At 40.7% G+C, this 144179-nt stretch overlaps 2 protein-coding genes, 1 long non-coding RNA gene and 1 pseudogene across 3 annotated transcripts; 2 read left to right on the forward strand and 2 right to left on the reverse strand.

Annotated features, from left to right (window-relative positions):
• Positions 1-9190: 9190 nt before the first annotated feature.
• On the reverse strand, positions 9191-9308 carry LOC126102417 (5S ribosomal RNA; annotated as a pseudogene).
• Positions 9309-40456: 31148 nt separating this feature from the next.
• On the forward strand, positions 40457-85548 carry LOC126101264 (cubilin-like). Its single transcript, XM_049911951.1, has 4 exons — positions 40457-40553; positions 83869-84168; positions 85132-85466; positions 85541-85548. Exons 1-4 carry the CDS (start codon positions 40525-40527, stop codon positions 85546-85548), a joined length of 672 nt encoding a protein of 223 aa, XP_049767908.1. The 5' UTR covers positions 40457-40524.
• LOC126100172 (uncharacterized) lies at positions 85548-105762 on the forward strand. Its single transcript, XR_007522140.1, has 2 exons — positions 85548-85758; positions 105352-105762. It is a non-coding gene; the product is annotated as an uncharacterized LOC126100172 (long non-coding RNA).
• Positions 105763-118745: 12983 nt separating this feature from the next.
• On the reverse strand, positions 118746-124498 carry LOC126100171 (UTP--glucose-1-phosphate uridylyltransferase-like). Its single transcript, XM_049910720.1, has one exon. The coding sequence runs from the start codon at positions 124232-124234 to the stop codon at positions 122693-122695; it is 1542 nt and encodes a 513-aa protein (XP_049766677.1). The 5' UTR covers positions 124235-124498; the 3' UTR covers positions 118746-122692.
• Between the last annotated feature and the right edge of the window lie 19681 nt (positions 124499-144179).

A 144179-nucleotide genomic window follows, 5' to 3' on the forward strand; every position in this document is an offset into this window, starting at 1 on the left:
GAATTCTGCCTCGGGCATGGATGTGTGTGACGTCCTTAGGTTAGTTAGGTTTAAGTAGTTCGACGTCTATGGGACTGATGACCTCAGATGTTAATTTTCATAGTGCTTAGAGCCATTTGAACCATTTTTGGACGAGATGTGCTGCTGTCGCTGCTGTTTTAAAGCGGGATATCTCCAACTTTGTTTCACCACGATGGTGCCTCACCTCATTACGGGCTAAATGTCTGGGCATACTTGAATATTCAGTTTCCCTGGAGATCGATATGTCCTAGAGGTTCCATGGATTGGCCACGACGTTTCACTGATTTACATCCATTAAATTGTTCGCCACTGGTAGCTGAGTGGTCAGCGCGACAGAATGTCACCCCTAAGGGCCTGGGTTCGATTCCCGGCTGGGTCGGAGATTTTCTCCGCTCAGGGACTGGGTGTTGTGTTGTCCTAATCATCATTTCATCCCCATCGACGCGCAAGTCGCCGAATTGACGTCAAATCGAAAGACTTGCACCCGGCGAACGGTCTACCCGACGGGAGGCCCTATTCACACGATACTCACTTCATTATCCATTAAATTTATATCTGTGGACCCAGATGAAGCTAAATATTATGTGGTGAAGATCAGAAACTTTCCGCACTTCAGGTGGCAAATTGTTGGTGTTCGTAATCGCTTCCCGGCAATATGTTGGTTAAATTCCACGAGGGGTGGATGAAGTGGATAACAGCCGGCTTACAACGTGCTGGACAACACGTCGAGCACCTCCTGTAGCCTTCGTGTGTTATCACCAGCATTGTTCTGCACAAAATGCGACGTAACTCTAGAATGAATAACGACAAGTTCAAAGGAAAGACACCATTGTTTTTCTTATGCAATTCTCTGTCTTTTCGCCACGTCACGAGAGTCCTTTTCCATTTGAAAATTACGAGTTGCATTCAAGATAGTAGCTTCCAAAATCTACATCTACATGATTACTCTGCAATTGACCAACCACATTCAAGCTGTTTCTCTACCGTTCCACTCTCGAACAGAGCGCAGGAAAACCGAACACTTAAATCTTTATGTACGAGCTCTGATTTCTCTTATTTTATTATGATAATCTTTCCTCTCTATTTAGGTCAGCACCAATAAAATATTTTCACACTCCGAGGAGAAAGCTGGTGTTTGAAATTCCATGAGAGAATCCTGTTGCAACGAAAAACGACTTTTTGTTTAATGATTACCACCCAAATTCGCGTATAATATCTGTGGCACTATCTCCCCTATTTCATGACAGTATAAAACGAGCTGCTCTTATTCGAACCTTTTAGATGCCCTCCGTCAATCCTATCTGATGCGGATCCCACACTACACAATAATACTCCAGAAGAGGGCGGACAAGAGTAGTGTGAGCTGTCTCTTTACTAGACCTGTTGCATTTTCTAAATGGTCGCCGATATACAGCTTTCTTTGGTTTTCTTTCTCCATAACATTATCCATGTGATTTATTAGCTTCATATAGGAACGACATATTGTCGTGTGTATGCTAATTAGCTTTTTGTTTAATTTCTTACGCGTTTGAGTCCTTACTGGGAACAGTCTAGTGCTCTAATAAATGTTTAGTGTACAGTTTTACCATCTTCGGTATGGACAGAAACTGTGGTTGCTGTGTTCAGATGCAAGCTGACTTGGCGATCTTTCGTGCACAGTTCCAGGCGGTGTTCGTTTCAGTCACACAGCTTGAGGCTGTTGACAATGGACGTCACCGTGCGGGGCCGGGCGTGGCGATCCAACGGACGTCCAGCATGTCCCACGTGTTTACCGACTGGTCCACTACTGTGGCCGTCCTGGGTACTGCCCACTCTGAAGTTAGCCGCTCACCTGTGGCCGAGCGGTAGGTCACTCCATTTCTAGGAAGCCTATCGCAGGGCCTCCCCGGATCGTCCGACGAACAGGTTTCTGGCGCTATCTGTGGCTGACGAAGTCCCTGAGCCAGATGCAGTCCCTTGCCCTCTTCCAGAGGAAGCCTCTGGCCGCAAAGTATAGACATTCACAGAGAGTGGAATTACTGAAAGTTGTGAGCTCCAGCATTAGGCGCAACAGGGACCCTTAGGGATATGGCTGCCTAGCAGAGGAAGGGATCCAGTGTGCACTCTGTGTGCGTACCGAAAGTAGTCATTCCAGATGTGGAAAGGCTGTTTTTGGATGCCATGAAGAGCACAGAGTGCAACCAGCTGCAGATGGCTCCTCATGTCGGAACTAACGATGTGTGTTGCCTTAGATCGGAAGAGATTCTCTCTGGTTTCTACATCTACATCTACATCCATACTCCGCAAGCCACCTGACGGTGTGTGGCGGAGGGTACCTTCAGTACCTCTATCGGTTCTCCCTTCTATTCCAGTCTCGTATTGTTCGTGGAAAGAAGGATTGTCGGTATGCCTCTGTGTGGGCTCTAATCTCTCTGATTTTATCCTCATGGTCTCTTCGCGAGATATACGTAGGAGGGAGCAATATACTGCTTGACTCTTCGGTGAAGGTATGTTCTTGAAACTTTGACAAAAGCCCGTACCGAGCTACTGAGCGTCTCTCCTGCAGAGTCTTCCACTGGAGTTTATCTATCATCTCCGTAACGCTTTCGCGATTACTAAATGATCCTGTAACGAAGCGCGCTGCTCTCCGTTGGATCTTCTCTATGTCTTGTATCAACCCTATCTGGTACGGATCCCACACTGCTGAGCAGTATTCAAGCAGTGGGCGAACAAGCGTACTGTAACCTACTTCCTTTGTTTTCGGATTGCATTTCCTTAGGACTCTTCCAATGAATCTCAGTCTGGCATCTGCTGTACCGACAATCAACATTATATGATCATTCCATTTTAAATCACTCCTAATGCGTACTCCCAGATAATTTATGGTATTAACTGCTTCCAGTTGCTGACCTGCTATTTTGTAGCTAAATGATAAATGATCTATCTTTCTGTGTATTCGCAGCACATTACACTTGTCTACATTGAGATTCAGTTGCCATTCCCTGCACCATGCGTCAATTCGCTGCAGATCCTCCTGCATTTCAGTACAATTTTCCATTGTTACAACCTCTCGATACACCACAGCATCATCTGCAAAAAGCCTCAGTGAACTTCCGATGTCATCCACCAGGTCATTTATGTATATTGTGAATAGCAACGGTCCTATGACACTCCCCTGCGGCACACCTGAAATTACTCTTACTTCGGAAGACTTCTCTCCATTGAGAATAACATGCTGCGTCCTGTTATCTAGGAACTCCTCAATCCAATCACACAATTGGTCTGATAGTCCATATGCTCTTACTTTGTTCAATAAACGACTGTGGGGAATTGTATCGAACGCCTTGCGGAAGTCAAGAAACACGGCATCTACCTGTGAACCCGTGTCTATGGCCCTCTGAGTCTCGTGGACGAATAGCGCGAGCTGGGTTTCACATGACCGTCTTTTTCGAAACCCATGCTGATTCCTACAGAGTAGATTTCTAGTCTCCAGAAAAGTCATTATACTCAAACACAATACGTGTTCCAAAATTCTACAACTGATCGACGTTAGAGATATAGGTCTATAGTTCTGCACATCTGTTCGACGTCCCTTCTTGAAAACGGGGATGACCTGTGCCCTTTTCCAATCCTTTGGAACGCTACGCTCTTCTAGAGACCTACGGTACACCGCTGCAAGAAGGGGGGCAAGTTCCTTCGCGTACTCTGTGTAAAATTGAACTGGTATCCCATCAGGTCCAGAGGCCTTTCCTCTTTTGAGCGATTTTAATTGTTTCTCTATCCCTCTGTCGTCTATTTCGATATCTACCATTTTGTCATATGTGCGACAATCTAGAGAAGGAACTACAGTGCAATCTTCCTCTGTGAAACAACTTTGGAAAAAGACATTTAGTATCTCGGCCTTTAGTCTGTCATCCTCTGTTTCAGTACCATTTTGGTCACAGAGTGTCTGGACATTTTGTTTTGATCCACCTACCGCTTTGACATAAGACCAAAATTTCTTAGGATTTTCTGCCAAGTCAGTACATAGAACTTTACTTTCGAATTCATTGAACGCCTCTCGCATAGTTCTCTTCACACTACATTTCGCTTCGCGTAATTTTTGTTTGTCTGCAAGGCTTTGGCTATGTTTATGTTTGCTGTGAAGTTCCCTTTGCTTCCGCAGCAGTTTTCTAACTCGGTTGTTGAACCACGGTGGCTCTTTTCCATCTCTTACGATCTTGCTTGGCACATACTCATCTAACGCATATTGTACGATGGTTTTGAACTTTGTCCACTGATCCTCAACACTATCTGTACTTGAGACAAAACTTTTGTGTTGAGCCAACAGGTACTCTGAAATCTGCTTTTTGTCACTTTTTCTAAACAGAAAAATCTTCCTACCCTTTTTAATATTCCTATTTACGGCTGAAATCATCGATGCCGTAACCGCTTTATGATCACTGATTCCCTGTTCTGCGTTAACTTTTTCAAATAGTTCGGGTCTGTTTGTCACCAAAAGGTCTAATATGTTATCGCCACGAGTCGGTTCTCTGTTTAACTGCTCAAGGTAGTTTTCAGATAAAGCACTTAAAAAAATTTCACTGGATTCTTTGTCCCTGCCACCCGTTATGAACGTCTGAGTCTCCCAGTCTATATCCGGCAAATTAAAATCTCCACCCAGAACTATAACATGGTGGGGAAATCTACTCGAAATATTTTCCAAATTATCCTTCAGGTGCTCAGCCGGGGCTAGCTAGCTAAGACTGGCAGTCTTACTTGCGAGATGAAGGCGGAGCTCACCATCTGTGGCATCGTCGACAAAACCGACTGGGTTCTTCAGTACAGAGCCGAGTGGAGGGCCTGAATCAGAGGCTCAGACGGTTCTGCGAGCGTGTAGGCAGCAAATTTCTCGACTTGCGCCATAGAGTAGTGGGTTTCTGGGTTCCGCATAATAGGACAGGGGTCGACTACACATAGGAAGTGGCTACACGGGTAGGGGCCAAGTGGAGGGGACTGGGCGCTCTTTTAGATTAGATGGTCTCGGGAAACTATAGAAAGTGCGTCAGTTTAAAAGGGTGCAGGACAAATACAGGGAAGTACAGCCAGACACAATCGGTATTGTATTTGTAAATTGTCTTAGCTATGTTGGAAAAGAAACAGAGCTCCAATCGTTAACAGAAAGCAGTGACGATCAAATCGTTATAGATGCGGAAAGTTAGCTAAAGCCGGAAGCACGTTCAGCCGAAATTTTACAAAGGACCTAATCTTTTCCAGAAAAGATAGATTAAATGCAGTTGGTGGTGAAGTGTTTTTCACTGTCAGAAGTAGTTTACTTTGTAGTGAAATTGAAGAAGTAGGGGTAGAGGCTATACTTGCCAATCGGAATAAATTAATAATTGGTTCCTTTTACCGACGGCCGTCTCTGATGATTTAGTTGCTGAACAGTTCAAAGAAAACTTGAGTCTCATTTTAAATAGGTACCCCACTCATACAATTACAATTAGTGCTGGCTTCAATCTATCCTCGATATGTTGACAAAAATATGTGTTTAAATGCCGGGTGAGCATAAAATGTCTACCGAAATCGTCCTGAATGCGTTCTCAGAAAATTATCTTGAACAGTTCAGGAGCCCACGCGAAGTATAAATAGTTGCGAAAACGTACTTGGCCTCTTTGCAACAAATAATCCTGAGCAAATAGGGAGCATCATGAAGGATGCAGTTGGATGTTGTTGCAGATTAAATACCGTAACATCAAACTCCCCAAAACTAATGCAAAATACATCTACTTAAAAAAGAAGATAAAATTTCGCTTGACGCCTCCTTAAGAGCTCGTAATTTGGCACAAACTTTAATGCGAGCTACTTTTAATGATTTACACAACGAAACTTTGTCTCGAAATCCCACAGAAAATCCGGAGTTTCTGGTCGTATGTTAAGTACATCAGCGGAAAGACACAATCAATGTCTTCAGTGTGCGACAGCCATGATGATATCGCGGATGACAGCAAAGTTACTAAGCATAGTTTTCTGAAGTTCCTTCACCAAACAAGGCGAAGTAAATATTCCAGAATTCGAATCTAGTACAACTGCCGACATGAGTAAGTAGATATCCTCGGTGGAGAGTAGCAGCTTAAATCACTTAACAAGGGCAAGGCCTTTGGTCCAGATTGTATAGTACTCAGGCTCTTCTCAGAGTATGCTGATACAGTAGCTCCATACTTTGCAGTCGAAAGATCCGTACCTGAAGACTAGAAAGTTGCACAAGTCACACCAATACCAAGAAACGAAAGAGGAGTAATCCACTGAATTACAGATCCTTACCGCTAACATTGATCTGCACTGGGATTTTGGAACACGTGCTGTGTTCTAACATTATCAGTTATCTCACAGACGATTTATTAATAAAAAGCCAACACAGGTGCAGAAAATATATTTCTTATGAAACACAACTAGCTCCTTATTCTCACGAAGTACTAAGTGCTATCGACAGGCATCTCAAAATGATTCCATGGTTTTAGATTTCCAGAAAGTTTTTGACACCGATCTTCACTTGGAAGAGCAGTTGAACGGAATGGATAGCGTCTTGAAAGGAGGATATAAGATGAACATCAACAAAAGCAAAACGAGGATAATGGAATGTAGTCGAATTAAGTCGGGTGATGCTGAGGGAATTAGATTAGGAAATGAGACACTTAAAGTAGTAAAGGAGTTTTGCTATTTGGGGAGCAAAATAACTGATGATGGTCGAAGTAGAGAGGATATAAAATGTAGACTGGCAATGGCGAGGAAAGCGTTTCTGAATAAGAGAAATTTGTTAACATCGACTATTGATTTAAGTGTCAGGAAGTCGTTTCTGAAAGTATTTGTATGGAGTGTAGCCATGTATGGAAGTGAAGCATGGACGATAAATAGTTTGGACAAGAAGAGAATAGAAGCTTTCGAAATGTGGTGTTACAGAAGAATGCTGAAGATTAGATGGGTAGATCACATAACTAATAAGGAAGTATTGAATAGGATTGGGGAGAAGAGAAGTTTGTAGCACAACTTGACCAAAAGAAGGGATCGGTTGGTAGGACATGTTCTGAGGCATCAAGGGATCACCAATTTAGTATTGGAGGGCAGCGTGGAGGGTAAAAATCGTAGAGGGAGACCAAGAGATGAATACACTAAACAGATTCAGAAGGATGTAGGCTGCAGTAGGTACTGGGAGATGAAGCTTGCTCAGGATAGAGTAGCATGGAGAGCTGCATCAAACCAGTCTCAGGACTGAAGACCACAACAACAACAACTTCAGAAACGACTTCTAATCAAATTGCGGGTCTGTGGAGTATCGTCTCAGTTGTGTGACTGGATTCGTGATTTCATGTCAGTAATTGATGGAAAATCATCGAGTAAAACAGAAGTAATACCTGGCATTCCCCAAGGTAGTTCTGCAGACCCTCTGCTGTTGCTGATCTACATAAACGATTTAGGGGACAATCTGAGCAGCCCTCTTAGATTTTTGCAGACGGTACTGTCATTTTCTGTATTGTAAGGTCATCAGACGACGAAAACTAATAGCGAAATGATTTAGAGAAGATATCTGTAGGTGAGAAAAGTGGCGTGACGTCATCCACATGAGTACTAAAATGAATCCGCAAAATTACAGAAACAGGCAAAACACACAAATCTAAAGGCTGGTAATTAAACTAATACCTTAGGGATTACAACTAGGAACAACTTAAATTTGAACGATCAGATAGATAATGTTGTGCGGAAAGCAAACCAAAGACTGCAATGGTCGCCTCTCACTTGATTTTAAATTTGTTTGTCCACCTGTTTTTGTTTTAGAAACCGTCCACAACTATAGACCACCATGTGTATCCACATCTACATGACTTCTCTGCAACTCACCTTATTGTAGTTGTTCGGCAGAGGGTGCACGATCAGCACGTGGGAAAAATGAACACCTGTGTCTTTCCATGCGAGCTTGGATTTCACTGTTTTATCACGATTGTCATTTCTCTCTCATTGGTCGGAGTCAACAAAATATTTTGTTATTTGAAGGAGAAAGTTGGTGATATTGGCCCAATGAGAAACGCCTTTCTTTTTAATGGCTGCCAATCTAACTCGCCTGTTATACGCGTGATACTCTCTCCCCTGTCTCGCGATAATGCAAAATGGGCTGCTCTTCTTTGAACTTTCTCGATGTCCTCCATCAAACCTGTCTGGTAAGGGCCCTTATCGCACAACAGTTCTCCCGAAGAGTACGGAAAAGCGTAGCGTAGTCGGCCTATTCAGTAGATTTGTTGCACCCTTTTTGTGACAGTAAAACGCAGTGTTTGAGTTGTATTCCCCCGCTAAATTTTGTATGTGATGGCTCCAATTAAGTTTTTTGTTATTGTAATCGCTATGTGTTTTGCTGAATCGACAACCTTAAAATTTGCGTGATTTATCGTGTAACCGAAATTTAACGGCATTCTTTTAGTCCTTGCACTTTTTATTGCTACGGTCAGCTGCTATTTTTCGCACAACACAGTATCTTATCCATATCAGTTTGTAATGAATGAGTTTTCATTTTTGATGATTTTACCAGACACTCATTGCGCGACGATTACCGCTAACTCTGAGGTTCGTGACTGAGTTCAACATACTTTCTGCAGACACCACTCCAGAGTTCTTGAACGGCACAGAAAAGGTACCTTAAAATCGCTAGGAGCTCTTATATTAACAACCCCTATTGATGCTAATTTCTGTCGACCTGTGATGATTTGAGATCGAAATTCCTGGAAAATAAGCTAAATTGGGCACACAGAACAAGAAAATTAGTCACCCTGAGGTGACATCATATTATCACCGTGTAACACCGCTCTGCCTTGATGATCTACATCTATACTCTGGGAAGCACTGCGAAGTGCATGGCAGAACGTACGTCCCACTGTACCAGCCATTAGCAATTCTCCCTCTTCCATTCAAGATGGAGGAATGCTTACATGTCCCTGTAAAAACTAAAAACTAAACTCCGCCCGAACAGACCACGAAGGCCCAACGGTACCGACCAGTTGCCGTGTCATCTTCAGACCTCAGGCGTCATTGGATGCGGATATGGAGTGGCATGTGGTCAACACACCGCTCTCCCGGCCGTATGTCAGTTTACGAGACCGGAGCCGCTACTTCTCAATCAAGTAGTTCCTCAGTTTGCATCACAAGGGCTGAGTGCACCCCGGCTTGCCAACAGCGCTCGGCAGACCGGATGGTCACCCATCTAAGTGCTAGACCAGCCCGACAGCGCTTAACTTCGGTGATCTGACGGGAACCGGTGTTACCACTGCGGCAAGGCCGTTTAAATGCCTCTATGCTTGCTGTAATTAATCTAGATTTACCTTCACAACCCTATATGAGCGATACATAGGGGGTTTTACTATATTTCTAGAGTCATCATTTAAAACCGGTTCTTGAAATTTTCCAGCAGACTTCCTTGGGATAGTTTACATCTATCTTCAAGAGTCTGCAACTCAACTCTTTCAACATCTGAGTGTTACACTCCCGCGAGTCAAACAAATCCGTGGCCATTCATACAGGCTTTCTCTTCATATGTTCAATATTCCCTGCTAGTCCTATTTGATACGCGTCCGACACACTTGAGCAATGATCTAGGGTGGGCCGCACAAGTTGCAGAGTGATTGCATTTCTCTTGCGTTCTAGAAATATACCATAGTTTGCTTCCTACTTTACCCACAATCGAGGCTATTTGATCCTTCCACTTCATGTCCTATTAAGTGTTACACCCAAGTATTTCTATGAGTTTACAGATTGCAACTGTGATTTACTCATACTATGTTGGTATTGTTGTGGTCTTCACTCCTGAGACTGGCTTGATGCAGCTCTCCATGCTACTCTATCCTGTACAAGGCAAATAGATAGTCGTTTTCCCATTGCTCTGTTTGCGAGTGGAACAGGAAAGGAGATGACTAGTAGTGATACCGGACACCCTCTGGCACGCACAGTACCGTAGCTTGCAGAGTACGTATGTAGATGCAGATGTAGATGCACAGCGTGCGGCTGAGCGTACGTCGTGTACCTTTACCATGTCCCTAGCTTTCCTGTTCCATTCGCAATTGGTGTACGGGAAGAAGCCTTATCGGTTAGCGTCCTTTGCTGTTGTTGTTGTTCAAATGGTTCAAATGGCTCTGAGCACTATGGGACTTAACATCCGAGGTCATCAGTCCCCTAGAACTTAGAACTACTCAAACCTAACTAACCTAAGGACAACGCACACATCCATGTCCGAGGCAGGATTCGAACTTGCGTCCGTAGCGGTCGCGCGGTTCCAGACTGAAGCTCCTAGAACCGCTCGACCACAGCGGCCGGCTGTTGTTGTTGCGGTCTTCAGTCCTGAGACTGGTTTGATGCAGCTCTCCATGCTACTCTAAGTCTGCACAAGCTTCTTTATCTCCCAGTACCTACTGCAACCTACATCCTTCTGAATCTGTTTAGTGTATTCATTTCTTGGTCTCCCTCTACGATTTTTACCTTCCACGCTGCCCTCCAATAATAAATTGGTGATTGGTTGATGCCTCAGAACATGTCCTACCAACCGAGTCCTTCTTCTAGTCAAGTTGTACCAAAAACTCCTCTTCTCCCTAATTCTATTCAATGCCTTCTCATTAGTTATGTGATCTACCCATCTAATCTTCAGCATTCTTCTGTAGCACCACATTTCGAAAGCTTCTATTCTCTTCTTGTCCAAACTATTTGTCGTCCATGCTTCACTTCCATACATGGCTACACTCCATACAAATACTTTCAGAAACGACTTCCTGACACTTAAATCAATAGTCGATGTTAACAAATTTCTCTTATTCACAAACGCTTTCCTTGCCATTGCCAGTCTAAGTTTTATATCCTCTCTATTTCGACCATCATCAGTTATTTTGCTCCCCAAATAGCAAAACTCCTTTACTACTTTAAGTGTCTCATCTCCTAATCCCATTCCCTCAGCATCACCAGACTTAATTCGACTACATTCCATTCTCCTCGTTTTGCTTTTGTTGATGTTCATCTTATACCCTCCTTTCAAGACACTGTCCATTCCGTTCAACTGCTCTTCCAAGTCCTTTGCTGTCTCTGACAGAATTACAATGTCATCGGCGAACCTCAAAGTTTTTATTTCTTCTCCATGGAATTTAATACCTACTCCGAACTTTTCTTTTGTTTTCTTTACTGCTTGCTCAATATACAGATTGAATAGCATCGGGGAGAGGCTACAACCCTGTCTCACTCCCTTCCCAACCACTGCTTCCCTTTCATGTCCCTCGACTCTTACAACTGCCATCTGCTTTCTGTACAAATTGTAAATAGCCTTTCGCTCCCTGTATTTTTCCCCTGCCACCTTCAGAATTAGAAAGTGAGTATTCCAGTTAACATTGTCAAAAGCTTTCTCTAAGTCTACAAATGCTAGAAACGTAGGTTTGCCTTTCCTAAATCTTTCTTCTAAGATAAGTCGCAGGGTCAGTATTGCCTCACGTGTTCCAACATTTCTAGGGAATCCAAATTGATCTTCCCCGAGGTCGGCTTCTACCAGTTGTTCCATTCGTCTGTACAGAATTCGCGTTAGTATTTTGCAGCCTTGACTTATTAAACTGACAGTTCGGTAATTTTCACATCTGTCAACGCCTGCTTTCTTTGGGATTGGAATAATTACATTCTTCTTGAAGTCTGAGGGTATTTCGCCTGTCTCATACATTTTGCTCACCAGATGGTAGAGTTTTGTTGTCAGGACTGGCTCTCCCAAGGCTGTCAGTAGTTCTAATGGAATGTTGTCTACTCCCGGGGCCTTGTTTCGACTTAGGTCTTTCAGTGCTCTATCAAATTCTTCACGCAGTATCATATCTCCCATTTCATCTTCATCTACCTTGTCTTCCGTTTCCATAATATTGTCCTCAAGAACATCGCCCCTGTATAGATCCTCTATATACTCCTTCAACCTTTCTGCTTTCCGTTCTTTGCTTAGAACTGGGTTCCCATCTGAGCTCTTGATATTCATGCAAGTGGTTCTCTCTTCTCCAAAGGTCTCTTTAATTTTCCTGTAGGCAGTATCTATCTTACCCCTAGTGAGATAAGCCTCTACATCCTTACATTTGTCCTCTAGCCATCCCTGCTTAGCCATTTTGCACTTCCTGTCGATCTCATTTTTGAGACGTTTGTATTCCTTTCTGCCTGCTTCACTTACTGAATTTTTGTATTTTCTCCTTTCATCAATTAAATTCAGTATCTCTTCTGTTACCCAAGGATTTCTACTAGCCCTCGTCTTTTTACCTACTTGATCCTCTGCTGTCTTCACTATTTCATTCCTCAAAGCTACCCATTCTTCTTCTACTGTATTTCTTTCCCCCATTCCTGTCAGTTGCTTCCTTGTGCTCTCCCTGAAACACTGTACAACCTCTGGTTGTTTCAGTTTATCCAGGTCTCATCTCCTTAAATTCCCGCTTTTTTTGCAGGTTCTTCAGTTTTAATCTACAGTTCATAACCAATAAATTGTGGTTATAGTCCACATCTGCCCCTGGAAATGTCTTACAATTTAAAATCTGCTTCCTAAATCTATCTGAAACCTTGTAGTATCTCCAGAGTTCTTCCATGTATACAACCTTCTTTCATGATTCTTGAACCAAGTGTTAGCTATGATTAAGTTATGCTCTGTGCAAAATTCTACCAGGCGGCTTCCTCTTTCATTTCTTAGCCCCAATCCATATTCACCTCCACGTTTTCTTCTCTCCATTTTCCTACTACCGAATTCCAGTCACCCATGACTATCAAATTTTCGTCTCTCTTCACTATCTGAATAATTTATTTTATTGCATCATACATTTCTTCAAATTCTTCATCATCTGCAGAGGTCGTTGGCACATAAACTTGTACTACTGTAGTAGGCGTGGGCTTCATGTGTATCTTGGCCACAATAATGCGTTCACTATGCTGTTTGTAGTAGCTTACCCGCACTCCTATTTTTTTATTCATTATTAAACCTAATCCTGCATTACTCCTATTTGATTTTGTATTTATAACCCAATATTCACCTGACCAAAAGTCTTGTTCCTCCTGCTACCGAACTTCACTAATTCCCACTATATCTAACTTTAACCTATCCACTTCCCTTTTTAAATTTTCTAACCTCCCTGCCCGATTAAGGGATCTGACATTCCACGCTCCGATCCGTAGAACGCCAGTTTTCTTTCTCCTGATAACGACGTCCTCTTGAGTTGTCCCCGCTCGGAGATCCGAATGGGGGACTATTTTACCTCCGGAATATTTTACCCAAGAGGACGCCATCATCATTTAATCATACAGTAAAGCTGCATGCCCTCGGGAAAAATTACGGCTGTAGTTGCCTCTTGTTTTCAGTCGTTCGCAGTACCACAACAGCAAGGCCGTTTTGGTTAGTGTTACAGGGCCAGATCAGTCAATCATCCAGACTGTTGCCCCTGCAACTACTGAAAAGGCTGCTGCCCCTCTTCAGGAACCACACGTTTGTCTGGCATCTCAACAGATACCACTCCGTTGCGGTTGCACCTACTGTACGGCTATCTGTATCGTTGAGGCACTAAGCCTCCCCACCAACGGCAAGGTCCATGGTTCACGGGGGGGGGGGGGGGGGGGCTAATACTTTATTCATAGGAAAATATGTTTTTTTTGTCTTGTGAAGTGCACAAGATTTGATATTTCTTAACATTTAAAGCAAGTTGCACCATTCTGTAATCTTATTAAAATTTGTACATCTTCGTTCAGACTGTACTTCGTTGTGCCGGCATCTATGACAGAGCGGTTGTAGGCGCTTCAGTCCGGAATCGCGCTGCTGCTACGGTCGCAGGTTCGAATCCTGCCTCGTGCATGCATATTTGTGATGTCCTTAGGTTAGTTAGATTTAAGTAGTTCTAAGTCTAGTGGACTGATGACCTCAGATGTTAAGTCCCATAGTGCTTGGAGCCATTTGAATTTGTGCTTCGTTGTAATTTACTGCATCACCTGCCAAAAGTCTGACATTATTACTAATATTATCCGCACGATCATTAATATACAACATGAACAGCAACGGACCCAACACACTTCCTTGGAGTACACTCGATGTCACTTCTACATCTGCCGATGACTCTCGATCCGAGATAACACGCTGCGTACTTCGTGCCAAAAAATTATCAGCCCAGTCATCTATTTCGCATCATACCCCATATGATCGTACTTTTGATAACAAGCGTCAATGTGGTACTCACTCAGATGCTGTTCGGAAATCGAGAAACACTACATCTACCAGACTGCTTTGATGCATAGCTTTCAGGAACGTCTTGTGAGAAAAGTGCTAGTTGGGTCTCTCATGATCTATGGTTTCGAAATCCATGCTGCTTGGTATGAAGGAGGTCGTTCTGTTCGCGATACCTCATTATGTTTAAGCTCAGAATATGCTGTAAGAATCTACAACTAATGGATGGCAATTAATTTGAACGGTAGTTTTCTGGATCACTTCTCCTGCCCTTCTTGTAGACAGGTGTGACCTGTGCTTTCTTCCAGCTACTGGGCACAATTTTTATTTCGAGGGATCTATGATAGATTATAATTAAGAGAGCGGCTGACTCAGCCGAGAATTTGGTGTAGAATTTAATAAGGGGTTCCATCGGACTCTGGGTCTTTCTTAAATTTTAAAAATTTAAGCTGTTTCTAAACACCTCTGACACTAATATTTATTTCACTCATCTTTTCAGAAGTGCGAGAATTAAACTGGGACAGTACCTCTGTGTTTTGCTTTGTAAAGCAGCATTTGAAAACAGAGTTAACGATTTCTGCTTTTGCTTTGCTACTCTCACCTTCAGTTCCAGTCTCGTCCATGAGTATCTGAACACTACCTTTGGTACTATAACCGCCTGTCATATAACCAGAATTTCTTTGGGTTTTGTGAGAGATTGCTTGATAATATTCTGCTACGGTAATCATTGAAGGATAGACACATTGTTCTCTTGACTACCAAAAGCGTTTCATTCAGCATCTCTCTATCTATAATACGATGCCCTCAGTTCGACGAGAAAGAGGCCACAAGTTTCTTGACGTATTCTATATGCAGATGAAGCCATTCATTAATAGTTAGATATCGTAAAGCTACTAAACTACTTGGATACTGATTGCTACGTTTCGCCCGATGTTCTCAGTTGTCCCAGACTTAGCGGTCCAGTCGTTGTGCGAAAGGGTGCCCTAGTGTTCGTCTAACCAGAAACGCATGCATGCAGCCCTCTGAATACGGCTGTTGTCAGCTTGGAAGACGGGTACTTCCGCATCACACTCAACACCAAGATGTAGAAGAAAAGGGCTATACTAGGTCACCGGGACTTTTGAAATAAACATTTTGGTTCATCTTCATGGCAATCTGAATGACATGGGCCAATGTCATAGTACGAAAAGTACCCCTAAAACATAATCAGAGAACCACCACCGGCCTGAGCTGCACATTCCGCACACTGCTGGTTAAACGTCTCTTAGGGCCGTCGGTGCAATCAGTGCCTTGCATTACCGGAAAGAGAGGCAAAACCGCGGCTTTTCGGCCACAATATGCACCTCCAGCTAGCAACTGTCCGGGTTCTGTGTGTTTTGGCCCACTGAAGGTGTGCAGCAATGGGCTTTTGCGACGAACCCGATTCCAAATTTCCAGTGCATGCAGTCTCTTTCACAATGTTGCTTGTAAACTGGTTGTGCTTTGAAAGCGTTTGCGATAAACAACGGTCAGCTGTGGTCGCTACCGGTTGGGATCTGTGTACAACCACTGTTCTTACACCGTGCTACATGGCTGCGAGTGGTACACCGTTCCTTGTAGACAGACTAGACAGCCAACGATGATATACCATCAAATCGGATAACTTCATTCAAGTTTGTAATCATGGGCACGTCGAAACACGATTATTCTTTTCTGCCATTCTGTCACGTCTTCATGTCGACCCATTATACTTTGCTAATTCCGTACAACAGAGTGGCACTTACACACTACTACGCTACCATGACTTACGTCAACGGTGGAGGATCGCGTGACCGCCTGGTTCCAATTTCACACAGTCTACAGCGCTTAAGGGCTACAAGGGCTCCTTTCATGGATCAACTAAAATTTGGTCTGTAGAGATTATAAGTGATACAGAACACGAGATACCTTACCTTGAAGACTAGCTCTGTGCGTTGTCCTGGGGTGACTGATGATGCACCCTCCTAGCGCAGTGCAAAGAGAAAAGCGAAAGCAAGTCCCGCCCGCTCACCGATAAAACAGAAACGCCGTGCACTGCCGCAACTTCCGCAGTTGCGTCACATGCGGGTTGTCATTTCTCTCCATGGGGCGCCCGATGTGGCCATCATACACCTAGCACGCTATGTGCAGGCCGGAGGAAGCGAGAAGACTATATTCTCTCTTAAGTGCCTCACACATTAGCGAAAACCTACCGCTTTCACTACAGTTTCTATCTTCTACAGCTCCATGTAGTACCATGGAGGTTATTCCCTGGTGTCTTAACAAACATCTGTCATCCTGTTCCTTCTTCTCGTCACTGTTTTCCACATGTTACTTCCCTCGACAATTCTGCGGAGAACCTCCTCATTCCTTACCTTAATAGTCCACCTAGTTCTCAACACACCTCAAACGCTTCGATCCTCTTCTATAAACAACTTGCCGGCCGCGGTGGTCTAGCGGTTCTAGGCACACAGTCCGGAGCCGCGCGACTGCTACGGTCACAGGTTCGAATCCTACATCGGGCATGGATGTGTGTGATGTCCTTAGGTTAGTTAGGTTTAAGTAGTTCTAAGTTCTAGGGGACTGATGACCATAGATGTTAAGTCCCATAGTGCTCAGAGCCATTTGAACCATTTTATAGTCAACTTCCTTACTATTTCATATGATTACGCGTTGCTTCATGAATAGTAGGTATGACATATAGACGAACAGCACCTGTACAAACATGATAAAATTCAGGCAGAGAAATTTAAGTTTAAAAACTGGTACAAATATATCACAAACACAGGTTACAGCTTTTCAGCAGTAACATATAGACGAACATGAATTGCACAAACGTGATAAAAATGAATACAAGATAATTTTAAAATTGAAAACTGGGAGGCAAATATATGACAACACAAGTTAGATTTTTTCAAACAATCCAATACTGCAGCCGTAAGGTTATGGATCTCTTACAGCGTCCATTCAAAGTGTGTATTTGGGCATTCGAAGACTAGGTGGAAGATTATTCTTGGGCTTCACACTTTCCACATGAAGCAGTTTCGGCCATTCCCCAGTGAAACAGTGGTTTACTGCATATTCCCTGTCCAATGCAGATTCTGCTGACGTTTCGCCATACCCTTCCACTCTGGCTGAAACCGCGACTTAGACTGTGGGTCTTTTGTGAGATTACAGTGCTGACTTCTTGTTTCCACGATCTGCGTCAATGCTTGTCTATAGTAAACTTACGAAGTTGTGTTGCTATTCTAATTCGGGGATCTCTTGATCTGAGTCTTCATTTCAAATGTTCGTCAGTAAGTTTGACAGAATCGGCGTAAATATGCAGTACTGGCTTCGTAGAAAATTTCTGAAGCCAAGACTTTAGAGCAGCGAAATTGGTCTGCGGCGGCTTTGTGTTGCTCAGAACAGTTAGCCACTGAGTGCAAGTTATCCTGATTGTTCCGTAACTAATCTCATTGCTTGATTAAGATGGACGTCAACAAGATGTGAGTGGTGGCTATTGATCCAAACAAGTGCACAGCATTCAGCAGCAGAGTGGATCAAAGAGATGCTGATTGGTCTCAAGGTGTTGGCATCAGCTCCCCAAAACGTATTTGCTAATTTCTGGAGTACGTTCCTTCTAGTTTTTACCTTAGCTGAGAAATTTTCCATATGTTTTTTGTGGGACAAAGTTCGATCGAGTGTTACTGCCAGATATTTAGGGTACGGATTGTGTCTTAAAATGATTCTTCAGAGTATATTCTCAGTTGAACGTGGGCCTTTCTGTTATTTAGGTGATTCACTACCACACAATGCTGTTCTCCAAACGTACATTCTCAGAAATTTCTTCCTCAAATTAAGGATTTTGTTTGATACTAGCATACTTGTTTTGGCCAGGAAGGCCCTCTTTCCCTGTGATAGTTTGCTTTGTACGTCCTCCTTGCTTCGTCCGTTACAAGTTATTTTGCTTCCAAGGTAGCATCATTCCTTAACTTCGTCTCCCTCAGGGTCACCAATATATATGTTAAGTTTCTTGCTATTCTCATTTCTGTTACTTCTCATTACTCTCGTCTCATTTCGGTTTACTCTCAATCCATACTGTGTGCTCATTAGACTGTTCATTCTATTCAGCAGATCCCGTAATTCTTATTCGACCTTCACTGAGTAATGTGATCACCGAGTCTTATCATTGATATCCATTCACCCTGAATTTTATTCCCACTCTTGAACCCTCCTTTTATTTCCGTTATTGCTTCTTCGAAGTATAAAATGAACAGTAGGAACGAGAGACTGCGTACTGTCTTATACTCTTTTCAACCCGAGCACTTCGCTCTTGGTCTTCCAGTCTTATTGTTCCTTTTTGGCTCTTGTAGTACTTCATATTACCAGTCTCTGCATATTGCTTAATCCTGTGTTTCTCAGAATTTCGAACGTTTGCACCGTGTTACATTTTCGATAACCACTTCCAGGCCGACAAATCCTTCGAAAGTGTTTTGATTTTTCTTCAGACTTGCTTCCCTCCCCTTTCATCGTACAGATCCTCAATTTTCTTTTCCAGTCTTCTGTATAATATTATTCTTGGCAGAAGCTTGGATGCATGAGCTGTTAACCTGACTGCGCGATAGTGTTCGCACTTATCTGCCCATGCTCTTATTCTAATACTGGATCTCCTCTCTCTCCCATCTTGACCCCAATTTCTTCTTATTGCACTCCCTCAGGGAGGCCTTCAGTATTGAAGTTCCAGTTTAAAACTGCTGTATAAAGTGAACCACTCTTCAGAATGACGTCAAATTCGAACAGAATATTATTAACGTAGGAGAAAACGTCACGGAACAAAAAAAGCTAATGGATATTTAACCAATAAATGGCCCTGTAAGCGTCTTAACGTAAATGGGGTTGGAAATGACAGATGAATCGCAATACGACGGCTGTAGTTTGAGTTGCACATTACACCATCCGTACTGTTCAACGTGTGTAGCTGCGTAAGTTCTGCAGTCAAACAGTTGTACCACTGTTAGCTAACCCACCCACCACAGTGAGGTCGTACCACGACGGATGCATCATTTTTTGACTTTCCTGATGCCAAAAACCGCATAAAAAGCAAAATGACATCGATTTTTTAAATGTCCTGGAGCCAAAATCCGCATAAAAGCAAAATTACATCGGCTTCTAATTGTCGTGAGGCTGGTGCAAGACATTTTCAGTATGCTGCCCACCTTTTTCTGTCATAAGTTGAAATCGAGGAACAGCATGTTCCACAACAAATCGGATGTCTCGACGGTCATGTGCAGAATGCGTTGCACAATGCTTTCTTCAATTCAGCTACGTTCGTAATTGGAACACTCGGCACAACAGCTTTAGATAACCCCACAGTCAGAAGTCAAGCGGATTAAGATCAGATCATCTGTACGGCCAGGCGTAGGGAAATGACAGCTGATACTTGTTGCATTTCCGAAATGCCTCTGCAACAGCCGCTTCACTGGTTGTGCAATGTGCGGCGGAGCGCCACCTTGCAATAAAAATGATCCTACCAAAACATCCACGCTGTTCAAGGGTCGGAATGACGTTGGTGTGCAAAAGACTCTCATAGCGTTTACCACTGACGGTATAGGTAACAGGACGAGCAGGGCTAATCTCCTCGAAAAAGTACGCTATTCGATAAACAGTGCCGTTACCTTTGCAGGATGAAGTGGTAGCGGTTGATGTGCGTGTGGATTTTCCGTTGCCCATGTTCTGCAGTTCTGCGTATTGACATGTCCTTGGAGACGAAAATGGGCTTCGACTGTCCACAGAATTTTCCATAGCCATTCGTTGTCCACTTCGATGCGAATCGGAAATTCTAGAGCGAACGTTTGTCTTGTAGGCAGGCTAGTAGGAAGCAATTCCTGAATATGGGTGATTTTGTATGGATAACAATGCAGTATGTTTCGTAAGATATTACGCACTGTGCTCGTAGCCATGTTTAGCATTCAGTCAATTTCCCGTGCACTACATGTTTGCACACCACAGCTGGACGCCTCAGCTCCTTTTTTATCTTCGAGTATTTATCTTCTAGCTTAACTGTAAGTAATTACACGATGACTTTGAAATGTTTTCGGTAGTAGCACTACTGGGTTGCGTAACTCCTGTAAATTATATGAGCGATAGTTAGATTATACGAAATGAGAAGTGACTTAAGTATATCTGTACAACAGATATGTCCTAAACATTAATATTCTGTTTAGAAGTTAAAAACTTTAGTAATGTGCCTAGCTGTTACATTAATAACTCAAAATAACGAACTGTATCCCAGTATATTGTGACTATTCCCACTGACTTCCTATGAATTTCTACTTCTAGCTTCAAAATTCTACTTACTGCAAAAAATGGGAGTATCAGTAATTTAAGATTTGCGTTCTTTCCTATTATAAGTTAATTTTTTAGAGTGACTCGTGCTCCCTGGATAAGTATAAATTTTAAAATGTCAGCTGATTCTTTCGTCACTTCTTGGTAGAAAAGCTTTATAATTATAAACGAAAAGCGTAAAACTGTGGACGTTCTACAATGTTAACTTATTTCGTCAACGGTTTTCGGTATGCAAGGGCATCAGCAGATTTCAACTTAACAGTGGTAGTCATTTAAAGTCTGCTGATGGCATTGTAACCGGAAAACCGGCTAACGAAATAAATTAATATTGTGTAATGCCACCATTTAGTGATTTTCATTTAGAATTATAAATCCCAACAAGAAGTCACTCTATGTTGGTGTATCGAAGTGAACGTAACAGAATTATCCCACTTATGAGCTCCGTAAACAATTCGCAGTCACGCAGCCACTTATTCACACCTGAACGACTCTTCGCATGCGATTTAGCATATTGCTTGGGAATTACGAGTAATCAGTGATCGTTAATTCTGAATTTCTCACAAATCTGCGATGTACGACAGACCGTACGTCCTGATGACGGATCCCCGTGAATCGCCGTTCGTCTGTGGAGCTCTTTTTATAGTAAGGTGTCGCAGTGGTTGAGACCTTGATTCAGACAACGAAGACGGGAAGAGGGAGTTTATGGCTGGCAGGGGGGAGTGGGCATGACAGAAACCAGTTCGGCTGTCCTGGTTATCTGTGGTTACGGTAAGTTAATTAAGGTGAATGACCGGACTGCCGCACTGAAAATGATTTGGGGTACGTGCTTTCCCATTCTAGATGAAACGGAGATCGTGCTTCTACTTTAATGGCATAGTTATGGGCGGGTCGTTCAACATTAATACACACTGAAGAGTCAAAGAAACTGGTACACATGCCTAAAATCGTGTACGGCTCCCGCAGGCACTCAGAACTGGCGCAATACGAAATGGCATGGACTCGACTGATGTCTGCGGTAGTGCTGGAGGGAACTGACGCCATGAATCCTGCAGGGCTATCCATAAATCCATAAGAGTATGAGAGGGTGGAGATCTCTGCCGCGGAGCACGTTGCAAGGCATCTCAGATATGCTCAATAATGTTCATGTCTGGGGAGTTAGGTGGTCAGTGGAAGTGTTTAAACTCAGCAGAGTGATCCTGGAGCCACTCTGTAGCAATTCTGGACGTGTGGGGTATCGCACTGTCCTGCTGCAATTACCCAAGTCTTTTGGAATGTGAAATGGACATGAATGGGTGCAAGTCATCAGACAGGATGCTAACGTACGTGTCACTTGTCACAGTCGTATCTACACGTATCAGGGATCCCATATCACTCCAATTGCACACGCCTCACATCATTACAGAGCCTCCACCAGCTTTAAAAGTCCCTGCTGACATGCAGCGTCCATGGATTCATGAGGCTGTCTCCATCCGCTCGATACAATTTGGAACGAGACTCGTCCGACCAGGCAACATGTTTCCACTCATCAACAGTCCAATGTCGGTGTTGACGAGCCCAAGCGAGGCGTAAGGCTTTGTGTCATGCAGTCATCAAGGGTACACGAGTGGGCCTTCGGCTCCGAAAGCCCATATCGATGATGTTTCGTTGAATGGTTCGCACATGTTAATGGTCCAGCATTGAATTCTGCAGCAATTTGCGGAAGGGTTGCACTTCTGTCACGTTGAATGATTCTCTTCAGTCGTCGTTGGTCGTGTTCTCACAGGATCTTTTTCCGGCCGCAACGGATCGGAGATCTGATGTTTTATCGGATTCCTACTTCGAAGTTGCTGTGTTCCATCGATCGTGCGCCAACTATAACGCCATGTTCGAACTCACTTAAATCTTGATAACCTGCCATTGTAGCAGCAATAACCGATCTAACAACTGCACTAGACACTTGTTGTCTTATATAGGCGTTGCCGACCGCAGCGCCGTATTCTGCCTGTTTATATTATCTCTGTATTTGAATACGCATGCCTATACCAGTACTTTGGCGCTTGAGTGTATCTTCTTTCTTCCTGATGTCAATCTTCTTCGCTAGCACACATAATGTGTTTATCTTCCACTGTGGCCGACGAAATCAAGTTGCAACCCTAAAATTTGCCTATGATGATACAGCTTCTCTACAGATTCGCTCTTCGAGGTGATACATAGTTTCCGAGATGAATGGTCTAGCGGAGGCCTTGGTTGCAGAAGTCTGCATTTTCCTTGTTCAGGGAACGCTCCACATCGAAAACTACATCGTCATCCTGGTAACGCTTACCACGCAATGATTTCTCCATTCGAGGAAAGAGGAAGAAGTTGGTCGGTGCCATGTCAGGAGAATACAACGGTGTGACCAAATTTGACACGCCAAAAAAGCAGCATACATGACTTTGTCCTGTGTGGCGTGAACTGAAGAGTTGTAACCGAGTAGGTACATCGCCTTGGAAAGCAATCCGCGAAGTTTCGTCTTGGCAGTCTCCCCTAAACCCGTCACATTTCGGTAGTACGACCCTGTGACCGTTTGCTCCTTACGAGCACAGCACCATGAAAAACAACACTCGGGCATCATCTTGTCCGACAATGTTTGGACATTCGCCTTTCTCGGGGATGATTGCTTTGCTCGTTTGCTTCGGGGTCAAACGAGGTGATACACCGAGCACTCATCCATGCTGACTGTCCAGCTAAGTAAGCCATCAAGAGTAACCTTAGACAGCTTCAGTATTGCAGCTGCTGCCTCGATTCGGATTTTTGAATGAGTGTGAGAAGACGCGGAACCCAGAGGCTGTGACATATCTCATGTTCAAAATATTGTGTACGATGTTGAAACCTAATCCATGACTTATTTTTCACGGTTTTCAGTATCGCCTCGATTGTGACACGCCAGGGTTCGAACACCAGGTCCTCCTCTTGCGATTCCCGGCACCACAAAGAAATATGGTCTGTCACGTCGTTCTTCGTGGTTCAGACTCGTTTGAGTGGACTGGATGCGTTTGCGCCACGTGACAACAGTGTTATTTGATGGCACGTTGTCATGGTACACTTCTACCGAATCAGCGAGGCTGGTTGTAGCTTTGTTCCGCTTCAAACGCAGAAGACAAACTACTGCTAGATACTCCACTTTGTCAATGGATGGCCTCATTTTGTTTTGGACCATCTGGCAGCGTGCTTCGGTACTGTGGTGAGGAAATTTCAATGTACAGGGTGACCCAAAAGTCTGCTAACATTTGAAAATGCATTAATTCGCGAATAATGTAAGTAAAGAGGTAAAAATTAACATACATTCCTGGAATGACATGGAGTCTTATTGAAACCAAAAACGAGTGCAACTACTAGACAACAGATCGTGCTAGACAGCAACACGTCAGTGACGCCGCATAAGAGTCGTGTACAAAATGAGCGGAAGTTAGAGGAGAATGGCCGAGCGGTTCTAGGCGCTTAGTCCGGAACCGCGCTGCTGCTACGGTCGCAGGTTCGAATCCTGCCTCGGGCAGGGATGTGTGTGACGTCCTTAGGTTAGTTAGGTTTCAGTAGTTCTAAGTCTAGGGGACTGATGACCCCAGATGTTGCTTAGAGCCATTTTTTAGAGGAGGACCCAGATCACCCCTAGCCCGGCTGAAAACACCTGCTGGAAGGTACGACTTTTATGGAGGATTGTGCTCCAGCCCACACCGCTACACTTGTGAAAGATCTCTTGCGTGCATCATTTAATGAGGATCGCGTGCTGTGCCGCCACGTGCGTCACGCTTGGCTCTCCACGTCCCCAGAGCTCCATCCGTGTGATTATCGGTTGTGAAGTTACCTGAAGTCTCAAATCTACTGCGATCCTCCGTCTTTGTTAGTCATGCTAAAAGACAACAACCGACGGCAATTTCTCACCATACGTGCTGAGATACTGTACAGTGCTATTCGTAACATTGTCCCTCGACTACAGGTGTTGTTGCTGAATGATGGTCGACATGTTGAGTGTTTGTTAAAAAGAACGTCGTATTTGCTAAAGCTCAGTTGTTATGCTAATTATTGCTTTTGCTTCGTATGAACCGGCATCCGTTGGTGATTTCGAACATTCTCTTCTGTTTTAATAAAACCCCGAGTCATTTCAAGCAAGTGTGTTAATGTTTACCTCTCTACTTACATTATTCAGTGAAGTGTTCAATTTTCAAATGTTTACGAACTTATGGGTCACCCCGTATTTCAGGACAGAAGACGTACTCGCAAACAGAAAAAATATATTATTGTGTAACGTTGTTTTTACGATGTGATAATTAGAGGTTTATGAATACCGCTTGTATATCGGAAAGAGCAGGTTCTAAATTCCCGGACAACTTCCTGATTTTTTTCCATAGTCTCTCTCCTCAGTTATCAGTTACTTCAAGATGTTCTGCTACGAGTCCACACCTGTTTCTTCCACTAACCGTTCTAAACCAAACTGGTCCTTCAAATCCAAAGACTTCTGTTTCAGCTTAATATCGAATTTTGTCTAATCTTTTACAGTTGCACCTTTATCTTCAGTCTACTAGTCACCTTACGGAAGAAGTACGTGCCGAGTATGTGGATTAAGAACGGAAAACGCCTACCGTGATTTAGCAACGAAATTCGGAAAATGCTGATGATGCAAAGCCTTTTACACTCTCAGTCCAAAAGAGAACGTGCAAATGACGACAGGCAAAAGTTAGCAAATATTCGTGCCTCTGTAAAAAGATCGATGCACGAAGCATACAACAACTACCATCGTTATATCTTAGCAAAAGATCTTGCCGAGAATCCGAGAAAATTCTGGTTCTACGCAGATTCTTCAAACGGGTCTCAGGCTTCTATTTAGTCACTCGTTAATCAGTACGGTGTGGCAGTAGAAGACAGCAAAAGGAAAGCCGAAGTTCACGCAGGAGAACCGCACAAATATACCGTCGTTTGACCAACGAACAGACTCCCTTATGGAGGACATAGTAATGGGCATCCCTGCTGTAGAGAAACAACTGAAAGAGTTGAAAACAAGCGAATCGCCACGTCCGTGGGGAATCCCAGTTCTGTTTTACAAACAGTACTCTACGCCATGATATCCTGCGAACTATTGATGAAGAGCAACAGGCAGATTCCATATTCCTAGATTTCCGAAAAGTATTTGACATGGTGTTCCACGGCAGACTATTTACGAAAGCACGAGCATACGGAATAGGTTTCCAGATACGTGAGTCGCTCGAAGATACCTTAGGTAACAGAACCGAGAATGCTGTCATCGTCAGAAACAAAGGTATCGTCAGCACTGCCCCAGGGAAGAGCGATAGGACCGTTGTTATTTTCTACGTATGTAAATGATCTAGCCGCCAGCGGTAGAAGCAATCTGTGGCTGTTTACTGATTATATGACTTAAGCCCTAGGCAAAATTTCTAGTGATTATGATGAAAGCCAGTCAGCACTAAATGTAGAAAAATGTAAATTAATGCAGATGAATAGGGAAGACAAACTCGTAATGCTCAATACAGCATTAGTAGTGTGTTGCTTGATACAGCACGTCGATTGAATATCTTAGACGTAACTTTACAAAACGATACGAAATGGAACGAGCACATGAAGATTTTAGTAGGCTAGGTAAATAGTGGACTTCGGATTACTGAGAGAATTTTAGGAAAATGTGGTTCATCTGTAAAGGATACAGCATACAGGACACCGGTGCTACCTACTCTTGAGCACTGCTCGAGTGTTAGTGATTCTCACCAGATCGGATTAAAGGAAGACGTCGAAGCAATTCAGGGGCAGGCTTCTAGAGTTGTTACCGGTAGGTTCGATCAACACGCAAGCACTACGGAGATGCTTCGGAAACTCAGATGGGAATCCATGGAGGGAAGGCGAAATTCTTGTTTTAGGAATACTGTTGAGAAAATATAGAGACCCGGCATTTGAAGTTGACTGCAAAACGATTCTACTGCTGCCAATGAACATTTCGCGTAAGGACCGTTAAGGTAAGATAAAAGAAATAAGCGCTTGTACGGAGGCAAATAGATAATCGTTTTCCCATTGCTCTGTTTGCGAGTGGAACAGAAAAGCAGATGACTAGTAGTGATGCCGGATACCTTCTGCCACGCTCAGTACCGCGGCTTGCGGAGTACGTATGTAGATGCAGATGTAGATGCACGGCGTGCGGCTGAGCGTACGTCGTGCACCGTTACCATATCCCTAGCTTTCCTGTTACATTCGCAAATGGTGTACGGGAAGAAGCCTTATCGGTAAGCGTCCTTTGTTGTTGTTGTTGTTGTTGTTGTTCAAATGGTTCAAATGGCTCTGAGCACTATGGAACTTAACATCTGAGGTCATCAGTCCCCTAGAACTTAGAACTACTCAAACCTAACTAACCTAAGGACAACACACACATCCATGCCCGAGGCAGGATTCGAACCTGCGACCGTAGCGGTCACGCGGTTCCAGACTGACGCTCCTAGAACCGCTCGGCCACAGCGGCCGGCTGTTGTTGTTGTGGTCTTCATTCCAGAGACTGGTTTGATGCAGCTCTCCATGCTACTCTATCTTGCACAAGCTTCTACATCTCCCAGTACCTATTGCAGCCTACATCCTTCTGAATCTGCTTAGTGTATTCATCTCTTGGTCTCCCTCTATGATTTTTACCCTCCACGCTGCCCTCCAATACTAAATTGGTGATCGATTGATGCCTCAGAACATGTCCTACCAACCGATCCCGTCTTCTAGTCAAGTTGTGCCACTAACTCCTCTTCTCCCCAATTCTCTTCAATACCTCCTCATAAGTTATGTGATCTACCCATCTACTCTTCAGCATTCTTCTATAGCACCACATTTCGAAAGCTTCTATTCTCTTCTCGTCCAAACTATCTATCGCCCATGTTTCACTTCCGTACATGGCTGCACTACATACAAATACTTTCAGAAACGATTTCCTGTCACTTAAATCTAAACTCGATGTTAACAAATTTCTCTTCTTCAGAAACGCATTCCTTGCCATTGCCAGTCTACATTTTACTTCCTCTCTACTTCGACCATCATCAGTCATTTTGCTCCCCAAATAGCAAAACTCCTTTACTACTTTAAGTGTCTCATTTCCTAATCTAATTCCCTCGGCATCACCCGACTTAATTCGACTACATTCCATTATCCTCGTTTTGGTTTTGTTGATGTTCATCTTATACCCTCCTTTTTTCAAGACACTGTCCATTCCGTTCTACTGCTCTTCCAGGTCCTTTGCTGTCTCCGACAGAATTACGTCATCGGCGAACCTCAAAGTTTCTATTTCTTCTCCATGGATTTTAATTCCAACTCCGACTTTTTCTTTTGTTTCCTTTACTGCGTCCTTATGAGCTCGAATTTCTCTGGTGTTATCGTCATGATATATAGATATATCGAAACGTGTGGGAAGAATTAATATGTTATTTTGCCCTACCTGGAACGTGTGTTCTCGAAACTTTTAACTCGTGATGTTCAACGCCTCTCTTATAGTGTTGGACGCTGGTATTGGTGAACATCTCCGTAATGCTCTCGCGCCGGCTAAACGAACCCATGACGAGGCCCGATTTTGTTCTTTGAGTTTTTTCAATCTGTCCCATTAATCCTACCTCGTCATGGTCTCAGACTGCTAAGTGGTACTCAAAAGTCAGTCAGACGAGGGCTTTACAACCTCACTCTTTCGCGAGTGAATCAAATTTCCTTAGAATTCATCCAGTGAATCTTAGTCTGTCGTCTGTATTTCAGTTTCTAGTTTTATATGGTTGTTCCACTTTCACTCACTCCGTACGCATATTCCCAGATATTTAACGATTGTAACTGTTTCCGGTACTGATCACTATCACTCTGTTCAACAAATCATGAATATTTCTATACATCCTTTTGCAACTCCCTACATTTTTTTATGTTGAATATCAAGTACCAAGAAACCATGCTTTTGCGGGTGTTTCTGCATTTTGCATCACTATTATGGATATGCGACTACCCATCATCCACAAACAGCGTCACACAGCTTTCCTCTTTATCTATTATTTTTTTTTTTTTTCGTGTACAGTATGGATCCCGTGAAATTTCTTCGAGGAGCACTAGAGGTTACTTTCGTTTTTGACGATGTCTCTCCGTCAGCAATGCGGAGTTGCGCTTTATTTGCCAGGAAGACTTCAATTTCAAACATTGTTCAGTATTCAGTAGTCTCGCATTCTATTCACTATTAACTTTTTGAATTATGTCAGCTATTCACAAATTTGAACTTTAATGATCGTAGCACTGAATGTTCCTTTATTCTTTATTTTGCAGGCGTTCGTACAAATGGAGTGAGGTTTCTTTGAAATCAGTGGCAGGTGTCATACGATTTTTCGTTTCGACAGCTAAGGCCACGGGTAATTTACGGAATAGTAGTCTTTTCCGCCTCTAACACTGGTTCTGCATGCGAGTGGCAACCTTCGAACGTTGCTGTGCAGTAAAACTCACTTCCCTTGACATCGTTTCTGAACGATAAGGCTAATGGCCATGTTAACGTGAGCTCTGTTCACGTAAGCAATGCCCACGACAAGGCATTCCTGAACGCCTAAGTTAGTGCAGACCCATGGAACAGGCAGCTGGCGGTATTTACAGTTTCCCAACTGTGGTTACTCGTGTATTACTTGTACTAGAAGCCGTTTGAAAAATGTGACTTGCTGAAATAAATACACATCTGACTGATAGTTAAAATCTGTGTGCCAGTCCAAAAAGTTTCGAGACTGGAGTAACAAAAAAAATTGAAGAACGTTAAGATCGTGGTTTTAATACATCAGCTGCTCTAAATAGTCTCCCCCCCCCCTTGAGTACCACATACCACGCACAAAATGTTTATATAATAATGTGAAACTAGAAAATTCCTTTTATTTGAGACGGCATTCAACTTGCTCATCACAATGTCTTCAATGTCGGTTGTGTAGTCAAAGCGTTAACCCTTCACGAGAGTTTCAGTACTTTGTCGTTTTGTGGTAGGTACATATTGATAACACTAAATCTCGTCACCCATGACGATTTTTTCAAAAAATAATTGGCCGCGCTTTGCATTTCAATTAAGTCGCGGCAAGTGTCCACGGGTCGTGCTTTTGTGCGGACGTCTAGATGTGTGGACAAGCATTGTACACATTTGTCTCTTCTTCAAAATGTTGTGGAGAATGCCTTGTACACTTGATTTAGAGACGTTGCTCTGTTGTAGCTTCTGATACAACATCGTTACCACTACCGCTGCATAGCCACTATTTACCACTGCCTGCTCACACATCTTGTTTACTGTTGTTAGTTCAAGCTGCCACCGTAGTTCCTGCGCTGACATCACGCATCGGACAGGAATAAAATCAGTCTCGGAATTTTTTGGAGGTACGGTATATGTGCTACATTTGTGCGCTCTTGGCAACACTGTATTTCTGTGAAAACAGCACATCAAGAGGGCAAGTCACAATATAGTGCACGGCAGAGAGTACTTCGTTCAATATTAACGATTTTCTGACCTATTTCGTTCAGGTATCTCACGAGGTAAAATGGCTGTATTCCTACACGTGCGCCTTATTTAATCTGCTTTTGTTATCGTGATACCTAAGCTAGATACACGATGGAGTCTACAGAACTGTAACACAGTCCTCCTCAAATTCCAGTTGTCTAAATTTATGCAACAAATTTCTTCGGAAACAACGTCGTCTTTGTTGCAAATAATTCAGGACAAGTTCTGCAAGCAGCTCTACAACACTATAGTATGGGTTGTACCTATATGCTTTGACGCTATCAGCGCGTCTTTGAAATTGTTCAATATCTACTGCCATGTGTACTTCATAAGGGCTGGAGCAATACTCTGTAATTGGGGACACTAGTTCGACGTTACCTCAACAGATGCACTGACAAAAATGAACATGAACAGTGATAACCCAAGCAACTTTTTAATGAGGTTACCGGTTTCGGTCTGTTTTAGACCTCACACCATGATGGTAGACTGTGTCGATGAACGGAGCAGGCGCTACGACTCCACGAACGCTAACCGTTCATTTGAGCATGTTCACTTTTAAGTAATAAAAAAACTTCCTTTTCTCCAAGAGAAATGTTCTGAAAAATTACGAATGCACTGTCCCTCAAACAAATCTAAAATCTTCCATTTATCTTCTCTATTGTTATTTTCATTATAAATCGTATCTTAGTGTAATCGCTAAAACTTGTACAACGTGACACGTTGTAGACTCTATCACTGATGTAATCGGATACTACTGAATTCTTGCTGTTTGTTATGGGCATTATCTTGGCTTCGTCCATATCTAAAGAGATTACAGAAAGTGGAAATTCAGTCCAGGTTGACTTGCATTTCCGTTACGATTATCCAACGAAACACTTTCTTTAGACAACAACGTTGGCGACGAACAATCTACACCATCTAATCAAAAGTATCCGGACCCCTGTCAGTGTACATTAATATGGGGCGTGCCCACTCTTCGTCTTTATGACGGCTTAAGCTCTGCTCGGGCACTTTCATTGAGGTGTCTGAATGCCTCTGGAGGAATGGTAGACCATTCTTACTCAAGAGCAGCAGCCACAGAAGGTAGCGATGTGGGGATTATAGCTCATCCCATAAGTTTTCCATTGGGTTCAGGTCGGGATTCCGGGCAGGGCGGTTCATTTCAGGAATGTTATTGGTAACAAAACATTGCCTCACAGATGCTGCTTCAACAAAGAGATTTGTCAGAGAAATTCCGTCATCGTCTCCAAGCTGTTCCTCTACAGTACGCAGTACACAAAGCAATGAGAGATATTCATTTCTTCCGCACTTAGCGCCTATACAGCGCCATCCTTTTTAGATACCACTAACGCCAATTTTATACTGCAATGCGTAGGTAAAATGTGACGTCGACCAATGTAACTTACTCTCGTAATACAACAATTAGTTGTCCTGACACGATCTTGCCTACATTCAACGACGTAATCTGTGTGAGTTGAAACAATCGTCTGCATTAACACAACGACGTCACGTAAGATTTTATATTAAGCTTCTCGCGCTATAAATTACACTACCGCTCGCTACGATATCACTATGTACCAAAGGATGGACACAAGTATAATGGAGACAGTGTTTGCTATCTGGACATTAATTACAACGCATCTGACTATCAGGATTCACTAGGTTCGAAAGATAAACTACCACCAACACTAGTACCAATCACCAGAAAAAAATACTAAATGCGGGAATCTAGGGGGAGTAGGAATGATGGGTAATTTCAGATAATGGTTCAAAATGGCTCCGAGCACTATGGGACTTAACTTCTAAGGTCATCAGTCCGCTAGAACTTAGAACTACTTAAACCTAACTAACCTAAGGACATCACACACATCCATGCCCGAGGCAGGATTCGAACCTGTGACCGTAGCGGTCGCGCGGTTCCAGACTGTAGCGCCCAGAACCGCTCGGCCACCCCGGCCGGCTTCCGATAATGTTTGCCAATCGAAGCCGCGGGCTTCAAACGATTTAGGCCTACATCGAAAGTGAGATTGTAAATCAATCATGCGACTGTGGTGGCGGGCGTTATGAGCATTTTTATAGTGGTCACTACACAAACGACAGAAGCAGAGCGTGACTAAAATACTTGTAATTAAAAAGGGCCGGCCGCGGTGGTCTAGCGGTTCTGGCGCTGCAGTCCGGAACCGCGGAACTGCTACGGTCGCAGGTTCGAATCCTGCTTCGGCCATGGCTGTGTGTGATGTCCTTAGGTTACTTAGGTTTAAGTAGTTCTAAGTTCTAGGGGACTTATGACCTAAGATGTTGAGTCCCGTAGTGCTCAGAGCCATATGAACCAATTAAAAAGGAAACGACTTAACTTACTCGTCGTCTTTGTTGTCGTCATGAGAAAGTCCATATGATGTGTATGCTACGGGAAGCATTCCCTTTTTGCCGTAACCTGAGTAAACTCTGCCAATCTCACTCAAAACTATGGGTAGTGTCACATGCGTTAACTTTCCCCTGCAAACACAAGTTATGGAAAGAGAGGTACTGAAACAAGTAGAATTCGTCTCTTTCTCCTGGACGCCCTTCTCTTTTAATGGAAGACTTCATAGCTGCTCGATGTTCTGCGTGTGCACGCACACTGGGGTCATCCGAAGACACGAACTCTACAACGTGGTTGACGAATCCGTGCTCGCATCCTTTGCTTTCAGTGTCTTGTAGGACTGATAGCCGTCTGTAATGACTTTACTAACGGGCAGTATAAAGTGCTTCATCAAACAGACTAAAGTTACCTTGTCTCTGGACAACACTCTCGCAACGAAACACTTCCGGGACTCGCGTTCTATACCACCGAATCCCCAAATATGTTTGACTTCATTCTTTGAGGGTTGTTCTCTCTGGTTCTTCCTTCTTGCTATATGCCATTCGTCCACTTCAACAACTTTACTTGGTCCACCAATCGGCACACTGTCGTTCGTCACTATTACATAACACACTTCTCTGCAAAACCCGAAATAGTCACACACGGTATTTGTAGATAAATTAATTTCCGATGCTGTTGCTTGCAGGGTGTAGTCTATAATCCAGCAAGATAGCTGGTCTGGATGGATAATTTGGAATAGTCAAACCATGTGTTATCATAGCATGTAGGTTTTCACGGCCGGCGTCTTCAGTAATTAAAACTTCCGGGCTAAGAGGCCGTGGTCCAATAGTAGAAATACTTCTCCCTGACGTTTCGTTGCCAGCTGCGGGCAACATCATCTGAGGTGAGTCTACGACTGGCTGCTAGGCCGTGGAGGTCCTGTTTATATAGAGCGTGTAGAGGGCGCCACCACTCGTCGCGTGTTGTCAACAGTAAAACTATCTCTGGCTGGCGTCATTACTCCCGATCGAAGGTAATCGATTGTCACATCTTTGATACAAACATCGATCGCCAGATGTTAGATAACTTTAAGCCTTCTTATTTCCTGTTAAAATTATTGTGGTGTTTAAAAATCTCTACAGCCTCTCTATACATACGTGCATAATAATGCGATGTCTTAGCTAGCACCACAATAATTTTAACAGGAAAGAAGAAGGCTCAAAGTTAGATAAGATATGGTGATCGACTTTGTACCAAAGATGTGACAATCTATCTCATACGATAGATTCAAGCTACTATATTAAACCTCTGGTGATTTCAGTCGGCGGCGGCGATCTTTGACAAGAAAGCGCCTCCTTTGCGGTGTGGCTCCTTTGTGGAGCTGCAGCGTACACTCACCGTGCTCACGTGGGGCTCCCAAACTGGATTTCGTAAACCGATTAATCCTGCTTCTGGGTGGTCATGTGAACACTTCAAAATTAATTCTGGAAATCCGCTTCAATTTGCCGGTTTTCTAATTCCGCAATCGACTTTCGTTCCCATGTAAACGCAACCGGTTTTAAAACGTGCTTGGACTGTCAGGTTTCGTCTTGTTTTTCAAAACTTTCGGCTAATATGGACAGAATGGCTTTCTGTACAGTGAAGGATAAGTAGAAACATCAGACTGCAGCTTTGAAGAGAAACAGCGATTGTGCCGACTAAATAAGAAAGTGTAACAACTGTTTTGCATGTGCCATATTTAATTACGCTAGCAAATCTGCTTCAGACCTTAACATGCAACACGACAGAGAAAAAGGTTTTTCGAAATTTGGTTTGGAAGTTTTTGACTGAGTATACTGAACGATATTGTTTTACGCTGCCTATAGGGCCTGAAGCTGTTCCAGTTTACCTCGTCTGTAACAGAACTGCCGCTCCTGTTAAAAGTGTCAATTTAAAGCGACACAACGAAACAGCTCATCAGCAGTTCCATAAAAATTTTCCTCTGTGTAGTCAAGCTCGTTAAGAAAAACGCATTACAAAGAAAGAGCGGTCTTCCTAGTTCCCTCTATGAGCGAGCAAGAAAAATCTGCAGTAGTTACGCGAAAGGCTATTTATAATTTGTACAGAAACCAGATGGCAGTTATAAGAGTCGAGGGACATGAAAGGGAAGCAGTTGTTGGGAAGGGAGTAAGACAGGGTTGTAACCTCTCCCCGATGTTATTCAATCTGTATATTGAGCAAGCAGTAAAGGAAACAAAAGAAAAGTTCGGAGTAGGTATTAAAATCCAGGGAGAAGAAATAAAAACTTTGAGTTTCGCCGATGACATTGTAATTCTGTCAGAGACAGCAAAGGACTTGGAAGAGCAGTTGAATGGAATGGATAGCATCTTGAAAGGAGGATATAAGATGAACATCAACAAAAGAAAAACGAGGATAATGGAATGTAGTCGAATTAAGTCGGGTGATGCTGAGGGAATTAGATTAGGAAATGAGACACTTAAAGTAGTAAAGGAGTTTTGCTATTTGGGGATCAAAATAACTGATGATGGTCGAAGCAGAGAGGATATAAAATGTAGATTGGCAATGGCAAGGAAAGCGTTTCTGAAGAAGAGAAATTTGTTAACATCGAGTATAGATTTAAGTGTCAGGAAGTCATTTCGGAAAGTATTTGTATGGAGTGTAGCCATGTATGGAAGTGAAACATGGACGGTAAATAGTTTGGACAAGAAGAGAATAGAAGCTTTCGAAATGTGGTGCTACAGAAGAATGCTGAAGATTAGATGGGTAGATCACATAACTAATGAGGAAGTATTGAAAAGGATTGGGGAGAAGAGACGTTTGTGGCACAACTTGACCAGAAGAAGGGATCGGTTGGTAGGACATGTTCTGAGGCATCAAGGGATCACCAATGTAGTATTGGAGGGCAGCGTGGAGGGTAAAAATCGTAGAGGGAGACCAAGAGATGAATACACTAAGCAGATTCAGAAGGATGTAGGTTGCAGTAGGTACTGGGAGATGAAGAAGCTTGCACAGGATAGAGTAGCATGGAGAGCTGCATCAAACCAGTCTCAGGACTGAAGGCCACAACAACAACAGTTACGCGTGTGTGTTGGACGCTTAATAAACACCACAAGCCATTATCCGGCTCTGAGGTAGTGAAAATATGTATGTCGGAATGGGCTGTGGCACTTTTTGAAGAGAAAAAGGACGTTGTTGCCGCAGTTCAAAGTATTCCATTGTCGGCAAGAATTAATACGTGAAGAACCGAAAGTTTGGCTGCTGGCAATAAAAGTAGTTTGCTCGAACTTCTGCAGAAGGCGCCTTGCTACGTCATTACACTAGTTGAATCATACGACGTTGTTGATGAAGAACAAATGTCCATTTTCGTACAATTTTTAGATGTTGAAAGCAAAGAATTTAGGGAAGAATTGCTATCAATAATGCCGTTGAAAGGTAAGAATCACGGAGAAGAATTATTCAAGACCTTTGATGACTTCATAACGAGATCAAACATTAGTTATGATAACATGTTGTCTCTTTCAACTGTTCTCTCTTCAACCAGCGATGATCGGCAAAGATCAAGACTAGTGAAGGATATCAAAAATAAGAATGCTGGGCTTCTGGCTTATCAATGCATAATTCACCAGGCAGTCCATTGTGGAAAACATTGTGTCACGCTGAAAGAAGTAATGAACAGGTTGATTAAGTTGATTAATTTTATGAAATCTCTTTCTGTTCAGCACAGACAATTCAAAGAGTTTTTTTCTCAGTGTGATTTGGCGCATTGTGACTTAATGCGGTACAACAACGTTCGTTGGCTAAGTAAATGTCAAGTGATTTATTTTGGCAAATAAAAGAAGACGTAACGTCTTTATAAGAAAACATGATGTATTCACAAGAAGCAAGATGCCATTTGGAGTTCCTAAAAAACGAAAGCAGTACGTTAGCTGTGGCTTTCTTGAAAGACATGCTGAAACATTTAAGTGAGCTCAATACAGGGCTACAAGGAAATGGGAAATTAATATGGGATCTGATACAAAGTTTTTCTTCTTCCCGTCGCAAGCTGAATTTCTTTGAAAAAGACAGTGCAAGTCAAGATTTTTTCATTTTCCAACAATTTTTGAATAGAAAAATAATTCTGGAATAGTCACCTCAACATTCTCCATTTTTATGTCAGATTTTAACAAGTAATTTGCAGCAAGATTCCAAGACTTTTCAGAGACAGAGAAGCTGTCGTGACTCTTAAAATCGCCTGATGAAATTTCTCCAGCAGCAAAATGGACGGATGTGGCTGCGAAGTTGTTCTGCCTTTCAAAGCCTTTAGTCAGAGGAAAATAATAAATCTGCACGAAAACATTTCCTTGCAAACGTATAAAACTGCATCCCTTATAGAATTTTGGAGTAAACATGTCCCAGAAAATATGAAAATTCCAATAAATTAGCCACATACCTGGCTACTATGATTGGCTCCACATATATTTGTGAAATTCCAGTTTCAAAAATGAATTTTTTGAAGAACAAGTATCGCTCAAGACTAACGGCCGCCCACCTTGAAGAGACTATTCGCATAAGCTGCTCCTCACATGAACCTAACTTTAAAGAATTGGCTCGAGAGTGCATATGTAATTTCTTCCATTGATTTTGTAATACTGATATGCCTATCTTTTATATATCATATTTTGTGAGTGAGCACATTTTTGTATTTGAAAATAAAAATAAAAAGTAGTTAAGAATATAAGTTTTTTCTTAACTTTTTAATACCCAATATGCCTATCTATTGTATTTCATATTAGTTTGAGAGTGAAAATTAAAATAAGAAATTAATAATGCGTCCAAACAGAACCAAAGTGGTGTTATTCTCTTCCTGGCTGCCGAAGGACAAACACCGGCCGGTAAACATCCATCGGAGAATTAAGAAAACACCGGTAATCACCCACCGGAGAATGAAGAACGTGTATGGGCATGTTTGTTGAAAACCAACCTTGTGGAATGGTGCGACAAGGGGTGCCGCTGTTTCATGATAGAGCACGTCCCTACAGCGATATGAAGTCGTAACGCAGAAGTTACGCCAACTCGCGTGGGCGACAATCGAGCACCCGCACCATAGTCCTGATCTCTACCTAGGCGGTTTTGCGCCTTTGGTCCCTTAAAAACGGCCCTGAAGGGTCGACGACTCCTATTGTACGATGATGTGCAGCAGACAGTTACAGGCATCTTCACGTATCAGGACACGGTAATTTACCAAACGGCGATTTTACCTGATTGGTATACCAATTCTGAACTGTACGGCATTCGAACGTAAACGTTTTGATCGCCTCTTGTATAGTGGAGAATTGTCTGAAAACTAAATGTAGAAATGTTCAGTAGGACGACAAATTTTCAGAATGTTGCATATATTACAAACTTGCTTTAAATGTTCAGAAACGTAAAACTATGCACTCCACAAAACAAAAAACATAATATCCTGTGTGTGTGTGTGTGTGTTTGTGTGTGTGTGTGTGTTTGTGTGTGTGTGTGTGTGTGTGTGTGTGTGTGTGTGTGTGTGTGTGTGTACTGAACTGGGGACCTAGGAACGACGGAGAGGCTTCGTCCCACTGTAGCCCTCAGTGGTTCAGAACAGGCCACAGCAGTCAACCCGCCCCACCGCCGTCCCACATCGAACCCAGGGTTATTGTGCGGTTCGGTCCCCAGAGGACCCCCTCGGGAACGTCTCGTACCAGACGAGTGTAACCCCAAAACTTTGCACGGTAGAGGCCGCGCGGGATTAGCCGAGCAATATAAGGCGCTGCAGTCATGGACTACGCGGCTGGTCCCGGCGGAGGTTCGAGTCCTCCCTCGGGCATGGGTGTGTGTGCTTGTCCTTAGGATAATTTAGGTTAAGTAGTGTGTAAGCTTAGGGGCTGATTACCTTAGCAGTTGAGTGCCATAAGATGTCACACACATTTGACCATTTTTTTGCATGGTAGAGTAATTATGGTGTACGCGTACGTGGAGACAGTGTTCGCGCAGCAGTCGTCGACACAGTGTAACACAGGGGAACAAGCCCGCATTCGCCGAGGCAGATGGAAAACCGCCTTCAAAACCATCTACAGCAGGGGCGGGCAGGAATCCTGCACATGTGCGGTGCACTTGCACGCGTGCAGTTAACAGGTGTTCTGCGTGCACACAGGGGCAAGCTGGCCACCCACTTACCTCCCCTCCCCACCATACCTTCTGTCCTCTCCTTCCTCTGTAATGCGTTTTGTTTTTCTAGCTTGCTTTATTAGATGATGGAATAAGGTTAGCAGGAGTGCTTGAAATAAATCATGGTTTGAAAGAGTACCTATTAACTACGATACGTTTTATTTAATTATCACAGGTGGAGTTTACAATACGTTTAATATCCGGAACAAAATTTCTGCATACAGACAAACGCCAACACTTACGTGAATTTTCATCACTTATGTTTGCTCTTAACCGAGGCTTATTAATTCAGCAAATGGTTTTCCCAGCTCTCACTATATTAAGCGCAATTTCATAGCTTGCGCGTACCGCTGGGCTATTATTGTTATCGTCCTGAAAAATTGAAAACAGTGCTCCATAAAATGTTAAATCAGTTAGATGAGAGACATGACGAGAGAAAGTCGCAGATCTCTCGTGACAACGGCAACTAGGACAGATGCATCTAATATCGTCAGGTCGCTCTTCTTAAGCTCAGTCAATTTCCCCATCCACTCAGAATCTGACAATAAATTGTACTCGTCCTTGTGAAATTTTTATAATGGCCTTCAATACTAAACTTCCGCTGACCAGCGAGAATACTGCCACATATTCAACATTTCGAATTTTCACGTTTTTGCACGAAGAAAAAATGATTCTCCCATTACTTTTTAAAAGATAGCAAATCTCCACGTCTCCGTTTCCTTGATTCACTCTGCATTTTCCGGTTCTCGAAATACAACGTTCACTACGTAGTGGTCGCTTCGCATCAACGTCCGCGGCTTAGCCTGGTACTACACTGCCGCAACCTGCCGGCTGTCGCCACTGCCCCATTCGACGATTGCACGCGAGCAGCACACGTGCAGCGCTGTGCGCTCACGAGCCGCGTGCAACGTTTGCCCGCCCCTGATCTACAGGCTGGCCGGCACACCGGACCTCGACACTAATCCGCCGGGCGGATTCGTGCCGGGGACCGACACGCCTTCCCGCTCGGGAAGCAGCGCGTTATACCGCGCGGCTAGCCGGGCTAACATCCTATGACTACAATATCAATGAGTCACTGTAGGCATTGGTCAACTCATACAAATACCTGGATGTAACTCTTTTTATGGATATGGAATGCAAAGGTCACATAGGCTCAGTCATAGGTAAAGAAGGTGACAGTTTGATACATTGATAGAATACTGGAGAAATGCAATGAGTCTACAAACGAGGCTGCCTACGAAACACACGTGTGACACATCCTAGAATATTGCTCAAGTGTGAGGGACCAGCACCAAATAGGACTAACAGGGGATACTGAAAGTATACAAAGAAAGGCAGCGCATATGGTCATAGATTTCTCTGGCCGTTGTTGAGCGTCACGGAAACTCTAAAAAACTGAAATGGGTTGAAGATAGATACAAACTATACCTTGCAAGCCTACTTACAAAATTTCAAGAAGCAGCTCTAAGTGACGAATCTAGGAATATACCGCAACCCCCGATGTATCGCTCTCATAGGGATGGCAAAGAAAGATTAGAGTGGTAACAGCACGTACAGAGGCGTTTAAACAATCATCCTTCTCGCACTCCATGCACGAATGGAACGGGAAGAAGCCCTAATGACAGGTAAAATGGAAAGTACCCACAGGCACGGGTTTTACAGTGGTCTGCAGAGTGTGGCTGTAGGTGTAGAAACGTGTTCATGCGGAAAACACACACTTACTCGCAGGATGTATGATTATCAGGCTGTTAACAGCAGTGAGAAAGCATTTTAGTGTTATCCTTACACGGTCAACTACTACCTGCGTTGTAGCGCACTTATAACGCAGAACAATAACACCCAGACGATAAACGCTGGTGGGGTGACGTACCTCACTGCGATAAACCAGGCAGTGCGAGGAGTACATTGCCAGCTCTTGTCCTTGACACGATAACAAAACTCGAACGTTAAGTCCTGAACTAGGACTTTCAGCGGCGTCTCACTTTTCGCCCTCTCTCCGCCATGGACACAACGACATCAGTGACTTTCAGGTGAGTTCCAGAAGTGTATGCAACAATCAAAATTTTACAGCAGACACTATCGGTAGCAGCGTACCCTAAAATTTCATAATTAACTCCCTCCACAGCGTTAATGGTAAGATAAAGATCAGTTATAAGAAGGATTGAGCCTTACAGCATAGTTTTCTGTGATACCACAAGAGGCAGATTAAGCTGCCTAATCGCAAAGGATTTTCTTCCTCCCCATACAATGTTCCCTGCCTGGTTTCAATCTGGCCTGCGGAAAGAATTCGCATAGTTACTTCTAATTGTTTGTCGACTGGGATTGCTTGCCTTATTGGCGTATTTTGTTGTTTTGTTCTTTCTCATGTCAACATGAGTAAATAATTCTTGTCCGTTATAGACGTATTAGAATACTGCAACTGCTGAAACGGAAGATAATTTATAATGAATTAGCTGCAACCAGTTGCTTTTATAGACGTTCATTTTTCCATTATGTCGTTTCAAGATGCCTGACAACCCTTTGCATATTGTAAGTAGGCTGTTTAGGTTTTTACTTTGGTAATGCGTAGTGCTGTGTTTGAAAATAGCGGACTGTGCTATGTGCAGTCTGTGGGTAGTTGGACACATTGTTGGAATATTCGCTAGTGTAGTGTTGGGTAGTTGGATGTGAACAGCGCGTAGTGTTGTGCAGTTGGAGGTGAGCAGCCAGCAGTGGTGGATGTGGAGAGAGAGATGCAAGAGTTTTGAGAGGTTACTATAAGCGGACGATCTGGACGTGTGTCCGCCAGAAAAAGGAAATTTGTAAAGATGGTTGTCATGAATTGACAGATATATATATGATGACTTTTGAAAATTATAAAGGTGAATACAGTGTTTGTTCTCTATCAAAATCTTTCATTTGCTAACTATGCCTATCAGTAGTTAGTGCCTTCAGTAGTTAGAATCTTTTATTTAGTACTGTATTGCAATAGTTCGAGTAACGAAGATTTTTGTGAGGTAAGTGATTCATATAAGGTATAGATTATTGTTCGTCAGGGTCATTCTTTTGTAGGGATTATTGAAAGTCAGATTGCGTTGCGCTAAAATATTGTGTCAGTTTAGTGTGTGAGATCTTATGGGACTTAACTGCTAAGGTCATCAGTCCCTAAGCTTACTTAACCTAAATTATCCTAAGGACAAACACACACACCCATGCCCGAGGGAGGACTCGAACCTCCGCCGGGACCAGCCGCACAGTCCATGACTGCAGCGCCTTAGACCGCACGGATAAACTCGCGCGGCGTCAGTTAGTGATGATCAGAATAACTAAAGAGAGAACTGTCTGAGCACGTTCAATTTTGCTCAGCTGTTTGAAAATCAACTAAAGTAAGACTTTGTCCAGCACTGTCATTCTTAATTTTCAAAGGAGAAGTTTCAATATGAAGATGAGATGAACATAAAATGAATGAACTCTCAAAAACGCGTGTATTGAGGCATAATTTGTTGGCGTGATGTGTCGGGCAATGGGTGCCATTTATATCGGTGCGCTACCTCATAAACATTAACGTCAGGGGCACTATAGTTTAGACTATAGTTTAGCTGCCAGTGCGTCACTTGATTAAGCGGCTCGCGATAAGTACGCTGAACAGCCGGAGCATTATGACTACCTACCTAATAGCCGGCATGTCCACCTCTGGCACGGATAACAACGGCGACGCGTCGTGGCATTGAAAGAATGAGGCCATGGTAGATCTCTGGAGGGAGTTGGCACCACATCTGTACACATAAGTCACTTAATTCCCGTAAATTTCGGGGAGGGGAGCGATGAGCTCTGACGCCATGTTCAATCACATCCCATATGTGTTCGATCGGGTTCGGATTTGGCGAGTTGGAGGGCCAGTTGGAACTCAACAATGTGTTCCTCGAACCACTCCATCACACTCCTAGCCTGATGACACGGCGTATTATCATGTTGAAAAATGCCATGCTGTCGAGAAACATGATTGCCAGGAAGGGCTGTACATGGTCTGCAACCAACGTACGATACTCCTTGTCCGTCATGGTACCTTGTACGAGCTCCACTGGAGCAGTGGATGCCCACGTGAATGTTCCCCAGAGCATAACGGAGCCAGTTTGTCTCCATTCCGCAGTACAGGTGTCAAGAAGCTGTTCCTCTGGAAGGCGACGGATTCGCTTCCTCCCATTATCATGATGAGTAAGTATTAGGATTCATCAGACCATGCAACGCTCTGACACTGCACCAACGTCCAGTGCCAATGGTCACGTGCCAATTCCAGTCGCAGTTGCCACTGTCGTGGTGTTAACATTAGCACACGCATGGGTCGTCGGCTGCAGTGGCCTATCGTTGGGAGTATTCGTGCAGTGTGTGCTCAGACACACTTGCACTCTGCCAATCATTGAAGTCTTATGCTAATCCACCACAGTTCGCGTCCGCAGCTCGTGGTCTGGTGGCTAGCGTTGCTACCTCTGGATCAAGGGGTCCCGGGTTCGATTCCCGGCCGGCTTGGGGGTTAACTCTGTCTGGTAAATGGGAGTTTGTGTTGTCCTCATCATTTGTGACAGTGGCTAGATCTGACTATGAAAAAAAATGGACTGTGGAAAACTTGGGACTCTGTACCACTCACCACGTGTTGTAGACACTCACTACAGCTCTCCTAGAACACCCTAAAAATCGTGCAGTTTCCGAAATACTCATGCCGAGTCTCTGGGCCATTGCAATCTGCCCTCAGTCAAACTCAGAAGGATCGCGCGCCTTCCCCATTCCAAACACGGACAGCACACAAACTGCTACTAAACGCACCGTGCTTGTGTCTGACTAACAGTTATACTTCGCCAGGTAACGCTGCTATTGCCTGGACGAGTTTATATCGGTTTATATCGATGTTAATAGATCGGTGGTCATAATGTTCTGGCAGATCAACGTATGTGAATAAAGCCCACTGGCTGTCTATGCTTTTCCAAAAGGCAGGTGACTGTAACTGTCGTTGATGCTGTATAGTGTGTGTCTTGTTTGTGTTGGATGATGATGAGAGAAGGTACACGTTGGCCGTACGACCATATAGCCCACTACTCTTCGACAGCGCCACAGGGGACGCCCATCTTAAACGAGTTCATCCGACAAATGGATCACCGTCGACTAAGCCACATTCGCTCACTTAGTGAGACACTGTGGGAAGGTGTGGAATTTAATCCAGGCCAACGCCGCCGTCTGGAGATTAGGAACTCTGCACCACCACCCCTGCTCCCACCGTAGGCTAAACACTGGCGATGAGTTTCTTCCACCAAGCGGGTTCGCACCGATTACCGCAGGGTCCAGCACCTATGCCCAACCATCCGTTAGTGACTTCGGATATGGAAGCGGGTGTCAATTTTAAGTTATTATGCGAGTTAATAAATATTTATTTTCACCAATTCTGAAATAACATTTTTTGGAAGACGTCTCACGAGGAATGGTCAGTTTTTAGAGATATGACAGAAACGACCATTCGAAGCAAAAAAAGTCTTGTATACAGAAGCTCTAAAATGCACGGCATAAGAGATATGACCATTTCTTCATCTTCGATACTGTGAAACAATCTCTTGTACTGGAAGCTCTTTGCTTTCCATATTTTGAGAGTAGGAAGTATAGACCAAAACAAGAAAAAATCGTCTAGTAAACATCGGCTCTAAAATGCATGCCCTAAGAGTCGTGAGAACTTGTTCAGTAGGAGAGATGTGTTTCACAGTAGCAAAGACGAACAAGTGCTCATAGCTCTTAACCAATGCACTTCAGATCCCTTATTTACTGGACTTTTTGTTTTGGTGCATACTACTACCTCTCAAAATATGGAAAGCAAAGAGCTTGCAATAGAAGAGATTTGTTTCACAGTATCGAAGACGAAGGAGTACTCAAACTCTTAATGTACGCATTTTAGAGCCCATGGTTACTAGACTTCTTTGCTTCGACTGATAGTTCCTGTCATATCTCTGGATATTGACTAGCCCTCCCGGAACACCCAATGCGTTTCAGATAATGTGGTTTTCTGTGTAGCTTATAAAACAATAACTGAAACCAGTAGGCTTATTTATTTATATAGGTAAACATAAGGTAAATTACTCTTTCTGTTGAGTATTCAACGTCGATTATTTAGTTATTTTTAAGATAATTAAAACAATGGGTTAAACAGGACATTAGTTTTTTCTATCGTGTATCACAATACTTACCGACCTTCCTAAGACTATTACCCGTGAGTGAATCAGATATAAGCTAGGAATCCACCTCTCCCCACCATCACCAACATTAGCGCCCAACTAAACTTAGAGTTAAAGAATGTTTTCTTTCGACACTTTTATTTTTAAAATGACGAAATCTAAATGATATTTAGTTTTTGTAGGTATTTTATTAAACCATGAACTAATGGGCCAATGTGGGAACTGCTACTGCTAACTTCTACTAACCATTTTCGTAGAATAATGAATCATTTGTCAGCGTATCGCGAGTGCTACCTACTCCTTCTCAGGAAACAAAGCTAACTGTCCGCATCGTTATAAAGATGCTTCGTTTGTACCACTCCTCTCCCTAGCGACACTTGCTTCACGCACACCCTTCACTCTAAAATCAGCCACGTTGAAATGTGTCCAGTACAGTTAATATCTTTAAATCACTTGAGTGCTGGACTCCTTACTTCTGAAATAGCAGAAATTTAAAGACTTCAGGCTGTCAGTGTTTTATGTCTGACCATTTCCATTAATAATTACAGTAATAATAATAACAACATAATGGTAGTTATACACTGAAGAGCGAAAGAAACTAGTACACCTACCTAATATCGTGTAGGGTCCCCCAAGCAAGCAGAAGTGCCGCGACACGACGTGGCATGGACTCGACTAATGTCTGAAGCAGTGCTCGAAGGAATTGACACCAATAATCCTGTAGGGTTGTCCATAAATCCGTAAGTGTACGAGAGGGATGGAGATCTCTTCTGAACGGCACGCAGCAAGCCACACAGATTTGCTCAACAATGTTCATGTCTGGGGAGTTTGGTGGCCAGCGGAAGTGTTTAAACTAAGAAGAGTGTTACTAGAGCCACTCTGTGGCACTATTGTCCTTCTGGGATTTCCCAAGTCCGTCGGAGTGCACAATGGACCTGAATGGATGCAGGTGATCAGACGTGTCACCTGTCAGAGTCGTATCTAGACGTATCAGGGATACTGTATCACTCCAACTGCACACACCCCACGCCATTACAGGACCTCCACCAGCTTGAGCAGTCCGCTGCTGACGTGCAGGGTCCATGTCTCCATACTCGATACAATTTGAAACGAGACTCGTCCGACCAGGCAACACGTTTCCAGTCATCAACAGTCCAATGTCAGTGTTGACGGTCCAGGCGAGGCGTAAAGCTTTGTGTCGTGCTGTGATCAAGGGTACACGAGTGGGCCTTCGGCTCCGAAAGCCCGTATCAATGATGTTTCGTTGAATGGTTCGGACGCTGACACTTGTTGATGGGCCAGCTTTGAAGTCTGCAACAATTTTCGGAACGGTTGCACTTCTGTCACGTTCAACGTTTCTCTTTTGTCGTCTTTGGTCCCGTTCTTGCAGGACCTTTTTACGGCCGCGGCGATGTCGGAGGTTTGATGTTTTACCCGATTCCTGATGTTCACGGTAAATGGTCACACGGGAAAATCCAGACTTCATCGCTACCTCGGAGATGCTGTGTCCAATTGCTCATGCGCCGACTGTAGCACCACGTTTAAACTCACTTAAATCTTGATAACCTGCCATTGTACACAGCAGTAAGCAATCTAACAACTGCTTCAATGTTATACTGTGTACACTCTCCAGCAGTATAATATCCATTACACAAGACACTTGTGCTGTGACTCTGAATTAGATTTTTATTATTGCGAAGTGAATAACGAATCTAATTCTGGCCTATTATGGGAACTAACCCCAAATCGGAGTAAGAATTTCCACGGAGCATTTAAGAGTATGTGATGTATACGTCTCATTTTTACTTTCATAAATACATGATACAAAGTACCAAGTATGTGGTTCAAACGGTTCAAATGGCTCTGAGCACTATGGGGCTTAACATCTGTGGTCATCAGTCCCCTAGAACTTAGGACTACTTAAACCTAACTAACCTAAGGACATCACACACATCCATGCCCGAGGCAGGATTCGAACCTGCGACCGTAGCAGTCGCGCGGTTCCGGACTGCGCGCCTACAACCGCTAGACCACCGCGGCCGGCCAAGTATGTGGGTAGAAGACTATTTGAGGACGACGTTGTTCATATATTAGTTTCACAATTAGTAGCTTTCACCCCACGGTGTCACGTGTTAATCCCAGCAAGTTAAAAACAGTGATAATAGTAATAACAATGATCTTTTAAAAATAATTTAGTTTCTTAACTGAAACAGAACTGAACCCTTTTGTTTTCATTCCTCAGAAAATTTCATTTTGCCCCTCAGGGAGATAATAACCCGCCAGATTGGGACCCACTGACTTGCCCCTCTAAATACCGCACGGCGGCAGAGTGTGCCGCAACCCAAGTGTTACCGGAAGTACGTGCAGTGCTTGGTCTGCTCACTTTCTAGTTATAGGAATTCCGACATTCGCCCTTTCCCCGAGTATTGCACGTGTCTGTCTCCTGTTTCCTTGTATAATCAGTGAGAAACTATCCGTTCAACTGAAAACATCGCACAACCGACACTCCAAACCGCGCGCAGTCAGTCGAGTACGTATTTATTTTGACGTGTCTCCCTTTGCTTTGACCGTTTTTTGTGCTAACCGTCACTGCATATCGCGATAAGTGCAATGCACATAATTACGTCGATGGGCCCTTTTGCTTTTCTAGGAATAGGGACAATACACATGATGAAGTTAGACCTCAAATACACTCCTGGAAATGGAAAAAAGAACACATTGACACCGGTGTGTCAGACCCACCATACTTGCTCCGGACACTGCGAGAGGGCTGTACAAGCAATGATCACACGCACGGCACAGCGGACACACCAGGAACCGCGGTGTTGGCCGTCGAATGGCGCTAGCTGCGCAGCAGTTGTGCACCGCTGCCGTCAGTGTCAGCCAGTTTGCCGTGGCATACGGAGCTCCATCGCAGTCTTTAACACTGGTAGCATGCCGCGACAGCGTGGACGTGAACCGTATGTGCAGTTGACGGACTTTGAGCGAGGGCGTATAGTGGGCATGCGGAAGGCCGGGTGGACGTACCGCTGAATTGCTCAACACGTGGGGCGTGAGGTCTCCACAGTACATCGATGTTGTCGCCAGTGGTCGGCGGAAGGTGCACGTGCCCGTCGACCTGGGACCGGACCGCAGCGACGCACGGATGCACGCCAAGACCGTAGGATCCTACGCAGTGCCGTAGGGGACCGCACCGCCACTTCCCAGCAAATTAGGGACACTGTTGCTCCTGGGGTATCGGCGAGGACCATTCGCAACCGTCTCCATGAAGCTGGGCTACGGTCCCGCACACCGTTAGGCCGTCTTCCGCTCACGCCCCAACATCGTGCAGCCCGCCTCCAGTGGTGTCGCGACAGGCGTGAATGGAGGGACGAATGGAGACGTGTCGTCTTCAGCGATGAGAGTCGCTTCTGCCTTGGTGCCAATGATGGTCGTATGCGTGTTTGGCGCCGTGCAGGTGAGCGCCACAATCAGGACTGCATACGACCGAGGCACACAGGGCCAACACCCGGCATCATGGTGTGGGGAGCGATCTCCTACACTGGCCGTACACCACTGGTGATCGTCGAGGGGACACTGAATAGTGCACGGTACATCCAAACCGTCATCGAACCCATCGTTCTACCATTCCTAGACCGCCAAGGGAACTTGCTGTTCCAACAGGACAATGCACGTCCGCATGTATCCCGTGCCACCCAACGTGCTCTAGAAGGTGTAAGTCAACTACCCTGGCCAGCAAGATCTCCGGATCTGTCCCCCATTGAGCATGTTTGGGACTGGATGAAGCGTCGTCTCACGCGGTCTGCACGTCCAGCACGAACGCTGGTCCAACTGAGGCGCCAGGTGGAAATGGCATGGCAAGCCGTTCCACAGGACTACATCCAGCATCTCTACGATCGTCTCCATGGGAGAATAGCAGCCTGCATTGCTGCGAAAGGTGGATATACACTGTACTAGTGCCGACATTGTGCATGCTCTGTTGCCTGTGTCTATGTGCCTGTGGTTCTGTCAGTGTGATCGTGTGATGTATCTGACCCCAGGAATGTGTCAATAAAGTTTCCCCTTCCTGGGACAATGAATTCACGGTGTTCTTATTTCAATTTCCAGGAGTGTACTTCGTGGGCTGCCTGAGGACGAAGACGAAGGGGTAGAGCCTCCATGCGATTTCACCAATGAAAGCGAACAATTCAGGGACGAACATTCCATTCCTTTAGATGATATTCAAGGCAATGATTACCGTTTTAACGGCGAAAAGATGGAGAGACACTTTGAACAAGCAATTCCTTATATCTATCGAATAAAACGAAATTAAAAAAAAAACATTATAAAAGTATCACCAGGCCCGAACAACGCGGGCAGAAATATTTCCTCGGAATTGGACGCCTTTATGAGATTCATTCCTACAAATATGAGTGACGATACTGTTCGTTACATAAAACTATATATTTCAGGGCAGAGATGTGCAATTCAGTATATGAAGGAAAGAGATTCTAGGTTTACATCTTCTTCGGAAATGAAAGTTCTTTCTTCTTATTCTTCATCGCTCTCAACACAGGTAGCCGCGCCAACACCCGAAGAGCTTGAAACGTAATTGTGCAGGGATGATGGCTTGCCGATCTGCGTTTTCCTATTACAGATTTATTATTTACGTACCGAGCAGCATCAAGTTTGACGAGAGGATGACCAGGGCGATAAGAGAAAAGTATGATAAATTAGCAGCTCTTAGGGAGGTACATAAGGATTTTGAAAGTACCTGTAAAAACAATTACTCCCTATCAGGGTTTGTGACCATTCATGAAATGCTGCTTCCCTTTCGAGGTCGGTACAGTTTCATGCAATACATGCCTGACAAGCCGGCAAAGTACAGCCTGAAATTGCATGCCATGTGCGACAGTAGAACATTTTACGTGCACAGCTTTGAGATGTACTGCAGCAAACAAAGGGAAGGTCCTTACTTTAGATCGAACAAACTGTTCGACATAGTCAAGCGACTGGTCCATCCCTTCTTAGGTTCTTACAGAAACGTGATCACCCACAACTACTACACTAGGTACCAACTGGCGCAGTTTCTTCTGGAGAACGGTGTAAAATTTCTTGGTACAATGAAAAACAAATCCCTCTGATTTTCTGGATCTGATATCCCGAGAAAGGAGCTCTTCGCTATTTGGATTCCAGAATGATTGCACCCTGGTATCTTATACACCAAAGAAGAAAAAAATGTAAAACCAACCCCAACAACGGACTTTAACCACACCGGGGGGGGGGGGGCGGGGGGGCATGGATCAGTTCACCAAAAGTGTTTGCTTTATTCTACTTCAAGAAAAACGAAAAGGTGGCCGCTGGCAATATTCTTCAGATTTTTGGACATTTCAGGAATAAATGCACAGATATTGTGAATGTGGTGTAATATAAACCAAACACAAAGTAGGCAGGACCTCCCAGAAAATATGGCTTTCAGGCTTCTTGAAAAACACTATCGAGAACCAGCCAAAATAACACCAAATCGACGAGACAATAGAATGAAAAAAGAGTAGGTCTGAGCCACGAACGCGGCCCACACTAAAGTAGCAAGACTTCTATACGTTGTTCGACATGCAAACATTTTGCATGCAAGAATCATTCAAAACGCCAAGTATTTGTGATTGCAGTCGTCGAAGAGATGTTGGGGTAAAGGAAGTGCAGAGCGATTGATACGTAGTGTATCCACATCTATATATGGTGTAATTTGTAATATCGTTAGTTTCTGTTAACACGAGAAATATATGAACATGATTTAAGCTGTAATTATTCAATATTATACGTTACTGAAAGCAAAAGTCATAATATTATAATATCAAACATAGCTACGTATTCATTTGTCTTTGCCCTTAAATTGGTATCGAAGTAAGAATAAATATTATTTTTCTGTGACTTGTAATGTCCTTATATTGTACTGACATTATACAAGTAATAATACTTACAAAAAGGTACTGATGGTACCATTCTGTACCTGGTATCCAGTACCAGGGCCTCGTGCAGTATCTCAAGAAACTATGACGCGCCTGGTATTTAGAGGGTTAAACCAACTGTGTAAAAATCAGTTTAACCCTACACTGCATGAATTTACTTTTAGTTATTAAATCGTGGTAAAAAAAATTTCACTAATTTTGAGCAGAAAAAATGAATTATAACTTTAAGATTTCTTAAATTTTCATTTATTATTGCATTATGGATACAGAACGAAAAATTTGTGAAAACGCTACATTACGCAGTGTGACATGAAATGGGTTAGATTAGCACCATTTAACAAACTGTACAATCCATATTTCTTAGCTTCTAAGATGTAATTCAGCACAATATAGAAAAATAGTCACATTTTTGCAAAACTGTCAATCACCATGGTATATTTAGGAACAAACACTGTAAGAAATGACCCTTATTCAATTTTGAAGCAATCAGTGTTCTTCTTCACACACAGAGCTACTCCACAATTTTCACACTGGACTACTGTAAATGCTTTGCAGCTGGCCCACTTACAACGTTGACACTTTTCCATCACTTTTGGCCAATGACCAATACCATCTCTCCGTACATCAATTGTTGGCTGAGATGCAACAGGAGACCTTTTCACTTCATTCTGAGGACTGGATGTTTGTCTACCTCTCTTTCCTTGTGTTCCTCCTACTTTGCAGAGACTTCTCTCAACGTCCATCCGAAATTCAGACAATTTCAGTGTTTTTAAATTTGTGTTTTGCTTTGCAACACGCTTGTAGAGAATCCAGGCACTGATGGTTGCAACATCTATTAGATGATAAAGTAATCTTAAGTACCATTTTTTGCTCCTCATTACAATTTTGTAGCGTCCAAGCAGACTGTCATGAAGTTCCACCCCCACCCCACCCCTCCCCCATATGTTTGTTATATTCCTGTATCACATAAGGAACACTTATCACTTCCCTCTGTTTCTTCTTGCGATTGTACCTTTTGGCTGCAGACCTCAGTATTTACCCTGCATATGTTGACAGTAATGTTACACATTTATTGTCTTTCCATACTACAGAGAATTCATTCGTTCCACTTACGTGTGTCACATACTCCACAAAAGTTCCCCTTGACTCCTTTCGCAAATCATCATCCGTTGGAAGTTTACAGTCTGGAATTCTGTTTCTCCTAACAGTTTCCAGAGACAAAATTCCTTGAGAAGCCAAGTATGACATTAGAGGTAAAGATGTGTAGTAGTTGTCAAAGTACAACTTATGACCCACATGCTTTGGAATAGATTGTGCTAATCTGACAACCACATTGCTACTGACATCCAAGTCCGGTTCATCTTGCAAGCGGTGTGCAGGAAGATTTTCCTGTCCAGTATAAATTTCAAAATCATAAGTGAAGCCAGATATACCACATAACATGAAAATTTTGTAGCCCCATTTGTGTGGCTTATCAGTCATGTATTGCTTTGGATGGTGCCTTGATTTTGTTGCACACATCTGCTTGTCTACTGCAAGATCTTCTTCAAGTGGTATTGTGGAAAATTGCTTCTTTAACGACTCTATGACTGGACGAATTTTATGCAGCTTATCACAATTTTGCTGATCGTGAGGAATTTCCTTGGTGTTGTCATTGAAATGCAAAAACTGCCTCAGTTTCTTAAACTTATTCACTGACATTGTTTCACGTATCACAGATAACCCCACGACTCAGTTCCAATACGGCCTAGTGTTTCTTGCACACATGACTGATGATATGATACAGATTCCTAGGAATTTTGAAAGATCTTCAGAGTTCGTATTACAAGGCTTTGTTGGATCTTTTTGAACACTATATGATACTGTTTGTTCTGCAGTGTGATTCAGTAAACCATCTGTAAACAAATATTTGAAGAATTGAAATGGTGTTTCCAAAGCACAAACTTCATCTGGTAGATGGAGGTTCCCCTTGAATATTTTTTTATCAACTGTAAAATAAAAACTACGCAGCTTCCATGTTATGTGATCTCTTCTCAGCTTTTTCCTTAATGACACAGATTTATCATTCATATTAGGCATATGAGGCAAGGAATCTGGTGCTGGAACTATGCAGACATGTGAAGTTTCATTATTACAGTTGTCAGATTCAGAGTCTGTTAGACAATACTCCTCAGTATTGTCAACTATTGCATCTATGTTTACAGTTGGTTAGCAGTTGAGTCATCAGATGAGAAATCATCTTCACTTCCAGAAGGGATCTCAAGGATGGCAAGAACATCATCCTCCTCTAACTTTCTTTTCTGACCTTTGTCATCAATGAATTGATGTCCATACCTCTAAAATAAAAATAATTTACATCCATATCTACTTCCATTAGCAACAAAAACTTTTATTTAGATTCAAATAGCGATTTTCCATGTAAGAAACTACTGTAAATAAATGAATCTGGCAATTACTGTACACAGTAAAAAATACCTTTGTTGCGTGTTGTAGCAAAAACGCTACACTTATATTTCGGCATATTTTCCCCACTAGAACCAAAAGAAAACACAGATTCAACATTGCTAACTATAATTCTATACCTTTTTGTAGACAAATGATTTTTGAAGACTCCAAAATTCTATATTTGCTTCGTAAATGCGGACACTAAGTCAATATCAGTAGACAGCCGCCATTACAGATCACAGAACACGTTTGTCAAAGATACAACAAACAATACAACAGAGATTTAAGAGATTTAAAGAACAACAATGTTACACATAAGCTCACAGAAGTCAAGGAGACACTCTGATACTAGCGCTGCTGCCTTCTGTGAGAATTCTACAGATTTACAAGCAAATAATTTACATCTCGCAAAAATGCTACATTATGCAGTGTAGGGTTAAACCAATTACAGTTATGGAGCTAGAAATGTTCATGGTTTTGGTGATGGATGAAACATTCTGTGCATAAAGTTGCTTGCTAGTTGTATCATGAAACGACAAGCTTGCTCAATGGGCTGTTTGAAGTCGTATTCAGATGGGAAGGTAGGAACGCACAAATAGGTTCAGTCTGCCCAGGGGCGTTTCTGCTATTAGGCAAGACTGGGCGACCACCTAGGGCGACAGATTTTAAGGCTGGCAAAGGGCAGAAAAAGTAATTTCAAACCAAACGGCGAAAAAATTGAGCAAATGAGGAGAAAAAAAGAGAAAGTGAAAAAATTAAAACACCCAGTTGTTTTCAAAAGTATACAAAAAAATTACTTAATAAGTCTTTGCTTTAACGAAAGTAAACAACTTGCTTCTACCTACCTCGAAACTAAAGCAGCCGCTACTGGGTACAATACGGAAACAAACATGGCCTTGATTATCTCCGTCGAGCGCTGGAGCGGGGCACATACGCTTGCTTGCCATCATGTTACGACTTAATACGATTCCTCCCTCAGCCCCTCTTTTTTTGGTTTTTTGTTTCTGCAGATCACTTGTTAAGTGTCAGTTGTACTGAGCGCTTCAGTTGACGTATTTAGTTCTAATGCTATTTCCTGTTGATAATCATCGCGTATTCACGAGCTAGGTTTTGTACTTCTCTTTCAACATATGCACAAGGAGTAAAAGGTAGATCCAGTACATCATACCCATACATAAAACTGAGTTCGGTCTGTCTGCAAGTCTGTCTCTGAGTGTCCGAGACTCGCAGCACACATTGTCTCTTCACAAACGATTAGCTGTCGCTTTCTTAAAATTTGATGTATAGGCAAATAATAAACAGGAAGAGTGTCATGGCGTGTTTAATGACGGGACACAAGTGTAGAAACTGAGAACCTTGTGCTTGCAAGCTCTTTCCTCAATACAATTTACATATTAGTGCACACTGCAATCACTTTGCTGACGATTGCATTTACACAAGTAATACGCAAAAGGACATTTTCTGCTTTAAAGGTTCCAGAAATTACGCTTCGAGCACTGTTAGGACAACAACTCTTAGAAACATTAGTAATATTGAACATTGTAACAGATATTATTAAAAATATTGATGTCAAATTTCATGATAAAGTTATGAATGAGTTTGCCACGTCATCCTAAAATCTGACGAAATTGTTGACTGATTAGTCAAGTTCCAATAAAATTCACGAGGTGCGATAACATCGTAGAAACGAGTTCTGTATAGTTGAGGATTTTTGTTCTCCCCATACAGTTTTAAAGGAATTGAGGACAAAGCAAGAAAATTGAGGACTGTCGCCAGAAAATGAGGACGTCTGGTCACCTTAGTTTAAAGACTAATAGTATAATAGGAGATCTGCATTGATGTGGCGTTGGTTGTTGTTGGCAGTGATGGTGGTGGTACTGACGATAGTAAAAAAAGACGGGTCGTCATTTTTCAATTATCGCCTAGGGCGGCAAAACACCTAGCAACGGTCCTGGGTCTGCCACGGATACTGACATGGAATAAACATGACATAAACATTCAGTGAGTACGCTGACATGTTGCCGGTGCGGCAAATGCCGTAGCGGTACCAATGAAGCAGCCATAGTGTATGCCATGAGATATTGTGGTCGAAGGCCTCCATCAGCCATTACGTTGTTACGTGCTGAGCAACGACTTTGAGAAACAAGTAGTCTGTGTTGTATCCTGCCGAGTTGTCAAAGAGGGGGTGTCTAGGAAACCTGCTTCTCGGATCGCTAAACAACAATGCAATCAAATCGTATTAATGAAGTTTGCTACAAAAGGAAATGATTACAATACTTTGTGAACTACAAATATGTCGTAAATAAAGGGTGACAGACAAAATAAGATATTTCTTCAGTACAGACAATGCTACGTACTAGAAACGAAATGATACTATTCTTGAACTCGCTGCTGTAGAACTCGCAGAATGGGCAGTCCTCAACTTCCATCGCGTTGTCGTGCTAGAGAGGGGTCGGTCCGTGTGCAATTGGCTGACGTCTTCTTCACAGCCCTCTCTGATCTAACGTTCCCGATCCGTATGCTGGCACCGAGCGAGGTGGCGCAGTGGTTAGCACACTGGACTCGCATTCGGGAGGACGACGGTTCAATCCCGTCTCCAGCCATCCTGATTTAGGTTTTCCGTGATTTCCCTAAATCGTTTCAGGCAAATGCCGGGATGGTTCCTTTGAAAGGGCACGGCCGATTTCCTTCCCAATCCTTCCCTAACCCGAGCTTGCGCTCCGTCTCTAATGACCTCGTTGTCGACGGGACGTTAAACACTAACCACCACCACCACCACCGTATGCTGGCGCCTGACTTTACGCCGCAACAGTCTGAGAAGGTGCGACAATAACAAACGAAGATCAGAAAGAAGTGAGGATATGGAAGTGTTTCTTTAACTACAATACACCACGATCCGCGTGTTACCTTACGGGACGTAGGTATCAGCCTTCCATCTGACTGACGAATAGATTCTCATGTACTACCTGTAACTGACACAATAGCTGCGTGTTCTACGATTTCAATCAGAGACTTACTTTCTGCGAATACGCCGAAAATAATTTCACTCTAGACGCCTTACAAAGGTCTCTGATGACTCTACATTCTCGAATTGTGGTATACTAAACCATCATGACGCGTGCTGCCGGACCACAGAAAATCTTAGTTGAGTACGACATGTCGATCGTTTAAGGAGATGGTTAATTAATGTGCAATGTAAACATCGGTCTACACCACTTCGCAGGGACTCTAACAGGTGATATGTATCGACGTTTTATCGTCGAAATTTAGGTGCTCGTCTTGAAAATACCAGCTTAGACATTAGGGGCCTCATGTGTATGCGCACAATGTTGTGCTTGACCTGAACAACACATTTTTTGGAATATAGTAAGGACGCCATAGTCCTCAGGAATGGCCCACACAGTTAACTGATTTGACCCAATATATTTCTTTTTTTTTTGGAGATTCCTAAAGAATCGCGTTTATGTCACCGAATCCACGATTCCAGATAACTTCAAATGCATGTCATCGAGGAATCTTGTCATTGTGTTACACAAGAAACTTTATTTACAGAAAGTTGCATCCACCCCTGAAACTTTGAATATTTCTAGCTCCCTTATAAAAATTGATAGGGATTTTATTTCAGCTGATTTATGCTCAGTTTAAACACATCACTTACATGAAAGAAAAAATACTGTTCTGTTTAAAGAAATACACTCTAAGACATAAAAAACACGCACCGCCAAAGAATTATCCGAATGGAAATCGCTAGATATGATGTACACATACAGACAAATAAGTGATTAAAATTTCAGAAAAATTTAATGATTTGTTCAAGATGATGATGATGTTTGGTTTGTGGAGCGCTCAGCTGCACAGTTATCAGCACCCAACATTTGCTCAGTCCAAACTCGCCATTTTCATGAATGATGATGAAATGATGAGGACAACACAAACACCCAGTCATCTCAGGACAGGTGAAAATCCCCGACCCCGCCGAAAATCGAACCCGGGAAAAGAGAAAGAGCTTCACAAATGGAGTAAGTCACTAACGCGTTGGTCCTGCTCTGGCCCTCATGCAAACAGTTATACAGCTTTACACTGATTGACAGAGTTCTTGGATGTCCTCCTTCGGTACATCTTGCCATATCCTGTCTAATTAGTGCGTTATATCGTCAAAATCCCGAGCTGGTTGGAGGGCCGTACCCATAATGTTCCAAACATTCTCAACTCGGGAGAGATCCGGCGACCCTGTTGGCCTAGGTGGGGCTTGCGAAGCACGAAGACAAGCAGTAGGAATTGTTGCTGTGTGCGGATTGGCATTATCTTGCTGAAATATAATCCCAGTGTGCCTTGCCACGAAGGGCAAGAAAACAGGGCATAGCATATCATCGATGAACCGCTGCGCTGTAAGGGTACCGTGGATAACAACTAAAGGGGTCCTGCTATGAAAAGAAATGGCACCCCAGACCATCAGTTCCGGTTGTTGGGTCGTTTGGCGGGCGTCAGTCAGGTTGGTATCCCACCGCAGACCGTGGCGCCTTCAGACATACACTCCTGGAAATTGAAATAAGAACACCGTGAATTCATTGTCCCAGGAAGGGGAAACTTTATTGACACATTCCTGGGGTCAGATACATCACATGATCACACTGGAGGAACCACAGGTACATAGACACAGGCAACAGAGCATGCACAATGCCGGCACTAGTACAGTGTATATCCACCTTTCGCAGCAATGCAGGCTGCTATTCTCCCATGGAGACGATCGTAGAGATGCTGGATGTAGTTCTGTGGAACGGCTTGCCATGCCATTTCCACCTGGCGCCTCAGTTGGACCAGCGTTCGTGCTGGACGTGCAGACCGCGTGAGACGACGCTTCATCCAGTCCCAAACATGCTCAATGGGGGACAGATCCGGAGATCTTGCTGGCCAGGGTAGTTGACTTACACCTTCTGGAGCACGTTGGGTGGCACGGGATACATGCGGACGTGCATTGTCCTGTTGGAACAGCAAGTTCCCTTGCCGGTCTAGGAATGGTAGAACGATGGGTTCGATGACGGTTTGGATGTACCGTGCGCTATTCAGTGTCCCCTCGACGATCACCAGTGGTGTACGGCCAGTGTAGGAGATCGCTCCCCACACCATGATGCCGGGTGTTGGCCCTGTGTGCCTCGGTCGTATGCAGTCCTGATTGTGGCGCTCACCTGCACGGCGCCAAACACGCATACGACCATCATTGGCACCAAGGCAGAAGCGACTCTCATCGCTGAAGACGACACGTCTCCATTCGTCCCTCCATTCACGCCTGTCGCGACACCACTGGAGGCGGACTGCACGATGTTGGGGCGTGAGCGGAAGACGGCCTAACGGTGTGCGGGACCGTAGCCCAGCTTCATGGAGACGGTTGCGAATGGTCCGCGCCGATACCCCAGGAGCAACAGTGTCCCTAATTTGTTGGAAAGTGGCGGTGCGGTCCCCTACGGCACTGCGTAGGACCCTACGGTCTTGGCGTGCATCCGTGCGTCGCTGCGGTCCGGTCCCAGGTCGACGGGCCCGTGCACCTTCCGCCGACCACTGGCGACAACATCGATGTACTGTGGAGACCTCACGCCCCACGTGTTGAGCAATTCGGCGGTACGTCCACCCGGCCTCCCGCATGCCCACTATACGCCCTCGCTCAAAGTCCGTCAACTGCACATACGGTTCACGTCCACGCTGTCGCGGCATGCTACCAGTGTTAAAGACTGTGATGGAGCTCCGTATGCCACGGCAAACTGGCTGACACTGACGGCGGCGGTGCACAAATGCTGCGCAGCTAGCGCCATTTGACGGCCAACACCGCGGTTCCTGGTGTGTCCGCTGTGCCGTGCGTGTGATCATTGCTTGTACAGCCCTCTCGCAGTGTCCGGAGCAAGTATGGTGGGTCTGACACACCGGTGTCAATGTGTTCTTTTTTCCATTTCCAGGAGTGTATTTTCGTTGATCATCAGGGCTTACTTCGAAGCAGGACTCCTCAATGACGACAATCCCGCTCCCATCATTGAGATTCCAGTCCGAAGACGTGTCTGAAGACACACTGGACAATGGGAGATACCATCATAACTATCTCCCACCGTACGGCTAGACAACCATGAGTCGTGGTCCATTGATTAGGCAGCGGTGTGGAATTGTTTCGAATGCCTTCCGGAAGTCAAGGAACACGACATTCATCTGGGCGTTGGTATCTACTGCATTCTGGGTCTCGCGGACGACCGGAGCAGGCTGGGTTTCACACGATCGTTGTTTTTGGAACCATGTCAATTCCTACAGAGGAGAATTTTGGCATCCATAAATGTTATAACACGCGATTATAGGACATGTCCCAAAATTTTACAGCTGACTGAATTGGGAGAAATAGGCCTATAGTTTTATGCGTCTGTCCAATGACCTTTCTTGAAGACAGGTATGACTTGTTGACCTGTGCTTGTTTCCAATTATCTGGAAAACTTCGCTTCTCCAAAGATCTACAGCACACTGCAGCCAGAAGAGGGCCAAGTTCTTTCATATACTCTACATAGAATCATATTGGTATTCAGTCAGGTCCAGTGGCCTTCCCTCTATTGAGTGATTTCAGTTGCTTACCTATCACGTGATCACTTATTTCGATATCAGCCATTTTGTCGTTCGTACGACGAGTTACAGGATACACTACAGTGCGATCTACTTCTGTGAAACAGTTTTGGAGAAACACATTTAGTATTTAGGTCTTTTCTGTGTCATCCTCCATCTCTTCTGTGTCGTCCTCCCTCTCAATGCCATTCTGGTCATAGAGTGTATCGGCAAATGGCTTCGATATGTTTATTGATTTAACTAACAGTAAAACTTCTTAGGTTTCTTTCTCAGTTCGGTAGACAGAATTTTACTTTAGAATTCGTCGAACGTTTCACTCACGGTTCTCCTCTCACTTATTTTGCTTTTGTTTAATTTTTGTTTGTCTGTGTGGCTCTGGTTACTTTCAAATGTGCAGTGAAGCTCTCTTTGCTTTCTTAGTAGTTTTTTAACATGGCTGTGGAACAACGGCAGGTCTTTTCTGTCCCTCCAGGTTTGCTTGGTACATACCTGACCTCCTTCTGTTTATATTTACATCCGTATTCAGTGACGCTGTTATGGCCTCATGATCACTGATTCCCTGTTCTACGCTGAGTCAAAAGTTTGTGTTTAAGATGTCATCTGCAGGGTTCTTCTCTGATTATCTGCTCAAGGTAATTTTTTGATAACGCACTTAGAACAATTTCACATGATTCTCTAAATTATAACATGACCAGGAAATTTACACGTAATGTTCTCCAAGTTTCACTTCAGCTGTTCCGCTACTACTGCTGCTGATGAAAGAGACATCCGATGACCGTGTTTGATCCACCTTTAATGCTTATCTTCATCCAAATTATTTCATATTCGCAATATGTTCTAATCCCTCTAGATATTATCGTATTTCTTATGGCTATAAATACGCCTCCACCACCAGCGTATCTTTGCAATATACACTACTGGCCATTAAAATTGCTACACCACGAAGCTGAGGTGCTACAAACGCGAAATTTAACCGACAGGAAGAAGATGCTATGATATGAAAATGATTAGCTTTTCAGAGCATTCACACAAGGTTGGCGCCGGTGGCGACACTTAACAATGGGCTGACATGAGGAAAGTTTCCAACCGATTTCTCATACACAAACAGCAGTTGATCGGCGTTGCCTGGTGAAAATTTGTTGTGATGCCTCGTGTAAGGAGGAAAAATGCGTTCCATCACGTTTCCGACTTTGACAAAGGTCGGATTGTAGCCTATCGCGACTGCGGTTTATCGTATCGCGACATTGCTGCTCGCGTTGGACGAGAATATGCAGAATATGGAATCGGTGGGTTCAGGAGGGTAATACGGAACGCCGTGCTGGATCCCAACGGCCTCGTATCATTAGCAGTCGAAATGACAGGCATCTTATCCGCATGGCTGTAACGGATCGTGGAGCCACGTCTCGATCTCTGAGTCAACAGATGGGGACGTTTGCAAGACAACGACCATCTGCAAAAACAGTTCGACGACGTTTGCAGCAGCATGGACTATGAGCTCGGAGACTATGGCTGCGGTTACCCTTGACGCTGCATCACAGACAGGAGCGCCTGCGATGGTGTACTCAATGACGAACCTGGGTGCACGAATGGCAAAACGTCATTTTTTCGGATAAATTCAGGTTCTGTTTACAGCATCAAGATGGTCGCATCCGTGTTTGGCGACATCGCGATGAACGCGCATTGGAAGCGTGTATTTGTCATCGCCAACTGGCGTATCACCCGACGTGGTGGTATGGGGTGCCATTGGCTACACGTCTCGGTCACCTCTTGTTCGCATTGATGACACTTTGAACAGTGGACGTTATATTTCAGATGTGTTACGACCCGTGGCTCTACCCTTCATTCGATACATGCGAAACCCTACATTTCAGCAGAATAATGTACGACCGCATGTTACAGGTCTTCTACGGGCCTATCTGGATACAGAAAATGTTCGACAGCTGCCCTGGCCAGCACATTCTCCAGGTCTCTCACCAACTGAAAACGTCTGGTCAATGGTGGCCGAGCAACTGGCTCGTCACAACACGCGAGTCACTACTCTTGATGAACTGTGGTATGGTGTTGAAGCTGCATGGGTAGCTGTATCTGTACACGCCATCCAAGCTCTGTTTGACTCAATGCCCAGGCTTATCAAGGCCGTAATAACGGCCAGAGGTGGTTGTTCTGGGTACTGATTTCTCAGGATCAATGCACCCAAATTGCGTGAAAATGTAATCACATGTCAGTTCTAGTATAATATATTTGTCCAAATAATACCCGTTTATCATCTGCATTTCTTCTTGGTGTAGCAATTTTAATGGTCAGTAGTGCAATTTCAATCGGAGTTTAGAATTTCATTGCTATTGTCATCTGGTTTCAGCCAACTTTCTGTCCTTAGTATTATACGGGCATTGTTACCGTTCACAAACGAGATTATTTCCAGGGCATTTCCATAGGCGGTCCAGCAGTTAGCAGATATTATATTAACATTTTCTTTCTCCGATCTGCTATGACGAATGATAGTCTTTCTGGACTCAAAAGACATCTTATCGGGCCTATGGAGGGATTCCACTACACTAAAAAACCCACATGTGCAAGCCACACGTACTCCGCTGCCCTAGCAGGCGCTTCCTGCGTGTAGTTCACGACTGATCTATTAAGTGGGACCCTACAGTTCCTCCTCCAATAGCGGAGGTCGAGAAATTTGCATCCAATATCGCCACAGAATCGCCTGAATCTCTGTGTTAGCCCTTCCATTCTGCTCCAGACCAGAGGACCATGATCAGTTCCCCATACTACACTCTCCATACTCACCGCTGATTAAGCATAGTATATACTATTAGCATATTTACAAACAAAGTCACACAAACTGAAGCATCTCTAAATTGTAACGATTTAACTATATATAGATTAAAGTCAATGAACCAAAATGAATTATATATGTATCCTTTCTTTTTGATTAATATTGCAGTACATTCCATTATACAGTATATTTGACCCCCTAGATTTCATTTAACTCTTTATCATATCAAGCAAACTCACAGACTGCTCATCATACAATCTTGTAATAACAAACTTTTCACAAAATGTCTTTTCTCGGAGTGCAACTTGTCCATTTAGTAACATATGTACATCTTTACCATTGTCCATTTGTTCATCCCATTAGTAAATTCATAAAATCATGACCATGCCTGTAATTCTCAAAGAAGCACCCACAAATCAAATACACGCTCTACAGAGTATAACAACACTAATCGGACAATCACTATTGTAGGAAACTCAAATTTAGTACACAGTTACATTTTCAAATTATTCCTCAAATAATAGTCATATTACATACAAAAAACTTATACTACAGAGAATGGATAGCATTTTCAGTAAGAGATAACTTCATTACAGGTTTATATATGAGTAAAAGATGTAGCATCCGAAAACAAAAAGGAGAAATTAGAACGCTACATACCTCAGAGACCTAGTGCTCGCCACACATTTGACACAAAGATATGTCCTCCTGAGGGCTTTTATATCATCTTAATTTATCTTGGTGTTTGACATTTACTCCATATGGTTTGTTAAAAAATGGTTAGTTAGGTTTTAGATTAAGTCTGCATTCATAGTTTTTCACTTTTTCAGGTTTCTCACTAAACACGTCTTTGTATTCCCACAACAAACTGCATAATTGATCTGTCTGTTCTTCATCTAGACTCCCAGCTTCTTTTAGTTTGGTGGCCACTAATTCAGCATACTTGTCTTCACTGCATTCTTCTTCATTGTCTTCCTCGTTAATGTCATTTTTTTTATTTACACATTCTTGCCTGCACAGTTTCTCTTACTTGTCTGAATTTTACTTAGAGCTACATCAGATGACTGCTTGATGTCATGTCCCCTTTTTACACACTGTCTACTTTTCCCAGAACTGATATCGTAAGCCTGCTGATTGGTTCTATCTTCTCAGTTGGAATGCAATTCTTCACAAATAATCTTGATGGCACTGTTTACTCTGTTGCTGTCACTATAACCCTTTTAAGTATCCCATAAAGTTTCTAGCATCAAATCTAAATTATAATGTCTGTCCACATGTTCCTTATCTGATGATACCTACCCAGTTTCCATTGGTACAATTTGGTTCTCATTTTCTTCACAAATACTACTAACATCATCTTCTTCACCATTAATTAAATCTTCTTTAACCTTCATATACACCATACCATCTAATTCTTCCTCCCATTCATCATTACTACTGTCACTTTCACTATCCACATCATCACACATGATATCATCTCCAGTACTAGGCACTTCTACAACATCTTTACAATGATCATCAGAATTGTTGACAAGTACACCAGTACAAGTATCATCACTTAAGTGTTTAACAGTGATAGATTCTTCCTCCATTAATTTACTTAGTCCAAGCTCATCAAGATTACCATCAGAACCAACATTTTCTTCGCAAACTTCTTTGCCACACTGATTATATAGACTTGAAATAGTTTCCTCCTCTAATGAAACTTCTTCAAAATTCTTGCAGATGCTAATACTTCTATGTTCCACACTTCCATTCATACTTTTATAGAATTTGCTGTCAAACTGTAACTTGCTAATCTGATGTGCTCTTCTTACATTAGTTGTGTCCTTTCCACTCCAATGTCTTTAATTACTTTGTCTTCTGTAATTATTTTCAATGTCTCTAGGCTGGTGGTGTTTAGCCTGATTTAAGTACTTATTTCTAGCCCAAAACTAAGAGGCTCCCAATGAGGCATCCATCAGTTTAAATTGCCTCATCTTGATTGTTGGTTCTCTAATTGTCTGTTGCCATTCTCCCAAGGTCTCTCCCTGTTGTCATGTCCTCTGTTTCCATTCCCATTACTATGGTTGATCCACCTGTTATCACTTTTATTGTAACCACTATTATTATTCTGATTTTCATGGTATTGTCACTCCTACTGTGATCCTTGCTTTGATTCCACCCTCCAGATGGTTGATTACCAAATCTACCATTACTTAACCTCCCTTTCTCTCAAAGGCTCTATCCAACTTATCTACATACCTCAAGAACTGATCTATGGAGTCATCTGGTCGATAAATGAACTCCCACTGCTCTGTTTTTAGTAATCAGCTTTTTAACGCATCTGTTTGTATTAGTTCATCAAAAGGTTTGTCTACGTTTACTAATTTCCTCAATTGGTTTCCACAAAAACACTACAAACTACCATCACCTTTCCTATACATTCGACCATTCAGAAACTCACTTTTAATCCTAGCTTGCTCAGATTCTGACCAAAACATATTTAAGAACTTTCTCTCAAATTCATCATATGACATGGCAGAATTAACGTTCTGATTGGCCCATGAGATTGCTTCTTGTCCAAAGATCGCTTAATTTGATTTGATTTGATTTCTTTATTAATCTGTGAAACAATTTACATTGTATGGATTTTGTCATTGAATAACAGACAATTTAACAGTTTAAATTTGTTTTGACACAATAGTTGACAGTGAAATTTTCTTACAATCTAATTTACATTTTTCAGTCTTATATAATTATTATTTCTCCATATAGTTTAACACAGAACTTTCAGATTTTAAGTAGCATTTTTAATTCAGGTACTCCATTACTGCATAGTAACTTTTATTTTGTAAAAATTTTTTTAGTTTTTCTTTGAAGGAGGAGATTGTCTCTATGTATTTATGTTTTGCAGTAATTTATTATATAATTTGATGGCATTGTACAGTAGACTCTGTTGCGTTTTAACTTCATTTTTTTCTATCCAGATGCAAATTATTGCAGTTCCCAGTTTCGTAACCATGTACAGAATCATTGTTAACATAATGTCCAATATTTTTTTTAATGTACACAACATTCTGAAAAATATATTCACATGGGACAGTTAAGATTTCCAGCATAAATTTAATGTTAACATTTTCTGTCATATCGTTACTATAATTAACCTGGCAATGCTGTAAAAAATCAATAGGATGCAATTTCCCATCTCCTGGATATCATTTTAAAGGTATGCCACCCCATACACAATATTTCTACCAAAATTTCTTTGAGCTACACCCTCGTGTAATTCTACAACTTTCTTACTTAAATCTACAACATTATTTTTACACTAATCTATTTTTTCATCACACTTCAGTTCTACATTACTTATTTGATTGGTAATGTCTGTAAATTTTATCTCATAGTTCCTTTTGTAAGTTTCTACTTTTTCTTCTATGATTCTCCAAGTCTGAACAACCTCTACGTTAAGTTTATAATTTTCTACTTCTACATGTTTATCTAGTTTTTCGAATCTCTCCTTGTTTTTTGACAACTCTTGTGTGAAATTAGTTTCAAATATTTCTAACCTTCCTTCTACTGCTCCTACACGAGTACTGAGTTCACACAGCCCTGTCTCAACAGTAATTTTTAGTGCTGCCAAACCATCTTGGATTTCCCTTATCTTACTAGTATCCTGCCTAATCTGTCCCAACTGTTCCTTCACTTCTTGCCTAATCTGTCCCATCTGTTCCTTCGCTTCTTGCCTCATCTGTCCCATCTGTTCCTTCACTTCTTTCATATGCTGCATTAATAACATCAACAAATCATCTCCGCCTACTCTTCTCTGTGCAATTGGAGTACTCGTGGCAACATTTTCACTGGAACCCTCTCCACCAAAGCTTCAATCTACACTTTGATTACTACTGTGCGATATTTCACTGATACTTGCTCCTAGGTCCGAAATGTTTTCCATTGGTTCGCTGCTTACAAGATTTTCCTCACTCATCTTTACCTTGTCATTATTGGCCATGGTAAATTATAAAATATAAAAACTTCCCACTCAAATGTTACTGTCACAAAACTATTTAATTAAAAAGATAAACGGTTATTCATCTGATGGTTGATGGTGCTGTTTGAGAATTTGCTCCTTTTTATCCACACCAACTCTTTCCATGCGGCAACATCCATTCATTCTGTGTGTCCATAACACAAAATTTTTCAATAATTACAAAATATAAAAACTTCTCACTCAAATGTTTGTCACTGTCACAAAACTATTTAATTAAAAAGATAAACTGTTACTCATCTGATGGTTGACAGTGCTGTTCGAGAATTTGCTCCTTTTTATCCACACCAACTCTTTCCATGCGGCAACAACCATTCATTCTGTGTGTCCATAACGCCAAATTTTTCAATAATTACAAAATATAAAAACTTCCCACTCAAATGTTTGTCACTGCCACAAAACTATTTAATTAAAAAGATAAACTGTTACTCATCTGATGGTTGATGGTGCTGTTTGAGAATTTGTTCCTTTTTACCCACACCAACTCTTTCCATACAGCAACATACATTCATTCTGTGTGTCCATAACACAAAATTTTTCAAGACAATTTATGCTTGGTATTCGTCTTATGTTCACCTGAAACAGTCACTTGTTAAACATATTTCCACATTTCAAACATCAGTCGCAGGTCAACTCCAGTAAATGTAATGATTCATGTTGAATGTTACGTAAATTTCTTCTGCCTGGTCCATTGATGAATGAATGCGAAATTTTCATGCTTCACAAAATTTATTCACATTAATTGACATCCAAACTGCACACTCATCATGTAAACAAAACATGGACAGACTTCACTGATCTCTTTGACTTCCAAAAGTAACTTCAAAACTGACTCCCCACAGCGTCACTGCATCCCTTTATATAGAATTTTAACAATAACTTCCAAAATAAAGAATTATTAATTTTGTACAATTTTGATGTTATGATTAAATTATACAAAATGTAAAGAAACTGACATTACAGCTGAATAAGGTATAAAATACAATACTGAATGACAATCTTTTATAGTAATATCTTTAGTTTTCCATAAGAAAATCATTCTGAACTTGAATTACAATAATGTCTCTTGTATTATTTTAGTTACATAATTAATTACAGTTTGGATTTGGTTACTAACATTTAATGGAAGTACAGAGCACATGCTTTATCTGATTACATACATAAAATGCACAAATAAGACCTCAAATTCTGGAAATTGGAAAACTGTGAGATGTAAACAATTGGAGAGTAAATTAGAAATGTAATTACAAAGAATATTAATTACAGAAGAAGATATAAAAATAAATAACAAATGAAAATACGTTGTTTGGTAATAACTTTTAAGCTGTTTCTGAAGATAGTGAGGTCGTCTGTTACAAGATTTTTAAATTACCATTTTGTTGATTAGAAGCATTGATTTTTCATGCTGAGGTCTCTGCAGTCTCTAGTTATTTATTGCTAAGGACTTATTACTTCAATTTCTAGATTAGTTGCTTAATTTAGTATATGTACATAATTTTATCAATGGCAACAATCCACCGATAATTACAACAAAGCATGTCCTTCCAGAACATTCCACATGCCTTCGCAATGAATATCAAGTTTTTTGTCAAATAGAACAGAACGATACATATAAAGACACACACACAAGACCTTATGAAGCACTGAATTGTCCAATAACTATCCAAATGCATATAAAAAAAGGTGTTATCGGACATTTAATATGAGTCCTGGGGGAGGCTGTACCATTATAACATTAATTTCTTTTTATACATTTTAGCCTGAAGTACAAAGTGTACACATTTGCTTCTGCCGTTTTTCCCCCAACATTTCAGGCTTTAATGAAACAAATTGGTTACACATGTATCATTGAAAGTATTTTCCATCGCTGGCCACTACTTTCTCCCATCTTTTGGGCAGTGTACGAATCCCACATCGAAAAAACAGTTCATCTTTTGAAGTGAACCATGAAACGATCCAATTTGTGACTACTTCATGAGATTGGAAGTTTTTATCAGCCAGGCCATGCGCCATTGATCTAAACAGGTGATAGTCATAGGGTGCAATGTCTGGAGAATACGGAGGGTGGTGTAGGGCTTCCAATTTTAACGTTTCCAAGTACGTTTTGACCTCTTTTGCAACGTGGGGTTGAGCATTGTCATGCTGCAAAACCACTTTATCATGCCTCTCGCTGTATTGCGGCCAGTTGTCATTTAATGTTCTGCTCAAATGTTCTATAACGAGCACCTGTCATTGTTTCACTTGGTTTTAACACCTCATAGTACATGATGCCGAGTTAGTCCCACCAAATGCAGAGCATGATCTTGGAGTCATGAATACTCTGACTATTGACGTGGAAGCATGGCCAGGATACCCCAGTGATTTCTTGCCTTTAGGGTTATTGTAATGACCCCATTTTTCGTCCCCAGTCTCAATGCAATGCAGAAATCCCTTCCGTTTTTGCCTCTGAAGCAACTGTTCACAAACACACAAACGCCATTCAACGTCTCTTTGTTTCAGCTCACACGGGACCCAAGTTCCTTCTTTCTAAATCATGCCCATAGCCTTGAGATGTTTGCAATGGCTTGCTGTGTCACTTCTACAAATAATGCCAATTCTTCTTGAGTCTGATGCAAGTCTTCACTCAGCAATGTCTTCAATTCTGCATCTTTGAAAACACTCTCTCTTCCACCACTATGCCAGTCTACAACATTAAAATCACCATTCTTGAAGTGTTGAAACCACTCACAACACATTCTTTCACTAATAGCATCCTTACCATATGTACTTGAGTGCATTCGATGAGACTCAGCCCCTGTTTTCTTCATATTGAAACAAAACAGTAACACCTCCCACAAATGACAAGAATTAGGCTTGTAAACTGACATTTTCAATCAAGAACAACTTGACTAATGTTTGAATGAGGTTATGTTGACTGAGGTCCAAGCTGACTGCCTGACATCTGCAATCTGTTTCTTTCAACTGCTACTTACCATTGTTGCCACCTATTGGCAAACAGCAGAAGCAAAGTTGTACACCTTGTATAATACATTGTATACAAAATAATATTAATTCTTTTAATGAAACAGGTGAGATAATTTTATCCTGTGTGAGACTCAAGATTATACATGGTATGGGTTATCTCTATAAAAAAGAAGGTAATGTTAGAGGATGATGATTTATTACAATATCCCCCTCATAAAATTTGGGAACAGGGTGTTTGCAATATTTTGTGACAGACTATAAGGTTTGCCAAACTGTGTGCAGATGGATGTATAGATGTATCTGATACATCACATATTATAAAGAATGTAAGAAAAATGTCTACTATAAAAATCATAATCTATACATCTATCAGGATATGGCATTCAGATTTTCAGATATGTGGAATATACTGCCACAAGACAAGTAATACAAGATCAAAACTACAACATTACACCACTAAACTATAGAAGTAAATACAGAGACAATGTAAATTGCTATAAATTATAAATGTTATGTTAAGATCTATAAAATCAAACCTTCAAAATTTTCAAAAGAGAAGAGAAAAAAATTTCAGAGCCTAAGTGTACAACAAGTGAGCCGACTCGAAAAACTCACAATGACATGTACAGACCAGAAGGAATGAGTAGGAATCAATCAGCTATATAAACCATAGTATATAAGGATATGTTGACTCATGAAACAAGAAAGTAATGGAAAAATATTAGAGCCTAAGTTTGCAATGTGGGGATCGACTCATGAATCCAAACCACACCAGGTACAAACCAGCAAAAAAGTTTCAGCACAACAAAATGAATAAAGTTCATAATCATATCAATGAGTCCAATTATATACAATGAGTAATTGTGAGAAGCATCTAGCTTCAATCAATGGTTGTACGATTTGCCTGAGTACACACACACAATCATGATGACCTGGGATACCCAAAACAGAGTTAAGCATGACTCTGTCTATAACTCAAAATCCAATCAGATACAATAATCCAATACTCATGGTAAATTCAGGTAAACATATTCATAATCAGCTTTGAATGATGACACAATCTAGTAGCTTGAGAACCAAAATCAGAGTATGAATATACATCTTGTTATATTGTCCATACTAGGAAATGTCTTCCACACTAACCTACACACACAAAGATCTAGAAGATTCATTTATAATTAATAAAAAAAATATACATACTGATTTAAAGTTACATAATGATTGCAGAGGCTGCCCCCCCCCCCCCCCCCAATAAAAAAGAATTCACACCTATCAGACTCAATACACATTCCATTCGACAGATGCTCAAGTACATTACCTAGCACCCACAATCTCTTGCAAGACGACTGGTCCAGCAGGGTACAGCCATACAGCAGTGTGAGGAGTCGATCTACCCACATCTTTCAGTTTCCTCCTTAGAGTTATCGTCACATGCTCCAACATCTAGCATTCACATCAAATCCTGAAACATTGTTTTTTGTACTAAATATGCTTTTCAATACTTCCTTCACATCACACAAGATATGTTACTAAATATGCTTTTCAGTACCTCCTTCACATCACACGGGATATGTTCTCCTTAGTAACTTTTCAAACTCAATTATATGGGATTTATGGCAGTTGAGGTTAAAAAGTATTCACATTAGAAACATTAATAAACAAAGTTAAATGCAATAAAGAATAATTTGAGCTAATAAGGTAATACACACAGATATGCTCAGATACTATTCCTATCTTTACAGAACACGTTATGCATATTGTCCCATTTCAAAACCATAAAAAGTTCTACTCATTTAGTCTCATTTCATCTATATATGTAATTCTAAAGTGAAAATCCATAGCATAACACAGTTATATTGTGTATCATAGATTTTAACTCAGTCAATAGATAAGACAAAACTTCAAAATTCACATCAACTCACATACTAAATTTCAGAAAACAAAACACGGTTATACAGTCTTATGAATCTACAGATAGTTTTTAACTCAGTCAATGGATAAAACAGAACTCTAGAAATCACATCATCTTACATACCAAATTCACAACAATGAAAAAAAACAACAAACTAACAAGAATTAGATACTCATGGATAACATCTACATGCTTTCAGTTCAGTTGTATTGTGTAATCCAAACATCATCTTGGATATTGGATACATCTGTGTGCATTAGGATATGGATTTTCGAGAACTTCAAATGATCCAATATAAATATCAAAAAATTTCTTTGTCTAAGATGTCAACACTTTAGATTTCTCTTTGGCTTTCACCAACACAAGATCTCCTACTTCAAACTTAGAAAATCTACCTTTATCATCATGTCTCTGATTTCTCCTATCCCCCTGTTTTTTCATCATCTCCCTAACACGCTTCCCTCTCTTGTGGTGACAGAATTTTACATGGTGGAAACTCAGCATTTTCAGAAATAGTTATCTAGTCTGCCATTAAACATGATTTCAAATGGTGAAAAGCCTGTTGAAGAATGTTGTAAGCTGTTCATAATATCCTCAATGTCACTAACATAATCTGACCAACTATTACGATTCTTACTACAATATGTTCTACACAGTCTTCCAATCTCTCTCATATATCTTTCTGCAGGGTTATTTGAAGAATGGCACACCTAGGTTAGAATATGCTTTATTTTTGTGTGATCAACAAAATCTTTCCAAGCTCATGACGTAAACTGAGAACCATTCTCAGATAAACTTGTTAAACTTAGAGATGATTTGCTTACTAGTAGCTTTCTTGAGAGGAAACAACTTTATGAGCTTCAAAAATACGTCAACTACCACAAAAACATAACAAAATCCATTCTTTTAATTAGGTAAAGGTCCACAAACATCAACAGACATGAGATCTAGGTTACTATTAGGCAGTATGTTTTGCATTTGGCCTCTACTTGTTTGGTTACTTACCTTCACTCTTTGACATCTGTCATAGCTGTCAATCTTCTTCTTGACTCTTTGTCCTATGTTATAAAAATAGATGTTTTCCTGAATCTTTTGTGTGCATTTTGTTGATCAACAGTGACCAAAACTCTTATGTATATAAGTAATTGCAGTATTGATACATTGATCCAGCCAACATAGTTTCCAATCTTCTGTGTCAGTCTTATGTCTCCTGAACAAAATACCCTTGTGTACCTTATAATACTGTTCTGTCTTTTCTCCTCATTCCCGCGCATGGGGTCCCGGGTTCGATTCCCGGCGGGGCCAGGGATTTTCTCTGCCTCGTGATGACCGGGTGTTGTGTGTCTTTCAGCATCATTTCATCCCCATTGACACGCAAGTCGCCGAAGTGGCGTCAACTCGAAAGACTTGCACCAGGTGAACGGTCTACCTGACGGGAGGCCCTAGCCACATGGCATTTCCATTTTTCCTCATTTCTTACCCAACATGCTCTTAACCAATTTCCAGTTCTGATCATGAATTTGATACCTACAGACGTCTTTGCAAATTTTCAAGATTTCTTTTTCCTCTCTCACACTTTTCAAGTACATAATTTTAAACTCTTTCTCACCTTCTCCAAAGTTGTTAAATGATTCACCTCCTAAAGGTAGCCTAGACAAAGCATCAGCAACTACATTGTCTGTGCCCTTAATGGATCTGATTTTCATAATTAAACTGCTGTAAAAACAAGGCCCAATGAGTAATTATATTATGGTACATTTTACACACCTGAAGATAACATAATGCTTTGTGATCAGTATAGATGTTGACTTTGTGACCTAGTAAATAATTTTTAAATTTGTTGAATGCCCAATGTACAGGCAAAAGTTCTTTCTCAGTAAAAGTGTATGTCTTCTCATGTTTCTGCAATACACTAGTAGCAAATGCAAGAGATCTATGTTCTATAACACTATCAACTTCAACCTCCTTAAATAAATGAGCACCCAATCCAACATTACTACTGTCTGTCATAATAAAAAAAAGTTTCTTTTGGCTTCATTGTTGTTTCAGTCCCACTTACAGGCCTTCAGAAAAGGTTGTGCTTTTTATAGTTGGATCTGAGGATCTGATCACACCCATCTCTGAAAGTGCCCTGGTTCCCACTAACTAGATCATAAAAAAACAACTGATTATGCCCAAATACTTACAAAGTGAAAAAATCTGGGAACTTGTAGTAAATGATTTACAGCACATTTTAAATGACCCAGAAAAATTAGAGCTTTCACACAAAATTGACCTGCAAAAAAGTGCATGGATAAAGTCCTTGAACTGGAGTAAGCATCTTTGAAATAAATGCAATTGATCTCTTGATACATCCTTTAACTTAAGAGTGTGGCAATGCATCCCTTGCCAAACACCAATGGCAAGAGCAGCTGATAGACCACAAGATAATGTGCTGATGGAAGAATTGATTTACTCTTCATTTTTCAGATCACTGAAATGGGATTCCCCCTCTACACAGATAGTTTACTCTGTGGACTATGGAGAGTATAGTAATTCAATTTTCCAAGAAATTCTCAAAGATTCTTCATGGATTTAGGCACAAACAGGTTCTAAGTGGCCTCTGTATATTCTTTGGTGGTCCAAAGGCCCTCTGCACTGGTGATATTGCCTAAATAAGTGACCACTGGTTATTAGAAGGTGAATTCAGAAAAATTCTCCTTAAGACCATCCTGTGCAAAGGCTACAAAACCAGACATAAATTATACTTGCAACAATTAGTATTTCGTCTTCCAAATGTTTACAATTAGTACAGAACTTATATTTGTTTACACATCAACAATAGAATTTAAGTTACAAAACAATTACTGATTTTGCCCTATAATAAAAGATACTAACTAGTAATAGTCCAAATAAATTAGAAAATCAATTACATACATAAAACTAAGCACGAAATTAGATCTGGTGTTCTATTCTTTAAAACTGGGGGCCAACCTTTTTCTTTTATGGAAGTGCAGATTATATTAATGTATGTTAATGGTAATTAGTTAAAAGTGAAAAAACGATTTTAAGGAGGGAGATGGCAAAACAAGAGTGCAAGTAAAAATATCACAGTTTGCTTTGTCTCAGAGTCTTTTAGGAATTTGTTAAACCAGATTTGACATCTGATATATGCACTGTGGTCTACTATTTTTAGAATAGTTCTTTGCCTAAAATAGTGATTTTTATTTCTAGTATTGTAGTCATGTATGTCATTGTATGTTCTAGAATCTTTTTGATGGTATACAAAAACTAAAAATCACCTTCTATAAAAGCAAAGAATATACTGTAAGATACTTTCATTCTTTATGTTAATGATTTGTCAGAAAAAATAACTGAAGGGACAACAGTACTTTTTGCAGGTGATACAAATATCCTAATCAGATCATGTGATGAGGAAAGCCTACAAAAAACAGCTACAGTTATGATACAAAATTTAACACAATGGTTCAGAACAAAAAAGCTAATAATAAATAATGAAAAAACAGTGACAGTCAATTTCCACAATTCACAGAAACTACATCCTGCAAGACCGATTTTTAAAATTGATGGAAAAACTGTCTCATCTGTGAGCGACACAAAATTTTTAGGTATACATATTCAGCAAAACCTAAAATGGGAGACACATCTTAATCATGTAAATAAAAAGTTAAACACACTTATGTATGCAGTAAGAATCCTCTCACAAAATACAAGCCGTGCGTCAGTGATCACTGAACCATGGATTTATTTTCAAAGAATATTCGTAAGAATTTATTTTATTTACTAGCGATTCATCAAGAACATTAACACATGTAATCACACTATGTGAGTGTGGAAGTAGTTCCCAGGGAGTAACTGATGAAATGAAAATGAAATTGCTTCTTACAAACTTTTGAGTGTATGAGCTTTCGGGATGAGAACCTCGCCGTTCCCTTTTGACACGGCCATAGTCATGACCGCTCACAACACCCACTGAAAGACTACACAGGGGCAAATCTGCAACACACCAGATTACCTTAAAGTAAAAGTTTTAACAATTCACACAAGCACACCAACTACGCACCCTGTAGGAGGGATGGAAATGGTACAAAACACTAAAATTAAAAGCTTAACTTGCCACTGGAGGTGCAACTTGATTTTAACTTCTAAGAAAAGTATTACGGTGCAAGGGTGGCAACTTTATATACTAAAATGACCATTTAAATAAAAGCCCATGAAATGCAATCTTACATAAAATTATACAAGGTTGACCAAACATGCTCTACAGTACACATATACCTCCTCTCAAGATGATAGGCAAGCTAAAAAAACATATTTCAGGAATTAGGCCATAACATTTCAAACAATAAATTTGTTAACACACCGAGTCCGACAAACATGACAGAGGCAGCTCGGAACGACAGACAGACACTAACCGCCTGACAAATATGGACAAAAGACAGACAAGCAAGGGGGGACAAGAGACTGACCAAGAAAACAAGTAAAATTTAACAAGAGTAAATCACACAACATATCAGCAATCACTTAACTTCTCATAAATTGCGATTTCTTGAGAAGACCTGGTGCAGCACTCCCGAATCGCTCTCCCAAACCATCCGCTGCCAGCCACTTCAAAGGGCCCAGGAAGGTGCGCCGATCTCCTGTCTTTCCTGGTCCACACCAACTGACCGACTGCCTGCTGCCCAATCCGCGACTGCTGCTCTGTCGCGACTGCACTGCTGGTGTATCTCCCACTCACTTCCAGACACACGACGGCGGAAATACTGGCTCGCACCCAACCATGCAGAGGCAAAACGACATCCGTGCACCTGGAAAGGACCAAGCCAAGCTCCACATGATGGTAACTGAAGGGGCCCAGAAGTGCTCAGAGAACCAGTTACACCACGACGTCGCAGCTCGCACCAGCCAGACTGATGTCGTGGATTGACTCCTGTTGCTCTCCTGTCGACTGCGAAGTCACTACGCCTCGCTGTATGCCGCGACCCACTGGACTCATGTGGTGACCTCACATGTGCCGACACTCAAGACAGACAAGTCATCTTGTGTCTCAGTGCGTGACCAACCAACCAATCGATCCAACTGCCAATGACCATTGGCTGAGCAATTCGAGCAGACTCAGATGCAGGAACTAAGCCCTGACCGGGAGACCACTCGCTGCATTCTCTTGCTGCCAGAGTGGGAAGATTCTCATTTTGCCGGCCTTAAAGGTTGGCCCAAAGGACAAACATACTAGCACTCCGACCGACAGACAGACTAGCAAGCTGGGGATGAGAGACTGACCCAGACTGACTCCAGACTGACCAAGACTGACTGGCCGACCGGCAAGCTCACAGCACCCCTTAAATGCACATGAACAGCAACCTTTCCCCCCTTTCCCACCAGAGGGAGACACCAAAGCTGTGATTGCCACAGTGGCGGCACCACCACCAGAAACGGAGGGCAACTGCTTCACACTACGCGCTGCAGTGCGCTCTTCAAAGCAGCAAATTTTACCACGGCTCAATCATAATGTACCATGGCAGTATTCAGTCACTGCTGATGTATGGCATTATCTTTTGGGGGAACTCTGTAGGTACAAACAAAACATTTAGGCTACAGAAAAAGATTGTTAGAATAAACCAAGCAGAGTACAGAGACTCTTGTAGACCAATATTTAAAAATGTCAATATACTGTGTCTTCCTTGCTTATATTTGTATGAAATGCTAAATTTCACAAAAGGAAGTATTTTAAAAGATGGAAATATCTTCAAGTATAACTTTGATTTCCACCCTCTTGATACTAGGCAGAAGCATTATTGCATGTCAATACAGTAAGTACAAAGATTTGTAAGAGAGGAGTGTATCATACTGGCATAATGCTGTACTGCCACATGCCATCCTATTTGAAACAGATGCAAAATTTACATAAGTTTAAAGTGAAACTAAAAGAGTACTTGCTTGACCACTGCTTCTATTCTGTTTCCAAGTTTTTAGAGTACGAGAAAAATATAGTGTAATTATTCAAATATCCTTAACCAATCTATCATTTTATTTCATTATCTTAACTTTGTCATCAATATTCAACATGTATTGAATAATTTTTAATTATTTATCTTTCCAAAATAACAATGTGTATTCTGTACCAACCTGACTTGTCCTACATCGTTCATGCAAAATATATACCTAAACTTGATTTACAGGGTCAATAAAGAAATACAAATACAAATACTTATATTGCACAAAAACCTCTCTATAAGAATCACAGTGACCTAAACCATCCATTATTCTAGTAGCCTTCTTGTGCAGAAACATTATTATATTTTACAAACTTAAGATGGACTTTTTTCTTTGAAAAATTGCCTCCAAAATTCAGATGCATTTTATACTCAAAATTAATATAAAAATACCCAGTGTTTGATTTAACGTTCCTGCCATCTCAAAAATGGTCATATATGCAATGCCATGGGAAACCTATCTCTCTCTAGCAACACTGGATTCAGCTGGCAGCAATAGTGCATCAATGTGATGAACATGAATTGGGGGGGGATTCACAACCTTATTAATACTGTTTTCCTCCCACCTTGCCATCACAAACCTAGAACACTATCTAGCCTATGATACATAATTGCAGTCTACAGTGCTAGTGAACTTGAATTGAAAGTGATATATGTTATCAGTAACAGTACAATATTTTTATTAGTAGCTAGTTTCATAATGGAAAAAAAGTAATAGGTATTAATATGACGTGGGCTATAAATTGAAAGTAAAAGCAGATTTAGAAGAACATGGAAACAGAACAGCTGAGTGGCATTTTGGTCCTTCATCAACAGAAAAAATCTATTCGCAGTTGGCAAGTGAGTAAAAAAGAACTGGAAAAAATGAGATAGACTAAATGTGCAAATAATAGATGGAATGCAAAATGGTCAAAACTAGAAGATAATGTATTGAAATGGATTTAAGGACATCATCAAAATTTCACTGTAATTAATACAAAGATGATTCAAATACACACTCATAAGCTAGTGCTACAGTAGAACTTAACAGACTTCAAGGGTGGAGTTGGTTGGGGCTATAATTTATGAAGCATTATAGACTTAGCATGTGAACCAAAAATGAAATATCTTAGAAAATGCCACAATAGTATGAAGAATAAATATTATCTTTCCATCACTTTATTATTCAACATCGAAAGGAAACCTATGTGGCACTAAGCCAAATAGCAAATACGGATGAATCTCCTCCAACATTTGATGTTTCGAATAACAGAACTGTTACCACAAAAGGTGCTGAAACTGTAACTGTAAAAACAAGTGGACAAGAAGACATGCACTAAACTGTTGTTCTTTCATGTTGTGCTGATGGTACTAAACTTAATCCAATGATCATTTTCAAGTGCAAAACAATGCTGCCACGTGTGGTTGTTCACATACATGACAAGGGTTGTATGGACGAGGTTGTTATGAAATCTTGGATTAGCAGAGTGTGGACAGAAGGAAAGATGCTTTATTGAAGAAGAGTTCTCTTCTTGTGCTAGATTAGTTTAATAGTCATTTGAAAAATTCTGTGAAAGAGATACTGAGACAAGGATATACAGAGCTTGCTATCACTCCACGAGTACTTATTTCACAATTGCAACCTCTTAATGTCTCAATAAATAAACCAATTAAAACATCTATTAGAGATGAATGGAACAAATGGATGATGGCTGAAAGCCTGCATGAATTCACGCCAAATGGAGCTCTAAAAGACTTACAATCAAACAAGTGTAACAGTGGATAAAACAGTCATGGTTTAGAGTGAGAGAAGACATTATCATTAAATGTTTCAAGAATTGTGGCGTAAGTAATGCTCTCGATAGCAGGGAAGACCATCTCATACATGAAGAGGACAACAAAGGGGAAGAAAACAAAAATGTTCAGATGACAATTATCAAGGATTTTTAATTTATAAACAAACTTTTTTTAGTCTCCCTTTGCAATCAAATAGTAAAAATGGTAAACATATTGTTTTTTTTTTAATTTATTAAAAATTAAAGTTCGTCTTACACTCTGTACCATCTTATAGTCCATAAAATACCATAATCTGTTGAGGTGTGTATCTGCAACACAGCCCCATAATTCACTACCATAATTTAGTTAAGGATATATTGTTCCATAGTAAACAGTTTTGATAGTAGGTTGTAACTATTTTTGCTAGGTGACTGACTCTTCCCACATACAAAATTAATATGACTTCATCATTGCAAGTTTTCATCTAAGTGTAGGTCTAAGAATTGGCAGCTATTAGTGTCCATTGCTTCAATTCCATATACATTATTTATAGAGGTACAGTTCAAGTTAACTGTCTTAAATGATAATAATTATGATTTGTTAACATTTATGTTTAGGTCTTATTCATGAAATTACTTAATTATATATATTACCCTAACTGTTCCAGAAGATGTAAGTTCACAGGTATTTTTGCCAAAAACAAGAGAGATGCATAATCTGCATAACTCACCATTTTTGGAATTTTGTGGCTGGGTGACATCAGTCACATAGACTAAGAAGAGAAAGGGGCCAAGAATTGATCCCCATGGGATTCCATGTTTCACTAAAAGACTGGGAGATTGCAACTCGGTTATTAATTTGATAGGTTAGCTTTCGCCATTGCTCCCTGTTTGACAGGTAGTTGGTTAGCAGTAATATTGCTGAATCTTTTAAGCTTCATGCCTTCTTTATTAATAGGTCATGTTTAACTGAATCAAATGCTTTAAAAGATCAAGAAATTTACCCCCTTGCCAAATTTCCTTCATTTAGTACACTGCATATACTACATAAAAATTCAGAGATTGCTGTAATGGTACTGTGGTTTTTCTTGAAACCATGTTGAGTTTCAGTGAGCAGATTACTTTTTGTGAAATAATCACTGATTGTGAGAGCAAAACATATTCAAAGACTTGCTAAATATGGGGATTTATAAAATTGGCCTTAAGTTTTCAACCTGTTTTTTGAATCCTTTCTTACATACTGGTTTAACTATGCATGTTTTTAATGAGTCAAGGTAGGTGTTTTCCATAACACAGCAGTTAATGAGATAGGTAATAGGTTTAACTAATTCTTTGTGATACTTCTTAACTAGGGCATGAGATATCTCATCACAGCCAGCTGAGTGCTTGGTCTGTAATGTGTTGATTATTCAAGTTAATTTATGTTCACTTACAGTTCTGAATTCAAGGGTTATACCTTGGGGTGACCAAACGTTTCATCTGACTGTTCTGGTCAACAGGTTGAGCTGTAATACCTTTGTTCTTGAGTCTTCTATTAATTTTCCCTTGTGCACTATGCTTGTTTCTTCCACATTCATGTATGTGGTGCTTCCCAGTATGGATTAATGAGCTTCCAAGATGCTTTGCTCACATTATCATATTTAATGACTGAATCACTGTGAACATTTTTTCTGAAATCTAAAAGCTGTGTTTTAATAATTTTCATGGCTTTGAAATACTTTTCCTTGAGAATGGTATCCTTGTTAGATCTATAAAATAAGAAGAGGTCAATATCATTCTGCTTGAGTTTAATCAGACTACTGGGTAGTTTCTGCTTTTGATTCTTTCTGTGTGTTAAAGTCCTTTTAACATCTTTAAATGGGCAGCCATGGTTATAATGTCTCAAAATTGTTTTATGGAATTCATCCCTTTTATTGTTTGAGCCATTTACCTTATAAATACTGTTCAATTCCTACTGGGCTAGTTTATGTTTGAGATGGTTTGTATTATGATTGTTCAGGATTCATTTCTGTCAGTAACATTTGTTGTTTCTGCTGTGTTTATACCCACATACTCAACAGACTGAAAATAATGGTCCAAGTCCTGAAATTCTGTATTGCTGTGTTTAACAATGTAGCATGTTTACTGATTATGATGAAATCTGTCCTGCTGGCAGCAAAGTCTGTCACTCTCGTATCAGTGCCTACTATGTTTACAAGGTTTATGAATTCAGTATATCTGTCAGCCTCAAGTTAGTCATGTTCTTGGAATCTGAATTAATATTTAGATCCCAAAATATAGAAAGATTACTGGAGCCACTTAGGCTAAATAGGGAGCTAAGACTATTGAAAAAGTGCATACGTCTGCATTTGGTGGGTAATAAATTCCTGTTACTTTGTGGTTCATGTAATTACTACAAGAGTAATTCCAGTAATTTCCAGGTTTCTTTCACTGTTGTGTTCATCCAGGAATGATATTTTCGAAGTAATTAGAGTATCTTGAACAAAAATAGCCATCACCTTTTTGCTGCTGCCTACAGTAGCTGTTAGCTATAACACAACACTATAATTTACACAAGTTTAATTCCTCAGTTTTAAGACCACATTCAGTAATCACAATCACATGTTCAGTAACGAAAACTTGTGAAAGGGGTGGTTTATTTCACAGGTACTGAATATTTATGTGTATCAGTTTCGTAGCGTGTTCCATATGTGCTACATTACTGAATTGTTCAGACCAAAACTGTTTGGACCAACCTGGCACTCACAAAAAACCTTGTCTACAGTAATAAGCATATTAATTCTTTTGTTGCACACTACTTCTTTGTCTGATGTGTGAGACTGGAGGCTAATTTGTTCATTTATTAGGTGTGCTACTTTGGATATTCCCTTCCATCTGAAGACTCAATTCACTCAGTATGGAATTCCCAAAACATCCTGTTCAGAATACCTCTGGAATATGGTGGGGGCACTGACAAGAACCAAAGGGTAGCCTGTTGCTGTCCAGACTGAGTGTCAGTAATGAAAACTTTTTGCCTTTGTCAAGAAGCAGCTGAAAGTATGTGCTCCAAGATCAATTTTAGAAAATAGTTTTTCCCCTGAAAGTTTAGAAAACAAATTCAATTCATCTGGATAAGGTAAGAGATTAGAATCAATGTCCACTTTTGCATTAATGGTTTGGTTGAAGTCTCCACAGAACTGGACAGATCTCAAGCTTCATAGCTGTGCTAATGGTAAAGCCCTATCAGTATAGGAAATAGGGGAGAAAATCTGTTGTTCTAATCTCTCTAGTTCAGTCTTGACCTCATCCATATTGTGTATGTAAACTGAAGTTGGAGGGATGGGTGGGAGTGGGGGTGGAAGAAAGCAAAGGGAAGGAACTGTTGATGTCAGCTACATTGGGACAGTATGCTAAATTGTTGGCAATGAATGAAAATGTGTGCTGGACTGGGATTTGAACCTGGGATCTCCTGTATACTATGCAGTTGCACTAACCACTGTGCTATACAGAACACAGTTTTTATCATAACTGCAATGACTATTTCAGCACACCTCTTGACTGACCCCTACTCACATCCAGCACCACCTATCCACAGCCCTTGTCCATGTCCTCTATGCTCACTACTCAGAGATTCCCTCAATAGGTCAGACATATTTGTACATCAGCACTGAAAATGGTGGATTCATTGCCCATCTAGGTGAATCAATTATATGAATGTGTGGTATCTGCTCTTTTGCACACGTTCAAAAGAACGGACGCCACACATTCATATAGCTGATCAACCTAGATGGGCAATGAATCCACCTTCTTCAGTGCAGATGTACAAATACATCTGTCCTCCTACAGGAATCCGTTAGTAGTGAGCATGGTGGACATGGACAGGGGCTACAGATAGGTGGTGCTGGATGCAAGTGTTGGTCAGGCAGTGGTTAATGCAATGCCTAGTAAGCAGAGATCCCAGATTCGAATCACAGTCTGGCACACATTTTCATTTATCGCCGCTGATTATGCATAATATCCCATTGCAGCTGACATCAGTAATCCCTTGCCTTTCTTTCTCCCTCCTTCACTTTCAATTTACATATAATATAACACAGCTGTGGAGTCTGTGTGCTGTCTGTTCTTTTGGACATGCTTGAAAGAACAGGCACCATGCATTCCTATCATCCTTCCTTTCCAACAAAATCAGGAGAGCTTCATAAAATTGTGGACTTCCTATTGGCTTTAAGACAATGTGGCTTGAAAGTCAGGAAAAATATTTTTTTTTTAAATTTAAAGACATAATGGTTTTTTACTGTTAACATATAAGAAGTCTTTATAATAAAATTTGGAACTGTGAGAAGTTTTTTCCTGACAATACAATTAAAAATATGTATTTTAAGTATATTCATTGCTGTACACAATTTTAGTTATATTTCCTTATACATTTTTCATCAATGGCAAGAACTTTTCTCAATGTTATTGAACACAATTTACCAAACAACTTGCTTGCCAAAATAACATTCTGCTTGGAGAGCACTATTCCATCTACTCTTATACTGTGTTCACACCTGAATCTCTGAAACTGATACTGTTTGCTCCATTAGATTCCAGACAATTTTAGGTCCACTATGCAATTCATCCTTCTGTATGTGCCTAAAACATATTTTATCCTAAATAGCTCAAATTTGTTGTTTCAGGGAGAAAAAGCTATTACAGTATTTCTGAAAATACTGAACTTACAGAATACAGTAACATGTTTGATTTTCTGAGTTAACAGGCTCCTGCTGGTGGTTGGAAGTGCAAGCTTGGGCAGTTGCCTAGGGGATCAGTGCTCTGTAGTACACTATCTGGCAGCTGGGGAAATGCGATCTTTCCCCTTTCGGTCTGGCAGTCAGTTCATAGACAACCTGCACTGCATCTTCAGCTTCTCAGCACCCACGGATCATCGTCTGACGATGGCAGTGTCTGACCTTGATATGGCACCACCCTCAACTGATATGAATGGCAAGACTTCATGTGTCAACGATGTGCTCACCATCTATGACCTGACTGGTGGACAGTTAAAAGCCATTGGCAGGTGTGTCTTCCAATATTATACCCATCTCTCAAGTACTGTTTGACCAGTTTCCCAAATTTTAAAACTTTCTGATATTTTTTGTGTGTTTTTATCACTTCTAACTTTTGATGACAACTGCAACAGACAAACAGAGTAGCCAGAAAAAATCAAAACTGGGAGAATTTGTAAAACTTGGTAATAACTACAAATTACTTAGAATACAGCAAGCTATACTCATAGACCCAGCAGTGCATACTCTTATGTAAAGGGAAGGGAAAGATCAGTGTTATGTCAAGCAAAGCTGAAACATGAAGGCCTGCATCAGTATGAGATGTCAACATCAGACAAACATCACAGCACCTTCTGGCTAGGTTAGGATGCAGAAGAATTATTGGTCTCTAGGAAATGGCTTTGACATTCAGTGACTTTTTGCCTTTGTATTGCATATACTACAATAGAAATAGTGATGGTGTGGAACCTGTGGGTAGAAGAGAGTCAGCTGCAGCAATGAACAACAGAACACAAAGTGCATGCATCATAAGATGACTCCATCACGTCTGCTGATCATAATGGGCCAGACAACTTCATACACAGTATTGTCTTGATGCGTGAGCTCTGAGTATGGACATGTTTGTGTCAAAAGTGTGAAGTCATCTGCTACATATTAATCTGGCAGTACAGAGTCCACTGGGTCAGCATCCATTCTGAAAAACTTGTCTTTTTTGGAGGAGGGGGGTAGGCGTTATCATGGGGAAACCTTAAAATACCTCAGTCAAAAATGATTGTCATAATTTGTTGTTACCACATGTACCCACATGCTCAAATTATGTTTTCTTCTAAAACTTCAAACAAAACATTTACTTAAGTTTACACAGATCAGTAATACTGACCAACTTGTTACATGAATAATGAGACCAAATAATTGAAAATGTAAACCAAATTAATACATGGCCTGACTACTTATATGATGTATTCTTGTTGCAGCTATTGTGGAAACAATGCTACTGTGAATCCTGAGTTTGTCCTGTCTTCAAATGTTGCTGTGGTGAGCTTTGTCTCTAATGAGAGCTCTACACCACGCAGGTTCACTTTAACACTGGGAGTTGTACAGCAAATGCAGCAAGTGCAGCAAAATGGATCTACTTCTGAAGGACAGAAAGAAGTGGAGACAGGAACAGAAGCAGGACAAGGAAATGGAGAAGAAGGAGAAGGAAATGGTGAAGAAGAAGGAACAGGAGAAGAAGAGACCACAACAGAGACTGCTGAAGGAGAAGAGGAGACTGTGACAGAGACTGGAGATGGAGAAGGAGAGGAAGGAAGTGAAGAAGGGGAAGGGGAAGGGGAAGGGGAAGGGGAAGGGGAAGGGGAAGGGGAAGGGGAAGGGGAAGGGGAGGGCAATGAGGATGAGGAAGCAACTGGTAAGAGTCAGAGGAGGGGCAAAGCTGTGCCAAAGAGCTCAGCCATAGCTCCAGGTCAAGGGTCAGTCAATGCTTCAGTTCAGCAAAGAGCCACAAGAAAAGCCAGTAAGCAACAAGATGTGAGGTGGAATGCCACAGATAAACCTAGACAGAAAAGAGTCAAGCATAAGAAGCGCCAAACAGCACATACAAAGTAAGTAATTCATATAAGCAACACAGTTATTTTGTACAAACTTATTATTTTTACAAAAAGACTTGAATCTTGTGAAAGCTCTGTTGTTATTTTTGTTAAATGACAGACTAAGCTAAACACAAATATTGTGTGAGAAATTAGAGTATCAATTGTTTCAAATAACTTTATATGTATAACAAACTAGCAGATAATCTACTCATTTCAAAAACAGTAGAATATGTTTGAACACAACAGTACCATCCAACCAAAATGTAATTCATTTTTGAGCTAGAACATTGACAATGGCCACCATTACCAGCAAATAATTCAACCACTTTGAGAACACATTATTAATTACAGTTACTTCAAAGCATAGATACTTTACCATTGATGTATGCACACTTATCATGCAAACTTGCTTGAAACTTGAAATTATAGCCCGCTGATTATGTGAGTGCCCTGGAGAAAACTTCAAGTCTGCACACACACAAGCTGGGTTCTACTCTTGTTTTAATGATAGTGATTATGTGGGGACATGAAAGTACTTCCCATCCTAGAATATTGCTCAAGTGTTTAGCCCAAACCAAATAGGACTAAAGCATGACATTTAATGCATGCAAAGAAGGGCAGCATAAATGTTCATATGTTTGTTTGCTTCATCAAAGTATATCACAGAAATGCTGAAAGCTCTGAACTGGCATGATACTGAGGACAGACCTCAGCTGTCCTGTGAAAGCCTATTTATAAAGTTTCAGGAATCAGTATTATGTGATGGTGTCTAAGAATATACCACAGCCTCCTACATATCATTCCCATAGGGAAAAGACAAGATTAGGCCAATTACAACACAAGTAGAGGAATTTAAGCAGTCATTTTTTCCACACTCTATTAGCAAATGGAACAGGAGGAAACCCTGATATGTGGTATACTGTGGAGCACCCTCTGTAGGCTACTTCACAGTGGCTTGTAGACAGAACATTCTGTACCATGTTAAAGCAGGTGAAGAATGTGTAGAACTGAAATACTGAATTCCGTTTCCAAAACTTTCCTCACAAGTGAAATCTAGAAATGTTTTTACAAAGATGATGTATGCACATACAACAGAATTATTAGTGTTGAAAAGCAACAGAAATTGCTAAATCTCAGCAAAGCTCTAGGGGCTGACAGACTTTTTCAAGTGGTATAAAAAATCTGAAAGTGATGTAATGATTACAAGCTTGAACATAATTTACAGGAGATTTCATAAACACAGAATGATTATCAGAAACTAGAAGAGAAAACTGGTTACATCCGTCTACAGAAAAATAAGAAGAGATCCATAAAATAATGCCATACATCATTCATCTTCACCTTTACCGGAAATATGGAACATGTTATTAACAACCAACTTGAAACAAGGCAACAAACATGGACTTTTAAGGAACTGATAATATGACAAACAATTTGTTTGTTTAAGGTATGATATCCCAATACCCCCAGTTAAAGATAATCCAGTGGATCAAGTATTTCTAGTCTTTGCTGTATTTCTAGATTTACAGAAAGCATTTGACTTAGGACCACATCTATGCTAATTATCAAATGTATTATCATATGTGGTATCAAATAAAATTTGTGACTGAATTGAGGATTTTTTGGTAGGGAGGACACAACAACTTATCTTTGGTGAAGAGTCATCAACAGAGGTAGAAGCAACATTGGGTGTGTCCCAGGGAAGTGGGAACATCTGCTGTTCATTTTGTATATTAATGACCGTGCAGACAATATTAATAATAACTTTACACTTTTTGCAGATGATGCAGTTCTCTGTACTGAAGTACAGTCTGAATGAAACTGTATAATTATTCAGTCAGATCTTGGTAAAATTTCAAATTAGTGAGGCTTTAAACATTCACAAAATGAAAAACCATATATTTCTTATGACTGTAATGTCACTGAGTCACAGTTGTAATTTGTTAACGTCTAGGTGCAACTCTTTGTAGGGATATGAGATGGAATGAGCACATCTGCTCAGTTGTGGATAAACCAGACTTTGGCTTATTGGCGAAAAACTGGGGAAATGCAGTCAGCCAACAAAGGCAACCCATCTTAAAATGCTGTTCAAGAGTGGTGGACCCTAACTAAATAGGACTAACAGGGATTACTGAATGTATAGAGAGAAGGGCAGCACCAATGTCCACAGGTTTGTTTCATCCTTGAAAGAGTATCAAAAAGATGCTGAAGAAACTGAACTGATCAACACCTGAAGACAGACATAAACTATCCTGAGAAAGCATACTTACAAAGTTTCAAGAACCACCTTTAAATGATGACTGTAAGAATATACTACAAACCTCTAGCCATGGTTTCTGTAGGAATTGTGTTGCCAAGATTATATTAATTACTGCACACAGTAATTCTCTCCACACTCAGTACATGAATGGAATGTGAAAACAACCATTATAACTGGTACAATGGGACATACCCTCTGCCATACACTTCTCAGTGGTTTTCAGGGTATAGATGTAGATGTGGATTTAGGAGATATTAATGTGCTGTACAGTGTATCTAGCCAGGTTTGTAACTGGACTGAGAACATCATAACAGTCTTAATGAAGACCAGACTCTTTCACTTAAGGCAGAAGTAAGATTCTGATGTGCCATGTGCCCTTGGATATGTGGTGGAACCATTACTAATCATATCATATATTAATAACTCAACAGGTAGCATTGATGGCAAATCCAGCTTGCCCACCCTTCACTTTCTAACCCACCTGATATACCAGAAATCTCCACAACAATTCCATCACACAAGTTGGGTGGCAACTGTATCAAAACCAAGTTTATGCTCAGTAGTTTTCTCACCCTACAGCAGCAGCAGACCCCCACCCCCACCCCCCAGCAGCTGGTTACTGGCCACAAACAACTCACCAACTTTGTCAGATGTCATATGACCAGGTAAACATGGCACTATGATTTTGTTTACCAACTGTCATTTTCTGATTTGAAATTTTTTTATGTTGCAGTTAGATATTGGATTTTGCTTGATCAGAACTAATGAACATTGTTCAAAAGTTGTATAATAGATTTATAAGTGGAAAAAAGTCTAACATTTGCAACATATTGTTTGCTCTCGGTTTGACAGAGCAGCAAGGGAGCTCAGAACACTTGCACTGTGTGGAGCGAGTGCTTGCAAAACACATCAGCAAAGGGTTTTACTGTTTCAAGAAATGTCATTCATTCTGTCATGATTCATTTTCTACATTCTGGAAGTCTTGATAACTGAAATATGTGATGACCCATGAACATTTAACCATAATACACAACTTACATTCAATAGACAAGATCCAGAAGTTTGGTGTGATAGTACAACAGGCTCTAACAAAAATCAAAGGAGTGACTATTAATGCAATTTAGCTTGAATATCATCATTTTTCCCACTGAGAATTCCTATGCAGTATTGTTACTGGAGTATAGTTATGACATCTTTATGTTAACTTCTTAAGAGGTTCAGCCGTAAGAAAAGACATCTCCTTGAGCAAAGTGCAGTCTGAATATAATATTTTGCAGCTGGTGGCTCAATAAGGATGTTGTACACTTCAAAACCCTCCCCAGGGTTATGTCTGTTGCAGCTGGTATTTGTTGCCAACAACTAAGAACAATAATTCAGCTTATGTAAGTCTGTTTTTAAAAAACAGAAAGTACTTTAACATGAACATGCCTGTAACAGCATGAATGAATATGATATTATTGATCTGGACTTCAAACTGGTCTGCATTTATTTGCTGTCCTGTGTCAAACTGAAACAGTGTGCAAGCTTGGCATATGATAGTTATAATTTAGTTATTGACTTTGGATCTGACTGACTGTAGCTCTGTCATGAAACAGATAAGAATCTGGCCTTTGGCAAGACTGAAACCGTGATGCACAGCAGCCATCGCTTCAGAAGCAAACGCATCACCTCAGTGGCACTGAAGTACTGCAGTGATTGCATCTTCCTTATTGCCCCAGTGGTGGCTACAACCAATAAACTGCAATGTAAAAGACAAGATTAGCAGCAATTTCTGCATGGAATTATCTCCCCAGACTCAAAAGCATAAAGTGATGTGCCAATGTCACACCTTATAAAGAAAATAACTGAGATTATTCAAACTGACAAGGATGTATCAAGTCAGTATATTGAAATGTCATCCAGGATATAATTCAGCAGTCACACCATTGCCAAATATATTCTACGTTGTTGCCAAGTTTCAGTTATTCATTCCACCAGACAATGTGAAGCCTGGCGCAGAAGTGAGCACCTTCTGTGTCTGAAAGACACGACGAATGAGGGCCTGAATACCAAAAGTATATGTCAATGGATTTTGTTCACATTTCTGAACTACAGCATAGTTACTAATAATACTCAGATGCTCCAACTGCAAATTAAACATCATAAATAAGTAAATGTCACAATTACTTCTGTTTTTCTGTCATAAGCACATTGTAAGCTGAAAAACTAATTCACTGAATGCCATCCACATGTCTGGAATGTCTCAAGTGATTATTCTGGACACATTATGACAAAGTAACACATCTTTTGATCATTGCAGACTTTGAAAATGTTTCTCTTAAGAGTGCTGTTGTTGGCATCATCTGCGAAACAGAGGGGCACAAATGACAGGAAAGTCCAGGTCCAAGGAGAGACTTCATAAGCTATAAAGAATGTTACATTCCAAACCAAGAATTAGCTCGAAAGTAGGCTCAAAAAGCTGTGTAACAATTGACATCAGTGAATATGCACAGTGTTGTTTCAATTTGAGCTGCTGCTAAAATGAAAGGAGAAGCAATTGTCACCAGGACAAGGAATAAGGAACAAGAAGTGTAGACAGTATATATATACGAGGGCTATCCACAAAGTACATTATGTTTTGGAATTAAAATAAATAAAGTATTGGAATTTTTTTTTATTATGTACAGATAAAAGCCACACTTAAATACTACTTTTCTACATAGTTGCCATTTAAATTAAGGCACTTATCATAGCGATGGACGAGCTTTGAAATTCCTTCATCGTAAAATTCGGCCACCTGCGCCTTCAACCACATGGTTACCTCTTCTTGAAGCTGTGCGTCGTCATCAAAACACTGCATAGCCAACCACTTCTTCATTGCTGGGAATAAGTGGAAGTCACTCGGTGCCAGGTCGGGACTGTACGGCAGATGAGGAAACAACTCCCACTTAAAAGATTCGAGAACTTCACGAGTGGCATTTGCCGTGTGGGCCCGAGCGTTGTTGTGAATCAGCAAGATCTTTGAGCCCAACTTTCCCCTGCGCTTGGTTTGTATTGCTTTTATGAGGTTCTTCAGAGTTTGGCAATAGCTTTGAGAGTTTATTGTAATGCCTCTTTCCAGGAAATCCACAAAAATCACACCTTTTCTGTCCCAAAAGAAGAGGTAACCACGTGGTTGAAGGCGCAGGCAGCTGAATTTTACGATGAAGGAATTTCCAAGCTCGTCCATCGCTATGATAAGTGCCTTAATTTAAATGGCAACTATGTAGAAAAGTAGTATTTAAGTGTGGCTTTCATCTGTATATAATAAAAAAATTTCCAATACTTTATTTATTTTTAATTCCAAAACGTAATGTACTTTGTGGATAGCCCTCGTATAAATTTTGAAAGAATGACAAGTATCTACTCATAATGACTACAGTATAACCACTGTTGATGTTTTGTCAGTAAAAGCAAAGAGTGTCCATGTTGAAGAGCTTTTCAACTTGCATTATGTTTAAGACAGAGAGATCTGAGGTAACAATGCATTCACCATGCTGAGTGTTGTGCTAATTTTCTATGCAGTGCTTCACAGTGAGTGCACAGTGTCATTAACTGAGTCCCTGAAAGTATCATTTATAAATGATGTCTCTATCCTGCTAAATACTCAGATGAGAATTATCAGGATTAATATGATGGCATAGATGGGTAGACAGTTCTAGTACTCACAGAGGCTATCTAAACACTGTTGAATCATGACACTAAACTGACACTGTATCAGATTATAGCTCAGATTTATTTTATGCTCATGGAAGAGTTGTTCAGTAGTAGGCAAATAGCCTCCACACCCTAGTACCTCACACATAAGACAGACCCATAATATACCAATTAATCACAGTGAAATGCCTTTCTGCCTTTCTGGCAGCATTTATTTTTTCTTCTTTTTCTGTTTTCTTCTTTTACAGTAAATCATCACCTCATTTTGGAAGTGATAAACAATTGTTATAGTCTACCACACCATAATTCACACCCACTCCCTCCGTGGCCAACGACAACAATAACCAGCGATGTTTCTTAAAATATGGCACTGGACGCAGTTTTATAGCTACCTTCTTGTTGTCAGCTTTTTTGAGTGGTTATTCCATTGTTACTCTGAAGATGAATACGAAAGGTAAATACTAACATTGTATTGTGGTGAACATCGAGTGTTTCCATTCTTCCAGCTCTACCATTCAAAATGCAGTGAAAATGAATGACATCAATGTGCTTATGACTGATAAACAATACAGGGTGTATGAAAAAGAATCATCCAATTGTGCATGTATATATTTCTGAAATTAATAAACATTTACAATGAATTTTGTTTTTTGATTAACAGGAAACTCAAAAAGTTTTTTTTCATAGCTTTTCATAGGTATTCAATATTCCTCCCTTGAGGTCCATGGTGTGGTCATTCCCACACTGCAACGAGCATATCTTGAGTTACAGCTTCCACAGCCGCTGTTATGAAATGTCTCAGTTCATTCATTGTTGTTGGTAATGGAGGCACATAAATAGAGTTTTTTGTAAAATCCCCCCAAGAAGTAATCCCATACAGTCAGGTCCAGTGACCATGGAGGAGAGTAATGTAAGGCTGAATCATTTGGTCCTGTGCAACTGATCCATCGTTCAGTAATCCTTTGATTTAAAAATTCCTGCACTTCCAGGTGCCAGTGTGGTGGTGCCCCATCCTGTTAGTAAATGAAGTTGTTCAAATCAGTCTGCAGTTGTGGAAAAAGAAAGTTTTCAAGCATATCGAGATATGTGCTTCCTGTAACAGTGTTCTCAGCAGAGAAAAATGGATTATATACCTTTTTCTGTGAAACTGTGCAAAACACATTACATTTTGGAGAGTCCATCTCCTGTTGAACAACTTCATGTGGTTGCTCCATACCCCATATTCTCATATTATGAGGGATCACCTTTCCATTTAACCAGAATGTTGCCCCATCACTAAACACTATGCATGGAAGAGAACTGTTGTCCTCCATCTTTCCAAGAACAAAATTACAGAACACCACTCATGTTGTTTCTCACCTTCATGAAGAGCTTGCAGTACATCTACATCTACATCTCAAGCCACCTGACGGTGTGTGGCGAAGAGTAACTTGAGTACCTCTATCGGTTCTCCCTTCTATTCTAGTCTCGTATTGTTCATGGGAAGAAGGATTGTCGGTATGCCTCTGTGTGGGCTCTAATCTCTCTGATTTTATCCTCATGGTCTCTTCGCGAGGTATATGTAGGATGGAGCAATATACTGCTTGACTCCTTGGTGAAGGTATGTTCTCGAAACTTCAACAAAAGCCCGTACTGAGCTACTGAGCATCTCTCCTGCAGAGTCTTCCACTGAAGTTAATCTATCATCTCCGTAACACTTTTGTGATTACTAAATGATTCTGTAATGAAGCGCGCTGCTCTCCGTTGGATCTTCTCTATCTCTTCTATCAACCCTATCTGGTACGGATCCCACACTGCTGAGCAGTATTCAAGCAGTGGGCAAACAAGCATACTGTAACCTACTTCCTTTGTTTTTGGATTGCAATTCCTTAGGATTCTTCCAATGAATCTCAGTCTGGCATCTGCTTTACCGACGATCAACTTTATATGATCATTCCATTTTAAATCACTCCTAATGCGTACTCCCAGATAATTTATGGAATTAACTGCTTCCAGTTGCTGACCTGCTATATTGTAGCTATGTATTCACAGCACATTACACTTGTCTACATTGAGATTCAATTGCCATTCCCTGCACCATGCGTCAATTCGCTGCAGATCCTCCTGCATTTTAGCACAATTTTCCATTGTTACAACCTCTTGATATACCACAGCATCATCCACAAAAAGCCTCAGTGAAATTCCAATGTCATAGCTGAATTTTGTATGGTTTAATGTGTAAACATCAACACAACACATGCCAGTTTGACATCGGGGGCATGTTGAGCTGTCGAGCTGCATAGCGAATGAATTTCTTAGGACTCTTTGTGAAACTATGGCAGATGCAATTGATGTCTGTGTCAGACACTCATGGATGGGGGGGCATTTTCCCTTTACACAAACAATCTGTTTCTCAAAATTGTTCATGTCATCATCTAATGCTCTGTGCTGTAGGAGGATCACACCATACCTAGTACAAAAGGCATGCTGAACAGCTATTACTAAGCCACACTGTACAAAGCATACAACACAAAATGCTCTCTGTTGTCCCACCACCATTTTTACTAGAACTGAAGTAGGCACACACTGCTATTACCTAGCAGTAACCACCTTAAGCTTGAGAGTTTACTCATTCCAACAGTATGTTGTTCATGCATATATCTCAAATAGTGTAATAGTTATGATTTCTCTAAATTGGATGATTCTTTTTGATTTTTCCCTGTATCATAGTAGTAACCAGCAAAGTGTGGCAAACTCGATCAGTCATCTGACAATTACAATCTCAAGTGTTTCATAGGATTTCCTTAGTTGATTTCGTTGTGGTCATTATCAGTTAAAATAGAGGAAGAGGAAAATATCTGGATTTAAATATATGTTTGTAGTGGGATCTGAAAGTACGGCCGCTGTTGCACCAGTATGCAGTTAGTGAGATACTGTTAAGAATGTGAACTTTCTCTCGTTGCTTTAGTACAGACTGAGATAGAAAATAGCTGTTATAATTATTTATGTTTAACATATTGCAACCCATTTAAAGTGTGTTTTGATCATCATTTATCATTGAAGATAAATTGTCTTAGTTTAGAGCTGTTTTGTTTATTGTTCATTCCTGGCGTGGCTCCTGGAGTGGATTATTTGGGGGGAAGCAGTGTCAGTGAGTGGCCAGAAATTGATTGCCAGTGGTGCCTTCTGATGGCATGGAGCTGTGTCTCATCGTTTGTCATGACTGAAATCGTGGCTTGTGCAGGTTGCAGATAATGTTTAGCCACTTGTTTTGGTGTGATATTGTGTGATACACTTTTCATAAATCACATGTACACTTACATTTTTGGCATCCCATGATTCATCTGCATCCATGGCACACTGGATGAGTGGTTTATGACATTACTCTACTGCACTGCTTAATCTGACACTGATTTTGATGTAATTATTCCACACAGTCATGATCCTTAAATTTGACGAGCATGGTAACAATGAATTAAGAAAAATGAGATTTTCCATTAAATAAATTATGATAGACATTATAATTTACTCATAAAATAACCACCTTGTAGCCTAGGCCAAAATGTTAATTTTCCAATGCTCTATTGCTAATTATACGTGAATTTTCAGGCATTAAAATTCCAAATGAATATCTAGTGACCTCAGTAATTCAGCTCCAGTCCTGAAAGTCAGTTGACTATCACTGTTTTGTCAAACACTTTTCAGATGACATTTTATATAGAAATTTTTTCAGACAATATATGTAAAGGGACTTTAATGGCATCCTGTCATTAGTCATTGTCCTGTGATGCTGCTAAAACATGTCAAATACTTGTGACTCAAAGTGAAATGTCTATTGATTCAGACAACTAATGGGTAGTATATTTCATAACAGTGGAAGGAATTCTGGAACAAACTGATTACTTAACTAAGGGTAAAATACAGAACTGGTGCAATTACTGTCATTTTAGTTGCACAGCAGATGGTAATTTGCCTAAGCAGTTATCTGCAGAATTACAGTACTTATCATAAGAATTAATTCTGTCTCTGCTTAGTACAAATGAAATAGGCGCTTTGCATATTGGAATGAACAGATTGATGGGTGTTTCCCTTCCAATGTCAAGGGTTTTTTTTTCATTCACTGCTTGTTCTTGATGGAGACATGAGAAAATATTGTAAAGAAGTTGTTCATAGTCACACAAAAGTGCATAGCTTATGGAGTGGGATGAAAGAGGCAGAGCCTCATTAGAGCTGCTAGTCATAAGGATAGAAGGCAACACCACACTATCTTTAAGGACTTAGGGCTAGAGTAAGTGTACCAACACTAATGTCATGCAAAACCAGTGGACAGCATGATGCCACACCATTCTCTGAACACATGTACTATTCTGATTATACAGTTGTCACTGCCATCTATTAATGAGGATTACAATATAACTGCTGCTGATGCTTTGTCAATAATTGTGAAAAGCACCTTATAGATGAGAATTTATATTTTCAGTTTGCCTCGATTCTTGTGTTTCATCTTAGTAAATTTCTGAAAGTTTCATGCTAATGAGCCCTTTTAGCTGAGGTGGTTATTCGGGTTGGTTACACCAAACAACATCAATTTAACAGTAGTTCGTTTATTCACCTAAACACATCAAAGGCTCACAAAGAACTGACATGGCGGAACAGCCCAAAGACAATGCTCAGTATCCAAAGATGATGCTTGGAGTCTAGAGACAAACGTATATCGATGCTGGTGTCGACCTCATCGGCGCCACATAGCGCCCCCCCCCCCCCCCCCTGCCGCAGTATGGAGTACTCTTGAGAGGGCGGGGGGAGGGGGGGGGTGACTAAAGCATTGGCAGGGGTGGTCCGTGGGAGCCGCACCATGATCAGCTCGACAGTGTCGATGACGTCTTCGGTGGACGTGGCGAACACATGAAGCATGTCCAGGTCGATGTCGGGTGAGAGGAGAACACATTTCACCAGGTGGCAGGAAATGGCAGAGGTTGTGTCATCATGAGCACTGGATGAAGGGAAACACATGACGAACTGTGTATAATTGCATAGTATTATTGAGATGTTGTGGATTATGTCCGGGGGGACAGGCACAAACACCTCGAGCGAGGGCATGTTCAAGATGGCGGGGCGTGAGAAACCTCAACAGGGCGAGGCAGGCGACGGTGGAGAGGTCGAAGCGACCGGCGAAGGGCCCGGCGGCAAGGGCATGATCATAGGTAAGCTCGACATGGGGACCATGTGGTCACTCGACGGAGTGCGTGAGACAGGAGTACGGGGCGAGGTCGGAGGAGAGCTCGACGATTGGAACTGGAAGTCACTCGACAGAGTGTGTGAGACCGGCGTAGTGGGCGAAGTTGGGGAGGAGCTCAACGATTGGTGCTGGAAGTCACTCGATTGAGTGTGTAAGTCCGACATGGAGGGAGTGGTCGGAGCATTGTGAGCCACAACAGTGAGTGGAATGGTCATGGCCTGAAGGGGGGTAGAAGAAGGATCAACATGAGCAGGCTTAAGTCTGTTGAGAGAGACTGTGACAGCTGAATCTTTCATCTGGATGTCATAAGTGTTGGCTGAGTGCCGGAGAACTCAGTACGGGCCGGTATACGGAGGTTGGAGGGGAGCACGTACAAGAGCCATTAGAGGGGGAGAGAGAGCCAACAATGTCAATATGAATATGCTGGAAACGCCCAGAAGGGATCGAAAAGGAGCCAAGGCGGGGTGAAGTGTGCTTGTGAACTTTGCAGCATTGGCACGCGACGCAGGAGCGTGCCCATTGCTGGCAGTCCTTTTTGACATTTCTCCACACAAAGCGCTCCGCTATGAGGTGGGCGGATGCACGAACATCGGGTTGGGCTAAATTATGCAATGTATTGAAGACAGCTCAACGGAGCATGGTTGGAATGAGGGGGTGTAACGTACCCGTACTGTCGTCACACCAGATCTCACCAGAGATGCCAGGGAAGGTGGTGTGGACAAAGTGTAGTGAAGAAGTAGAGTCTGAAATCAGGTTCTGTGTTTCCTTGTTGGCGGGTTGGAGGTTAGGCAGTTCAGAGAGGTCTAACAGAGAATGGACAGTGTTGACTCATGAAAGGAAATCAGTAACTATATTGTCAGCACCCCTTTATGTGTCTGACATCGGTGGTGAACAGAGAAATGAAGTCCATATATCTGAAGCGGCGAGGAGGCGGGTCAGCTGGCGGGTTTGTAATGGCTGCAGCCAGGGGTTTGTGGTCTGTTAAAACATAGAAAGGGCATCCCTCAACATATGTCTTAAAATGCTTAATCGCTTCGTAGACCACAAGCAACTCCCTGTCAAATGCAGAATATTTCCGTTGTGCATTGGTGAGCTTGATTGAGAAGAACTGCAGAGGCGAAGTTTGGCCATCAATTATCTGGCTAAGGACCGCACTGATGGCAGTATCGCTCGCGTCTGTGGTGATGAAAAGCTGCACATTGGGATGATGACGCGCGATGGTGGATGCCTCGGCAAGAAGATTTTTTAGGGCAGTGAATGAGTCAGTCATAGCAGGGGTCCATGGCCGAGATCCAGACGTGTTGGTGCCTGCCAAGGCATCTGTCAGTGGAGCCTGAATCTCCGCTGCCCGAGGTAGATGTCGACGACAATAATTGACCATCCCCAGAAAGTGCTGGAGTTCTTTCAATGACGAAGGTTTGGGTAGGTTTAGTATTGTTTGTACTTTCTCAGGGGGCGGCGAAATGCCATCAGCAGAGACCCAAAAACCAAGAAAAGTGACAGCGGGTTGATGTAGCTGCAATCTGTCCTGGTTGGTCTCGATGCCTGCTGCTGCGAGAGTGTTCATAACAGTTTGCACATGTCGAATGTTGTCCTTGATGGAGGAGCTGAACACAAGAATGTCATCAAGATATGCAAAGCAGAATTTTAGGTCGAATAGCACTTCGTTGATGAAGCGTTGCCAGGTCTGGGTTGCGTTTTTCAGACCAAAGGGCATGAATCGAAACTGAAATAACCCGATCAGGTTGGTGAATGCTGTCTCCTCGATGTCTTCAGGTCCCATGGGGATCTGGTGGTAGGCCCGTTTGCAATCAGTGACAGAGAACGTGGTCGCACCTGCGAGGGAACTGGTAAATTCAGCAATGTTGGGTATGGGGTACGTGTCCATAATTGTTCATGCACCAGGACTCGTCTTTCTTGGGTGTAATATGTATGGGCATAGACCAGCTACTGGCAGAGGGTTCAATGACACCGGAGCTTAGTAGTTCAGAAATCTGATTTTTAAGGTCGGAGAGATGCTCGGGACAAAGTCGACGTGGTTTACTGGAGATCGGGGGACCTGGCGTGAGGAGAAACTTGTGAACCATGCCATTGGTGATGACGGAAATGTTGCTGTCAGCGTGGGAGGTGGTTTGTTTACAATGTGTGGCAGGCAGGGCAGGCGAGGTGTGGTCGTGGTGTTCGGAGCCACTCGGCAGATCCAACGGGAGCTGAGGTGGCAAAGTGTCCCAGGAGTCAACGCGACAAGATGGCCGCGAAGCAGTGGCACAATGGGCAGGTGAGCCCAGTAGAACTTGTGAGCCGTTAGTGAGTCCATTGTCCAAGGGCACGGCCTGTGGCAGCATGGTCGCGGGCGAAGCACTTGGCGCGAGTGCACTGTTTGTGTTGTCAGTGGCAGTCGCACAGCAGCACGCAGGAGCCGAAGTTGCATAGTTTGAGGTGCTGTCCGCAAGGGACGGGGTAGGAGCCGTCAGTTCAGGAACACGTGACGCTCGTCGTGCATGTGAATTTGTGTCCGGCCGAGTGTCAAATGCTGCCATGTTAGGAGGGTGTGGCCCTGTGGAACTGTCGGTACACATTGTGGCACACTTGATAGCTCATTTGCGAGGGGTAGCGGGGGGGTAAGCATATGGAGGCTCGATTGCTGGGACTGCAAGCAGATTCGGCGCACTTACTGACCTTGCTTTGCCCTTACTGTAGTGTCTGTAATTCCTTTGCTGCATCGGAGAGCTGGAGCTGAGTTTCATGGAGCCGGAGGGAGAGCTCAAAGTTTTCCCTGCACAGCAAGTGGTGTATTCGAGCTCGAAAAGGCACTTGTGAGTTGTTTCTTGTAACGTCGTCGACAGAGACAAGCATGTACGGATGAGATGAGCCCAGACTGATGTGTCACGGGGGTTTGCTCAACGGAGCACAGGGGAAGTGAGTCTTGGACAGGTGATGAAACACGGTGTTTTGCACTAGGTCTGGTGAAAGTTTGTGGTGTCGCAAGAAGTCAATGCCTAGTATAGGTTCGTCAATTTTGCACACTAAAAAGTCCACTTGAGTTTGCAGTTTGCGGAGAGTGAGACGACGTGGGAAGTTGAACCCAAGCACTGTAGTTTAGTTGAATTCATGGCATGCAGTGAAGTACGATGAGGGCGGATGTTCAACGACACTAAGGACGTAGGCAGAAGCAAAACATTGGCACCTGTGTCCACTAGGAAAAAGTATCCCAACGAAATGTCTTTAATATAAAGTCATCCGCAATTATTCGGTTGTTCCTGGACAGAATGGAGCACTGGTGGGTGCCTGTCATGTTGTGCACAAGAGGTGGCACCCGGACCTACCTGCAATTGGTGTTTGGGAAGTAGCAGGGTGGTCTGCAGTTCCATGCCGCCTCACCAAACCATGTGTGGAAGTAACAGTATGGGTAGTGTGGTTGGATTTCCTGCTGAAAGTTTGTTGCCAGAGGTGGTGGCTGAGGTTCGGTGGCCGCAGCAAGTTCGGTTGCAGGAGGGGCGTGACCATGGGGGAGCCGGTGACATCCCAGTTGCTTGTTTACTGCTTCCCAAAGTGAGCGGAACAGTCAGTACAGTGTGGTCCTGGCCACGTCCGGCCACAGGACAATGAGTCTGAACCTGAGACTTGTCAGATAGGCAGTGGCTGGCGAAATAGAGCAGTGATGCATCATGTAGCTTGTCAGCAATTGTCATTCTTTGCTCGACAGGCTCTGAGCCAGAGCAAAGCGGATGTGAGGAGATAGTTTATCTGACCAGATGGCAAGGAGAGCTGTGTCAGAGAGTAGATCGGCGCTGACCAGGGCACATAGCCGTCTCCAGAGCTGGGAAGGTTTGTCGTTGCCTAGTTGCTCGATGTGGAGCACTTGCCGTATTGCTGCCTCAGTTGAGCGTGCAAGCTGACGTAGAACTGTCTTTTTGGCTAGAGTGTGCCGGGTAGCTGAGTTCGGGTCATCGACCAGGTCAGCAATCAAGTCCTCCTGGTCGTGCAGGTGGGTGATGAGGCACAGAAATGTGGTTGACTCGTTGAGTTTGTAATGGTCAAACACTTCATCCACAATTTTGAACCAGGTTGTTGTTCTGTCAGGATTAAATGGCGGCAGCGTCGTTAAGTGTAGAATATTCGGAAGAACAGGTTGAGTTGAGTTCGTTGGGGCACTGCCTGAAACGAGCTGTTGATGCTGTAGTATTCCAGGAGAGTGTGCCTCCAGGGGATGTGGCGATGATGGCTGGTTGGGTGGCAGCATGAAGGTGACGCGTTGTGGTTGAGCGCGATCCGTCGTGACGTGGAAAGCCGGCGCGGGTGAGACACTGGTTAATATTCTGATGATTATTCCTGAATAATGATGTAATACTGGTTCCACATGCTCCATTGGATCTGGGAACAGAGTTTCACTCTGGCTACACAACAAATGTGCAGATAGTGATATCGGCACACTGCGTCCAGAGCAAAGAATATGTTTATATTCTTAGCATGTGCTGGAGTGTCTGTCAGTCAGTCAATGTAAACACATTGGGCACAGCTATTTATCATAGAGGCAACTGGAACACAAATTCGTAGAGTACCATGCACATTTAATGAAAGCTGCTGCCTTCCACGCACATGGATTTTCCAGAAGTGATACTGGGAAACATAGTTCATTTAAATTCCAAAAATTGTTATTACTCCATGAATTAGCTTTCCAGTTTTCAATGTGCTTACAACAGAAAAATAGAAATAATTTTGACAGTTACTGATTTTTGATATTATGGTTTATATTTGCTGTTGGAGTGTTATTAGTAACTACACTGTAGTTCAGAAATATGAATAAAATCAATTGACATATACACTGATCAACCAGAACATTATGACTGCCTACCTAATAGTTCATATGTCCATCTTCGGCACGGACAACAGCTTTGCTGTGTCATGGCATCAAAGGAATGGGGCCTTGGCAGGTTGCTGGAGGGAGTCACACAACAGTCACTTAATTCCCGTAAATTCCAGAGAGGGGGGCCATGAGCTCTGATGTGATGTTCAATCACCCCCCAGATGTGAAACTCGCTACTTTGTTCCTCAGACCAGTCCATCAGTGTTGGCCTTTTGACATGGCACATAAGCTTTCTGAAAAATGCTGCTGTCAGCAGCTAAAATGATCGTCATGAAGGAGTGTATGTTGCCTGCAACTAGTTTACGATGCTCCTTGGCCATTATGGCACCTTGCAAGAGCTCCACTGGACCCATGTGAATGTTCCCCACAGCATAATGAAATTGCTACCAGTTTGTCTCCATCCTGCAGTACAAGTGTCAAGGAGCTGTTGCCCTGGCAGATGACAGATTTGCGCCATGCCATCTGCATGCTGAAGAAGATACTGGGATTCATCAGAACGCGCAACACTCTGCCAATGCTCCAATGGTCATGTCCCTATTTCAGTCATAGTCACCAATGTTGTGGTGTTGTGATTGGCACATGCATGGGTTGTCAGCTGCAGAGGCCCATTTTTAGGAGTGTTCAGTGCATGTGTGTTCAGACACACATGTACTCTGCCCAGCAGTAAAATCTGATGTTAGTTCCACCACAGTTTGCCACCTGTCCTGTTTTACCAGTCTGTTCAGCCTACAACATCTGACATCTGTAATAAGGTGTGGCCTCCCAACCCCACAATGTCTGAAAGTGCTTTCACCTTGACTTCACCACATGTTGAAGACACTCACCACAGTACTCTTCAAACACTCGACAAGTTGTGCAATTTCTAAAATACCAGTGCCAAACCTCCAGATTATCACATCCTGCCCTAGTTCATACTCAAATAGATCACACACCTTCTCCATTCTACACATGGACAGCATGCTCACTGATCCTACATGCACCATGCGTGTGGCTGACTAGCACACATTCCTCACCAGCTGATGCTGCTATTACCTGGAGGGGTTTATATCTATAGTAGGTTGGTGGTCATAATGTTGCAGTTTATCAGTTCTAGCCACCACTGGGTCAATAAGAAAGACACAATCAAAGCAGAGCTTCAGTGCCACTGAGGTGACATCTTTGCTTCTGAAGTGAGGGCTGATGTGTGTCACAGTTCCAGTCTCACTGAAGAGCAAATTCCTTAGCCATTTCATGACAGAGCTGCAGTCAGTCAGATCCAAAGTCAATAAATTAATTATAACTATCATATGCCAAACTTGCACACTGTTGCAGTTTGATGTAGGACAACAAATCAACACAAACTGAATAATATCTTATTCATTTGTGCAGTTATAGGCATGATCACATTAAAGTACTTTCTGTTTTATTGAAACAGACTTTCAAAAGCTGAATTACAGTTCTTAGATGTTGGTAACAAATACCAGCTGCAATAGACACAAGCCTGGAGAGGGTTTCGAAGTATACAACGTCTTTATTGAACCACCAGCTGCAAAATATTATATTTACAATGCCCTTTGCCCAAGGAGATGTGTTTTCTTACAGCTCAACCACCAATTTCCTCTTAAGATGTTAACAAAAAGATGTCATAGCTAGGCACCAGTAACAATACTGCATAGGAATTTCCAATAAGCGAAATAGTCATACTCAAGATAAAATGCAGTAATAGTCACCCCTTTGATTATTGTTGCTTTCAGTTATAGCTTGTTGTACTCCTACACCCAACTTCTGAATCTTGTCTATTGAATGCAAGTTGCATACTACTGTTAAATGGTCACAGTTCATCACATATGGCAGTTATTGAAACTGCCTGAATATAGAAACCCAGTCATGACAGAACAAACGACATTTCTTGAAACAGTAAAATCTGTTGCTGAGATGTTTTGCGAGCACTCACTCAGAACAGCGCAAGTGTTCTGAGCTCCTTTTCTGCCTTCACACATCTGTTGAATCCAGAGCAAACAATATGTTGCAAATGTTAGACTTTTCTCCACTTGTGACACCATTTTACAACTCTTGAATAACATTCATAAGTTTCAATCATGCAAAATCCAATATCTGACTGTAAAAAAAAAGTACTTCAAATTAGAAAATGACAGTTGATGAACACAATCATAGCATCATATTCACCTGGTCGTAGGACGCCTGACAAAGTTGGTGAGTGGTGTGTGGCCAGTAGCCGGCTGCCTGGGGCTGTTGTAGGGTGAGGAAACTACTGAGAGTAAACTTGGTTTTGACACAGCTACAACCTGTATGATGGAATTGTTGTGGAGATTGCTGGTATTACAGGAGGGTCAGAAAATAAAGGGAACTATTTTTGAGCTCCATCAGGTTGACTACTTTTGCAGACAACTGAAATGCATTAAAAAAAAAAAAATGAATGGAATGGAGTGGATTCAATCTTGCAACTTGTGTGATGTCTACTGCTACACTACAAGCTGTTACAGCCTTGCAGTCACTTAAGGAAATGACTACACTTCCTCCAGAAACTCCTGCATTCTATAGTGCTGCCACATTGTACATATCACCAAACTTAAAATTCTGAAGAGTGGTGGACTTTATTGGCCACCTTAAGTCAACAAATCAGACCTAGCCTCTGCGGCGGCTGGCCAGCGATCAATTTTTTGTCTAAGGCTGTACATATGGGTATCCACATAAATGCAGTAATTGTTAAAGACATAACATTGTTTCACAGCAGTCAGCCATGTCATACTACTACAATGGGATAAATAAAAAGGTTTAGTGGAACTGCGAGAAATCAGTTCCAGAAGTGTATGAGAATTCTGTAAAGAATAAAACTCTGTCTTGATATTCCAGGTGTGTGTGTGGCCCGGGGAGGGAGGGGGGGGGGGGGGGGGAAGGGTCAAGAAGCCCCTCTTGCACACAGCTGTGGCTGTATGCTGAACTAATGCTTTAGACACTAGAAACCAGTATTCTATACTTAATATTCTAAACTTTTCATGTGAAAGGATAAAACTTATTACACAAAACTACTTAAAATTGTGCTGTAAATACAGTAATTCTGTGATTTCATCTCCTGAGGAGTGAGGTGTAATGATCTCACACTTTCAGGTGGCCACCAAAAAGATATGACAAGTTCTCAGTACTGGACTGGACACGAGTCAAAATTCCCTTCAGAAATTACACCAGAACATACTGATAGCTCGTGCTACATTCTTTGATGAAATGTAATGTATGTGACAGTTTGCAAGCTGAGTAGAAGGGGTAAACTCTAAGCTTCTTTGAACTCCATGTGTTTGGTATGTTGCCATTTTTTTACAAAAACTTGTGGCCTTCAGAAGACCAGTATGTAAGCATAAATGATTTATCACTTTCAAGCAATGGAACTTTGAAAAGCATGAGTTTGCATGGTGAAAAATTGCACAAAGCTACATATCTAATTTAAAGTACAGAACTAATAATTTATTAGAAGAAAGAGAGAGAGAGCTGTTTTAAATATCCTCTGATCTTCCCTTTTGTGTTCTCATAGTTATATGGACCAAAATAAACAATGAGCTGTTTTTTAATAGCCATTTGCACATTTCCAAGGGTGTCTGCAGTAGGGGCACATCCTGCCCATAAGAGAGCACGACAGGAAGACAAAGCAGACACGCCACTTCAACAGCATACATCACAACCATTTGGAGGCAGAACAAAAGCAAACAGGCAACATCAGCTTCAACCAAGAAGGCATACACCACGACTACAGCGAAGAGGACATTCACTGCATCCAAAAGGGAACATCGTACATCGCAAGAGGAAGCATGCCATGCTGCAAGAGAACCAGGAGCTGAGAGACATAAAAAATGGAAAGTGATGTCATTTCATATGAGAAAATAAAACAGTAAAAAAAATACAGTTAATCAAAGAAAGGGGAGTTGGTGGCAAATCCTCCAAACATTGTGTGTAGATGATGTGGTTGGGGGAAATATGAGAAAAAAGATTGGTGTGTGTGTGTGTGTGTGTGTAAAATAAGTCTAGGTGGTAAATATCAGGTATGTAAATCAAAGTCTCACTATAGAGAGTGGAAAACAGCAGAAGTGTATATAAAACAAAACTTCTATTATTATTCGCTAGCCACCTGACAGTAACATTCACTCACATTGTGCAACTCAGTAGGGAAGAGTAGTACACAGAAAAACAGATTTTTGTTGATTTTGTAGAAATTATTTCTTAAAGGACAAAATGGCTGTATTTATTCATTTTTATTTATTTATTTGTCCATATTTAAGCATTTGCGTGCAACTGATGTCGTGATGAGTAATGTACAACAGTTTTTATAAACTATGGTTGACATGTTAAGAAATATAACTATAGTACCATGCATAACTAAAGTACACACTGTAAAACAACACACATAATAAAACAATGGTTAACAGTTAAATATGGAACTAAAAATTGTTAAGTTGCTTACTAAGTTTCACATAATAAAAGAACAGCAAACATTCACAAAAAACTTCTTGATGCAGTTAATAGTAGAATGTGATCTGAACGTTATTTAGTACTTGCATATTCATTATATATGTAGAACAAGAGATAAGAATAGAGAAAAAAAGTACAGGAAGAGGTATTTATTTATTTGTCCATGAGAGATGGTTGGTACACAGAATGTACATAAGATGTTGGACATCATTTACTACAGTATTGTTTCTATCATTTTAACATCATTAATCTCTTATGGTTACACTACTTATTATTGGTACATTATTTGTATTTGTTCAGTGGTTACACAATGTTACTATGGTTTCAGTGGATAAGAATGGTATATTATTATTCACATTGGCACATTATTATTTATCAAAATACTCTTTCAGACTGTAGAAGTAGGGATCAATTAGATACTCCTTTACTGCAGCTTTGAACCCCACTGTGTTATTTATTGATTGTATGTTACTTACTAGTTCCCTGAATATCTTTTTTCTAAGGTGTAGAACTCCATTTTGGCAGAGCTTAGGTTTTATAAGACGCATATGGAAATCCAATTTTTGCCTTGTGATGTAGGTGTGTACATCTTCATTTTTGAGAAAGAGTGCTGGATTTTCAGTTGCATACTGCTGTACGAATGCTATGGTTTCAGGTATATATGAAGGCATGGAAGTGAGAGGATTTGCAGTTTTCTGAAGAGTGGCTTGCAAGATTTTCTGTGTTTGGCACCGTCTATGATTTTATTTTGCTAACAGATTTTCTTCCACCCCCACAACCCTGTAACGTTTTCCATTGTCACTGTACCCTAAAGCATTTTTTCATCACTTTCCAAACTGCACATGCTCTGACTTCTGAGCCACACACAACAGATGGCTATGTGGCCATGTGGTTGTTGGTGCAGCATCTCATGCTTCTAATTCTTCCCACCAATAATTATAATTATCCCTATTGAACACATCTCCTTCCTCATTCTAATATATTTTCGCATTTCATTTTCCACAACTACCCCAACCGAAGCCAACCTAATCCCAACATTGAACCTTGTCTTTCTCAGTTCACCCTACCATCCATCTGTGACTCTCTCCCCCATCTAACCATCCCTGGTCACCATACAGGAATTCATTACCTCCATCTCAGTCTCACCATCCTTCCCCGTGCCCCTTCCCAAGAACACCAACATTGCAGCAGAAGAAAGGACTGCCGCCGTACACAGCCTGAAAACAAATCCTGATCTAATCATCCTAGCTGCACACGGTCATTATGAACTGCAGTGACTACCTGACAGGAGGCCTCTGCCAATTATCTCACTACTCCATCTATAAATCCAGTCAGAATGATTCCATCCCAGAAGTCCACATAACCTCTAGTGGCTGCTTAAAGCATTGGGTCCTTTGCAGAACCCCTACCCTGAATCCATTTCCCTTCTCTCCTCTGTGACACCCAACACCTCCTCATTCTAAATGATGCAATACACTTTTTTCCCTGCCAATTTCAGTTGAAAAAATGCGGAATTTGTTGTGGCATATGGTGGAATAATCTCACTTCAGTCCCTTTAGTTTCATGAAGTTCTGATACATGGTGGTGCTATACATAGTCTTCAGAATGGCATCTGAAAAAGTGGTGCATTCCAAGCAGATAGCTGTCATCAAGTTTCTTTTAGCAGAAAACCAGAGCAACACAGATATTATAGGCTCTTGCAGAATGTCTACAGAGCCTTGGCAGTGAGCAAAAGCATGGTGAGTTATTGGGCAAGGCATCTGTCATCATCGCAAGTTCAGGCAAACCTATCTGATCTCCCATGTGCCAGATGGTCATGCACACCTGTGAGCTGCCCAGTCCATCCACCCGGCCTTTCTTATACCAGTCCTGTCACAGGCTTATCCTCTCCCATCAGAGTCCAGGTCACCTGTGAAAGCAGCCATGTCATATACTTGCTCTGCTGCAATCATTGCACACCTGCACAGCTATTTATATTGGTACGACCAGCCCCAGAACCCAATATTTATGAACAGGGGCAAAAATTTGATAGTGCCCCCCGCCTCGAACATTTGAGATAAGACATCAAAATCTAAAAATTTAAAAAAATCAATTTTTCAAAAATGTGTCCATTTTGTAGTGTACATTTTTCTGAAAAGTTTGATATAAAAAACATATATCTCCGAGGAAATGTAAGACATGGTTTTTGGCCTTAAGTGTACCATGGTGCAAGGCCACACCTTTTCACCCAGCATTCTTGTTTCACACGTCACTGTATTTCACTCTGTGGAATTCTAACAGGTATATTTTGTAGTGGAAGCCATCAAACTTATATTTAGGACAGTGGAAATTACCACAATTAATACTGGGTGGGGTTATTTGTGACCAGGAGAATAAGAAATCTTCAGAAAAATTGTGCTCTTTTTTGCCTATTAACTGATAACTTTCTCTTTTGACATAAAATTAAATATAGGAAACATAAAGACAGTAAAGACAAGAGTCAAGCAAGACAGTACACATTTCTTCAATCCTTGGGTCTCAGCATTTTTTCTCTCAAATCTTGCTGCAGCTTTACAGTGCCTGCTTTCCTTTCTGCAAAAGAATCTAGTGCCTCATCAAAGTTCATCAACCATTGTGCTACATGAAAAATCAAAATGTCACTGTCTAATACTGAAAAAGCTTTTAATACAAATAGTATCCAAGACTGGCATGGTTTCTTGATTTGATTATGTCTGTTTTGTACTTATCTGCTAGAAAAAATAAGAGACCTTTCTAATATTGCAGCTATTGTAACACATACCATACACACAAGACTGTTATGGCACAAGTGGTCATTTTTATCTACAACATTTACATCAATAATACGAGAGAATATAATAGAGGGAAACATTCCACGTGGGAAAAATATATTTAAAAAGAAAGATGATGAGACTTACCAAACAAAAGCGCTGGCAGGTCGATAGACACACAAACAAACACAAACATACACACAAAATTCTAGCTTTCGCAACCAACGGTTGCCTCGTCAGGAAAGAGGGAAGGAGAAGGAAAGACAAAAGCACATTGTGTATATGCGGATGGATATGTGTGTGTGTGCGAGTGTATACCTGTCCTTTTTTCCCCCTAAGGTAAGTCTTTCCGCTCCCGGGATTGGAATGACTCCTTACCCTCTCCCTTAAAACCCATATCCTTTTGTCTTTCCTTCTCCTTCCCTCTTTCCTGACGAGGCAACCGTTGGTTGCGAAAGCTAGAATTTTGTGTGTATGTATGTGTGTCTATCGACCTGCCAGCGCTTTTGTTTGGTAAGTCTCATCATCTTTCTTTTTAAATATACGAGAGAATATCATTCACGAAATACCAATATCAAATGCCTATTAGGCTTACTACAAGCAAAAAGTTTTATGTTAGGAAATAGTTTCACATTTCCTTCATTTGCTTCAGTTTCTCAAAAATGAGATTGAAAAGTAGTAGTAGTACAAAATTTTTATATAAATCTAGAATCATCACTGTCTTCCATAGAATTTGTGTGATGTTCCCGTTTCTTCTCCTTCCTCATTCTAACAAATAATCTTGCTGTCACTAATTCTATAACTATCCCTGCCATTGTCAAAACTTATTCTCTGGTTAACTTCACTAACCCTGTCAAAATAACCGGTTTAGTTTTCCCACATTTATTCTCCAGTTAGGCATTACTATGTGTTCGTACAATACATTTTCCGTGCATTCCAAGAATAGAATGAAGTAGCTGCTAACCAGGGAATGTACAACTGGCCCTTAGTGGTGTAACGATCTGGCAAAATTTCATTTTTTTGGACACACCAAGAAGATACTATGTAATCTTTCTTGCCTGTTATTCCTGTTAGTCATTTATTTCCGCTCTGGTAGTCTGAATCTACAGATTTCATAATAATAATGACAATGCTTATTGTTCACACGCACAGTCAACCAAATAAACAAACAGCTATTGGCATTCACCTGTTTGGGTTAATTCGGCTCAGCTCGTATAGTCCCGCTCCCTTTTGTCACTGGGAAAGTTTTTTATTTCTAGATGTGGTGGGGATCCCCCTGACAAAGACATCATGTACACTATGCGCACATTCAAAAGTCAATGTATGCTTTATTCAGAAATCAACTTAAAATGTGTTCATAAACCAACAGGGATGCATATCAAAATCATATGAACAATCAATAGACCAACATGCGCTGCATGCTAGGTGCTTTGTGAAACAAGTTTTTTTTCTTCAAGAATATGAATTTGGTGCCCCCTGAAATTGCCACCTGGGGCAAATACCCCAGCTTGTCCCCCTCCCCCCTAGATATGGACCTGGGTATGGCTACCAACTACCTGTCCACCAAGATGAAAGGGCATGGACAAACTGATCAAAAGCAAAGTAGACCGCCCTGTGGCACAACATGCAGCTGAACATAACATGCTCAAGTTCAGTAGCTGCTTGACGACCTGAGCTACCTGGATTCTTCCCCTCTTCTTACTACACATCCTCCACTCCCAAAATACGTTATTTTCCTATCTTAAAAAATGGTTTGGATTACTGTTATTCTGATTGATTATAACATTCAATGAGCATTTAAAGCCAACATTCTCACAAAATATTTGTTATTTTTATGTAATTAAAGCTTACAAACCATTAAATATCAAGGTCTGGTCATGTGATCAAAAACACACTGTTATTGGATGCTGCTCTGGTGATGTCACAGACTAGGAGTAAGACAAACCTGTACTTGTGTTAAAAGTAATGTTATCCAAAGTTACAAGGTTTTTATGTACTTTTACAGCAAACAGTTTAGCTATTTATCAATGGAAAATTCAATTACAACTTGTAAGTAACAACAGAAAGGATTGTGAACGTTAATAGTGGAAGCCTTGCAAAAATTGATGCGTTTATGCTTCACCCAATTAGAGCAGCGATATCTGCTACTTTTCCCTGTTGCCTGCACCATTGTTAAACTTGCTCAAAACTAAGGAATTGTAGAGCTTTTGCAAAAGGGTCCGTGTATTATAACTAGACTGTCGATTATCAGTCATGAACTATGATCCAAAGCAAAAATTCTTGGTAAAACTTAGTGCTGATTTCCTATGAAGAAGATACTCTTGTCAGGTGTTCCGTAATGCAACAGGTAGTACATTCGACTACAGTGTAAGAGGTCACATGTTCAAATCCTGGAAGGGTCATATATATTTTTTAAAGTTTCACACAAAATATGAAAATAGCATTAGCAAGAACTGATTGTAGCACTTGTTTCAGTTGTGGGGATGTTTTATATACAGCCTGACATTGGTCTTAATCTGAGAAATGGACAACAGAGGATACACTCATTTATTTTGCGATCAAACAATTCACTTTTTTTAGAAGGCATTGCTAGTAGAGAAGATATAACTATATGCCCACAGTTCAACAAGGTACAGGACAGTAAGGTTATACAGAGAGATATAGAGTATGTACCACATTCGGGTGACACAAATGTAAGGGCTGAAGTTTTTGTGAGTGTAAACTAATGTTAGCATCAAAGCAGACTTACTTCATCTTAATGTAAGATGATGAAACTGCAACAGTTTAAACAATAAATATCCTAGCTAGACAGTATGAAGATAAAAACATAGTTTCTAATACTTTAAAAAGTGTGTGGTCACATTAACAAGAAAATATATTTTTGAACATGATGTATGCGAACAGCAATTGCAAATGTAAGGGCATGTAAACAGCAAGGAAAACACAATAATATCCTGTTTCTGGTCAGCGTGATGAAGTTTTGTAATTATGATTTTGTGTACATATGAGAGGACTGTCAAGTCACTTCACAAATAAGTTAAAGCATTCTTTTGAGTTAGGTTTGGGCCAGCAGTCTATGGACATCACCTTATAAAATTCGACACTTCAGCACTCTAAAAACTGAGTTACTGAATAATTGAGGTGTAGTTATGTAAAACAATAATTTTCACAAGAAGAGCATATCTTGAAGATAAGTTAATGTTAACTTTACAGAGCAACACAGTTTTAATTCAGTTAGTGAACTTGTGTATCATTGTGATGGCAATTTGCTGGTACAGTGCAACCACATTTATGAATCTTCTCATTCACTGGAACACTCAAAAACTATTTTTCAGGAGTCTTTGTAGATGTATTTGTACAGCATGGCACTACACACCATTTGTAACCCATTTTCTGAAACATGAACTCCAAAACAAGACATCACTGTGAATCAGCATTATGACAGTAGGAAAAGCGAATTAGCTAGCAACGTCACAGGCATCACGAAAATCAAATGAAACATTTTAGCCAGCGTTCAAATTGTTTGAATTTCAGTTCCATTTTTATAAAAGAATACTGAAATTTAAGAAAAAAAAGTATGTTCGGAACATAAAATATCATTTAAAACAATTTCCAGAAAACAGTCAAATACCCTATTATCTTGGTCTCAACTTACGGTAACGTGCTGCCCCCACACCCTCCACCCAACAGTTATCACCTCTTCTGTCCTGTCATCTCCATATTCACATCCCCTCATGCTCACTGTGTGTGTCCTCTACCACGTACCAACCTGTCTTTCTCCCCTTCCCTGCTCCGCCCCCCCCCCCCCAAAACATCCTTCCCCCAGCTCCCAACACTCAACACTGTGCCTGACAGTCTTTGTGCCAGAGAGCGTCCCCCCCCCCCCCCCCTCCCGCAAAGACTGCTTCAATGCAACATGACAGTTGAATTCTGGTCCGAGCTGCCCAAGAAAGCAGTCAAGCAGTCATGTGTGTGAGGTGTGCCTGCTTGTGTGAATGATGGCTGCATTCCTTTCTGAAGAACGCTTTGGCCAAAACCTATATCTAAAGATTTGTACCTGTCTGCAACTCAACATGTCACCTTTATGGTTGGTAGCAATCTAGCCTTCTCCCAAAATAGGCCTTAAAGCTGATTACATGGTAACTAATAAAACATGTAATCAGCACACTACAAAGAAAATTGTACACATTAATAACTCAGCCATATAAACAAATTGTATTTTAAACAGTTTGTGTATTCATATTTAGGAGAGCTGAAGACAGCAGCTGGTTGGACAGTACACGAAATAAACAGAATAGGTGTGGCCATAGCCAGTTTTAGCCAATGGGAGTGAAGCATATACATTTAACACAAAAAACACTCAAACACTCAGAGTTGATCAGATTGGGGTGAAGACATAATTATCACTATTATGAGAGCAGAAGGAAACAAAAAAAGCTAGAGGAGTGAAGGACAAACAGCCGAGCAAATGGATAATAGATGGACCAACAAAATTCTCGTGGTTGGAGGCCAACAGATACGAAAAAACCAAGGTAATGACGTGCACTGACATTTGTATTTGCGAATTGCTGTGACGTATGATGTAAAGAGTACAGTCTACTGATCATATATTAAGTGTTCTTCCCATTCCATCCACACACTGAATGGCATGAAATGACTGCTTGTATCTCTGTGCAAGTTATTATTTGCCTGATTTTATCTTTATGATTTCTCTGAGTTAGCTATGTAGTGGGCTGCGAAATACTGGTACTTTCTATTGCGAAAGACAGTTCTTGATGTTTTCAAAGTAATTCATATGGGATGTACGACATCTTGTTTTCTAGCGTATACAAATTAAGATTTTTCAACACTTACATCAACACAGTCTTGCCAGTCAAATATAAGAACATTCATACTGCCCACCTGGAAGGTGGATACATGACATTAGATAAAATGTTTGTGCTTTTAGCAGAAACATCTTATGTGCACAATTTGTAATTTAAAAAAAGGTACACTACTAGTAAGACATTGCACTACAATCTTCCTCTTTCCTTTGAATCTTCTCCACTCAAAATATTTAATATTTGCTAGCATCCTTTAGACAAGTAGCTTGAAGCATCTGGGTATAACCATGATTCTACACGTTTCCCTGCAAAAATTTGCCATCCTCTTAGCACAGTCAGTTTCTGTAAACATTGCAGTCATTTGGATGATAACCTTAAAACTGACTGCAGTTAAAATATGTATCATGATAGAAGGAGCAACTTTCAAGTTCTGCTCTTTAGCATAGATTTTAAGTCTCTACGATACATAATGTTCCATTACCAATGTGTAGCAACTACCTTTTAATAGTGTCCCAGAATACCTATAGCACACTGATGTGAGGTGCATACATAAACACAACAGAAAAAAGTAGTGTCAATGTGCCGCATACCAGCCCAATATAGGTGAATGGGTGCCTTTCCCTTATTTTACATGTTGTTCTAACCAGGAATATCCACTAAAGTTTAATCACTTTAATATTGTCTTACATGGTGGTGTGAACTAGAGATACAGATAAGCTAATGAATAATTCTATGCTACTGCAGAAAATAGCCTTCCATCCACTATGACAGATGAAGCAGCTACAGCAGAAAATATCCTTAGAGTTGCAGTGATACATCTATAACACTCGAAAGATGCTACAGAGAGAATTTTAGAACATGTTTCTTGCTCGCGTATCATGTCGTTTTTGGAAACCCAGAATCTACTCTGTAGGAATCAACATGGATTCCAGAAACAGCGATCGTGTGAGACCCAACTCGCTTTATTTGTTCATGAGACCCAGAAAATATTAGATACAGGCTCCCAGGTAGAAGCTATTTTCCTTGACTTCCGGAAGGCGTTCGATACAGTTCCGCACTGTCGCCTGATAAACAAAGTAAGAGCCTACGGAATATCAGACCAGCTGTGTGGCTGGATTAAGAGTTTTCAGCAAACAGAACACAGCATGTTGTTATCAATGGAGAGATGTCTACACACGTTAAGGTAATCTCTGGCGTGCCACAGGAGAGTGTTATGAGACCATTGCTTTTCACAATATATATAAATGACCTAGTAGATAGTGTCGGAAATTCCATGCGGCTTTTCGCGGATGATGCTATAGTATACAGAGAAGTTGCAGCATTAGAAAATTGTAGCAAAATGCAGGAAGATCTGCAGTGGATAGGCACTTGGTGCAGGGAGTGGCAACTGGCCCTTAACATAGATAAATGTAAACGGAGGTGTTTAGCAAACTCAAGTGGCAGACTCTGCAAGAGAGGCGCTCTGCATTGCGGTGTAGCTTGCTCGCCAGGTTTCGAGAGGGTGCATTTCTGGATGAGGTATCAAATATATTGCTTCCCCCTACTTATACCTCTCGAGGAGATCACAAATGTAAAATTAGAGAGATTCGAGCGCGCACGGAGGCTTTCAGACAGTCGTTCTTCCAGCGAACCATACGCGACTAGAACAGAAAAGGGAGGTAATGACAGTGGCACGTAGAGTGCCCTCCGCCACACACCGTTGGGTGGCTTGCGGAGTATAAATGTAGATGTAGAACGCCTTGTCAAAAAATTAGGAATGTTTTCTCAAACCTGTGATTCAAGTTAGTCAACAAGCAATTTTGTACTGCAGACCTGCTCACCATTCTTTGTGGTGTGGCTTGGCAACAAAGAAAGACCTATGGTAGAACTTATTCAAACAGCTCAAGCTCTGTGTATATTTCATGTTTAGGTTGGTCTCAGTTCTCACAGAAACAAGTTTCTGCACAAAATCTCATATTGTGGAACTATTCTACCACCTCTATCAACATGCATTCTCAAAACTTTCTCTCATGAGCCAGCTATGGGGGAAAAAGTCAGTTTACAGCAACTTCATAAAAGGTTGTTAACACTCATGAACACATTATTTTAGTCCTACTTATGTAACTACACTTAACAACAGGCCTTTTTTTTATACTGGTCACCAGTTTTTAAGTAGAAATTCGTCAAAGGGATAGGAGTTGTCCATGAGCAACAATTTTAAATTACATTTAAAACTTGCTTTGTTACTTGCCAGACATTTTATGTTATTGGGCAAATGATCGAAAATTTTTCTTGCTTCATATTTAACTCCACTGACAGTTTTAACAATCGGTGATAAAGCAATTTTGCATTACATGCTCAGCTTTCTATTTTGAAAAGTGGTGAACCATTGGCAGAAGAGCAATCAGCAGCTGTCCTTTGAAACAGTCTAAGTATAAGAATTTGTCTAAAAACATAGTGGAATACAAATTTCAGAATTTGGCTGCAAGTAGAAAAAGCTTTATCCTGATCAGTTTTAAAACATATTTATTTAACTTCAGCTTGAGGCAATATCACTGTGTTTAAGCTTGAATAGCATAAATCTTCATCCCCTGCCTCGATTCAGCTAAAGGGAACAGCTGTTTGCCCTTGTTATTCTTCAGAGAAATAGCGCACATTGCAACACCTAGTAAAACTGAGTTACCCTTCTCAGCTACAAACTACAAAATATCCAGATGTTTCAGATGCACAAATGCTGTAACTTTATTTGGTCACTTCTATACACCAAGTACTTTACAAAAAATAATTGTATTATTTATATATGACAATAATTGACAATTGTTGGTTTGTAACCATACAGATCTAGAAAATAAAAGATAACTGTGCTATGTTAACAAACAACAGCTAGCATATTCATTAATACTGAATAGTTCATCAACAGCAAACAACACTTGTTTTCAGACCCGTTACTTCGATGCTTTGCTACAGCTCTCAAATGCTGATGACAAAATGAAGATGTTGCCAACAAGTTAAACAACAGATCTTGCAGCTGAAAATACACATCATTGAAATATAAATGCTATACCACAGGTTACACTACAATAAAAATCACACTTCTGTGGCACATCAATTTTAGTGACTGCTGGCTTACACTCTTGCCAAACTACTTACAGATAGAGAGTCACATAAAAAACAAAATAAAAATCATGCATACAATACGTTACAATGATGTTTACAGATATAAAATTTCTGTTATCAACAGTGTGATATATATCAAATCACTCCTCACAACAATAATGCAAAAACATAAAACCGAATATGGTACATTACACTTCAGTATATGCATTTGATGATCTGTCCTAGTAAGGCAATTTCCCATCACATAAAAACAAATGATCTATTATAATCAAGCATCATGACCCATTATAGCCCTAGAGGAGGGTACAATCTATTATTACAAATCTTTATTCCAGTCATGACAACACATGATTAAAAACAAGGGCACATAACAAAATATAAAAATTTTTATCAGATAGTGATGTTCTTAAATGTAACATAAAATTCAACTGCTTCCAATTATAACAACAAATAATACAAATTCTACATAAAGTACACAAAACAAAAAGCACACAAATACTGTTATACTCTGAAATCTGAATAAGATCACACACACATTTTTTATCTAATCAAAATATAAATTCATGAGGTGAGAACTACAGTCACATTAATGCCTCAGCCTCATCATACTACTATTTCAAGCATAATCTTATATTATGCTGTACATCCGATAAATGGAGATTCACTGGTACATGAAAATAAAAATTCTCAGAACAGTACAAAAATTAGATGAAACAATAATGAAATACTTACAAATTAATACTTTTCTACCATTACACGAGACTCTCGCTAATCAGGCCAACAGTAGTCTGATGCACACCCAAAAACAAGTGCACAATGAATTATCGTGCGTGACAATGCTTAGTTAAATTTCAACAGTACTCAACACATATGGATAGCGAGTTGGAAAGACGGAAGGTTATGCGAAAGAGTGAGAATGAAGAATTGGATGTAGCTGTTTATAGATGGTTCATACAGCAACGCAGTAAAGGAATTCCAGTCAGTGGTCTGATTATAAAGGAAAAAGCAGCTCCATTTAACAAACAACTTGGTAGTAGTAACTTGTTTGAAGCAAGTGAAGTCTGGCTATCAAACTGGAAAGAACAACATGGCATTCGGCAGCTGACAGTCACCAGGGAAAGGACACTGATGAGTTTTTAAGCAAGATACAGAAGATAATAGAAGAAGAAGATTTAACAGCTGATGCCTTGTATAATGCTGATGATACAGAACTCTTTTACAAGATGCTTCCTTCAAAAATATTAGCTGCCAAGAACGAGAATGAAGCTCGTGGTTACAAGCAACAGAAACAGCATGTAACATTAATAGCAAGTTGAGATGCCAATGGGAGTCATAAACTACCGCTTATGATGACTCAAAAATCCCAACACCCACATTGTTTTCAACACACTGACATAAATACTCTATCAGCGCAGTATTGCGCTCAGAAGAAAGCATGTATGGACAGACAAATATTCTCTCCATGGTTCCATGAAACACTTGTACCAGCAGTGAGAAAAGAGCTAAAGAAGAAGAAGCTTCCACTGAAAGGTATCCTTACAATCGACAATGGAGACGTTCTTTTCGTGAAGCGCTACTGAGGAAATTTAGAGAACCAGCATTTGAGACTGACTGCAGTACAATTTTGCTACCGCCAACTTATATTTCGCGGAAAGACCACAAAGATAAGACAAGAGAGATTAGGGCTCGTACAGAGGCATATGGGCAGTCATTTTTTCCTCGTTCTGTCTGGGAGTGGAACAGGGAGAGAAGATGCTAGTTGTGGTACGAGGTACCTTCCGCCTCGCACCGTATGGTGGATTGCGGAGTATGCATGTAGATGTAGATGAATGCTCTCAGTCATGCTTCAGATGTTTCTCTAAAGTCAGATGGTGTACACGTACAAGCACTCTTTCTCCCACCCAATGTGACAGCCCTTTCAGCCTATGGACCAACGAATTTTGGAATGAATTAAACATTGTTATTGACATTTACTTCTTCTCTCCTTGCTATATGAAAGTGAAAAAGACTCCTCTGAGACTATGCTGAAGGTGTGGAAATCAATTAACATACATGATGCTGTTTTCCAAGCAGCCAAAGCATGGGATAAAGTGGAGAGCACTACCATAATTGAGAGCTGGAGACAACTGTGGCCACCCATTCATAACGAGTTGGATCCAGTAGTGAGTGAGTGACAGTGATGAGCCAGTATATTTGGAATTATCAATTACTTTGTACACTGACATGTTCCACAACCTTCCAGGAGGAGAAGAAATTGATGATCAAGATGTTACTAAGTGGCTGAATGAGGAAAACTGTGATAAGGACCAAATTTTAACAGATGAAGAAATAATCAAAAGCGTGCAAGAAAGTAGTGATGAAAGTGATGAAGAACAGGACACAGGAGGAGAGAGCATGAAGATTTCTCACACTGCTGGTGCTGAGGTCTTCCTGGAGTATATTATGCAACAACCATATATGTGCAGTACCAATGTAATGCTTGTAAAGCAGTTGCATGATAAAGCATGCTACCGTTGTGTATCATCATTGCAACAGTTAAAAATTAGGGACATGTTTCATAGTCAGTGATATGACTGTATAATTACGTACAGTATACACCCGAGGACTAAGTTTTCTGTGGAAATTAATGCATTTTTGAACTCAATAAACTATATCCTGTGTTTTAAAATTGTATCCTTTGGTTTAATAAAGTACAGTACACTATATCCCCTATGTTTTCAAAATAAATGAATAAAATAAATTTCAGGCACTCAATAATCCGGCACCCATATGTCGCAAGAATGACCGGCTCAGCAAGAGTCTAGTGTATTAAAATATGTAGATCAACATATTTGATATGGTACATGTTTCATATATTTAATCTATGAAACATGTTAACACACACAGTTGTTATACAAGTATATAATTGTTATGTACAAGATAACTTATAGATTCCAGTATATATTTCTCTTCGTACCTTGGGTCAAGAATACGGTTATAATATAGAAGCTTCAACATATAGCAGCAAATTTAATCTCCTGTTAAAAATCAACTGTAAATATAGAAGCTGTTCTATTTCATTTAGCTTATGGAGGGGGGGGGGGGGGGAGGAAGCTATGTACTGGTATTTCACTCATAAGGATGAAAATAAAAAATAAAACAGACAGAAAATAATGTTTTTCTTTTCTAAAATGTTATACTCATTCTAGTGGTGAAATATTCCAAACAGCCAGTTTAGAAACACCATAAAACAATTTGTTTTAATTTCAGGTTGAACTAAGAAGAACAACAACAGTCTACTCAGTTTATTCACAATTTAGTACCCTACAATTACTTTTCACACACATAGCAGTAATATACAAAAAGGACCTCGCCAAAATTGAAAAAGAACAGCTTCATAAATGAGATTACTGATGTACCAAATGATTTAAAAATACATATATGTCTATCCCATCTTACATTGCTTCTTAAAGTTTTAACTTTAAGAATTTCCTTCACAGTACACATTACATACTACATAAACACAATCCATTGCACTTAGGATAGAGAATGCAATCTGATCTTCTGATCTGATCTTGTTGCAGTTAGGGTAAGGTGTCCTAAATATGATACAAAATCACAAAATGTGTTTTCATGCAATCTGATCTTCTGATCTTGTTGCAGTTAGGCTACTTACAGACCTCGTACTTTCATAAACTCTTCCTATATTCTCATCATTTGCTAAACTGTTAATCACCCACAGAAGCAATCCTGTCATTTCCTTACTGTAAATAAGGTATTATACAACTGAACTGAGTTTAATAGCTAAAACTTTTCAATGTTTCTAATGCACAAATTTTAACAGCGTGATTTTTACAATCAATTATTTGTAATATCACCACAGTAGCTCACAGAAATTCATAACACATACTATTATATTTTATACCTGGTCTACAAATATACTTTGCATAGTATTTCATTACAAACAACATTTCTGATTTAACTCTCACACTGTGTGTGCTAAAACTATGAACTATACAACAATCATTTTTATTTTAAAACATTTCACAAGACGTTATCAGGTTCAGTAGTAATTTACTACGAAACAATGGATTTATATCTAACACTCTACTACTTTTTGCATGCAGTCTACACTAACAGTAATTTCACTGCACAAAGTACTTTCTGATTTACTGTTCAGTGTGTAATTGTTTTTAAGGAAACTTTTCAACATTCAGGGTGAATGTCCATTAAGTGTGACATTTTCCACAAATAAGCGATACACACAGGATCCAAATATGAAACACAGAAGATTGAATTTACCCTATCCATAACTAAATTGTATAGGCCTACATGAATTTACTCCTCTTATGCAAAATAAATTATACAGCCATTCACACAGATTGACAGAAGAAGAAAGTGTGAAACAGGCAATGGCAAAGCAGTATTCATGCTGCACAGTACCATGAACAAGATTTAAATCAGGAAATACACAATATAGCATCTGATTTATTCAATGAATCATCGCTTATCTGAAATGTGCACTGTAATAGCTTTGGAAAAAAATTATACGTAAGCAACTGTATAAACGGTCCTTTAGCATAATGTTGCATGCTGTCGTAACACACTACCTGCATATATTTCTATACGACAGCTGCTCACCATTTTCATGAACTTATGCTGTTATACGGAGCTGTAGTGACAAGTTTACATGGATGCCCATAGCAAAAGTTCAAGTGCCCAGAAGAGAGGAAGGGGATTAGAACAATCAATCAAACACACTAACAGGGGCTTGAAACCAGGGCACACAAGCTAGACAGTAACAATTTGTCACAATGCCTAGGTCGTGGTCTGCAGCCAGGATTTCAACAGTGTGGGATCCATAGTATTTTCTCTGAAAGGAAATTGTTCATGTCAAATTCCTCTGCAGTGATTTAGTCCCTCCCTTCCTCTGGCTGTCTATGTTTTCCTTGCAAGCTACCATGTACATTGGATTGGCATTACAGCACCCTACAGTACCATCTGAACCTAAAGATGGTGTGCTGTTGTTAACTTGAGAACCATTTACGCAATTTTTACATGAGGAAAGAATCAAGTGTGACCAAAAAATACTATAAAATTAATAGTAAGTTGTATTGTGACTAAGAAATCTGTATAACTTATCTATGCTAAACTCCTGAAAGCAGTGGAAATATATGAGATGCAGACATCATTTACAATAGATCGTCATTAAAAGAATATATACTTCTATTAATAGATGTGTTTCTTTTTATAGTTTATTAGTGCTAACAAACTGCATAACATAGAACACATGTAAAATCACTTACTCAGGCAATAATTTTATAATAGGTCCTGGAGAAGAGATCATCACGACATATCTGATGATTTACCATTACTGAAACCTTGAGACAACACCATGAACCACCGGCAACAACTCATAAAATTCTAAGCAACACCTTAACAATGAATTAGTTACAATTTTAAATTTGAAACTATATTAGGAAGCAACCAAGCTCTCCTGTACAAATACTGACATTAAGCTCACTTGAATACCTGAAATGGTAAGAGTAACAAATATTTAAGTCCAAATTCATAGGGGTGGCAATAACTACAGGTTCATATCAGAAGTAAGAAACAATTTGAATAAAATTTTCATGGATACAACTGTGACTCCAGATTACTAATAGTAATTAACAAACATAAAAATCAGGACTAGTGAATGCAAGAAAATCTAAAATATGGATGAAACACAACAATTTGTTTCCATTTCTTTTTGTAGCAAACATAAACATAGAATCATCATTGCAAAATTTTAACACAGTACTAGTGATCCAAAATTCTCAAATTGCCTGACACTATTTTATTTTCTAACACTGCCCCAGATGGTATATCAATTCTGTCACCATGATTAGCAACAATAATTACAGTGCCTTTCAGAGACACACCCCTCCCAAATGTCACATCACCAGAAACAGTTAAATGATCAAGTTCAAGAAGATCTGGAATATCTGCAAATCTTGATAGAAATTCCTTTACTTTTGCGAAATGATTGTCACCCAGCTTGACCAATGGTGTCGTGGGGAACATGCGCAAGGGGCTCATAACAAGAGAGCCATGGTTGAGGCTGTATAAGTTACTTTTCACTAACAGTAAATCTGATGTCTTCTTGACTGGCAAAAAACGCATCCGAGGAACATTTATACCGAGGCCACCATTAAAAGTCTTCATTGCTGCACCTACAGCAGTCTCTAGTTGAATAACATTCAGTCCGTTAGCTAATGTTTTATTGTTCACAATAATTTCCATGTTCAGTGTTTTTTCTTGCAGTACTCGTTCTATAGCACTGAGTTTTACCCATAAATTATTTGTATTGAAGAATTTGAAAGTCTTTACTGACTTGAAATCATCGATATGTTCTTTAGGAACTTGTGCAATTTCCAGCAATCGTAACTTTTGTTCATACTGAATTAAGGTACCACCTTTCACGTCAGCTCTTGTCTTGTCTGTTACCTCCATCACAAATTCTGGTGATCTGTCTTCGGGGCGAAAGAGAAGATTCAGAATTTTTGGATCGACAGTTGCACCAAGGTTGTCAATATTAGATATAAAACAATATTCACGACCTTGTTGAATAAACTCTTTTAAGAGCCCACAGTTTCTGAAACTGTCATAAAAATCACCGTGGCCAGGTGGATACCATGCTTCCATGTCACCTTCAATATCACATGTTCTTGCAATCGGTAGTAACGTATCCCTGCTGATTCTTGGGAAACAGCTCTGGTTGAAAGTATATATCTCGACTTGAAGACCTTTATATCTACGTACAAATTTTTGGGTATCATCGTCGGTGTTGAACGAGTTCATTAAAACAAGGGGTACATTGACATCGTACGTCTTATTGAGATGTTCAATTTGTTGCACAGTGAGATCAAGAAAATTTAATTCGTTTCGCACATGAATCATAGACTTCGGGCCATGGCAACCCATTGAAGTTCCCAGACCACCATTCAACTTGATTACAACAAGTTTGTTTAACATCTCGCGCACGAGTTGTGTTGACGGTTCCGGAAGAGAAAAGTAATCCTTAACGGCATCTTCGGGAAGCTTTTCTATACGTTCCCAGATAATTGATGGACCCTTTTCGCTGAGAAAGCGCTCAAAAAGCTGCCTAAAACATTCAAGTTGTGTTCTCAGCTTTGGAATTTGATTCTCAGTGGCGGTACTCAACAGGCTGTCAAGTTCATGCTGCAGTTGGTTAACAGCGTCGCGTTTAGTCATTTCTTTAAATTCACGAGATCCTGATGGAACTCTTTGATGACTAAATTTCTCTTTTTTACCGTACGTGCCCACGACATTACCTTCCATCTTCGTGCTCCAGTAAAAAATAAGAAAACAATCGAGTCTATGTTATTTAGGTTTGTGTATTAACAATCAACTTTCAGTTTAAAAATTGAATGTCTCTCTTATCAGTTCTGTTATGATCTACAGCTAGAAAGGAAATAAAACGCAGCTGATCACTAAATCAACAGCGACTTGTCGAACACTATTTACCACCACATGACACACGCAATAACAACTCGTTGTCGTCACATCAATATGTCATATAAACAAGTAAACAACACCGGTACCTCCATGGGTGGCAAGTGTCAAAGATTCAGAGGGATCCAAAGCACATAACAAAAACAAAGAAATATGTAGCGTACGAAAGACAAACACCGCAGTCACATCAAAGTTAATATTCGCAGCCCTGTCCGTCCGTCACGTCTGGTGATCTCAATATAAACAGGATGTACGACTGTAGTGCTCTGGATCTGTGAAAATCACGATGGCCGATTATCGCTAGGTTGGCAACTCCGAACGTATTAGTCGTGTTGTTGTTTTGTGCTTTTTGTCGTTCGTAAATAAGTTGTGAACGACTGGTTACCTTTATAAACGTATAATAGTGAGTTACTGTGTAGCTTATGATTGTAGAGAACTGCAAAGGAAATGGAGTTCAGCTTCATAGGTAAATTATACTTTTATTCAGAACTAGTGTTTTTACTGCATTGTATTTGATGTATGAATTGCAGTACTGTAGACGTTACTTCTCTTATTCAGCCATATAGTCGCCACTTGTTTGAAGTAGATTTCCATTTTTTCGCTCGGGAATTCAAAAATTATGAGTACGAGTAAATTGCTGGGAGCTCTGGTCCCTTATTGCCTACAGTTAATAAGTATCCAACATTTCGAAGAAAATTGCTTCCAAACGAGACCAGGAGCATTATTAATTGGTTAAAAAACGATATCGTCCCGTCTGTCTGTGGCTTTCCCAAACATCTACAGAAAAATATGGTTGCAAGGAAATAGTTTATTCGAAAAGAACGTGTTAGGACTCATATAAGTTAAACATATTAAAAATTTTTACATTATAATTGTATCATCAAAATAATAGCTCCTTCCTAGCAAAGTATTGTTTGTTAGTGTGCTTACAGGCTATTATAATTGTGAACTATTGTGTATGCAAAATTACAATGATCTTCTTTCTTGTAGGATGTAAACCAGGCAGATATACATTTGGCAAAGTCTCCTGAAGCACATGGTGAAAACAAAGCAACACAGACAAATCTCCATTTGCCAACAGAAATAAATTACATGAAGAAGATGACAAGGGTGCAAATGGTCGTGATCTGAAGAAACAAAAAGATCTCAATGATGACCCAGCTGCCTGATGGGCTTTAAAAAATGACACCTTAATAGTGATGTGGAGAATCATTTGAAATTTAATTTTAGTGATTTTCCATTGCATTTCATTGTTAACCACTTGAAAAACTGTGAGCGGAAATCAAGCTAGATGGTACTCTGATATCATAAAAGAGTTTGCTCTCGCATTAAATATTTATCCACCTGAAGCTCACTTACAGACATCTCAGATCCTTACTTTGTTTGCCCCATCCAAACTACATCAGATATTGGATTTCTTCTGTCACTGTGAGTCTGGGTTCATAAGTGAAGTGTTCAGTTACTTGAAAGAAAATGTAAAAAAAGAACCCTGCTTAAAAGAATGCACATTAATTTTTGGCAGTATGATGATTTGAAAGCTATTGTTACGGAACAGCAGTAGAAAAATGAATAGTGGCTATGCCAACATTGGTGCCACTAGGCCAGTAGATTCTAATGGACTAGCAAGAGAGGCATTAGTCTTTCAAGTTGTATCGTACAGAAAAAAAATTTAAATGCTATCTTGTATTTTTTTGTATATAATGTTTAAAATTTTACATTGCGAAGAATGTTATTTAATAACTTCACTGGCAGTTAAATATCTCTTTCTTACAGGAGATGGATTGTTTTGCATTCTTTGCGACAATGGAAATTTATTATCGTCGTTAAGCGTTATTCTGTAGACTTCTAATAAACCAGTTTGTCTTTTTTAATTATGAGGAACCAAACAGGCTATGAGTCCAGATGTGCTACTGTATAATCATTTAAAGGCATAGAAGAAAGACAAGTTTTAAGTTTTGTATGTAAATGAAATGCAAATTTTGAAATTCGTGTATTGCGATTTTAGTACAGTGGTGTAACTTTTGGTGTGAAGTTCGACTATGGATTCGACAAAAGTTTACTGGAAGGGCAATAAAATTGGAATACATGGAAATACAAAAAAATGGTTCAAATGGCTCTGAGCACTATGGGACTTAACATCTATGGAAATACAAAGCAAACACCTGTCTACATGGTATTCCTGGAGAGCTAACCTGTAGGACCAGCAAAAGTGCTACTGCTCAAGTAAAAGAGACATATAAGAACGCACTAAATAATTATCTTAAGGCTGACAGCAATGCCGTAATTGTATTGAATATGAATATGACAGAGGAAACATTGCAGAAAATAATGCATCTTAATACACCTCGAGAAGTATGAGCAGAATTGTATAAATTATTTGATGGTGTCTCTGAAGATCATTTATGACTTTGTTTACATTTTTTGGCGGGGGGGGGGGGGGCATGTGAAACATTCTAGTGATGAGGTAGCAACTCATATATCAAAGATTAAAAATATGGGGAATGATTTGAAGCAAGACCTGGCCAAAGATGTAGAAAATAATCCAGAACTTCCAAATTTTAGACACGCTACCAGATGAATATTTCTCATTAAAATCACTTTTGATGATTATGTCAAAAAGTGATGGAACAGTTGATAACTCAACTTTGTGCATATGAGAAAGCTTTGTTGAGTGAAGGAGGAGATTCCACATCTCAAGAGGCTCTTATAAGTAATTCATTGAAATAATCTTCTTAACAACAACAGTGGAAATAGAAAGTTGTCTCTCATTACTGTAAGAAGCCAAATCAATGATCAAGAACTGCTAAATATGGACTGTAGATGCTCGACAACAACAGCCTCAGAAAAGTGATTTGTTGGAAGCTGCTAAGACTCCAAATACCAACATGGATCTCCCCGCTGAAACAAATATTGTTTGTTATCTGAATGTGATACTGGTAGCTGGTATGTAGAGAAAGGTGCAACGAGTCATATCGCCAATGCTGACAGAGATAGTGTTGAGGCTGTTGGCAAGGGTATAATAGAAACAGAAGCAATAGTGAATGAAAAGTGGCAAAAATCACTTTGAGTGATGTGCGGTTCTTACCAAAAATTAAAAAGATTCTATGTTCAGTCTTAGCAGCACAAGACAAAAATCCAAAAAGTACATTTTTAGCCACAACAGAAAGGTATTATTTTAAAATCGGTGAACTCGAAAACCTAGTTGGATATCAAGATCGTTATGGAGGACTATTATAATTAATGATAAGAAGTATTCCTGCTGAAGTAAATTAAAGCAGTCGAGAAAATTTGCTACAATTGTATCATGAAAGATATGGACACTGACGTGAGGGACATGTCAAGATGTTAATCTAAGATCTTAGGCTTAAATGTGGGATTGGACTCTAAGCTCTGTGAAGGCTGTATTCATGGTAAACCACATCAGCTTCCATTTGGCAGCCATAAGAGAGCTTCTGAACTGGGAGAGCTGATTTGTAAGGATGTATATGTTCCTTTAGAAAAGTCCAATTCAGTGTATCGCGACTTTGTGTGATTCAAAGATGATAACAGTAAATATCGAGCTGTTTACATTGTCAAGGAAAAATCAGAAGTTCCTAGTAAACTCAGTCAATTTATAATTGAAACAAAGACTGCTGGGTATACAATTAAAAGCCTCTTAAGCGGTGATGGAGGAGAGTTCAACAACAGGCAGACAAGAGAGAGTTTACAGAGGGAGTACATAATCCAGTCTTTTACTCTGCTGTACGCTCAACAAAAAAGGAATGCAGTGAAAGAGTAAATCGTTGTCTTGCTATGATGCATGTTCATGCAAACATTCCTCAGTTGTTTTGGACTGAAATAAAAAATCCTTCAAGTATACATCCTGAATTGGCTGGGACCTTCCAGCATTTTAGGGATGTCTCCATACGAAATGTGCTATCGAAAGAAGTCTGGCGTGAAGCACCTACGAATAATAGGCTGTAAATGTTATATGGATCGAAAAGCAATAAAAGGGATTCTGATTGGCTATGATCACAATGATGGTTATCAGATCTGGTGTGAAGAAAATCGTCAGTTAATAAGATTGCAGGATGTTATTTTTGAAGAGTAAATTATGCAAAAGGGAAGTTCAGTAGTTCCTAGGGACCTTGATCTTTCTCGTCGGAAGTCTCAAGAGTCATCAGACGAAATTAAGAGCAAAATAAAATTTAGTTTTCCAAGAGAAAACGAGTTCGATAATTATGATGACTTACAGGATGAAACAGAATAGAAATTAGAACAAAATCATTTTGATAATTATGACGATTTACAGAATGAAACTGAAGAGAGATTAGAAGAATCTGATGAGGGAAGGATTAGGCCACAATTGCATGACCGTTTAACATTAAAACGTCTGGAAAGACTTCAAGACTACGTAATGCAGTTGAAAGTTGGGCGTCTATGATTTTGCTGTGTGCAAACACAAACTCTGAGTCTGGGATATTGGGATATATTATCGCGAGTAGCAGCGAGCGAGCAGTTGTCGAGGCAGTGGCGGATACATATGGGGGGGGGGGGGCGAACCCCACTTACGGGACCGTCTGCATTGCCACCTCCACCGCCCCCTCCAGTCAGCCCGCACGCTATTCATTCGTTTCTTTCGTCAGTCGACTCGACTGAATTGAATTATCGAGTAGTTGTACTTTGCTATGTAGCACGTGCATCCGTGTTTCTGTCTGGCACATAGATAACTAACACATACCTACGTGAAAAGTCACGGCCATTCTAGTGATCATAATACGTTATTCTGTCTGGCATTTGTTCGAGAAAAGTCGCGAATATTCTGCTGTTTTCTAGTATAAAGAACGTTCGAAATGTAGCGTCATAAATACGACTATTCACGGAATAGGAAGCAAGTTTACATTCAGAAGCAAGAATATTAAGACAGAAAAATGAATAAGTAAAAAGTCCTACTTGTAGCAAGTGCAAGTGTGAAAATTAGTCAAGAGTGAGATGATGTAATTAACCAATTTGCCAGGAAGAATAGGTGCATAGAGTTCATCATTTAAGGAAGAGAACCACAATTGTAACTTTTTTTATATCATAAGATGGCATTGCCTTGTGTATGTGTATAATCAGGGTAAATAAAATTTTCTTAAACTTGTTTTTCTGTATCCTTCACTGTATCAAGGGGAGTTGGAGGTGGTTGTATGCAGGGTGCAGTGGAGAGAACCATGCAACATGAGAGATCACAGCATGCAGTGATCATGCTGGTATTGCTGGAAGAGACTTTGGCACTAATTAAGAATTTGTTTGGTAATTTTTCTTTTCGCTGAACGTAGTTGTTGGTTGCTTGCACACTGGAGGGATTTTGTCAGATTTGTGTATGGATACACTCAGAGTAATATTAAAATCTTTGTTGTGCCCAGAAAGGTGTTTATTGATTATAGACATTGTGAAATAATGAAAGTTTCTCAGAATTTAAATCATCAACTTTCTGAATATAGTAAATTAAAAGTTTTTATTGGTTTACCACATTTTTCTTTACATCCTTTAAGTTTAGCAAACCAATCCCCTTCTGATCATTCAATTTCTGTGTATAAAAGTATGACAGTAATTGTTGCAATTATTCGATGCATTGCACTCTGCATGGATCACAGTATTGCTTTTTGACATATTTTAGCATGTTGCTGATCAGATGAGGTATGTTGTCTGTTGCACAAAGAAGCATTACAGAACAGTTTGTAGGAGACATTAGAGTATGTTTTTAAAACTCACAGTCATCTGGTTGATAACTGATCTCTTTATAATTTGTGGGAGGAGTAATTAATTTTGTGTTCAAATTTCTGTTTATTTTTGTTCTCAATCAGAATTTTGTCATGGTCAGAGATGGAATGTCACACGCATAATTCTGTACATCATTTAAAATAATTACAAACATGTTTCACATTTAATGATGTTTGAGAAAACGGAATCTTATTGTGACGCCATAAATTCGAGTCAATGAGACGACAGGAAAGCAGCAATGGATGAAGATATAGCGGCACACCAATAAAATGGAACTTAGACTTTGGAAGATTTGCCTCCTGGAAAGAGAGCAATCCCATGTAAGTGGATCTACAAACTGGAGACGAATGCTGATGGATCGGTAGACAGATTCAGAGCAAGATTGGTTATCAACGGATTTTCTCAAAAGAAAGGGACCGATTACAAACGATCTTTCAGCCCTGTGTCAAAGATGTTGACTATTCGAACATTACTCAGCGTTGCATCCAAAGAGAAGATGAACATTGCATAGATAGAAGTGACTACTGTGTTTCTTAATGGTGACCTGAAGGAAACGATTTTTATAACACAACCTGAAGGCTATAATGCTGGTTCTGGAAAAGTATGTCGCTTAATGAAAAGCTTATACGACCTGAAACAGGCACTCCACTGCTGAAATGAGGGATTCACAGATTATGTGATGGAATTCAGATTTAAGAGAAGTGAACCTGATCCCTGCTTCTTTGTGAGACCGAAAGGTTCTTACAAGATTTTCTTCATACTCGATGTTGGTGATGGCTTGATTGTAGCTAATAATGACAGTGAAGTTAAAGAATATATTGAAGACATTGAAAGAGAATTCAAAATAAAATCAAAGCGAGCAATATATTTCTTAGTCTTGGAAACTGATAGAAAAGAAGATGGGTCCATTCAAGTCAGTCAGACTCACTACACGTAGAAGGTTTTAGAGCGCTTTGGCATGAGTGATTGTAGAGCTGTAACAACTCTAATTATCAACCACGATGGCATGGGAGAGAACTCTATCCACACTGAATATCCTTATAGACAAGCAGTTGGATTCTTGATGTGCTGATGTGTGGGAGAGGACCAGACATAGCATATACTGTTGGAGTAGTACCTAGATGTCTTGAAAATCCAACAAAGTCTGATGTAATAAGAGCAAAAAGAATTTTTCGCTCTTTCAGAGGCACATATAACTATAAACTTACTTACAAAAGCAGTAAAGACAAACGCATTCTTGAATGTTATAGTGATGCTGATCACGGAGGTGATGCAGGGATTGGACTATCTGTCTCACAGGTGTCCTCTGCCTGTACTTTGGTGCACATGTCAGTCGAATGAGTCAGCCACAAACTTCAGTTGCACTCTGAGAAGTGGTTTGGATGAAGAGACTCTTAACTGAACTTTTCCAGCTAAGGTATTCGAGACCTTGCCTGCAAGTGGATAATGAAGCTGCTGTTGGGCTTGCACAGAATCCTGAATTTCACCAGTGGACAAAGCATATTCGTCTCAGACACTTCTTTGTTTGAAAATTAGTCACAGCTGGTGAACTAACGATTTCAAGAGTAGATATAGAAAATCAACTTGCAGATTTATTAACAGCACCACTATTTGCTGCCCGACTAAGACAGCTTTGCAAAAATAAGAGTGTGTGAAATAATAAATAAATAAGGTAGAATGTTAGTTTCGCATTGTGAACAGTTTTATTTAATAACTACACAGACATTTTACAGTCATGGATTGTTTTGCATTGTTTGCCACAACAGAAAGTTATTATCGTTGTTAAGCATTTTTCGGTAGACTTCTAAGAAACCAATGTGTTTTTTTATTCGTGAAAAACTTGGGTCATTCCTAAATAACTATACAAATAGCATTCAATCTGACCGTTTAGCTGAATTACTCCATATATGCCTCCCGAAATTGCATGAAGTTGGTGGTTTTGTACACTCTGTTACTTGTGATGGCCCACTTGTGAACCTGTAGCTTTGAGAAACTTGGCCTGAAACTATGAACCTCAGAATATTATTTCATATTTTAAACACCCATCGCCTGAATGCATTGTTTATGCCATTTTGGACCCTTACCACATGCCTAACTCAGCACAAAATACTTTGGCTGATAAACATATTTTACAGACTGTAGATGGTGCTGTACAGTGGGGTTATTTAGTTAATTTAAGTGATTTGCAGGAGAGTGAGGGCTTGAAGTTTGCAAACTCAGTCACCAACCAGCACATCCGATTCTACAATAAGAAGATGAATGTCTCTGTCGCTGCTTAGACTCTGAGTTCAAGTGTACCACATGCTACTGAATTCCTCTAATTGCAACAGCACAGAGATTCTAAAAGATCAGCTGCAAATGTTGTGTTCATTAGAAAAGTAGCCAAACTTTTTGATATATTAAACAGTAGAAATATTTATGGTTAAGGCTTTAAACAACCATTCAATTTATTTAACATTAGTTTCTGTCAAAATTATACTAGAAAGGTGGCATATTTTTTGAAATCCATCTCCATTGAAGGTGTTCCCACTCTATGGCATCTTCACTTAACCTCTTTCTCTGAGTTTCTTTCTGTCAGTTAAAACTGTAAAAATGTTAGCTACAGAATTTCATTTCTGAGAGAGAGGTCCAATTCAATATTTCTTAACATATAAAGTGACTGGAACTATTATTTTCATGTATTAGAGCTAATGGAGGGTGGGATAATAATCCAAACACCATTTCATTCAGCTCTCAAAGCTCTGTTATTAAAAAATAACATAACTTATGGATACAAAACAAATGTCCTTGATTTTGAATCAAACTGTGGTTTCTCCCTTGTCCACTTTAGGTATAACCATATTCAGTGTGAAAATATTGATTTAAATGATGCTTCAGTGAGACAGTGTTCGACTTATTGCAGTGCTCTGAATGATAGAAATTTTAGTGACTATGTTAATAACTGTAAAGGTCTACAGGTTTCCACATAGCCGCACAGTACATAGCACGCACTCACCAGCCGACCTATCTTGGTATGTTGACAATTTGCTTGGTCAAAAGACGTGCGTCTGGCCGCACTACGCCACAGTGCGCCATATAACTAGCATAGCCTCAGTCACGAATATGTCTCTTTTCTTAGCTCACCATGAATTCCTTCGATACGACCGTAATTAGCTGGTGTTAGGATGTCAGACAGAGTGATGATGGGTGCGCGTAGCGTGTGTGTTTATAATCAGTCTTTTGTTAATAAACTGTTAAAACTTACTTCTCGATGTTCAGTACCTCAAGGACCCACTGCTTACAAATCCTGATAAATATTTCGTGTAATTATCATCTGGAGGCAACAACACAAGCAAACACCTTATAGAAGTGGTGTCAGAAGTGGAATAATTATGGAAAACCTACAGTTCCGAAGAGGTGCAGCACAATGTGAACTTTCAGAAGCAGCAGCATGGACATCTTCTGACTACATGGGGACATCCAACGCTGGAATTCAGGTTGGTACACTCCAGTTTGGCCAGAATACGAAAGGCAGTGATGGATTTTTGTTTTACTCTTGAGTGACTCATTGGCGTTAAATAGACGAAATGCCACAATCCAGTCAGAGTAACTTTGTTGATCAACAAACTGTTAATTATGAACTGCAAGAAGAGATTCGGCAGTTAAAAGCAGAAAGAAGCGAGTGTAACATTCCAAAGGACTTGTCAAATTATAGTTCATGCAGCACAATGCAACTACAATAAAGAATTTTTCATTATTGCCATCTGCATCAGTGTTTAGGGGGAAACCCGTAGATGATGTGAAAGTGCTTTTTTCTTAAACTTAAAGCTGCCGCCCTGTTAGGATCATGAACAGATTCAGATAAGCTAGTGGTTGCCAAAGTAACAATTCATGGAGCAGCACAAGATTTCATTAGCACAGAGCCTACTTGCTGAAAACAAAAGATTACAATGAGTTAGGAACGGTTGTCCTTAAGAGATTTAAACGTAAAAACGCGATCAGATTTTACAGAGAGCAGCTTTACAGTTTGCGAATGCGACGAGACGAAGCTATCGAGCAGTTTGGCGACAGAATACGAAACATTAACGCTCAAATGTAGGAGTTAGCAGAAGATGAAAAGGAAAATCGCATTCAATTGATCGAAGACGACCAGAGGGCCTTGGACATATTTATTCATGGGTTGTATGGAGAGGAAGTAAGGAAAACCGTTAGATTAACGCGGTGTAAAGCGTTTCACGAAGCGGTAGAATCAGCTGCTGGTTTCGCTGAAGTACTAAGACGACCGAATGAGATGCAGAACAAGAACGCAGAGTTTTCAACACAACAGTACAATACTACAGATGCAATAAGCTGGATAACAAGCGCAAGGACTGTAAAGAGAATTAAATCTGCTATCATTGCGGGATGCAGGGTCATGTTACGAGAGACTGTCGCAACAAGAAGAAAGGTAATGTGAACAACAGACAATCTGCCAGATCTTTAAACGTGTATGGGGATGTACGGGTACCACTCCGTCCACCCCCTGCCAGAGACAGTGATTTCTGTTAGTTCCAACGAAAATCAGAACGAAAATGACTTCCTGATAGGTGCTGTATATTGTGGGAGAAACATTAAACTAATTATTGACACAGGAGCACAGACCTCATTAATGTGATGTTGCATAGATAAACGGGATAAATTTAAACCGCCGCTATTAAAAGCGCGAGGGTTAAATGGAGGAAAACTACGTAACTATGGAGAAGTTGAGGTAGGATTAATTCTTGGCCAAGGCCAAGATAAAGTTGAAAATAAAGATAAAGATAAATAAACAGCAAGGGTACAAAAGTTTCAAATAACGAAATGCGTTACGATAGTGTACTCGGATTTGATTTCTTGTCCACTAAATAGGCAGAGATATTTGTTGCAGAAAGAAAAATCAGACTATGCCCTAGCAACTACAACCTAGGAAATCGTTCAGATCGTACTCAAAGGAGCAGCAATACTGACGTCGCGGAAATGGACCACCCCAACGATGCGTCAGTTCAAACCGTCCGATTCGATGTTCAAATTGATCAGCCCCAGCAAATTCCCAAGGGAGCAGGCAAGACAATCTACGTTGAAGTTAAGTAACCCCAATGCAAGGGACGAACTTTGTTATTAATTGAGCGATATGCGAAAAGTGAGTTACTGAATACAATGCATTGTTATGTTGCTAGAAGTGTAGGTATCACTACAATGGTGAGACAGAACATTGCAAAAGTCCTGGTTACAATAACGAATATGAGCAATGAGGATGTTACAAGGAACGAAAGTTGCTGAAGTGTCGAGTGTAAGTAAAAGTGACGTAATACAGATTCCAGATGAGGTAACAAACGCTGCAGTTATAAACACAGATTTTTGTAACAGTACCACAAAACTGCAACGAGGAGACGAAATTAATAATGAACTGAAGCGCAAGATTTGAAAGAAGATAGAGCATTTGACAGCTGATGAACAGAAGATTTTAGCGCCTGTTTTGTTGGAGTATGCAGCTTTATTCCGAGAACGTGCAAATTTACCTGTCACTCATTTAGTTCAGCATCGTATTCATACAGGGAATGCAGCTCCAATCACATAGAAACGTTATGGAATACCATTCAGTCAAAGAGAGATGGCAGAAGACATGGTTAACGAACAATTAGAAGCCGCAATTATAAAACGAATATATCCTTCAGACCCACCGTGGTCTTCGCCTGTTCTAATTGTAAAGAAGAAATCAATTTCTGGAGAACCACAGCTCCGTTTTTGTGTTGATGAGCGATCTTTTAATGCTGTGACCACACCGAACATTATCACTTACCAAATTTAGTGAAACCTTGGATTACTTGGGTAGATGCCGAATTTTTTCAGTATGTGATTTAACAAGTGGTTATCACCAGTTAACAGTGGATCCTGATGATCAAGCAAAAACTTCATTTGTAACTGCAACAGGAGTATACAAGTATCTTCGTATGACGTTTGGACTTCGTAATGCTCCAACTACAATTCAACGCCTGATGGATTCAGTTTTACGAGGGCTCACCCCAACACAAGCACTTGTTTACCTTGATGATGCAATAATTTTTGGTGAAAACGAGAAGCAGCATACTGAGAGATGAGCATATAAGAAGTGTCAACCTGTCTTTATCAATAGATAAATGTCATTTTGCACAAAGTAAAGTTAACTACCTTGGTCATGCTATAACCAGTGAAGGTGTTCGACCTGATCAAAATTAATTGCAGTTGTAAAGAATTTTTCTGAACCACAGAATTTGAAAGAACTACAGTCATTCTTGGGACTGTCAAATTTCTACCAACGATTTATAGCCAGTATGCGAATATAGCACATCAAATGACACAGTTACTGAAGAAAGGAGCCACATTTAATTAGTCAACAGAATGCATAAAGGCAATGGAAGAATTTAAAACTGCTCTAACCACAGCCCCAATGTTAGACTATCCAGATTTCAGTAAACCTTTTATTCTTTTAACAGATGCATCCAATTTTACCATAGGTGCAATCTTGTCTCAAGAAGTTGATGGTCATGAACATCCAATCTCATTTGCTTCCAGACAATTAAACAAAGCAGAATGTAATTATACTACTACTGAGAAAGAGCTTTGTGCTTTGGTTTTTGGTATAACACAAAACAGATGTTTCTTAACAGGAAGAGAATTTACAGTTATTACAGATCAAGTTGCACTTAAATGGTTATTGAGCTTAAAGGATCCAAGTTCCAGATTAACAAGATGGGCATTAAGACTGAGTATGTACCAATTTAAAGTTATTCACCGACCTGGTAAAAAAACATGTGAATGCTGATGCAGTGAGTCGAAAGGTCAATGTTTGTGTTAAAATAAGTCGGGAAGAAGAGGAAGATCCACAATGCAAATTATGGAAAAATGATCAACGTTTTGTCGAAATCGATGGATTATTGTACAAAATCACTAGTAAAGGAAACCGCCTAGTTATTCCAGAAAGCATGAAAAAGCAAATCATGAGAGAACAACACGATTCTTTACCATCAGGACATTGCACTAAAAAAGCAACAAACATTAAAATAGTTCAAATGTTTTGGTGGCCGACTTTTCGAGTTTGTTTCACAATGTGATTCCTGTAACAGACAGAAGAATATAGGAAAGAGTAGGTAACCATTGCAAGAACTGCCAGAGACAAGTGGACCATTTGAAAGAGTAGGACTAGATGTTTTAGGACCGCTGCCTAAGTTTAAAAATGGACACAAATACATATTGACAATGTTAGATCATTTTTCTAGATACCTTCTCATGATACCAATACCTGATAAGAGTGCTGAGACTATAGCTAAAGTTTTTGCAAACGAATGGATTCTTAGGTTTGTATCACCATTAAGTATAATTAGTGATCAAGGAACGAATTTTATGACAGAACTACTTAAACAGACTTGTAAAATCATGCAAATAACTCAATTAAGGACTACACCAGCACACACTGAAGGAAATGGAAGAGTCGAGCAATTCCACAGAACAATTATTAAAATGGTTAGCCATTATGTGGGTAGCACACACAATTGCGATGTCTGTTTACCATACTTGGTAAGTTGTTACAATTATCTACAGTTCTCTCGCCGTTTGACTGGAAGTGGGTCGATATGACGACGGCTGCTCATCAAAGAGCTCATCTTAGCAATACATCTACTAGACAAGTAAAGAAATTTGAGCGTCTTGCAGCTGTGCAAAGATCAGAGTCATCATACCAAACAACACGCACTGTCGTCAACCTGTCGGGCAAGAACCTGGACAAAGGAGCCATCTCAGCCCTTAATAAAGGTTTGAATTTTGCTCCTACACCACGTACTATGCCCATCGTGGATCTTATCAGTGGAGTAGAACAGGCAGTGAGGCATCTTGCACAGGACGACGCCGACGAAGTGAGACTTGTTACCAGTCGCTTTTTGGCCTCAGCTAAGCCCCCCAGGTCTAATATCAGTAGAGAGGAGAGGGAGGTGCTCCGTTTACTTCGGAAGGATGAAGATCTTGTCATATTGCCAGCTGACAAAGGAAATGCCACCGTTGTCCTTAATACTACCAAATATCATAGAAAAATGACATCACTGTTGGAGGATAGTACATATAAGTGTCTTAAACGGGACCCAACTTTGATGTACAGCAGAAAAACCATAAAGTTACTGAAGAATTCCGGGCTGCCAGACGATATTACAAAAAATCTCTGAGCTCCTAGACCGCCCAGGTTGTACGGACTACTGAAGCTCCATAAGAATAATGTTCCCATGAAACCTATTGTCAGTGCAATTGGTTCTCCTACTTATAAGCTGGCTAAATACCTAACAAAGTTGATGACTCCTATAGTCGGCCGGTGTGAACATCACACCAAAAACTCCCAGATCTTCATTGAGAAAATCAAAGAGATTAGAGTTGGTCCAAATGATATTTTAGTCAGCCTGGATGTGGTATCGTTGTTCACAAAAGTTCCTGTGGAGGACACTTTGAAAATGCTGGCGGATCTATTTCCTCCTGAAACTATAAAGTTGTTCCGGCATGTGATGACGACAACCTACTTCTTGTATGGTAATAAATTTTATGAAATGACAGAGAGTATGGAGATGGGCTCTCCGTTGTCTCCATCACTGGCTAAATTTTTTATGGAGAATTTTGAAGAACGTGCATTAAATTCGGCTCCCCTCCGTCCATCCTTATTGTATCGTTACGTTGACGATACATTTATGATCTGGCCACATGGCGCAGAAGCTCTCGAACAATTCATGGAACACATGAACAGCATCCACTCGAACATCCAGTTCACTGTCGAGATGGAGAAGGAAGGGAGACTGCCTTTCTTAGAAGTTTTAGTACAACGACAGGCGGACGGGCGTCTCGGCCACTCTGTTTACCGTAAGCCGACGCATACCGATTTATACCTGAATGCACAGAGTTTCCATCATCCTGCTCAGAAGAGAGCCGTTTGGAACACGTTGGTATATAGAGCCAAAACTGTTTCTGACGAGGACCACTTAAGGTCCGAGATTAACCACCTGAAGAACGTGTTCCGAAAGAATGGCTATGGTGCACGCGATATAAAGGCAGCGTTCTCCAAAAGAAGGAAACGTAAAAATGCTGCGACCTCACAGGATGAAACACCGATTGCGGTTCTTACTTTTTGTGGCGCGATATCCAGCAAAATAGGAAGAGTCCTGCATTGATGTAGTATAAGACCGATTTTTCGTCCTCCTAAGAAAATTAAGGAGATGATGCGCCCTGTTAAGGACAATCTCGGCCTCAGGGTCTCTGGAGTTTATAATATACCCTGTGAGTGTGGAAGCAATTATATAGGTTAGACAATACGTACCGTTTCTGACCGCTGTGCAGAACACCAACGCCATATTAAAAATAGAGAACTGGAGAAATCGGCAATTGCAGAGCAAAGCATCACGAACAAACATAAAGTATTGTTCGATGAAACTAAAATTCTGTCCCATGCCTCCACGTACTGGGATTCTGTTATTAAGGAGGCTGTTGAAATAACAATGAGCCAAAAGAACTTTAACCGCAATAGCGGATACAATCTGAGCTGTGCATGGAAACGAGCGCTTGATGCAGAGAAGCAGCAAAGACGTTCCTTCCAAGGTTTACGTTCAAACGGAAGTGGTGGCGCCTCCGGCTCACACAGTGACACCGTCTGAGACAGCAGCACGTATTCACCGACCAATCATAAGACGACCAATCAGAAGCCGTCTTCGAGCTATATAGAGGCTACCATAGCAGCAGTGGAGACAGTCAGCTCCTGACAATGACGATGGAGGTAATCGTTGAAAGCTCGAAATTTTATATAGAACTGACGCGGCAAGAATACCGAGACTTTTTTATACATAAACAAACAGCTGATATCAACCACAAAAAATGTGACAAAAGGAAATATGGAGATCTGCCTATGGTCTCATATCGGGAGGAAATGAGCTTGACAGTCACATGGTCAGCAATGAACAGAAGATATCAGCCATCAAAACTTTCTTCACAGAAATCTTGACGATGATGTGATGGGATGGGATGGGATGGCCTGTGCAGATGTCACCATTTGAAATGCATTGCAGAATGTTTTGATGGAACAGGATGTGATGTGATGGCCAGTGTGACCTGGCTTCAATACACATTTGCGTTGAACTCTAGGGCTGTGTTTGAATGTGGCTCAAACTGTTCGAACAGTTTATGTTACAGTCCGAGAATTCACGACTTTTTGATTGGCCTGCGATTTAGTGGCTTTTGTTGGTATTATCGTAATGACTAGTCTTAAGGTCTGTAATGCCCTATGTATTTCAACAATAAAAATAATCATGAAACGTGTGTTGAAATATCTTGCAGGGTGCATATAATGCATCACAACAATGGTTAATAAATAAATAAAAGATTGCAATCATGATTCTGTGTAATTCTGGAGCTTTCATTCATGCTACTATCTTGTAATGTCTCATAATACTGTTTCTTGAAGGGTCGTGTCACTGTAATTCTCACTATAAAATTAGTCACTTTAATACGATATGTTTCAGCATACTATTGTAGACTAATTTACTTACTGATTCATCTGAATGTTGACATCTTGTTTTCAGACTGATAGATCGTCCTGTCCTGTCCTGTCCTGTCCACAACGCCCAAACGTGCAAGTGGGCACTATCTTAATGAATCGTAAGGCCAGGATGGCTCCCCATGAAGGGGAAACAAACAGAGCACAGAATACCATCGACATACCATTGTGCTGTAAGGGTGCTGTGTCTCCATACGTGTCTTTGTTGGTCATTGTGGCAAGAAATCTCATTGATTGGCATAGAATTGTCGAACTGACACCCAATGACTAGTGAAGACGTGTCTGGAGACATCCTGAGCAACGTTGGGATACCAACTGACTGTCGCCCACCATTATAGGTATTCTATAGTAATATAAGTATGCCTATGTAGGATTTTACCAATTGTAGTAAAACCATGTAATAACAAACCTATTGTTCTTTTGCAACATGAATTATATTGTATTATATGAATGACCTTGTCAATTGTAATATTATACTGCTATAACAAATCTATTGCTCTTTTGCAACAGGAATTATATTGTGTTATAAGTATGACTTTGTAGGATTTCATCAATTGTAATATTGTATTTCACTGTGATGACAAACCTTTGTTCTACTGCAACATTAATTATATTGCATTATATGTATGACTTTGTCTATTGCTTTAAAGACCTAATGACGATAAAAAATAATTCTATTCTATTGTCTTCTATGGACAAACATCTTGGAGTGATTGTCTAGGATGCAATTCAAACAAACCCTTTGGTTGTCATCCTTGGAATTTTTACAGCACAGTGGTAAGTAGACGATATTCTCCATGGCAATTTGCTGCTCTTCACGGCAAGCCATTATGGCCTTATATTTCATCAGGATAATGTCGCCTGCACACGACAAGAGTTTCTACTGCTTGTCTTCGTGTTTGCCAAACCCTTTCCGATTGTGTTAGTGTTGTTCTTATAGATGCTATCCTTCGGATGTCCCCAGAAAAGAGTGTCAGGGGGAGATAAATCTAAAGATCCAGCAGACCATGGATAACCTGAAATGATGAGTTCCCCAAGAACTCGCCATTGCGTTGTTCCACCATCTTGCTGCAACTAGCAGTGTCGTTCATCAGCCTCTAACAACTCTATGAATTGCACGATTATGACCTGCTAACGATCAGCTGTCACCGTTTCTGAGTAAAGAAAGCAAGCCTGCAATTCTTTTGCGCGAAACTGCACACCAAGTTCCAGGCTTCTGTACAGGGGTCTCGTGGAAAAGCGAGGCTTTTCTGAACTCCAATATCGGTCGTTCTGACTCTTTACATAGTCATTTAGATGAAAACATTCTTCATCATAGTACGAAAAATAACCCAACACCCAAACAGTATTGACAATAAAACGCAAAAACCATTGGCAGTAATGAAGTCCTTTTCCTCTACTAGGATCTCGAAGCTCAAGCAGAACGTGAATGAATTACCGCCGGAATTGCAGCTTCTTTGTAGCTCTACAAACATTCCTGTAAGAGATTGCAATTCGCTGGCACAATTTTCGTGTCCAGCTTCTTAGTGAATGCAGCAAGCATGCGCAGATATTCGCCAATGGGGCATCACTTAATATCAAAGATCTACTGAAAAGTTCACATTCAATCACATTAGCAGTTTTCGAGAAACTGGCGACCATGTGTGAACTTGTTGATTTGTTAGCTACCCTTATTTCAGATAAAGCTATCCTAAAGTCATTTCAGATTTTAAGAAAGACTGCGATTTGAAGAACTTCGATTTTCAAGAACGAACACACGTCCAGTAGAAGTCCAGTAGAAGCTTATCTACAGTTGGACGACCTTGGGGATACCATTGATGGAACTTTGACGCTCACAGATTCAGGTTTCCAGAAAAAAGATCGTAAAACAAAATGTAAATTAATTATACTAGTCGATCCCGAAAGTAATATTCATCTACAAAAGGCGAGTATGGTCAAGAAAGTATGGGACAATTTAAGAGGAGCCTCTGAGGACAGAGATTTAACTGCGAAAGTGGGTTTCCTGAGAGAGCTTGTAACAACAACAACTGTACATATGATAAATTTTTTTTTCTTTCTGAATGTTGATAAATTAATGTAAGCAATGTTTTGAATTTCTTTTTCTTTTCGTGTCATGTTAAAGAAACTGTGAGCAACTTTCGAAATGAATATTATTATTTATGTTAGATTTCAAGTAATGTGGTAATCAAAGGGAAGTGTATTTAATGTTAGAACTAATGTAAGATGTGAAAATTGTATTTATATACTTGGTCCATACGTAGGAAAGGTATTAATATATGTGTAGTAGAAAACCTGTGGTGAATACCCTACCTGTAGGGGAGCGGGAAAAGGTGGAGGCAGGCGAGCGTGGGAAAACGCACACTGGCGCGGTTCGGCACAACGGGCTCAGTATTACAGTCGCAGTTGGGCATCAGTCAGAGGAACATGTACCGTATCGAGGAGGCTATCCAGGAAAAGTGGATTCCATTGAGCCTCGGATGTGCCGATTCCGACGACAACATGGCATGGCTATATTCTTAGGCACAAAATTGGAAAGATTATGACGCTAAGAAGAAGGAAAGTGCCGATGCAGTGAGAGCCTTTGCCGTGCTTGCATGTGTGCTGTGCTTCTCGCTATCTCGCTGCCCACCATCCGCCGCACCGACGTGCACAGGTCAAACATTTATTTCATCTTTAGAATTGTATCTGTGTGGACCAGTGTCGAAACTGTTTCTAACTGTTCAATAATTACGTGACTTTTACCAGAATTGCCTCAGCCATTAGTTATCCTGATCACTGACCTAGACAGGGTCCTTACCACATATTGTGCAACCCGAGTATCCCGAACTGAAAGTTTAAAGTTAGTGTTAACGAGAATTATCAGCAGACAAATCTACGCTATAAAGAAGTTTAAAGTTCTGTGTGTTATTGCAAATGTTGATAAAGAACAAAAGTATGACTAAATTGGAAGAGAGTTTTTTTTTGTAATTGAGTTAGCGATGTTATTTAATTAATTTGAGACAGAAGTAATGACAGTTAAATAATTCAGATGTAAGACCAAAGAGTAGTTATCCATAGATTGATAATTTTGAGTGTTAATTTACCTTCAGTACTTAATAGTTTCAGTATAACGACCATAACAGTTTCAGGGTCCCCCCTTTTCTCTTGTCCATTCTTTCAAACCTTGAAGTGTACTGATCAGATTTGACCAGCAAAGTTAAGTTCCATATTAAACTTAAGTGCATTAGTGTTTATCCATCCTTAATAGTGACATTGTATGTGTACTTTCAAGATTGCTAATTCTAGGGTAATCTATGCCCGATTTCAGTCTGATCAATATACAAAATGCAGTTCGTAGTAATCATTGCAGTGTGGTGTTGTGTATTTATAGCTCGTCAAAATTAGTACAAAAGGAGAAAACTTTAGTTCAGTGGATTTTTCCGGTTCCAAACTTTGCCATAAAACGCAACATTACTACGTGTTATTATGCTTGTA

Source organism: Schistocerca cancellata, chromosome 9 (genome assembly GCF_023864275.1).
Source record: "Schistocerca cancellata isolate TAMUIC-IGC-003103 chromosome 9, iqSchCanc2.1, whole genome shotgun sequence".
NCBI lineage: Eukaryota > Metazoa > Arthropoda > Insecta > Orthoptera > Acrididae > Schistocerca > Schistocerca cancellata.

What these genes read in the sequence shown, in the direction of transcription:
- LOC126101264 (XM_049911951.1), top strand. Translation starts at nt 40,525, where the DNA reads ATGGACACAACGACATCAGTGACTTTCAG. An exon ending in ACGACATCAGTGACTTTCAG is followed by an intron (nt 40,554 to 83,868) that starts GTGAGTTCCAGA and finishes CTGAGTTAACAG; the next exon opens with GCTCCTGCTGGTGGTTGGAA. An exon ending in CAGTTAAAAGCCATTGGCAG is followed by an intron (nt 84,169 to 85,131) that starts GTGTGTCTTCCA and finishes TTCTTGTTGCAG; the next exon opens with CTATTGTGGAAACAATGCTA.
- LOC126100171 (XM_049910720.1), bottom strand. Translation starts at nt 124,234, where the DNA reads ATGGAAGGTAATGTCGTGGGCACGTACGGTAAAAAAGAGAAATTTAGT.